This window comes from Monodon monoceros, unplaced genomic scaffold (assembly GCF_005190385.1).
Source record: "Monodon monoceros isolate NGI ecotype Baffin Bay Population unplaced genomic scaffold, NGI_Narwhal_1 Super_Scaffold_13, whole genome shotgun sequence".
Taxonomy (NCBI): domain Eukaryota; kingdom Metazoa; phylum Chordata; class Mammalia; order Artiodactyla; family Monodontidae; genus Monodon; species Monodon monoceros.
The window spans coordinates 71,094,460-71,231,582 of record NW_021703769.1 but is presented as its reverse complement, the minus strand read 5'-3'; the positions used below and the strand labels follow the sequence as shown (position 1 = coordinate 71,231,582).

Below are 137,123 nucleotides of genomic sequence, written 5' to 3'. Positions count from 1 at the left end.
TGAACCCAGTCCAATATCTTTCCCACTAGAGCTACCTCACCTAGGTGACTCCTGGCCAAGCCTGTCAAAGTGTACCTTTGACATCTATTAGTCAGAAAACACAAGCTCTACCATAGTACCAAAGGGCACACGTGTAAGAGGGCTGAGAAAAGAATTAAAGAAGTTTCACTCACGGATTAGGACACTTCCAGTCCCCTGCTCGCTGCTGTCCTCCACCGCCACCGCCACCGCTGGGGAATCCTCCTCGGCCACCGCCACCACTGCCACCACCTCCATAGCCTCCACGGCCCATGGGTCCTAGTGTAGACACAAGAATAGGTCTGCTCCGCTTCCAAGTTTGGTTAACCTAACCTTCTCTCCCATGCAAACCCTTACCATCCTCCCTCCCTTCTCTCCCCATCACCTCTTACGCCAGCAGAAGTAGCTCCTCACCTCCTCGCCCTCGGCCTCCACGACCATTGCCACCACCCCGATTGAAGTCTGCTCGCCGAGTAGCAAATGAGACCTTGATAGGATTCCCAGAGAATTCTTTACCTAAAGAAATAAAGGAGGTATAAAGAGACTTTTTATTAAGACCTGTGGGTCCAAAAACACACTTGGTACAATCAAGAGAAGACTCTGCCTTCTTGTAAATGTTTACAATCTCATGAAACCTAAGAAAAAATAAGACCATGCCCAAATAGGAGTGTTGGAAGACTCACAGAAATCCTCAAAACACAGGCCATTTCCCAAAGCTAGTTACCCTGTCCCCCACCCCTGCCAGCCTCCGCATACATACCATCAAACCAGTCAATAGCTGCTTTAGCAGAAGGTGGGTCATCAAATGACACTGTTGCCTCTCCCTTCAGTTTGCCTGTTTCCCTGTCTGTGTACAGATTAATCATGGGCTGTCCTGTTTTCTTATTTGTCTGAAAAAATCAACGTGAGGTAACATCAGTCTTAAAGAAGACAGCACTATCACCACCATACCTTTGTATTTCACGTAACTTGAATTAAAGCCGTCAACTATAACTGTTTCTCACTTCAATATTAAAAGATGAAAGTAAAGATTATAGACTACAAACTCAAAAGTTTTAGACACTCCCTTTTTTACCAATTGTGCCTCCTTTGTGTTAAAATGTGATTCCCTTTAAAAAATGGCAAAGGCTAATGTTCTTTCTTCAACAAATTAAGCAGGCAACCATTAAGACTTTTTTTTTTCACTAAGGTGTGAAATCCAAAAGCCTGCAGCACTGATAGAAAGCACCCACTCTGCTCCACAAGTACCTTAATGATACCAATCTGCTTGAAGTAATCGGCTACAGACTCAATTGTAACATTCTCGCCCAGGCCTTGCACGAAGATGGTGTTGTTGTCTGAATTATCCTGTTCTGCTTGTCAAACGCAGAAAGAAACATGAATTTGAAGAGAGGAAACAAGCAAAGGTAAAACAAGTCAGTGACTCTTAATAACCTAACTTTAATACTTGCTATTTCGCTTTCAAAGAAGAAAAATTCTAAAGCAAGCAATATACTTTGGTTTAGGTCGGACAAAAGAAATCCCCATCCCTTCTATTTTATTATCTGAGTACCAATATGCCAGCCACTTCACAAATTTAAATTTAGTTTTACAACTACCCTTTGAAACATGTTGATGCTCACTAAGAAACCAGGGCTCAGGAGTTAACTGCCCAACCACAGAGTAAGTACACCAGCTGTTTGTCAACGTTAAGACCCCCAAGTTAAGAAACCTATTTTACACTAAAATCCAGTATATAAACATAATTAAAACAAAAAATACACTAAGTGCTTCCCTTTCTGTGTCCTTTTCGTTCAATAATTTGGTTACGATCCCCATTTTTAAAAGCCACTGCTTACTGAACCAGCAGTTCAGGATTATGGTCCACACACAGATGCATCAGCATCTCCTGAAACTTGTTAGCAATGCAAATTCTCGGGCTCCTCCCAGACCTCCTAAATTACTGGGAGAGGAAATCACCACATCAGGTATTTCTGATACATGGCTCATTTATAAATCACTGTTAAGTATAGCTACACCTAAACTCCCTTCCCTACATTTTCCTTCTTCTCTACCCCTGTTCTTCACATCCCTTTAAGTTTCAAAGAACATCCAGGAAAAGTCCTGATACCACTTGAGCCATTCCTTCATGCCACCTCTGGACTTACCAGAGTCATGACGTGATCCTTGGTCCCGAGGGCCTTAAGTGACATGAAAAAAAAACAAAAAACAAAAAAACAAGGAAAGAGGAGCCGTTAGTCAACAGGCTGAGAAAGACAAGGAGAAAAATTCACACCAAATCCAAACTTTTGCAAAATATCAGGTAAGTGCTCACAGCCTCACTCCAAACCCTGTCCTGGGTTGCCTGCCCAGAGAAAAATCCTAGGCAGGTCTGGGGAAGACAGAGGCCCCTTTTCTTAAGATCTGTATGTAACCTGAGTCCCCACAGGGACAACGCCACATTTCAGAAAATGCTGCCTCCCTCAGCTCAGGCTGGGAAATGTCCTCAGCACAGACTGGGAGGGCCAGGAGGGAGACCCCTTGAAGTTAACCAACTCATAGCTTGGCCCTGTTCTCTCACCCCAGAGAGAAATGGGCTCACCACCAGCAATGTGATATGCATCCATACAGTTTCTCCAAACTTTAACACCAAAGACACTTATCCCTTGTAGAACAATTTTTAATTTCATCTTTAGAAACCATTCTTAAAACCATGTTTGTTTTCCCCAAAACCACATGAAAATAAAAATCATACATAACAGCTATTGTATTTTTTAAGCATGTCCCAGGGAACACACCAGAAATCTTATTTCCATAATGCAGCCTCTATTTTTTTTCCAGAGACCATCTTTGACCAAAGTTTATCTGAATTCATCATAAATAAATATTGTACCCACACTCAATGACACCTAAATCATGAACCCAAGCCTTTGGCTTTAAATGTTGAGACAAATCAAGAAACCTTTTGTTAGTTAACCAAACCAGAAAAGTTCCAGCTTACTGGGAGACTTCTCAAATTTGCCATTTTTCCATGAATTCAGTTTTGTGCTGTTTAAGACCTGGTTATTTCCCATGAGCCACACACACTCCCAACCTTTCTTGGAAGTAGTCCACACCTTCCTTCCCAGAGCTAGTTTCTATTTGCCCATCTGAATTGAGTTTAAATGCGTGTATATAGAATCGCATTGACACCATTCAGTATTTAATATATAAATATATACCAACTTCACCATCCTCAGGGCAGGGCAAAAGTTCACATCCCTCGTCCAGAATTAAAACATTTGGAGATTGTTATATACACACACACACACACACACACACACACACACACACACACACTAACCTCGGACACACTGATCAAAAGGATCCTAAAGCCAAGTCGGCCCCACGTGTTCCAGCACACTCTCCAGCTTCTCATTACGGTGCTCACTAAGTGCCGGGTGTGGCAACACTCCTGTCAGAGGCCTACTTAAACACCTCTTATTTAACCTGGGTCAAACCCAATTGGTACCAGATGCCTGCTGAGTCTTACCCCTGCCTGCCTCCAGGTTAGCACACATCTGGCAGCAGGTGGCATTCTACCCCACCCCTTTCTGGAGGTGGTTCTGGACACTCCAAAACCTTTGACACTTAAAACACGCTAAGACATCTGCAAATGAACAATCAGACAAAGCATTGCTGGGAGTTGGGAATTTTGGAAACTCTGTTCACTTACCACCAAATTTATTGAAGCCACCACGGTCACTTCCGCTGGAGAAGACAAGTTAGAAGAAAGGACATGAAGCTTCCAACGGCTACAAAAGGGCGGTTTTTGATTTTGTTCAACATTCCCCAAACATGGGTAGGTGTTTTGGGAAAATGATAATACAAATGGCTACTAAAATACATTCCCCTTCCTGACCACCCCTTGTCTGACCTTTGAGCATGTCACACACACGTGTGCAATTTCTCAGACACAATTTTTAAGGATTTTGCTTTAAAAGGTTATATATCTATTTCCTCTGGAAAAAAAAAAGACCCATTTTCCTTGGTCGTTCTTCCGACGTAGCAGATGTTTTTTCCTCTTGTCGCGAGTGGATGACAACCCAGTAGTTGGTTTAAAAACCCTACCCCCGATTTACCCAGAAGACATTTCACACCAGGCTGGGGTAGCCCTGAACACATTTTTGTGGTTTTTTGCTTTGAAAGCAGCAAGCAGACCCAACCCTGTTCCATAAAAAGTCAAAACCAAAGGCAATTTCCCCTTAAAGCGAGACAAACTTAGCTAAGCCCTACCCTAACTACTGAGCTGTTTTTGATCTCTCCCCACCCCCGGGGTCACCCCTTCTAACACTGTGAGAAGAGCGGAGTATTTTGCAATGTCACCTTTCATACCTGTGGCACATAAAATGCAGAGCAAGTTAACAGTCACATTAACAGTTGTTTTTCTTTTTAAAGTTTTGCATTAAACACACGCACACAACAGAGTTTTCCTTATTTTGTACGGTTTTTGAGATTGCCCCCACCCACCTCTGAATACTTACCATACACAAACTCTTTAAAAAACCTACTTTTTCCCAAAAAGGAGTAACACACTGACATTCCTCCCCTCTCAAGGGAGACAGAGTAGGGTCCTTCAAATCATATTTACCAACAGATTTGACAAGTGCTTTAACATTAAATCTAAGGTTTTACTTCAACTTCAGCAGGAAGGGGAGGAAAGAAGGTCCAGTTGGACAAGTAACCAGAGGAAGGGGGACAGTGGAGCAAATAGGTGGGATACCACTGCCAAGCGTACTGTATTTTGTCCAAAAGGTCTGCACACTTCAGATAGCCCCATGAACCAAGTCACACACAAAATCATTACTGTCAGTCAAATGAGTGCTCGTGGATTCAAATGACTACAGAATACAGAAAGAGAGAGTAGCCAATTCCTGGAAGCTCAAGTCAGGTTAACCATTTACAACTTCCTCAGAGGACACATGGGAATACAAGTAACAAGTAACAAGTTTCCCTATTACCAGGAGTGGGATCATCGGTTTCCCTTGCAGAGAAAGAAGCCTTTACTTCCATTTTTCTTGCCTAGGATATCAATGACTCCAATCCATATACACCCATGTTTCTTTTTCTTCAGAAATAAAAATGTCAGTACTCAAATCTCTATACAGAGGTGTGGGTAGAAGTTCAGGTTCCCAAGTTCTCACAAAAATAAAATGGGGATGTATGAAGAAGAAACAGTCAATGCTCCTAAATCAAAGCCCCCACAAATCCCTAGAATAAGACTAACCATGCACTAAGGGACTAGGCTTCAAGGGAGATTCATGCAACCCTCCACACTGCTCACTGATGTTACTCCCTGGCTCACAAGACACCTACCCCATGCCGCCTCTGCCTCCACGGCCGCCTCCACGACCTCTGGGTTCATAGCCACCACTGCTGCGGCTGTAACCACCGCCACCGCCCCGGCCACGGCCCCCACGGTCCTGCTGGCCTCCCCCGTAGCCGCCGCCACCACTCTGGTCCTGATTGCCATAACCGCCGCCGCCACTACTACTCATGGAGGACTGATCTTGGCCATAGTTACCTGTCAGGAAAGAAAGGATGCCTTTAAGAAACACAAAACAGACTGTGAGGTGGCACAAAGCAGTTCAACTACACCAGGTGATAAATGACAAAAAAAATTAAAATGAAGCTAGGAAACAAAAGCGCAACATTTTTAAGAACCTTTTAGGGAACGGGTCGAGCGGGATACAATTCCTTACAAAAAGCAGGTATGAGACAAAGCTGAAGACATCTCACCTCCACCACCCCCTCCACCTCCACTGCTGCTGTTGTACTGGTTCTGCTGCCCATAGCCCTGAGGGGGATTATAGCTTTGCTGCTGTCCATAGCTTTGCTGCTGTCCACCATAGCCAGACTGCTGGCCATAGCCCCCACTCTGGGGCTGCCCATAGCCGCTGCTCTGAGAACTGCTACCGTAACTAGGGAAAAGGAAAAAACAGAATCATAATGCCAGCATGTCCAAAACCTTCTTTCACTTTCAGTACACCCCATTCTCTGTACCCAACAGAGGCCACCCCCGTTAGTCCTCATGCTCACTCATGCACCCCTAATCTTTCAGTCCTCTCCCCTCTCCCCACAACTCCTTACCTTCCCGAGGCGCTGCTAGGAGCTGGCTGCTGGCCATAGCCAGGGTATGAGGACTGCTGCCCGTAAGACGACTGAGAACTTTGGCTACTGCCATAGCCACCAGTTGAGCCATATCCCTGGGGAGTTGACTGTGTGCCATAGCCTGCTAGAAGAAAAAGAAAAAGGAAGTCACAAAAACTATGATGAAAGAGAAAAGGCAAGGAATGGGTTGAAGAAAACATTATATACCACCTAATGCTACCCATACTTGAAAAGTCAGCCTCTTAGAAGATGCTTGGAAATCCTGCAACTCACAGTCAGAGATTACCCTTCTCTTTTACCTTAAAGCTTAATATTCCAAATTCTACCAACTTCAGAGATCCAGTCTCATCCCACCCACACCAAAGCCAGCCTCCAGGACCACCACTAATCACAGCCCAAGAGATCCCTATTAATTAACAGCATTTCAACCTGCCCATAACGTGTGCAGTACAAATAAGACAACCCCATATTATTTACACTTCAGGACCTCAGGGCAAATTCCACCTCCTGGTGTATCATGTGATATACAGCAGTCGGACTTCAAACATCTTCAAGGAAGCCATTTTCTCCCTTTAAGTATCTAAAAGTTTTCTCCCTTTAGGCAATACTCCCACACACACACCCCGCCCTCCCATTTCACTTTCACTCTTAGGGGAAATGGGGAAAAGTGCAACATAAATAGAAAAGTAAATAGTCAAAGAAAATAATAGGAAACAATTACAAACCAATTATGTATTTTTGTTTGAAAGGACTCAAACGCTGAAGTGCTTTAAGGGTCATAGACTGGTTAAAGCAAACATTTCAGCACTGCTTAGGTTTGAAAAAAGCAACATTCAGAAACAGCAGGAAGAGGTGGGGTGACCCACTAAAAGAGACTCACTGTTCTGGGCCTGTCCGTAAGAACTACCATAGCTGCTCTGGCCATAGCCTGAAGTGTCCGCTGACTGGCCGTAGCCACTGTAGCTCTGCTGTCCATAGGGCTGACTGCTCTGCTGGGAATAGCCCTGCCCAGGCTGGGTTGGGTAGGCCCCATAACTGGAGAAAAAGACAAACCGTGCTCTCAGACAAAAACACCTTAGCCACCCTTGCCCTTTACAAACTCTGGAAGCCCAGAAATGACACTCACCTTTGGGTTGCTTGTTGAGTATAGTCTGAAAAACAAAAACACAATTATATTACCTTCAACCATCCCTAAGAGTAGACTAGAGTGAAAAGTCTTAACTCAAGCTAGCTTTGGGGACCCCAGAGAGGAAAGTCAACGAGGCATAAATTCCCACATGAAACCCTAGTTGAGAGGAGCAATCTGGCAGACCGTAGTCAAGTTTTCTTACAATAAAGAAAAGTAAAGAAACAACGAATTTCTACAGAGACCAAGAAGCCTTAAGTACTGGAAAAAGCAAGAGCCTTGGTGAACAGCTCCAATTTTCTGCAACTTCAATCGATGTCAGAAACTGCACAAATTTACACATATTTCCTTCTCACACCCGCTCGAAGACAAAAATATCACCGAAAATCAAGCTAAAGTCACACAGCTGCTTCAGCAGAACAGGTTTTAATTCAAGCCAGAGGCAGAATTGTTCGGAACGTAGCCTCCACTTTCTCAATCCGAAAAACCAGAAAGTCTCCAAAGAGGCCGCTCTTCACCCTTTGCCCAATCTTGGAGACTGGAAACGGAAGCTTTTAATGCAAAGCTAGCTAACCAAGAGAAGAGCGCTCTTTGATCCCAAACAACAGAGATCACCATCAAAGAGCGGTCGCCTCGGGAGGCAAGTCGACTGGTACTCTAGTCCCCAGCCCTGTGGCTCCCCACGAGTGCGTTTTCTTATCTCCTCCTTGCCTGCCTCGGGACTGTGGGCGGACTCGGCGAACCGAAGAAAGAGAAAGCGCTTTTAAAACGCCACATGTTAGACGCACTGGCCAGATCCACTCGTCTCGCCGGTACAGGAAACGAGGCGCTTCCTCCCGCAGAAAAGAGCAAAAGGACCGGGAGAAGGTGTAGCCTCGGGCGGCCGTTCCTTTCAGTAACCACCTCCGAGAGAGGAAATTTAGGCGGGAAAAGCCTCGGGCCGGGTCCCCAAGTCCGTTGGACCACCCCCAGCCGTTAAGCTGGCCCAAGCCTCCGCCCCCGCCCGCGTGGCAAGCGAGGCGGGAACGAGGCGGTCCCGCCCCTTCCCGAGGGACCCCGGGGGCAAGGCCCAAACCGGACGCGCGCCGCGGAGCCTCCAGCGAAGGGTCTCGCGACAAAAAGCAGGGCCGACACGAGGCGGGAGGGGGGATTCGCGCCGCCAGAAAGGGGGGAGGGGCCAGCAGAGCGCGTGCGCGCTCCGAATGCCCGGATGCAGCACTGCGACAAAGCGGGCCCGAGCGCGAGGCTCGGAATGAGAAGGAGAAAAGGCTACAGGGACCGGGCATTTCCATCCATGCCTCACGTTTCCAATCACCAAGAAGTGTCCCTCGCAACCCTCACCTCAAGGAAAGGGGCTGCGAAGGGAAGACCTCCCGCCCCGCGCCAGGCGCCAGAGGAGCGAAACAAGATGGCGACATCGGCCTCCCCCTTCCACCCCTCTCCGCTGCTTCCCGCCAGTGCTGCGAGAAGACCCTACACGCGATCGTCGCCCAGGTCCCACCGAAAAACAAAAGCCCGACTGGAAGGTAACAAGGCCCGGGGCCGGCGCGCCACCGCCGCCTCGCGCCCTTACATACCGTTTGAGGCCATGTCCGCGCACGCGCGCACAGGCCGACAATCAGCAAGATTCCAACACCACAGCACCGACGCCTCGAGGACTGAGCAGCCCCGCCTCCTGGGTCGAGGTTTATGTACGCCTCCCCGCCTACGCATGCCGGGGGAACGCACCAACTGCGTAAAGGAAAGGGGGAATCGTGGCCGACTCCTGCAACTCTTCAGGGAGTATAGAGGACCCTAGCAGGCAGAAAGGAAGCGTATTAACTAAGAACCTTGCAAATAATACATATAATCCTCTGTTTTTCTGACAAAGAAGTTATATTTGCTTTTCAGGACTAAGCCCACGTTTCACCCTTACCCCTATGATGGCATAATGGTACAGCCCGATTACCCTCTGGGGGCGGGGCGAGGGGCCCAGGGCGGTTGCGGGCGGAACTGTAGTCAAAGCCGGGAGCCGAGGGGCGGGAACCGAAATTCCTCAGGCTGGCCCCTTTCACTGGGCCTCACTTTCGCTCAGGATGGAGAGCTCCTGCGCTCCATTCCCCTTATACTGCATCAAATGCATCCTCCCTCCGGCGCCAGCCTCCCTCTCCGGCTCTAGTGTTTCTCCACCGACAACACACACCGACCCTCTCCCTGCGTCTAGGTATTCACTCATCGTCTTTCAGGCTTGCGTCTGCTGAAGTCCTTATCAGGGTTTGTAGATTGTGACGCTTGCCATGAAAGAAAGCATGGAGTTTATCCCGGAACCTTGGGTCACAGTCTGGTCAAGCACTGATCGCCCACCCACACCCTCACGGCTTGGCCCGCGAGTAGCTTGGCTTGACTAGCTCTTGGACTGGAAAGCCCAAACCCTCCGGATCTCAAAGAGCACTGAGATTAGATCAGGGATTTCCCAGCCTTTTTACTGATAAAGGGCTACTCTTTATTCTCCTGAAACCCTACCGAGGAACCAATGTGGAGATCCAATAATAACTGATATTTGTATAGAGCTGAAGTGATTTCAAAATGCACAATTAATTGCTTTCCCATTACAGTCTTATGAAGAAGGTAAAGCTATCTCCATTTTACAGGTAAGAAAAATGAGACTCAGGCTGAGTGCAATCCATGATTATAGAACAGCTAAGGGTCAGGGGTCCTGATTTGAATCCAGGTCTGTGTGGCTGCAAAACACTCCTTATGTTGGTTATGCGAACACTTTGAAGTGTTCTGAAGCCTTTTCACTCCCTATAAGAGCAAGAACAAAAAGTGAAATTCAAATTAACTTGCAGCTTGCACTCTAATCAGCCTTGCCTAGAGAAGGAAATTTGAAAGTATTGAATAAAACAAGACAAAGGAGGTTATTCCTGGTACATGAGCCATGCGGATTTTCCTTCCCAGCTTACCTGTGATGTGGGTTCCAGAACTTCCTTTGTAGGTTAGACACGTTTTCCTAGAGAAATAATTGTGGACTATGCCCACAAACTTCTACTGAATTCCTGACTTAGGCCCTAATGGCCCTTGAACACCCTGTCACCCACCCCACCCCCACTGGGAGGGCACTGTGACACTTGAGTGAGGGCAAACAGAGGGAAGTCCGTCACTCATTCATTCATTGATTCTACAAATATTTATTAAGTACCTACAGTGTTCCAGGGACTGTCCAGGGTACTGAGGATGCATTAGTGTACAAAATAGATAAAGCAATTTAATAACAAATCTAACATATATAATAATAATATTTATATATAACATATTTATAATAACATAACACTTTGATAAGGCTTACTAAGTTTCAGGCAGTGTTCTGAGTGCTGTAAGTATAGCTTGTTTAATCTTATTCTTCACAATAAAATGTTGACATGAGAATTACATTTTACAGATGAACAAAAGGGCATGGAAAGATAAAAAGCTGTGCCCAGGGCTACACAGAAAGTGGCAAAGCCAGGTGCCCAACCCAGGCAGCCTGGCTCAGAGTTAACCCCCGTGCTTCAGCAAACGTCGCTTGAGCACTGCATAATATGTACCAAGCCTGGGGCAGACCTAGAGAGAAGAGGATAAAAAAATCCAGTCCCTGAGCCACAAGACCTTATAGCCAGTGGGCAAGATGTGGGTGAGACCCACAAACCCCACAAACCCCAAAGTGTATTTGAATCAAATGTGGTAAGTGCTGTAACATGGAATCAAGGACTGTGGAAACTCTTCTGGGAGAGCAAGTCATCCATCAGGTAGACAACCACAGAAGAGGAAAAAGAGGTGGTGACGTTGAAGCCAGGCCTTACAGGATAAGTAGGAGTTCACCAAGCAGCAGAGGATATGGTGTAACAGGCAGATGGTATGGCAAAGTCAAAGGCGTGGGTGGGGAAGGGCACTCATGCAGCAGCGTGGCAGGGAGTAATAGGCTCAGACTGTGACTTGTGAAAGGCTACCTCAAGTGACTGTTTCTCCAGGCTTATCTCTCTCAGTGAACCTCTCCTGACTCACGAAACACGGGGGCCTCTCACTCCTTAAAAGTCTCCTTACTTGGCATCCCTGCTCCGGGCCCTCCCCCCTTTCCCACTGTCCATTTAGCTCCTTCCCTGCATTCTCCTCCTCTGCTCGCCCTGCAGATAGCAGTGCTCTCCAGAGTTCTGTCTTCAGCCTCCTTTGCTTCTTCCTCGAGACTCAAAAGCCCCAACTGCAGCCTGGTGTGAAACGCAGCCCACAGACAGGTTGTCTGTAGCCTACATGTTGGTTTTAATTTTTTTAACCATTTGCCAACACTAAAAATAGAGAAAAATCCAAACTTCTGGCTTTTCTTGAAAACTGGAGGCTCTGGCCATCCAAGGCCCACTTTCCCACAGGGCAAGGGTCAGCTGGGACAAGAAGCTGCTGGGGCATGTGCTTGCAACTGACCAGAGTCTCCATTACTTCCTAGTATTCCTGACATGGAAGCCAGAGTCAATCGCCATTTACATCAGGTGTTTAACGTAGCTGTTCTTAGAGTGGAATTAAAAGCAAGGGAAAATATTTCTTCCCTTCAAACGTAAGAAACCAAAGCACGTCCTGGTTTTCAGGCCTCTACCTGGCCCTTGGAGGCAGTTGAGTTTGTGATTAGTTCCAGATGAGAGGTTCTTAACCTCTTTTTGTGCCAGAGTCTAGTGAATTCTGTGGATCCCTTCTTAGAATATTTTTAAATGCATAAAACAAACATTGTAAGAATACAAAGGAAACCAATTAAATGAAAATAGAGTTATCAAAATATTTCTTAAAAACATCTTCATGATCAAATATACAGACCTGATAGCATAATATCTGAATTTTGAAGTAGAACAGAATGTAAAAAATGTTTTAAGATACCTGCAACAGCTGCAGTGTGATATGAAAATTTCTGAGATTTCTGTTGGTGTCAAAGACCCAGACACTGCTGTGGTTTGTTGCCTATAGATAGCCGATTGAGAAAAATGCTAAGTGTCAATTGGAGGTTAGTAAAAATTTAAATGTACTCTTTTCTGTCCAAATCTGTGACCCCCCTGATGCTATTCTCAGACCCCTAGCAAAGACTCCAAGTTAAAAATTGGCTCTGGAGAATCTCATCCACATCATGCCTTCAGCTCCCCGATGTGTAGGTCCAGCCATGATGCTCCTGAGTTCCACACCTGTCTCTTGATCATCTCCAGCCCAATTTTGTCCAGCAGATGCATCACGCAGGATTGGAGGCAGCAGTCATTTGTGGTACATTCAGCTGTTCTGGCCAGCATAGCAGCCCAAGCCTTTGGTCCTTCAGGGGTAGCTCTTGTGCAGGTTATAACATCCTTAGTATCACTAATGTCAATGGCATGAGGCAACAGCACTGGAATTTCCACTAGAAATTTTCTGTGGTGGTGTTGGACCCTCAGCCTGGTATCTATTACTGGCTGGGAAGCATCCAAACTTGACTCTTAACCTTCTCAAAAACTTAGTCACCACTTTATAATCCCTTTCTGCTTAAACTAAAATAGATTATACCATCTGCAACTGAGAACTCCAATTTATACCATTGTCAATGCAGCACTGTCTATATATCAAAATATTAGAAACCACCTAAGTGCCTATCAATAGGGGATCTGGTTAACTGAGTTATTATACAGCAAAATTTCTCGGTCTCGGCACTATTGACATTTTAGGCCAGGTAATTCTTTGCTGTGGGGGACTGTTCTGTGTATTATAGGATATTTAGCAGCATTCCTGGCCTCTACCCATATTGGATGTTTGTAACCACCCCCAGTTGTAATAACCAAAGTTGTCTCCTGGCTGGAGGGGGAGGGGGTACAGAGTCACCCAAGATTGAGAACCACTGTGATACGGCTATACCATGAGATTAAGAAAATTAGATAGATCTAAGTGTACAGACACCATGAGATTTTTTTTTAATAAGGTGGATCTAAATGCACAGATATAAAGACTATCTAATCTCTATTATTAATGGGAGGAAAGAGCAAGGTACTGGACAATATGTGTGTAATATGCTATTATTTAGGTTTTAAAGTGAGGGGGGAGAGTTACTTTATATATATATATATATATATATATATATATATGTTTGTTTATGCATACAATATCTCTAGAAGAAGAAAAAAACTAGTAACAGTGGTTATTTCTGGGGAAGGAGTCTGAGAAACTTGGGATTGAGTGTATGAAGGAAACTCACTTTTCCCTGTATCCTCCTTTATATTTGAATTTTTTACCATGAATGTATATTGACCAAAAAGAAATTGACTCTTACAGAGTGCCATAGCAGTAAGTGGTAAGAGGATGTTGTAGGGTGGGACCAAAGAAGCTTGATTAGTTTTGCAGTGAGCAGTGGAATGGATCAGCCTTCCCTATAATAGATGTGATGACTTTGCAGCTGGGAGTCTACAAGACAAACAAGGCATCTGTCAGCCCAAGAATGGCGTGAACTGAGGAAGGAGGAGGAGCCAGCTTGACCGAGGGCCTGTCCTCCAGACACTGTGGCTGGGTCCCTGCCTACAGGCCTCATGGGGAAGAGCAGGCAACATCCCTCTTCTCAGGAACTTTGACAGGGATGGAGTGGGGCTTTGGGCCAGACCTGGGCACTTGGCCTGCAGTGTGTCTTTGTGTGACTTGGGAAGGCATCCCTTCCTCCAGGCCAATACGGCCCAAGCAGGGCCCAAGGCTTAGCGAATAGAGCAGGAGCTGAATTTCACTCAGCCCCAATTTGCCTCTTGGAGACGAGTTTTCTGCGGGACAAAACCCATAGCAACCTAAGCAGAGGCCCTGAGGTGTAAGACAACTCTGCTACTTCCTATAAGTCAAAATAAGAATAAAAGAAAGCGACCTTGTAGGTCTAAGGTGAATATCAAACGATATTTCCATCTGCAAATCACCTGTAACTGGGCCTGGAACATAACTGCATGAATAAATGTCCTTTTCTCTCTCACCCGTCCTTCAAGATGCACAGCTTCAAGTAAGAAATAATTGCTTTATTATTTCCTTGGGCAGCGCCCAGGACAGGAAGTGCCGCTGGCTGTGGGGGCTGGTAGTTAACTCAGTTTCTGTGTCTTTGTGGGAAGTTGTCATGATAAACAGAACTGGGAAAGTAAATACTGGGCAGCTCACTGGGCTGTGCTAAGAGAAAACCTGCTTGGACCGGCTAAAAAAGGACCACACAGCTCACTGGGTCTGAGCAAAATGGCAGAAAGCCTCCTGGGAAGCAGAGCCAGGAGACAGAAAGGACACAGGGCGAGGAATTTGGTGTTTATGGTGACACCAAAGGGCACAACTGTCCTGTCAAAATGGCACATCCATTTCCAAATGGGTTAGAGGTCCCAGGGGAACAAACTGGCCAGCCCCAAATACTGGTACCCGGTTCATGAAAATGAAACATGAAAGGCTCTGGTGGCATTTCCGCATCATTGCCTGTCAGTGAGGGTCTCTCGCTCTACAGACAAAGGAAAAAGGAGGAGGGCTGAGAAAAGGTAGCAATACAGGGGCTTCCTGAGAAATAAGCAAAAAATCTGAAAAAACTTTATGCTTGAGTTGTTTATGCAAAGACCTGAACATTCCAAATATATTTTGTTCAAATTCATTTGCATATTTCGACAGGAAGATACAAGTAAAAGTTCTCCTTGCTTTCTTTGTGGGGCGCCTAAAATGAAAACTACACATATAAAAAATTGTTTCTAATGAATGTCCAAAGGAACTATCTAGAGCCTTAAGATCCACTTACGTAGTTTTAATTTTTCTAGGCCACATTTTAAGAAGTACAGCGAATCAGTGAGATATTTTACACTATTATTTTTTCAAGCTATGTCTTCAGATCTAGTGGGTCAACAAGATGAGCCTAGCCAAACTGCAATGAATTCTGTTTTCAACCAAAACAGGTTTTGACGGCTTTTTTTCTTTTTAAGAATTTTGCCCTAAGGCTCCTGCCTCTTAGCTGATTAGAAACCAGAGAACTTAGCAGCTCCTCTTTTTTTTTTTTTTTTTTTCTGGCTGCGTTGGGTCTTCGTTGCTGCACGCAGGCTTTCTGTAGTTGCGGCGAGCAGGGGCTACTCTTCTTTGTGGTGCACGGGCTTCTCATTGTGGTGGCTTCTCTTGTTGCGGAGCACGGGCTCTAGGCGTGCAGGCTTCAGTAGTTGTGGTGCGTGGGCTCAGTAGTTGTGGCACACGGGCTTAGTTGCTCTGCAGCATGTGAGATCTTTCCAGACCAGGGCTCAAGTCCGTGTCACCTGCGTTGGCAGACGGATTCTTAACCACTGCACCACCAGGGAAGTCCCGCAACTCCTTTCTTTAGTGAAAGCTTCATATGAAACAACTTAGGAAAGTGTTGCTTAAAAAAAAAAAAAAAGTGTGAAAAATATGGCATAGTAAAACTGAGAGATTTGCTTCTCATTTCAGGGGTTTTCTTTTTTTATTTATTTATTATTTTAATTTATTTATTTTTGACTGTGTTGGGTCTTCGTTGCTGTGCGTGGGTTTTCTCTAGTTGTGTTGAGTGGGGGCTACTCTTTGTTGCGGTGCGCGGGCTTCTAAATGTGGTGGCTTCTCTTGTCGCGGAGCCCGGGCTCTAGGCACACGGGCTTCAGTAGTTGCAGCACGCAGGCTCAGTAGTTGTGGCTCGCAGGCTCTAGAGCACAGGCTCAGTCTTTGTGGTGCACGGGCTTAGTTGCTCCACGGCATGTGGGATCTTCCCAGACCAGGGCTCGAACCCATGTCCCCTGCATTGGCAGGCGGATTCTTAACCACTGCACCAGAAGGGAAGTCCTCAGGGGTTTTTTTACCTGATGGTTCTTACTGAAATAAGAAGACATTATGGGTAAATTTGGCTTTAGTAATTTTTAGGTGGAGATGTATTTCTTCTCTGCAGTAGACGAAACACATCGTTCCGTCATCCAGAAACCTAACCACCATTGAGTGTAAAATTGGAGATACAGGCATAGTTTATTATTGCCCACAGGGAAAAATAATGTAGCTGTGCTCAACGTAATTGTTATCTGCTACTTTTTCTATGACAACAGGAAAAACCCTCTGAACCAGTACCAAAATTGTGTGGAAATTTGCTGATAATCATATCAAAATGTATCTAATTATAGTGGAGTTATGAGGTGGTAATTCACCAGGGCTTGTCTATTTCAGAACTTCCTTTTACTGCTGCAAGACAGCAAGTAGTATTTGCAATGATGGTTCAAATAAACTCTCTGGGTGAGAGTTTTCCTGTGTCATCTTGAATTCATTTCTAGAACTCTTATTCAGCAGTGTTATCTAAAGAACGTAATAAGCATTTGAATATACTCAAGTACCACAGAGTAATTGGAATTTATCAGGAAAACCTCAGGATGATCTAGGATACCCTTGTTCCAGCTTTAGCCTAAGTTTTTAATTACAGTTGTCCCTTGAACAACACAGGTTTGAACTGCAGGTGCACTTACAAGCAGTTTTTTGTTTTTGTCTTTTTTCCAATAAATACATACTGTAGTTCTACACGATCTGCGGTTGGTTGAATCGTCAGGCTTTGGAACCATGGATATGGAGAGACCTTGTATACAGAGGAACCACGTGTACAGAGAGCCGACCATAAATTACAAGTGGAAGGTCAGCGCCCCTAACCCTGCCGTGATGTTCAAGGGTCAACTGGATTACAAAAAGCAAATAGTTGTGCAGGACCTACTTTAACTAGTAGTTCTCAATAATTCAGACTTCTACTTTAGCCTCTAAAATTTCTAAGGAATAGACCTTTAATTTTTAATCTCTGTTCCCTGGAAACGCTATATCTTTCAAAAAGAGGCCGGAGGGGAACCTCCCTGGCGGTCCAGTGGTTAAGACTTCTTGCTTCCACTGCAGGGGGCGTGGGTTTGATCCCTGGTTGGGGAACTAAGATCCCGCAAGCCATGCTGTGTGGCCAAAAAGAAAAAAAAAGCCAGTGTGCAAATGAGCACAGACCTAAAGATAAAACATGTTCTGGGCTTCCCTGGTGGCGCAGTGGTTGAGAGTCCGCCTGCCGATGCAGGGGACACGGGTTCATGCCCCGGTCCGGGAGGATCCCACATGCCGCGGAGCAGCTGGGCCCGTGAGCCATGGCCGCTGAGCCTGCGCGTCCGGAGCCTGTGCTCCGCAATGGGAGAGGCCACAACAGTGAGAGGCCCGCGTACCGCAAAAAAAAAAAAAAAAAAAAACATGTTCTGAAACATGTTCTGATGTTGAAAAGTGTGGGAAAACTGGAGAATCATTACATAGAAATGGTAAAATAAAACACAATGAGGGGGCTTCCCTGGTGGCACAGTGGTTAAGAATCCGCCTGCCGATGCAGGAGACACGGGTTCGAGCCCTGTTCCAGGAAGATCCCACATGCCGCGGAACAACTAAGCCTGTGCGCCACAACTACTGAGCCTGCGCTCTGGAGACTTTCAGCCACAGCTACTGAAGCCCACGCACCTGGAGCCCCTGCTCCACACACCACAATGAAGAGTAGCCCCCTCTCACCACAACTAGAGAAAGCCCGCGCGCAGCAATGAAGACCCAACACAGCCAATAATTAATTAATTAATTAAAAAAAATTTTTTAAATACCCACAATGAGGGACTTCCCTCGTGATTCAGTGGTTAAGAATCCGGCAACTAAGACCCCCCTTGCCATGGGACAACTAAACCCGAGTGCCACAACTAGAGAGAAGCCAGCAATGAAGACCCAGTGCAGCCAAAAAAAACCCAAAAAACAAACAAACAAAAAATGATGTAAGTATCCCCCAGCAACACAGGGAAAGAAATGACAAGGAACTTCCTGTAACAGGAGAGCCTGTGATTTTATAAATGGGATAATATAAAAATAGATTCCAACAGCAGGAACTCCAGTTGGCATGCTGAGGGACCTTATGGCCGTAAGTGTCTGATGAGCTGGCTAGGAGCACCGTTGGAACCTGCATAAGGAGCCGAAAGGGAACAGCAGAGCAGAACCAGCACACTGCTTTAACAGCCTGCTGGCCATCTCTGAAAATTATATCAGTACTCTTGAAGATAGATGGGCAAGGATACATCCCTATGAATGAAAGCTAAAGCTCTGCATAGCACTATCATTTAAATGTATACTTTGTGTAATAATACATGTCATAAAACAAATATTTGGGGGAAATGTGTATAGGTATGAAAACAAAGAAAGGGAGAAGAAAGGAACCCCCAAAAGCTTTTCTTTATGTAGGTTATATCTATCTATATTTACTATACTGAAAATTAAAACTGATAAATTTTTAAAACACAAGAACACATTTCGTTAGCCATCGGAGTGATAACATCATCACATGTTACGTAGTCTCTGGAAAACTCCAGAGTGAAAAAGCAAATAACATTTTAGTATTATCATGAAAATAGTTTTGATCTTGCAGACCCTCCGAAAGGGTTTGGGAGCCCACAGAGGTCCCCAGACCTCACTTTGAGAACTGCTGTGCTAAATTATCATGCTGTGGTAATAACCCCAGTATCTCAGGAGCTTAACGCACATAGGTTTATGTCTTGCTTCATGTCCACTGAGGGCTGACTGAGGGCTCTGCTCTACATCATTCTCATTCTGGGGCCAGGCTGAAACATTGCTCATTACTGGGGCAAGGGGAAAAAGCCAGTGCTAGAAGGTCCCAGCACTAAAATTCTGGCCTGGTAGTTGCACATGTGTTGGAGGAGGTCATGGAGAGGAAATGACCACCAGCTGACGTCAGAAAGCTGGACCCAGTCTTTTGGAGGCTCCTCACCCACACCCACCCCCGTCCTTGGAATGTACTCTCTGCCCATTGTTCCCACAGTGGGAGCTATTACAAGGAGGTAGCCTTGAGAGAGTATGGTATTGCTGAGACCATCTGGACAGTATATATGACTAAACCCAGTTAAGGCCTCTATATAAACTTGTAAGATACTGGCTGGCAGGTGTGGAGATCTACTCATCTGTGGCTGCCTAAGACAAGCCTCATATGTAAGTTCCCTTGCTTATTACACCTGCCATCTACCAATCTGGAGTCTGGAGTGGTCTGCTTCTTTCTTTGACCTCTCTTTGCCCTTTGTTTATGGGGCCAGTTGGTGAACCAACACCATGGCATTTCCACTCAGAGCTTATTGGCCAGAACTAGTCACATGACCCTAGGGGGGCAGGAAGTACAATCCTGCCATGGGAAGATGATCCTTTCTCCTTGAAGAGATTTTTCTTTTTCTTTCTTTTTTTTTTTTTTGGCCACACAGCAGGGCATGCAGGATCTTAGTTCCCTGATCAGAGATCAAACCCATGCCCCCTACAGTGGAAGCACAGAGTCTTAACCACTGGGGCCTCCAGGGAAGTCCCTGGAACTTTTCTTTTAAATAGTGGAAGAAAGTCTTTTACAGAAGCTCCAGCAGAGTTTCCCTGGGTCAGAACTGAACCAATCACTGGTGAAGAGGAGCAGTGTTGCCCCCAAGTGGCTGACACCCATCCTCATGCACCCGCTGGGCAGGAGGTAGGGGTCCTACATCCGTGGACATATTGCTGCCCACCCAATGGCTGAACAAAATTGGGATCCAGGTAGCAAGAAAGAAGGAGAGGAATGGCTGTGACAGTCTTCCCCTCTCATTTTTGTTTTGGTCTGCTCTCCCACTAGCATCACGAATAGTGTATTGAGACAGGCAGGAAATATACTTAGGGTGTATCTCTTAAAAAGGAAGATTTCCATCTACAGTAACACTTGCCTAAGAGAATATTGTATTTCATCTCAACCAGCTGAAACTAATAAACAGGTGTGGCTTCAGACTGACCTTGTATGCCAGACCCTCTGATTGGACCTAACTGAAGACTCTTTCCCTACCAATGAGCAATGGGACTTGTTTTAACCAATTGGGTCTGGTGCCCTCTGTAGAAAACTATGACAAATACCAATCCGTTGGAGAGCAGGGCCAGTCAGGGTCACCAACAGACCACCATCCCTACTAACACCCTGATGGGCCCAGCTTGAATCAATTCTCCTAGACTAAGAACTGGTCAGGGAGGTGAGGTTGTGTCTTTCAAAATGGCTGATAGGATGAGATTGAAAAAAGCAGTCAGGAACCTGTGTCCGCAGGCATTGTGGGCCATACTGAGGAGTCTGGTTTTATTATAAGAGACTTGAGTAGCCACGGAAGACTTTTAAGCAGGGGAAAACATTTTTTTAATTTGAGTTAATATCAGCTAAGGCCCCACTCCTGTGGATCAGGGGAGCAGATAGGAGGAAGTGCTACTGGAAGCTGAACAAACAATATAGAACAGCAGGTATACAACAGGATTTTCTGCAGTGATGGAAATGTTCTGTATCTGTCCTGTCCAGTGTGGCAGACGCTAACCCCATGTGGCTATGGAGGCTTTGAAATGTGGTTAGTGCAACTAAAGAACTGAATTTTAAATTCTATTTAATTTTAATGCATTTTAATATTAATAGCCACATGTAGTTAATGACCTTTGTATATCTTTCCTTCTGTTCAAAAGTTCACTTTATGCCACTCACTTTTACGAAAGACCTACATCAGTACCTGTCTTTGCTAACTGAAAGATATACAAAGAGGGTTTCTGCTTTTACAAAAAAGAAGTGAAAATAGTGTTCAGTGTTTGCTGTGAGCAAGCTATGTCCACCCCAAGTAGCGAGAGTGGCACCGCCAAGCTCCTTCCTTGGGAACTACACTCAACATTTCAACATCAAGCTCCCTTAGCTTTGAACTACGTCTGGGAGCATCTGTGCTTTCTCTGGATTTATTTTGTGCAACCGTTAGCAAGATGTATTCTGAAGTAATTGCTTCTTTGCTTTACGCCATTTTGGCTTACGAAAAGTTTCATAAGAATGCTCTGCTTTCAGAGAGCAGGGTGTTGACCTAAAACAAATAGACTGCCAGATATTTCTCCAGCAAAGATGAATTTATTCAGGATCAGTAGAGAATTGTAATTCAGAGTCTGCAACCATGGCAAGCCACATGCAAGTCCCCACATAGCAAAAGAAGGAGAACTCTTTTATAGAGGGGAAAAAGAAGGTGGGAAGGCTATAATAAACAAAGAGTATATGGCTTTTCATTGGCTGAGTCCTTGCCAGGAAAGAAGAGGAATTTTCTTCTTCCTGTTAGACTCTACTATGGTCCCAGGGTATGGTGCTTCCCCTCTGGTCTTCCAACTCTATTTAATTGAGGCTTCTCTTTATTAAGTTTTTTTTTTTACAGATCCTCCTTTTGATCCAGTTGTTTCTCTGAATGCATCGCTGATCAAGAGTCAGGTTTTCTAGTTTCAGCAGCTTTTTGTCCCACAACACCAGGAAGGACCTTTCCTGGTTATAGTGTCTCTTTTCAGAGGGAATATACACAGATTGGAAATCTGTTGAGGTCACATCTGGGTAACAAGGAGGGAAAGGAGGGAGAACTCTCAGGCACTTTCAATCTCAAGTCCATCTGTCGTCAAGATCATAGATATTGGAGATCATCTGAAACATTATGTCGTCGTCAACAGTTTGGTGACAAACATACAACAGGCCTGGTCTGGATATCTTGGGAAAGCTGTCTTATCAGATGTTGTCTCTTTCAGTTCTAGGAACTCTTTACTTTCAGGGCACCAGAAAATGTGCAGGTCCAGTCAGGGTTCAGTGCTTCCTTTAGGTGTGTCACATGAATCCAAGGGTCTATGCCTTGGAGTTTGACAACCCAAGGGCTGGTTAGCAGAACCTGATAGGGGCCTCTCCAGTGAGGTTGAAGAGAGTTCTTCTGAAGGTGTCTTTTCCAAAAGACTAAATCTCCAGGTTGCAAGATGTCATGTTTAAGGTCTTCATCTCCCAAGGGCACACTGTGAAAAGATTGCTCTACCAAAGCATGATTATTATTATTTCTTTAAATGCTTTTCTCTTTTTTTTTTTCTTTCTCTTTCTTTCTTTCTTTTTTGGCTGCATTGGGTCTTCGTTGCTGCATGGGCTTTCTCTAGTTGCTGAGAGCAAGGGCTACTCTTCGTTATGGTGCGCGGGCTCCTCATTGTGGTGTCTTCTCTTGTTGTGGAGCACGGGCTCTAGGCGCGCGGGCTTCAGTGGTTATGGCACTCGGGTTCAGTAGTTGTGACTCACGGGCTCTAGAGCACAGACTCAGCAGTTGTGGCACACGGGCTTAGTTGCTCCGCAGCATGTGGGATCTTCCTGGACCAAGGCTCGAACCTGTGTCCCCTGCATTGGCAGGCAGATTCTTAACCAGTGTGCCACCAGGGAAGTCCAGAATGACTATTTTTAATACAAGCAATTATGCCTTTGAAATATTGGAGTATCTCTGCTTTTATCAGTTGTGGGTCAAAAGAATCAAGAGACAAGTGCATTGGATGACCTGTTACTATCTCAAAGGATAAGTTTCATGGGTTCCAAAAATGGGTGGATCTGAGATTTAGAAAGACCAACAGCAGTGCTTTATGACCAAGGTATTTGGAGGGTCTCTATAAACTTTGCCAATTGAGTCTTAATAATGCCATTAATGTGTTCAAGTAAACAAGAGTATCGAGGGAATTCCCTGTCAGTCAGTCCAGTGGTTAGGACTCCATGCTTTCACTGCCAAAGGCCACCCGTGGGTTCAATCCCTGGTCGAGGGTGGCATGTACAGTGAAAGTTTTGTAAAACGGGCCAAACAGCACAGACTTGTTGAAGTATGTGGCAAGTAAAATGGGTTCCTTTATCACTATGAAACACAAAAGGAGTTCCCCAAGTAGGGGTAGTTTTTTCTAAAAGGATTTTAGCCACAGAAGAGGCAGTAACCTATCAACAAGGGAAGGCTTTAGTCCAGTGTGAAAACATGTAGACCATAACTAAAACATTTATACCCATAAGATGGAGGAAGTTGTATGAAATCCATTTACCAGATTTCAAATGGTCCATTAGGTAGTTTAAAATGTCCAGGAGCAGTACGAACAGGCTTCCCTGGGTTATACTTCAGACAAGTGGGACAAGTGAGGTAGGCACTTTTTGTGGTGTTGTTCATGTTTCCTCACCAATATTGATTCATGAATGCTATTATTTTATTAGTGGATCAATGGTTTAATGCATGTACAGTGGTGAAAAGTGGGAATTTTAGAGTCTCCAGTAGGACTGGGTTGTTATTTGACCCAAATCGGAGCCTTCTCTTTTTATCAAACCAAGAGTTGTTGAATTTCCAAACTTGCTTTTCCTTTTCTGAGGCCAATTGTTGGGGTTCTCTAGCCAGTTTTTCTAAGTTATCCTTTGGGGGAAATATTCCTTTGGACCATGACAGAGGTTTGGCTGCTCTTGGTCCCATTAAGGACAGCATTCTTGCGGAAATATCAGCAAAGAGATTTTCCTTAGCTTCTAAAGAGTCATGTTTAGAATGCCCCAGAACCTTAATAATAGTTAAAGTGGCAGGTAAAAGTATTGCATCCACCAATTCCTGAATATAAGGGCCATTTTTAATTTTATTTCCACTGGAAGTGAGGGGAAGCCATGTTGCTTCCACAACATTCCAAAATCATGAACTACTCCCAAAGCATATCTACTATCAATATAAATACTGGCAATTGGGGGGAATTCCTTGGCGGTCCAGTGGTTAGGACTCTGCGCTTCCACCACAGGGGGCACGGGTTCCATCCCTGGTCAGGGAACTAAGATCCCACATGCCACACAGCACAGCCAATAAATAAATTAATTAAATAAAAATAAATAAATAAACATTGGCAATTTTGTCCTTGGCCAACAAACAAGAACGATATAATTCAGCCTGTTGGGTTGAGGTAGCCGTCGGTAAAGATGCTGCCTCAAGACAACATCAAAAGGAGTAGCACAGCATACCAAGCATGATATTAGCCATTGTTACCTTTTAAATAAGAAACATCATTCAACCATGAGAAGTCAGCGTTATCCAAAGGAATTTCCTGCAGACCATCACAGGGAGTCAGGAGGTGGTCCATCGGTGTTAAGCAGTCATGAGGAATTTCATCAGTGACAGAGTGGAGAAGAGTAGCAGGGTTAAAATCATTACAACAAAAAAGGGTTATGTGAGGAGCAGTTAACACAAGGACTTCATAGGAGGTGAGGTGGCTGACTGAGAACTACTGAGTGTGGTGAAAATTCAGGAAAACGTCTACTGCATGAGGTACAAAAATGGATAAAGGGGATCTCACAAGGATTTTCTCAGTGGTCATAACCAAAAGGGCAGTGGCTATAATGGCTCTAAGGTAAGGGACCTATCCATGTGCCACTGGGTCCAGTTACTGGCTATAACACCCTATGGATCGATGGAGGTCCTTGTATTTTCGGGTGAGTAGCCCAAGTGCTCTCTTTTCCCTTCCTTTTCATATACGAAAAGGAAAAGGTGAATCTGAGCATTGGGATTCCCAAGGTCAGGTATGTTCATCAAACTCTCCTTTTAAGGCCTTGAAGTCTATGTTGTCTGGCTCAAAATTGGGTCAGGGTTTTTATTGTTGACTAAAACATACAGAGATTTGGCCATAAGAGAAAAATTTGGAATCCAGTTTCAGCAATTACCAACTAGCCCAAGAAAACCTCCCAGTTAACTCTTAGTTTTGGGTTTGGGGAAACTTAGGACACAATGAGTCCTATCTGGATCCAAGTGTAGCCTTTGTTCTCTTATCAAATGCGCTAATATTGAACCTGGGTTTGGGCAAACCATAATTTTTCTTTGGTGAATTTATGTCCCTTTAAGGCTAAAAGCTTTAGCGAGTGGAAGTTGTCTTCCTGTGAGGAGGCTTGAAAAGAAGAGCAAAGAAGCAAATCATCCACATATTACAACAAAATAAAACCTCTAGGGAACTTTATATCATATAGATCAGCCTTTAGGATTTGCAAGAAGTAGGGACTCTCAGTAAAACCTTGAAGCCTTACTGTCCAGGTGAGTTGTTTTTCTTCCCTAGTGAAGGCTAAAAGGTATTGGCTAGCTTCATCAACTGGAATACTAAAGAATGCCTACATTTCTTTACTGTAAATCAATTACAGTAAAGAATTAGCTTCCCAGGAATGGGTGTTAGTCACATATGAGGGTTAGGAATGACAGGATGTCCAGGGATGTTTATTGTCAATGTTGTTTATTGGAGGTCCTGGACCAACCTCCACCCTTGGCCCTCAGGTTTTCTCACTGGTAAAACTGGGAGTGTTACAGGGGCTAATACAAGGGATAATGAGGTCTTGAACCTTGTAATCTTCTGTTATAGAATTTATGCCTTGAAGGGCTTCTTGACTTACAGGGTATTGATTAATTCTGAGAAGAGGTTTTGAGGAATCTATTAGAATTTTTTAAATTTATTTTATTATTATTTATTTTTGGCTATGTTGGATCTTCGTTGGTGCTCGCAGGCTTTCTCTAGTTTCGGTGAGCAGGGGCTACTCTTCGTTGTGGTGAGCGGGCTTCTCATTGCGGTGTCTTCTCTTGTTGTGGAGCACAGGTTCTAGGCGTGCGGGCTTCAGTGGTTATGGCACTTGGGCTCAGTAGTTGTGGTGCATGGGCTTAGTTGCTCCGCGGCATGTGGGATCTTCCCAGACCAGGGCTCAAACCCGTGTCCCCTGCATTAGCAGGCGGATTCTTAACCACTGCGCCACCAGGGAAGCCCTCTATTTGAATTTTGATGGGAGGTGTGCTTTGACTTTTGCCAGCATCATTTGGAGATTTTTTCCCATAAGAAAGGTGGTAGCTGATTCAATAGGGACAAATGATTAGTGTTTCCAGAATCAGCTCTAGTACTGTCAGAGATGGAAGGCATAAAGAATGTCAAAGGGTCATTTGGTTCACCTGGTTGGTTACTTTGATTGAAATTATTTCCTCCTTTTGAGAGAAAGAAATTCTTGAATGATGCTTCTCTAAGAAGTCTCAGCCTAATAAATGGGTAACAGCAGAGGAACTAAGTATAAAAGGGTGTGTATCTCTCAAAGGGCCTAAACAAAATAAATAGATTCAGAGACAGAAACGCCCCTCTTTTTTTTTTTTTTAGCTGTGTGACATGTGGGATCTTAGTTCCCCTACCAGGGATTGAACCTACACCCCTGCAGTGGAAGCATGGAGTCTTAATCACTGGACCACCAGGGAAGTCCCTGAGGCAGGAACCTCTTGAGGTTCATTAGAGGTCCTCACTATTTGAACTGTGTTAGCACTCTGAGGCAGGGGCTGTTTTATAATTGTGGGGTCAAGAGTAGCTCTGGTGTCAGCTAGGACTGGAAGAAATTCATCCCTAATCTGGAGAAATGTTTCTCCAAACTGATTAAAAGGGAAGTTTGGGAAAAGCCCCTGTAGATCCTTGGAGCCTCATCATTTTGAGAATTAAGAGGACGTTGGAAAGGCTGCTTAAAAGGCTGAAGACATCTAAAGCACTTAAATTTGTAACAATCTTTTTTTCCAATGTCCTGTCTCTTTGCAATAATAGCAAAAACTAGGAGGGTTTGGGCTTCATTTAGGAGATTTCATTTGCTGGAGTTGAAAATTAAGAATTTTGGCGGTCTTCCTTAAATCTGAAGTGGACGTAGTTTCCCATTCCATTCTGGTCCTTTTAACTAAAAGGGAAAGTTCCCAGCTCAGCTCATTAACAAATATAGAGCTAAAATCTACCTGGGTGGAATCAACATCTTAAGGAAGGGCCATCTTTTTTTCAAATAATTTGAAACCCATTGAAGTAGCCATGAACAGGTTCATCAGATTTTTGTGTGCAAGGTTGAATTTTATTCCAATCAACAGACTTTCAAATTTCCCTGTTGAGTCACCTAGCGACTGTATGAGCCTGATCATACAATAAATTAGCAGGCTGGTCTCCCAGTTGTAATTCTAGAGATCTGTCAGGATTTTTCTAATTATTTTCAATTTTCATCCAATGCTGGGCCTGGCCTTCACTGACAGGTATAGAAAATGGCTGATAAAGGGAATCTCCTGGCTGTCCAATTGTTAGGACTCAGCACTTTCACTGCCAGGGCCCAGGTTCGACCCCTGGTTGGGGAACTAAGATCCCACAAGCTGTGTGGCACAGCCAAAAAAAAAAAAATGCTATAAGTCAGAGAAAGCAGGTTAATAAATCTGAGTGACTTTGTTAAATTTCTCAGCAAATCTGTGAGAAACTTCAGTTACTTTGGGAAAATCTTTGACTATGGCTTGCAGTTCAGCTTTAGTCCAGAGAGTATAAGTTATTAAAGGTTTAGCCTCTGGATCCTCAGAAGGCTTAACTTTAAAGGGACAGATTCTGACAAGTTCAGAGGAAAAGGGAGCAAGGAGATTTTCATAGAAAAGAAGTTCAGAAGAAAAGGGAGCAAGGAGATTTTCATAGAAAAGGAGAGAATAGGTACTGGGGAACTGAGGGTATAGAGGAGGCCTAGGTGGTGTAGGAGGGAAAGAGGAAGATGGCCCCATAGACAGAGACAAGATGACACCAGAGGTGGTGCCTGAGACAAAGAAGCCAAGGAAGAAGAGCCTGAGGCTTCCGGAAACATGTTTTCTTTCTTTAATCATTTGTTGGCCTCAGTTAACCTTAAAATCTTATTTTGCAGAGAAGCAATTTAGACTCCAGATAATGTTGGGAAGCCTCAAAAGGTCAATCAAAGTAAGCATTCCAGGGCTTCCCTGGTGGCGCAGTGGTTGAGAGTCCGCCTGCCGATGCAGGGGACACGGGTTCGTGCCCCGGTCCGGGAAGATCCCACATGCCACGGAGCGGCTGGGCCCGTGTGCCATGGCCACTGAGCCTGCGCGTCCAGAGCCTGTGATCCGCAACGGGAGAGGCCACAACAGTGAGAGGCCCACGTACCGTAAAAAAAAAAAAAAAAAAGCATTCCACTCAGTTCTGAAAACGTTTGAGCTATTGTAGTCCAATTTGGCTTTAAGGAAATTAAGTTTGGGGATTTCCAAAGTTCCCCATCATGGCCATTGATATTCTAAATTGCCTTTCTTCAAGTTGGTCAGTTTAGTTAGAAATGATTATGAGGAAGAACTGCAGTTTTGAAACATAAAATCGGCTAGAGTCCCTAGATGTGGGGCACTCTCAAAATATTTAGATAACCTGGATCCCATTTCTCAGAAGTTTTTCTCTAGAGTAAAAGAAAAATTTTCAAACAGCTTCAACAGCTTCCAGCTTCAAACAGTTCAATTCAGACAGCTTGCAAGCTAATATCAGCTAATTCTAAGGAAACAGCTTGGACCCAGAGGAGCCAGGCCAAAGACTTTTTCAGCCAGTTTCCAGAGAATAGCTTATTCCAAAGGAATAGACCAAAGGTGGCAAAACTGGCACAGTTTAAGTGAAGCAGCCCCTCTTCCCAAAGGAATGGGCCAAAGGCATTTTCAGCCAGCTTTGGTTGAAACAGTCTGATCTCAAAATCAGACTGAAGTATCAAATGAGTACTCACATACAGAGCAAGGCCTTAACTCAAAAGACAAAACCTAAAAATAAACCCTAAATAAATCCTGGAAAGCTTCAAATGCAAAGAGGGTGTGAGCTCCAATCCAGGAGAAAGATGCACCTTCAAACTCCAGGGTTGGTAAGAAAGCACTGAGTGAAAATGGGCTCAATTGTGAGTACCACACCTGTCTGCTCACCAGCCCCAGAGCCTTCAGGGATCTTCTCTGGTCTCTGTATGGGCCACCAAAATGTTGACCTAAAATAAAAAGACTTCCAGTTATTTTTCCAGCAAAGATGGGTTTATTCGGAATCAGCAGGGAATTCAAGCCACATGCAAGTCCCTGTACAGCAGGGGAAGCAGAATTCTTTTATAGAGGGGAAAAGGAAGTTGGGAGGGCTGTAGTAAACAGAGTCCATGGTTTTTCATTAGCTAAGTCTTTGCCAGAAAAGGAGTCTTTTTTCTTGCTGTTGGGCTCTGTTTCCTGTTGTAGACCCTTCTGGTCTCCCAACTCTATTTAATTGAGTTTTCTGTTTATTAATTTTTTATAAGGGGAAACCTGAAATAATGTGCCTGTTTTTTTTTTTTGTTTGTTTGTTTGTTTGTTTTTAGTGGTACGCGGGCCTCTCACTGCTATGGCCTCTCCCGTTGCGGAGCACAGGCTCCAGATGCGCAGGCTCAGCGGCCATTGCTCACAGGCCCAGCCGCTCCGTGGCATGTGGGATCTTCCTGGACTGGGGCACGAACCCGTGTCCCCTGCATCGGCAGGCGGACTCTCAACCACTGCGCCACCAGGGAAGCCCCTGTTTTTTATTAATATAATCTGAGTGGGTTTCTGTAATCTACAGCTTCCCTCCTCATGCACGCTCTCATTTTAGATGCTTAGAATTCAGAAAACCCAAACAGCCTACAGGAGAAATATCTGCTATGGTATGAGTACCCAAGGCCCACCATGCTTCATCCCCCATCTTTACAGAGGGGTCTAGAAGGCTTCCTGAGCTCAGGCCTCCAAGTCAGGGCCTTGTTGCCACAGTTGCTTCTCAAAAATCTTGCCCTCACCCCAACCCCAATCATCTCCTGGCTCCCTCTCTTACCCCCAGGGGTTAAACCAGGCTCAGCCACACCTGTCCACAGCTGCTCTCCTTCTGAGAGCAGATGGTCTCTCTCCCAGACCCCAACACAGATCATTTCCTCTTTCTCTCAAGAACCACCGTCCACATGGCATAGACTGCACCTCACTAAAATGAGTCCTCTTGAAGTAGGGCTGCTCATTTGAGACCAAAGTGCTGAGTCCTGGGGCGATTTCTGTCTCCAGTATGCCTCAGCTGCTTGGGGGATGTATTGGAGGAAAGGAAGGGAGGCCCAGGTGGTGACCTTGTGCTAGCACGGTCCCTGGAGACCAGGTGATAGAGGCAGGGGATGGGAGTGTCTGGTGGAGCGATATGGAAAGAGGAGCAGTTACTCTTTCCTGCCACAAGTGGGAGCTTCAGACGACATCTTGACCGTACCAGTCAACTTGACTTCTGGTACAGAGTGGAGTCAAATATGTCAAATTTTATCAATGGTCTCTCAAACATCCCCACTCAGAGGGACACTGCACCGAGTTACATGGCGTGCGCATTTTAGACCCCACCTCAAGTTATTTTGGAGCACACTCCAGAAAGTCTTCTTCCAAGCGAGAGACAACAACACAGTAACTTAGCAAGGCAATGTTATAGCCAAGGGAATAGGGTTGCCAAGTTTAGCAAATAAAAATGCAGGATGCCAAATTAACTCTGAATTTCAGATAAACACGAATAATTATTTCCCAAATGTTGCGTGGGACATAGTTATACAAAAAACTTGTTCATTGATTATCTGAAATTCAGATTTAACTGAACATCGTCTATTTTACCTGACAACCTTACCAGGGGTTACATCCAATTTTAACAGTTTTCCAGACTAAAATGTTTGCATCCTTGCTCTGTGATGACACCCTTCTGGTGTGCGTTAGAGCAGACACCCCAGATCCTTTTCCAATTTCTTCACATCTTTTCACAAGAAGATGCAGCACTGTCCAGCTTAGTCACAAGGAGTATATGTGGCCCTGACCTTAACCTGTGGAAACAATCTCCTGCCCCCTCTGCTCAGCACCTTTCAAAAGCTTGGCTGGGAGAAACAATATTTTTTAACGATTATCTCAAGAATGTCTTTTTTTCTAGGTCAGTGATAATCAACCTTTTTAGTGAGAAGCCCAATTCAGGAAAAAAAGTAACTTGTTACCAATTTTTTTTAAAAGAAATTATCTTTTTTATCAGGAATGTAGTATCAACAACTTTGCTTAAGTGTGCTTTTATTGTTTCTCCAATCACTAAAGGGCTTCATTCTTTTGGCTGAACTTTCAGAAACTACATAACATGCCTGGTCTGGTGTATCTGATGGAATGCTCCACCTTTTACCAAAGCTTGTGGTCTAGGAAAGAATTTTTGGAGCTGGCTCAGTTGTTTTTCCTTAATTGACCCTGGAGTCCACTTAATTGCAAAATGTGCTTTGTCTCTTTTTATTCAGGCGTAACGACCACACAGTAAAAGTTCACAAAGTGTGCTAATCTTAAATCTCAATGAAGTTCTGAATTTGTATACACCTGAGTAGCCACCACCTAGATCAAGATATAGAACTTTCCTGCACTCCAACAAGTATTTTTGTGCTGTTCCCAGTCACTGCTTCCACCAGAGGTCACCACTATTCTGACTTCTATATTCGTTGATTCGTTTTGTTCTTGAATTGTATATAATTGGAATCATACATTTATGATACTTATATTTGTTGAACAATTTCTGTGAGATCCATCCGTGTGGGTGTACATGTCAGTAATTCATCCTTTTTTATTGCTGCATAGTATTCCATTGTATGAATATATTACAATTGATTTATCAATTTTCCTGTTACTAGGCATTAATGTTGTTTCTGGGTTTTGGCTCTTATGAATAAAGCTTCAACAGACACTTTGTTATGCTCATGTCTTTTGGTGCACTCATTTCTCTTGTGTCTAGTCATAGGAGTATTGTTATTGGGTCATGGTATAGGTGTATGTTCAGCTTTAGTGAATACTACCAAACAATCTTCTACCCACCCTCCCCACCCCTCAGCAGTGTATGAGAATTTCACTCACTCTACCTCTTCACCAATATTTGACGTCGACAGCTTTTAAAATTTTAGCCATTCTGGTGGATGTTTGGTGGAATCTCTTGATGGTTTACATTTTCATTTCTCTCAAGTCATCTTGCACAGCTTTTCATATGCATATTGGCTGTTGGGTAGCCTCTTTTTTTGAAGTACCTGAGAGTCTGTGGTAGGTCAGCTCCAAAGATGACCCCCTCAAGGAAGCATGCCTTCTAGTATTCATACCCTTTGTAATCCCCTCCTCACTGAAATCTGCACTAGGTTGTGACTCTTTTTAACCAATAGAATGCTGCAGCAGTGGGGCTGTGCCAGTCCAGGCCTAAGCCCCAGGAAGGCATGGCAGCGTCTGCTCTAGAGTTCTTGGGAACTTCTGCTCCACCAGTAAGAAGTCCAGCTGCCTTGCTGGAGAGACCATGTAGAGTGACTACATGGAGAGGAGAGACCTTGACATTACGGGGAGAAGGAGAGAGGCCCAGCCATCCCAGGTGAACATCCAGAAATTTCCAGCCCCAGCTGCATCCGACTGCAACCCCATGACAGACCCCAAGCTGGATCAGCAGCAGAACAACCCAGTGGAGCCCAGACACCCCACACAACAAAGACAGATAATAAAAGGGGTTCTGTTTTATTTATTTATTTATTCGAAGTTCATTTATTTATTTATTATTTATTTATTGAAGTATAGTTAATTTACAATGTTGTGTTAGTTTCAGGTGTATGACAAAGTGATTCCGTTTTGCGGTACGTGGGCCTCTCACTGTTGTGGCCTCTCCTGCTGCGGAGCACAGGCTCCCGACGCGCAGGCCCAGCGGCCATGGCTCACGGGCCCAGCCACTCCGCGGCATGTGGGATCCTCCCGGACCGGGGCACGAACCCGTGTCCCCTGCATCGGCAGGCAGACTCCCAACCACTGCGCCAGTGATTCCGTTTTTCAAATTCTTTTCCCTTATAGGTTACTACACAATATTGAGTATAGTTTCCTGTGCTACACAGTGGGCCCTTGCTGTTTATCTATTTTATATATAGTAGTGTGTATATGTTAATCCCAAACTGCTAATTTATCCCGCCCGCCCGCCGCCGCCCTTTCCCCTTTGGTAACCATAAGTTTGTTATCTGTGTCTGTGAGTCTGCTTCTGTTTTGTATACAAGTTCATTCATATCATTGTTTTTATAAATGTATTTATTTTATTTTTGGCTACGTTGGGTCTTCGTTGCTGCGCACGGGCTTTCTCTGGTTGCGGTGAGCAGGGGCTACTCTTCGTTGTGGTGCGCGGGCTTCTCATTGTGGTGGCTTCTCTTGTTGCAGAGCACGGGCTCTAGGCGCACAGGCTTCAGTAGTTGTGGCTTGTGGGTTCTAGAGTGCAGGCTCAGTAGTTGTGGCACACGGGCTTAGTTGCTCCACAGCATGTGGGATCTTCCCGGACCAGGGCTCGAACCCATGTCTCCTGCATTGGCAGGCGGATTCTTAACCACTGTGCCATGAGGGAAGTCCCTGTTGGTTTCTTTTTGAAGTATAATTGACCTACAACACTATGTTAGTTCCTGGTACACAACATAGTGATTTGGTATTTCTGTACATTTCAAAATGATCACCACTATAAGTCTAGTTCCAATATGTCACCATACAAAGATATTACATAGTTATTAACTATATTCCCCACACCACACATTTCATCCCTGTGACTCATTTATTTTTCAGCTGGAAGTTTGTACCTCTAATCTCCCTCACCTATTTCTTTCCTCCTCCCACCTCTCTTCCCTCTGGCAATCACTTGTTTGTTCTCTGTCTCTATGACTCTTTCTGTTTAGTTATGTTTGCTCATTTATTTTGTTTTTTAGAGTCCATATGTAAGTGAAGTCATATGGTATTTGTCTTTCTCTGTCTGACTTATTTCACTAAGAGTAATGTCCTCTTAGGTCCATCCTAAGACGTTGTCGCAAATGGCAAGATTTCATTCTCTTTTATAGCTGAATAATATTCCATTGTATATATGCACATCTTCTTTATCCATTCATCTATTGATGGGCACTTGTGTTGCTTGCATATCTTGGCTATTGTAAATAATGCTGCAACGAGCATAAGGTGTATATATCTTCTCTAATTAGATAAATACCCAGGAGTAGAATTGCTGGATCATATGGTAGCTTTATTTTTAATTTTTTGAGGAACCTCCATACTGTTCTCCATAGCAGCTGCACCAATTTACATTCCCACCAACAGTCCTCAAGGTGTCCCTTTTCTCCACATCCTCACAAATCACATGAATCCTTAAACTCAGAGAACTTTTTCTGGTTTTGGCCAAAGAGGAAGATGTGAAGACAGAAAAAGGTCAGAGAGATGCAACATTGCTGGTGCTGAAGATGGAGGAAAGGAGCCATGAGCCATGAGAGCAGCCTCCGAAAGCTGGAAAAGACAAGCAAATGGATTCTCCCTTAGAGCCTCGAGGAAGGAACTCAGCCCTGCTGACACCGTGATTTTAGCCCAGGGAGACCCATGTCAGAATTCTAACCCTCAAAATTGTAAGGTAATAAGTGTGTTGTTTTAAGTGACTAAATGTATGGTATTTTGCTATGTCGGTGATAGAAAACTAATACACTAGTTGATCTATAATTTCCCCTTCCACCAAACAGATCAACAGTGAACTGTGTGTCCATGCACTGCCTCTCTTACACAAAGGCATCCCCATATAATTATTTTATTGACGATGTTTGATTATGGTGTTATGGACTGACATTCAGCAGCTCTATAAAAGTCAACCTTATGGGGCTTCCCTGGTGGCGCAGTGGTTGAGAGTCCGCCTGCCGATCCAGGGGACGCAGGTTCGTGCCCCGGTCCACGAAGATCCCACGTGCCACGGAGCGGCTGGGCCTGTGAGCCATGGCCACTGAGCCTGTGCGTCCGGAGCCTGTGCTCCCCAACGGGAGAGGCCACAACAGTGAGAGGCCCGCGTATCACAAAAAAAAAAAAAAAAAAAAAAAGTCAACCTTATGAAACTCCTAGCTGTTTTGTTTTTTGTTTTGTTTGTTTGTTTTGCTGCCCCACGGCATGTGGGATCTTAGTTCCCCAGCCAGGGAACGAACCCACGCTCCCTGCATTGGAAGCGTGGAGTCTTAACCACTGGACCACCAGGGGAGTCCCTCTTTGCTGTTTTTGCCACAATGATACTGTTGAGGAAGATTTCATTACACCGAAGTGTCCTCTCCATGAGTACCTTCAGGAGAAATTTATTTTCTGTCCTAGTACCTGGAACAGAGACTCCTGCTTGGGTTTCCCTCTGTGTTGGCTATTAGAAAACTTAGAGCAGTGATTCTTAAGCAAGAGCATATCGGGGTGGAGCAACTATCAGAATCACCAGGGCAGCTTTTGAAAACTGCACTTGCACTCCCTCAGAAATTCCAATCTGTCTCCCTAGAAGAAAGTGTTCCCTCTTGCTCCCACAAGATGCATTGCTTTGGGGAGCCCCTGTCCTATTTAGAAAGGTCTTTTGGGTTGGGGAAAGGGTAAGAATTATTGTCTTGAGCAGCAGTTCTCAAATATGGTCTGGGAACCCCTGGAGGAGCCCCAAGACCCTTTCAAGAGGTGCTCAAGGGCAAAACTATTTTCATGACGTCAAGTGTACAATGTAGGTTTCCAAAGGATTCTTTTTTAATGGCGGTTCTTTTTTTTTCTTTTTCTTTTTTTAAATTTATTTTTGGCTGCGTTGGGTCTTCGTTGCTGCACACGGGCTTTCTTTAGTTGCAGCGAGCGGGGGCTACTCTTCATTGTGGTGTGTGGGCTTATTGCGGTGGCTTCTCTTGTTGCAGAGCACGGGCTCTAGGCACGTGGGCTCAGTAGTTGTGGCTCACGGGCTCTAGAGCACAGGCTCAGTAGTTGTGGCACACGGGCTTAGTTGCTCCGCGGCATGTGGAATCTTCCCGGACCAGGGCTCGAACTCGTGTCCTCTGCCTCGGCAGGTGGATTCTTAACCACTGCGCTACCAGGGAAGCCCTCCAAAGGATTCTTGACACATGATGTCCCAATAGACTGGATGCAAAAGCAGATATGAGAATCCAGCTGTATTCTATTAATCGAGACACTAAAAAAGGTTTGCAAAAGTGTAAAACAATGCCACTCTTCTCACCTTTTCTTTGGTTTTGGAAATGTAGCTATTTTTCATAAAAATATGTTATTTACATTAACATAATGAATTTCTTTTTAATGAATTAATATGTATTTCAAGTATTTTTCAGTTTTAATTTCAAATGCAGTAAATATTGATAGATATAAGGCACATAAGCGAAACCTCTTCAGATTCCTCAATAATTTTTAAGATTTCTAAGGAGGTCCTGAGACCAAAACACTTAACTGCTGAATTGGAGGAAGCAGTTTGTAGGTGAGGGTCTTCGTGGCGTGCGTGCTTTGCATTAGCCACTCTCCACACCCTCTTCTTCCTACCTTCTTTTTGCCCATACCTCATTCTTCTGAGTGTTTGTTGAATAAATGACTGGTTCTTTATCTTTGGAGGGACAAATGCCTACAAATAAGTGCCGGGGGGAGACTTAGAAACCCAAGGATTGTGTTAACAAGTCTGAAGTTGTTATCCTAAAACAATACAACAACCAGTTATTTTACCAGGAAAATGGGTTTATTCGGGAGCAACAAAGATTTGCCATTCGGGACATGCAACTATGGCAAACCACATGCAAGCCAGGTAACGCAAAGGAGAGTTAACTCTTATAGAGGAGAGGGGGAAGTTGAGAGGGGCTATTATAAACAAAAAGTCCTTTCGAAGAAACTGGGAGTTCAAAGTATAGTGGCTTTTCACTGTCTGAGACAGTCTCTCATTGGCTGAGCTGCTGCCAGGCAGGGAGAAAATCTTTCTTCCTCCCGCTGGGGGTAGAAAAGTAGTGTCACTTCCTGCTGGAGATGCAAAGCTATGTCTCTTCCAGTTGGGAACTCGATTGACATCAAGTAGTATGTGCATGAGAGCTCCCCCTTTTGGCCGCCCAACTCCATTTCAGTGAGGTTTCCCTTTAGTAATATTCACACCACCACGTTGACCTTCATTTCCTGCCACGGACTAGCTAAAGTTAACAAGATTATCAATCAATAGTTGGGTCTCTGTATTTGCATTTCCTCTCTCCCTGATCACTTCTCATTTTCCTTTACTCTTGCTGCCCTGGGATTGTACTTCCCAAAAAGGAAACAGCATGTAGGTTTTGCCTAGGCCTCTGTTTTCTAGGGAAACTGGACTAATAGAGTATTGTTATTATTAGCTTATGTTATTGATAAGAAAATAGATATATTTGTGTGGATACTTTTTGTTTGACCCTCCATTTCCATTTCCCACACTTCTCCATCCTGATCTGTTCCCCCAGAGGGTGACCTTTATGGACCACATCATGGGCTCCCTTGCACTCTGACTTCTGGTAGGTTTCAGATGATGGGAGGAGCTGGCAGGTGATCAGAGAGTAGAAGAGTGAGATAGGGACTTTTCTTTCCCAGCTCCCTCCCTGCTGAGCCACAGGTTGATAAAGGTTGCCTTCCTCCATTGAAGGCACTCCTGTTGGCTGGCCCTCTCCTACAGCCCAGCTCTCTCTTTCCCGTTCCAGTATCTGCTCCCTCTCTTTGTCTCTTCAGGCAGGGCTCTCTGTTACTGCTAGCCCCCGGGTGCTTCACCATCCCTGTCGGTTTCCCTGTTCCCTGCCTACACCTCTGTCAATAGTTCCTTCATTAAACTCTCCTCAATTCCTCTTCGAGGCACCATATTTCTTAAGTAGAGTCCTACTGAATATACTGATGGGTTGAGTGACTTTCCTAACGTCACGCAGAGTAAGTGGCAAAACACCTGAGAGTACTTATGCTAACACAAAGAAGGGTGGAGTCTTTCTCGGCCTTACCAACCTGCCCAGCCCCCTCCCAGAATCCTATGTCCTGCCCAACCTGCCGGAATCTGTGATCCTTTTGTTGGGATGGGATCGAATTCCCTAGGGCTCCCATCCCAGACCTGGCCAGCGACTCCAGTAACCAGAGCTGTGTGAGAAGAAAAGGCCAAGCCATTGGGGTAGCCACACCCCAAAGAGAGATGAAGTCTCAGGTGAGTCACGCCACTGAGGGGCCACTTTCTCTGTCCCAAGGGCCACTGCTGACCTGCAGCCCTGCCTCACCAAGGACCCAGAACTTTGGCCTCCCAGCCCCTGGCTGTCCTCTCCTTCCGCCTTTGCGGGCTCTCCCACCCAGTAAGTGTCCTGGAGCGAGGACACCTGCCCCCAACACCCACACCGGGCCTCTAGAGACCTGAGACGCGCACAGGGCTCTGGGTGGGGACTTCAGGCTCCCTACTTCCTCCTTCTAGCCCCAGATCCACTCAGATTCCCAGAGATGGGCTCCAGCCAGGGAGGGTGGGGCTGTCCCTGGGACCATCAGGAGTCACGGGCTGCCTAGGCAGACAGAGCTGTGGCAGGGAGCAGATCTTCACCCATCTCTGTGCCTCCAGCTGACTCAAATGTACCATGTCCCAGCACCTGCTTCTCCCACTTGCCATCCTTGGTAACCTCAGGGGACAGGGCATGGTTGTAAGGGGCCTGGCTTCTAACATCTGGGGAGCTGGAAAGCAGGACTCCAGGGGTCTGCCTCGGGAGTGGGGTGTCAGAGGAGGCAGGGGAGGAGGACATCAGCGAAGGTGGGAGTGAGGTGTCGGGAGGGGAAGGAATAGCATATGAGAGGAGGAGGAAAGGAGGCCTGGGTGCCATGGGGGGATGGAGTACCTGTAAAGTTTGCGGGGAGGGGGTCAGGGAGGGCGTGTTGTGAGAATAGGTCTCCAGCCTCTTCCTGCCTCCATCTTTCCAGCCATAAGCCCCATCCCAGGAGCCTTCCAGGACTCAGGTAAGGCAGCTGGACTAGGTGAATATCACCCACAGAGGCAGAAAAGATGGGAGAGGTAGCATGGGTGCTGGCAGGGCGGCTGAGAGGGCAGGGAATTGGGGAAGAGGAAAGTAGGAAGATGGCAGCTGGCCGCTGTCAAGGGCTGGATGTCACCAATATCTTCCTCTTTTTACCCTGTGACTCCCAGCTCTCAGTCCTACCCAAGAAGAACCTGAAGATCTGGGTAAGGAAGGGTGGGGGGCTGGTCCTCAGATCTTAAAGGAGGTTAAAGCAGGCTAAGCGATGAGGGAGGTGGAAATGATCAGAAACTTAGAAGTGCCCAGGTTCTCTTTGTTCCCTGTTCGGGGGCAAAGTGAAGTGGATTGTGGGGTGGGGCTTTGCCCTGAGTTACCTGGGCCTCTGGCTTGGGGGACAGGGGCAGGTGATGACATCCACGGTATCCCATTGCAGACTGCGGTCGCCCTGAGCCCTCTGCCCGAATCATGGGGGGCTCAGACTCGCAGCCGGGCACCTGGCCGTGGCAGGTGAGCCTGCATCAGGGCGGGGGCCACATCTGCGGGGGCTCCCTCATCGCCCCCTCCTGGGTCCTCTCGGCCGCTCACTGTTTCGTGACGTGAGTATTCGCCCACGTCCAGCCCCTTTCTTTCAAAAGCCAAGCCCGCCCCGCAGCTGGGTCCCGCGGACTCAAGGCTAAATTGAAGCCCGGCTACCCCCGCCTCCCCGCCCTCCTGAAGCTAAGTGCTCTGCGGGGTATCCAGGTTCGGAGTGTGGTGAGGCCGCCAGCAGACTCCGCCCACCACTCCACCAAATATCCGGGTCTGAATTCCACCTTTCCAAAGCCCCCCATCAAGCACCTCCAAATCGCAACCGCTCCTCACCCTTTCAGGAGTCTGTCTCAACCTCGATCGCCCCAGCCCCGAATCTGGATCGGATTCCGCCCCTCCTGGCTTACCGCTGACCGCCCCCTTCTCCCTGGTTCCAAGCCCCCAGCCCCACGAGGCCTGCCCCCTCCATGCGGTCCACCTAACCCCACCCCGGCCTTGGCCTTGGCGCAGGAATGGGACCTTGGAGCCCGCGGCCGAGTGGTCTGTAGTGCTGGGCGTGCACTCCCAGGACGGACCCCTGGACGGCGCGCACGTCCGCGCGGTGGCCGCCATCCTGGTGCCGGACAACTACAGCGGCGTGGAAAGTGGTGCCGACGTGGCCCTGCTGCGCCTGGCCTCTCCCGCCAGGCTGGGCCCCACCGTGCGGCCCGTCTGTCTGCCCCGCGCCTCGCACCGCTTCGCTCACGGCACCGCCTGCTGGGCCACGGGCTGGGGGGACGTCCAGGAGGCCGGTGAGTGGGGGCGGGGGCGGGGGGGGGCGTCTCAGGAGGTGGGTTATTGGCGAGGTGGAGGCTACCAGGTGGGGCCCCAGGGCAGCCCGCACTGGACGCTTGATGGGGCCGTTCCTGAGATGAGGCTGTAGGAAGAAGAACGGAGAGGAGTGGGAGGGGACATTGGTTTGGGATGTGGTGGGCGCAGAGACAAAGATGTCCAGGAGGCAGCTGGAGGGGACCGAGCTGAGGCCTGGGGAACAGGGGACTGCATTCCTGACTCACAGCATTTCTTCTCTGGTTCTGCCCACAGACCCCCTGCCTCTCCCCTGGGTGCTACAAGAAGTGGAGCTAAGGGTGCTGGGAGAAGCTGCCTGTCAGTGTCTCTACAGCCGGCCTGGTCCCTTCAATCTCACTTTCCAGCTATTGCCAGGGATGCTGTGTGCTGGCTACCCAGAGGGCCGCAGGGACACCTGCCAGGTGAGGGGAGGCCCCTGCACCTGCCTGAAGGGCCAGGCAGAGCCCTCACCAGTAGGAAGCAGTATGATTAATAGACAAATCCCATCTCGCTCATATTTCTGAACCTCATCTGCAAAAAGAGGGCAAGATTGCCAGTGGATGGGATTGATGTGAAGATTACAAATGGACAGAACTTGGGGCTCAACAAATGGGCACTGTTATCGATGGCAGTGTAGCGCAGTGGTCACATGCCAGACTCTGGAGTGTTATCCTGGTTAGAAGCTCAGTGCCACCACTTATTAGCTGTATAGCCTTGGCCAAGTTATTTGAGCTCTCTCTGTGCAGATTTTCTCATCTGGAAGACGGGGATGGTAGTGTTACTTGTCTGGAGGTTATGATGATTAAATAAATCATCGTATGGTTTATTAATCATTATGATAACTAAATATATTTGTACATGTAAAAAGCATTTAGAACAGTGCCTGGTCCTTAGTAAGAGCTAAATAAGTATTAGCTATTATTATTACTATTATTATTATCATTATATTATTATCCCATATCCTAGCCTATAGCACAGCACCTATCACTTAGTAGATACTCAACAAATAGTTATTTTTTAAAATGAATTAATCCTTCACAGAAGGGAATTTTCCAGATAACCTGCTGAAGGCCAAAACATGATATATTTTAACCATTTTCCCCAGAAATGTTCCTCCAATGGCACAGAGCTTTGAGGGCACTCAAGCATGCATGGTGGTGATGGGGATTCAGACTAGATGGTTTTCAGGGTCCTTCCCAGTTATGAAGTTCCAGGACCTAGGGACATAATCCCTGCCTTCTTGAACAGGACTGCCAACAATTCAACTTCCTCTAGACCAGTGCTGTCGAATAAAACTTCCTATGATGATGGAAATCTTTTCTATCTGCACTGTCTGATATGATAGTCACTAGCCACACTGGCTATCGCACATTTGAAAGGTGGCTAGTGCGATCAAGGGATTGAATTTTAATTTCATTTAATTTTAATTAATTCAAATAGCCACATGGGGCTAGTGTCTACCATATTGGACAGCACAATTCTAGATGATTCTGCACCTTCTTTGTAACCCTCCTGGGGTCACAGAGGTGCCTAACCTGGAATATAGTGATATCTTAGGGACAATGCCCCAGCATTAAATGGCCCCAGAACCCTTGTTTTAGTGTCTGTTCCTTGTAGTTCTTCCTCCTTACTTGCCTTCAAACTGTCCCTTCTTGCTGCTTTTCTAATAGCCTATTTCCAACAGCCTTTTCCTCCTGAATGCTGGCATCTCTGATTTACTTTAACAATTTAACAAGGAATTCTAACAACTTAGAAATCAAAGACAGGGTTTGTTTGAACTATTTATTGAACAAGAGTCACTGGCTCTGAGTGAGACCTGCAGGCCTCTCTGGCATGGCCTTTAATGCGTTAGCTTGGTGCTCCTGGCTTCGACTGCTCATCAGCCTTTCTACTTTACAAGGCTTTCCTCTGTTTAGAGTTGTAGGGATTACAGAGGACAAGGCACAGCCAACAAATGTTTCTAGGAGAAGGTGGCTGTATGTAGGGCCAACCAGAAGAGGTGTAGAACCTTTGCGAGGTGGTCCGGTATAAGCTGGTGGGTCTCTGGGCTGATCCTGTGACACTAAGTCATCTATCATCAGGGAGACTCTGGGGGGCCCCTGGTCTGCAAGGAAGGTGGCCGATGGTTCCAGGCGGGAATCACCAGCTTTGGCTTTGGCTGTGGACGGAGGAACCGCCCCGGAGTCTTCACTGCTGTGGCTCCCTATGAGGCATGGATAAGGGAACAGGTGTTGGGCTCAGAGCCTGGCCCTGCCTTTCCCACCCAGTCCCCGGAGCTCCAGTCAGGTCTCCCCGAGCCCACGGATGAGAACTGTACCATCGCCCTGCCAGGTGAGGGGGGTCAGGACACCTGGATGTCAGCTGGATCTGGGAGATTTGAGTTCAGGTGGAAATTGCCTGGGGTTCAGGAAGCCCCCTCACTCAGGCCTCTCACCCCTCAGAGTGCGGGAAGGCCCCGAGGCCAGGGGCCTGGCCCTGGGAAGCCCAGGTGATGGTCCCAGGATCCAGACCCTGCTATGGGGCACTGGTGTCTGAAAGCTGGGTCTTGGCACCTGCCAGCTGCTTTCCAGGGTGAGTGAAAGCCCAGTCTCAGGCAGATTCTTGCCCCTTCCCCCATCAGTCTGAGACACTATCTAACTGGCCCAGCCCTTCCCCTGGGTAGGATGGGGGTAGGGGTGTGGGGTGCCATTGGGAGATGTATGATCCAGCTCAAAAATCCGGGTCCTAGTCTCTCTGGGGCGAATAGAGGGGTAATACGAATTCGACCCAGGATTGGGGTGGGGGGGTGTCTGAGTGCACAGGTCTCAGGTCCGGGATGCAGAATCCTGCCTGGAGATCCAGAGTCTAAGCCACGGGTGGAGGTTTAGACGTGAGCATGCGGGATCCAGCCCACGTCCCCAGTCTCCCCATCCCGCAGCCGCATCAGCTCAGACCTCCCACCCCGCGACCTGGACAACTGGCGCGTGATGCTGCCCTCGCGCCCGCGCGCGGAGCGGGTGGCACGCCTTGTGCCGCACGAGAACGCCTCGTGGGACGACGCCTCGAACCTGGCGCTGCTGCAGCTGCGCGCGCCCGTGAACCTGAGCGTGGCCCCGCGGCCAGTGTGCCTACCCCACCCAGAACACTATTTCCTGCCCGGGAGCCGCTGCCGCCTGGCTCGCTGGGGCCACACGGGTGAGCAGGGACCCGGCTCGGGCCGGGCGGGGCGGAGCCGGGGCCGGACACCACCGCAGCGCAGGCCTCCTCCCTTTCTCTTCCAGAACCAGTGCCCGGAGCTGGTTCGCTGCTTGAGGCGGAGCTGTTGGGCGTCTGGTGGTGTCATTGCCTGTACGGCCGCCAGGGGGAGTCAGTGCCGCCGCCGGGAGAGCCGCCTCTAGCTCTCTGCCCCGCCTACCAGGAGGAGGAGGTGGCAGGCCGCTGCTGGGTGAGCGGCGGGGGGGAGGGGCCCATGGGTCTAAGTAGGAGGGAGGGGCAGACTGGGGACGGAGGCGGGGTTAAGGCGGGGCCCAACGCGCTGGGGGCGAAGCTTGGCCCAGAAAGACTTTGGGGAGGGGCCCCGAGACCCGCCGGGCCTTTTCGCTACCTCTAGGTTTAAAGAGAAACCTAAAGTGAGGGCCGACTTACTACACAGATTTGTGTTGGAGCCTGGCTTGGAGGAGGTGGGATTTGTTATGTCCGAGTACGCGAGAGTGTGGAGTCTAGGAAAGGCCCAGGACTTTGGCATCCCCTCATCAACTGGCACACACCTAGAGGCTGGTAACACACACACTCTCGCTGCAGAACTACTCTCATTGGAGCCTTCTATGCCGGGAAGAGGGGACCTGGTTCCTGGCTGGAATCAGAGACTTACCCAGTGACTGCCTGCGTCCCAGAGCCTTCTATCCGCTGCAGACCCACGGCCCATGGATCAGCCATGTGACTCGGGGAGCCTACCTGGAGGACCAGTTGGCCTGGGACTGGGGCCCTGAGGGGGAGGAGACTGAGACACAAACTTGTCCCCCTCACACAGAGCATGGCGGTGAGGAGGTGCCTTTGGGGCTTAGGGGCTCCTGGGAGTGCTTGGATCCATGGTAGGGGCTTTGGGGGTCAGCTGTTGGGCCCCCACTGAGGGAGTCGCCTCCTCTCCCTAGCCTGTGGACTGCGGCCAGAGCCGGCTCTGACGGGGGGCCTGTGGCCCTGGCTGGCAGAGGTGCATGTAGCTGGAGAGCGAGTCTGCACTGGGATCCTCGTGGCCCCAGGCTGGGTCCTGGCAGCCACTCACTGTATCCTCAGGTGGGTCTCACCCATCTCCCTGGCAAGAGGGAAAAATTGGAAGATGGGCCAAAGGACTCTTTCAATAGAGGTTTGTTCTCCCTTTAGGGCTTTTATAGCACAGGGTAATTGCTGCGACGTGTTTTGAGACAAAGAGAGATTTGGAAGGAGGAATAATGAATGAAGGAGTTAGTGGAATGACCCTGGAGATTCATTCCACCCTTTCCCCTGGACTGGGAAGGACTTTATCAGCAATGAGGGGAACAGGAAATGACACTGGACCTTGTTCCAACAGGCTGGGCTCTACAACAGTGCCTTATATTGAAGTGTACCTGGGCCGGGCTGGGGCCAGCCCCCTCCCACAGAGTCACCAGGTATCCCGACTGGTCATCAGCATCCGCCTGCCCCGGCACCTGGGACTTCGGCCCCCTCTGGCCCTCCTGGAGCTGAGCTCCCGGGTGGAGCCCTCCCCATCAGCCTTGCCCATCTGCCTTCACCCAGGGGGTACTCCCCTGGGGGCCAGCTGCTGGGTGCTGGGCTGGAAGGACCCCCAGGACCGAGGTGAGAGCCCTGGGTCCTGGGGGTGAGAAGTGGCTGGACACCAGAATCCCTGGGACAAACTTCCTTCCTCTCTCTAGTCCCTGTGGCTGCTGCTGTCTCCATCTTGACACCACGACTCTGTCACTGCCTCTATCAGGGCATTCTGCCCCCTGGAACTCTCTGTGTCCTGTATGCAGAGGGGCAGGAGGACAGGTGTGAGGTACGGAGCCTGGGTATCCTGGTCCAGCAGGGGAGAGGCAGTGCTGGGCAGCTGGACACCAGGGAGAGGGCAGGGTTAATTCTTGGGTGCTGGGTCTCAGATAGGAAGAAGCAGTGCTTCCTGGCTGAACCTTGAGAGAGACCAGGGGCCAAGATGCCTGAGGATGGAGGCAAGCTGTGCTTTGTGGCTGGGCCCTAGAAGGTGCAGGGGACCAGGAGGAAAGGGTAAGAGACCCTTTTGGTCTTGGCTCTGATGCTGCAGGTGACCTCAGCACCTCCGCTCCTGTGCCAGACTGAGGAAGGCTCTTGGGTCCTCGTGGGCATGGCTGTTCGAGGCAGCAGGGACCTATTTGCCGCCATCGGACCCGAAGAGACCTGGATCTCCCAGACAGTGGGGGAGGCGCATTTCCTGCACCCCAGTGGCTTCCCCCACTGGCTCCCAGAAGGCGGCGACCTCTGTCCCCCTGACATGGCCAGGGCCTCAGGTTCCCCTCGAGCTGCTCTCTTCCTGCTGCTACTGACCCTCCTGATCCAGGGCTGAGGGGGCCTGGGTCCCTGGGCCACCTCCCCCACCCCCTCCAGCCCTTTACTTCCTACCTGGTGGGGCTGGAATGTGGCCCAACCGGCTCTGTTCCCTTACCCAGAACCTCCTGAGCGCCCCACCCACCTAGACTGCAGCGGCTTCAGACAATTGGGCCTCAGTGCCCAGCTATTTTGGGCCCTGGCATGCTTGAGGGCAGGGGGAGCCAGTGGACCACAAAGGTGTAAACAGAGACATGCGTGGCTTTGTGGCATTGCTGGGGGCAGGCTGAGGGACGGGGGAAGCCCCAGGGAGCGGGCCTCTCCCTCCTGGGTCTCTGTGAGTCAGGCCTTGGGCTCCCAGAAAATGTATCCCTGATAATGTGGCATCTGTCCCTCATTCCTGGCCCAGGGCGGGGGAGGTTGAGTGGCCAGCTGGGTGTGTGTTACCTCCCCAGTGGAATCAGCATCCCCAGCACACACCTGCCGGACACCTCAGCCCTAGCTCTCCTGGACCCTGCTGCCCCTCCCCCCAGAGCAAGAAGGACTGAGGGTGAGGGTCAGAGGAAGGGTCCAGGAGTCCGGGAATCCAGGGTCTGTCTGCCATATCCTGTACCTGCACGGAGCCTCCCCCGTACACATTCCCTGATGAATGGTGCCCCAGAGTGTTCACCTCCAGTGTCCCCAGTACACACACATGACACTTGCACGGTTCAAGGGTCCACCACATCCTGCCTAGTGCCCCCAGGGTTTGGGCCCCATCAAGAGTCCCCTGTATGTACATCTCACTACCTCCGCCCACCCCTACTTACCAGTGCACCTCCCTGCATTCATTCAACCACGTTCCCTGCTAATAGCTAAGTCCCGGCACAGCTCGGGCCTTGACAAGCCCATGAAGTGCTCCCAACGTGGTGGGGAACACATGGACTGGGGATCAGGAACAAGTCATAGAGGAGGTTCTAGCAAAGAATAAGGGCAAAGGGAGACCCATCCGGGGCAGGAGGGGTGCTTGGGGTGGAAACCAGCCGCTGAGGGTGGCAGAGGAGTCACCTCTGGGGCTGGGGTCACCATCTCTGAGTTGAGTAGGCAGAAGGTTGGGGAGGGGAGACCTTACAGGGAAGCTGGAAGTTCTTGGGAGATTGAGAAGATGGGCAGAGGTTCTTAAAGGCCCTGGCTAATCGTTTTGGTTTTTTTTTTCTTTGGCCGCACTGCATGGCATGCAGGATCTTAGTTCCCTGACCAGGGATCGAACCCCTGCCCCCTGCAGTGGAACACACAGTCCTAGCCACTGGACAGCCAGGGAGAGAATATTCTGCATCTATATCTCCGCAGGGACATACACCCCTACCTGCTCTCCATGAGGCAGGAGATAGACGGGCCCCAGGCTGAGTAGCTGGAGTTTGTCCCCTCTGGGCAGATACTCCAAGATGAAGAGGAGGAGGAGCTAAGCCCCACCCAGATAAGAGACCATGTATTTCTCATTCTCGAGGTCAAGGAGACCTTCCCGACTCTACATGCGCAGAAAGGCTCCTCAGAGGTCAAAAAGGAGGGGGTGCTACCCCACAGTAAGTGATGCCAACCTATCCATAGATCTCTTTGCTAGAATCCATCTTGGCTAAGAGTTGCTCACGCACACGTGGGAGGACCCTGAGGTAAACCAAGTACGGACTCAGAGGCAGAGAAAGCAAGATGGTTGGCCAAAGGAAACCTGGAAGAAATGCCCCATATAAGTGATTCAAACTACCCACGAGCGCGCGACTCTCTCTCTGAGTCCACCTGTGTGTCTATCCACGCGTACCCTTTTTCCTCCTAATAAACATTTTACTTGTTTCACTACTTTCCATCTCTTTGTGGAAATTCATTTCTACACAGCTGACGGGACAGGGCCTTGTCACTGGCCACTGGTACTCTGGTGGTCTAGTGGCTAGGATTCAGCGCTCTCACTGCCACGGCCTGACTTCCGTCTCTGGCCAGAGAACGGAAATCTTGCTTCAAGTCGCTGCAGGCCGAAGCCACCCAAGATCACCCATACCCAGTCAGTCACTCGTATGTCATCCCCCACAAACATTTAATATACCCTGTCCTCTACCCAAACCCACCCACAGTGTCCAGGGTCTTCCCCCTCCACCCCAGCTTAGACCCCTTCCCGAGTCAGTCTTTTTTTTTTTAAATAAATTTATTTACTTACTTACTTTATTTATGGCTGCGTTGGGTCTTCGTTGCTGCGCGCGGGTTTTCTCTAATTGCATTGAGCGGGGACTACTCTTCGTTGCGGTGCGCGGGTTACTCATTGCGGTGCTTCTCTTCTTGTAGAGCACGGGCTCTAGGCGCGGGCTTCAGTAGTTGTGGTTTGCGGACTCTAGAGCGCAGGCTCAGTAGTTGTGGCTCATGGGCTGTAGAGTGCGGGCACAGCAGTTGTGGCGCACGGGCTTAGTTGCTCTGCGGCACATGGGATCTTCCCGGACCAGGGCTCGAGCCCGTGTCTCCTGCATTGGCAGGTGGATTCTTAACCACTGCACCACCAGGGAAGTCCCCCGAGTCGGTTTTGTCCCCTTTCCCATTACAGGAGTTCCCTCTCCTCCAGCCTAGGCCCTGAAGTCCTGGCTCAGAGGTCCAGACACCTAGTCTTATGGAAGGTAGGTGGACAAGTGGGGCTCTGTATTTCTAAAGCTTGAAGCCAACACACTTTCCCAGTTGCCCAGATTCATACACTCACAGAGGAGGCTCCTGACCCCCAACCCGGGCACATGGGCCTCCTTTCCCTGAACCTAGGTCACCTGCGCCCTCCTTCTGAGGACGATTCACCTGGACCACCCTTCCCCATCTTTGCCTTGTTAACAGCTTTTCATAATCCCTTTAGGTCTCAGTTCTAAAGGCACCTCCTTGAGGAGCCCTTCTTGATTCCAGCCTAGGTCAGGCTCCTGTAAGTGGCTCCCAGAGCCCGCATTCTTCTTTCTCCATCACAGTTCGTAGCTTGAAATTATTCCGTAATTGTTTGTGTCATTGTATAATTCAAGTCTGTCACCCCAAGTTCACCATGAGCTCAGGGAAGGCAGGGACAGTGTCCACTTTGTCTCCTGTGCCTGGAACATATTAGGCGCTCAGTAAGTATTTGTGGAATGATTAGCACCACCAGACACGCTCACCACACCTCACCACGAAGATGAGGCTGCAGGCTCCACAGAAGGACCTGAAGAGGCCCCAGCCTGGGGGCAGACCTGGCTGTCCCGGGCTCAGATGCCAGGCCTCAGGCGGAACGGAGGGAGAAGCAGCTATGGCCCCCACAGTAACAGAGGCCGGGCCGGGCCCTGGGGGCATAACTGGTCATGGAGACCTGAAAGACCTGGGACCGAGAGCCGCTGGAATCCAGCCATCCGGGTTTCCAGCCCTGCCTGGGGCTGCTCAGCCCAAACCCCCCACCCCCCTCGCGACACACACACACACACACACACACACACACACACACACACACACACACACACACACACACACAAGGGGTCTGAGAGGACTCAGGACTTTGGCAACAAGAGAGGCTGGCTGAGCTGATCAGGGAGGGCGGGACCAGGGGAGGGGCCGGCAGGTAGGTGCCCTTTCCCAGGAGCTGCCACTTCGGAAGGAAGATCTACTGTGTACCCAGGCCGGGCTGGAGACTCGTCCTCACTGCCGGCTGCGGAGACCCTGGCGTTTACTCTGTGCCCGCTGCCTGCCTTCGAAGCCGCCTTGGACACCTGCTCCCGCTTCCCTCTGGTTCTGACACCTGGATCTTGCCTTTGAACCCCAGCCTGAGGTCCCTTCCTTTGGGTGCCTGGTGTCTTCCCAGGGCCCCTGGTCCTGGGTCATGGCCCAGAGGGCAGGCCTGGGGCCTAGGTGGCTGGAGGCTCTGGCCACTCTGCTTTTGCTTGGATTATTCCGGAATGAGATGGGTGAGCGTGTGGGGGTGGGGAGTGTGGAGCACGGGGGGGAGGGGGGGAGGGGGCGGCCGGCAGTGCACCGGGGCCGAGGGTATAACCCTTTTCTGGGGCACATCCCTTATTCTGGGCTCAAGAACCCCCAGCTTCAGCCTCCCTGGCTCTTGGCCTCTCCCCTCAGCTTTGGCTTCCTGTGGGGGGGGCAGCCCTCTGGAGAAGCAGGAGGTAAGGGGGCGTCTGGGCACTTGAGACTTCCCCGCTTACCCCTCCCTCTTTCTCTTTCCCTCCAGGAGCTGTTGGGGCTGAAGGTGAGGCTCGCCGGGGAAGTGGGGGGAGGGGAAGGGGAGGGGGAGGGGCCACGGGTTCAGATTTCCCTGGGGCGTTTGAGTGCCTGACCCTCTCTGCAAGGCCGTCTCTTTCACTCCTGTTGTCTTATTTAGGTCCCCCAATAGCTCTGGGAGGCGAGGATTACAGCCCTCGTTCTTTGGATTAAGAAATTGAGGGGCAGAGAAGTAACTTGCCCAACGGCACACAGCCAGTAAGTGGCAGAGCTGGGATTTAAACCCAGGTCTGACTCCAAACGTGGGTTGTTTTGAGGGAACAAACCAAGGATCCGTCTCCTTGGCAATCCCGGCTTCACCATGTACTGGCTGTGTCTCGAATGCCAGTTCCCTCACCTCTGAAATGAAGTTGAGGGAGTTCCCTTGGGGTCCACTGGTTGGGACTCCGCACTTTCACTGCCGAGGGCCCCCGGGTTGGGGAACTAGGATCCCACAGGCCGTGCGGTGCGGCAAAAATAAAATAAAATGAAGTTGATTCTGGGAATTCCTGGTGGTCCAGTGGTTCAGACTCTGTGCTTCCAATGCAGGGAGCACGGGTTCGATCCCTGGTCACGGAACTAAGGTCCCGCATGCCATACAGTGCGGCCAAAAACAAAAGATTTTTTTAAAAAATGAAGTTGATTCTGTCTGTCTCCTGGGGCTGCAATGAAGAGTCTGGAAGATTAAGGAAGTGAAAGCCCCTTTGGGGCCTGGCATTGCTTGAACTGCTGGTCTCTATTGTCCTTTTTACAAGGAGAGGGGGAGGAGCCTCACTGGGTGGTTTTCCCTGCTTCTGAGCAGGTGACTTTGTGAAGGGCACTTGGGTCCTGCTCCAAACAGCGGCCTCTGCGGGGGTGGGGCTGTCCTGGAAACTAGACATTCACACCCTGGGAGCCCGGCTGTTCCGTTCGTTTGTTCAACACACATCCACGACTCCATCCGTGTGCCCAGCCCTGTGCTGGGTGCTGGGGACATAGGGATCTGCCCTCGTCCCTGCCCCTAGGGAACGCCCAGGTTGGCTGGTTGAAGCAGACACCGTCATAATGCGGAACAGCCACGTCTGGGAAGCACGGACCTCGGGAACTCCGAAGCGTCGCCTCACTCAGCCAGCAGGGTCAGGGCAGGCTACAGAGGGACCGAGAATTTGAACCATCTCCATAGGCAAATAGCAGTTTGCTGAGCGAAGTAGGGATGAGGAAAGGTATTCTAGGCAGAGGGACCTGAATAAGCCAAGGTCTGGAGGTGAACAAGTGTGTGGCCCGCTGTGACAGGGTGTCCAGAGGGACGGCTGGGCCATGGAAGGTCTGGAGTCTCTCGTAAAGGCAGTGCGGGCCAGGGAAGGATTTAAGCGGGGGTATGACCTGGCCAGATTTGTAAGGAGTGGAGCAGATGGAAGGCAGGAAGGCCGGTGAAGACAGAAGCTGGATGAGACCTTAATTAGGCACTGGGTCGAGGGTAGCGGGGGCGGGCAGAACTGACCGTGACTGGTGAGCCATGGGATGGGGACACAGGGTGGCTGGTTTCTGTGAACTCACTCCCGAAGCTCCAAACCACACCTCCTGGGCTATGTCGGGAGTGGCAGGGTCGAGGATGTGGTTTGGGGGACCCTGAGGACCTGACCCCCTCCCTTCCTTTCCTCCCTGGGCAGCCTCCTGCGGCGTGGTCCCCCAAGCACGTATCACAGGTGGTAGCGATTCAGCCCACGGCCAGTGGCCCTGGCAGGTCAGCATCAGCTACAAGGGCGCCCACGCGTGCGGCGGCTCTCTCCTGTCTGAGCAGTGGGTGCTGTCGGCTGCTCACTGCTTCCCAAGGTACCAGCTGGGTAGGGGGCAGGGCGGGGAAGTCAAAAGTGGGCTGGAGGTCAAAGTTCAAGGATCAGTGTGGGTCAGAGGTTGGAGGTTCTTGGGTTGTATCTAGGGATATCAATAAAGTCTGTACGGATCCGTCAGGAGTGAAGGCCAGAGGTCACAGGTCACAGGATAAAACTAGGATGCAGAGTGGACTCTGAAAGGTCAGGAACTGAGGTTGGATGCCACAAGGCAACAGGGATCCCGGTCTCTCGGGTCCCAGCCTTCGCCCCTCTGCCTGCAGGGAGCACCGCACAGAGGACTACGAGGTAAAGCTGGGGGCCCACAAGCTGAACTACTACAGCTCTGACACCGAGGTCCGCACGGTGGCGCAGGTCATTTCCCACCCCAGCTACCTCCAGGAGGGCTCCATGGGTGACATCGCGCTCCTCCAGCTCAACCGCTGTGTCACCTTCTCTCGCTACATCCGGCCCATCTGCCTCCCCGCAGCCAACGCCTCCTTCCCCAATGGTCTCCAGTGCACTGTCACGGGATGGGGCCACGTGGCCCCCTCAGGTGAGGGTGAGGTGGGCGCTGATGTCTAGGGGCACGGAGGGAGCCGACGCAGGGTAGGAGGCCCTGGGTAAGCATCTTTTGCCCCCACAGTGAGCCTCCAGGCCCCCAAGACGCTGCAGCAACTTGAGGTGCCACTGATCAGTCGCGAGACCTGTAACTGCCTGTACAATATCAACGCCAAGCCCGAGGAGCCCCACTTTATCCAGCAGGACATGGTGTGTGCTGGCTATGTGAAAGGGGGCAAGGACGCCTGCCAGGTACACGCGGGGGGTCCAGGGAAAAGATGAGACAGGCGTGTCTTGGGAGATGAGGGCTCAATGGGGCTGGCACAGATGGTTGGAGGCCTGGGGGCTGGTCCTGACAGCTGCTGTGTGGATTTTCTCCTCAGGGTGACTCTGGGGGCCCACTCTCCTGCCCAGTGGGGGGCCGCTGGTACCTGGCAGGCATCGTAAGCTGGGGTGATGCCTGTGGGGCCCCCAACAGGCCCGGTGTGTATACTCTGACCTCCAGCTATGCCTCCTGGATTCACCACAAAGTGGCAGAGCTCCAGCCTCAGGTGGTGCCCCAGATCCAGGAGTCCCAGCCTGATGGCAACCTCTGCAGCAACTACGGGGCCTTCAACCCTGCCCCAGCCCCAGGCTTGGTGGGACCCCTCCTTCTGCTGCCACTAGGCCTGACCCTGGGCCTCCTCCGCCCACAGCACGACCACTGAGCTACTCACCCTGGGAGCTGACTTGCTTCCGGGACCTCCACATCACACCCAAGGGCACACGCCTGCTCCCAGGATGCCTGACTTTGAGCCACTCCTTCCTCCCAGGACCCTGTGGGAGTTCAAAGCACCATCCTGACCTTTGAGCCCACTCTTCTGGGTTGCTCTTTGGGACTGTAACCTCCACCACAGGAGTTTACTGCCTAGGAGTCTACTGGCTAGAAACTCTGGTCACCTCCATCTGCTGTCCACAAGCCTATCGGTTGGGCTCCTATGGAGCCCCCAAGGACCCTCAGCTATGAAAGTGGGCCCCGGTTCCCCACCTATTTCTAGAAGACGCCCAGATGCCTGCTGCTGAAAGGCTGGCTGTAGCACCTCACCTGCTCTGCCTGATGAGCCCCATCATTTCACCCTCTCACTGTTTTCTGGGCTGGGGCTGCCTCTGGGCAGCATGCTTTCAAGGACAGAAAAGGCCCCACTCTTGCCTCACTGGCTGCCACGCCCCCCTGAGCCCCGACTCCTGGACTCCGGAGGACTGAGCCCCCACCGGAACTGGGCCCCGACTTGCACCTGGTGTGTGGGGTTAGACGGAGCGAGACGGAGTAAAATGTTCTGAGCACAACTGGCCGTGTGCGTGTGACGTGAAATGACGCCCATCCGCTCTGGGCCTCTCCCTCCCACCTCCAAAGTCCAGAGCCACTGGCAGAACTTACTTTATTAAAAAAATGACGAAACAGGTCTGTACATATTTACAGGCTGGGGTGCAAGGAGGCACGGGTCCAGCAGCAGGGGCACGGGTCCAGCAGCAGGGGCACAGGCACAGGACACTCACTTCTTGGAGAGTTTGACTTGCTTGTGCTTGGGGGGTGCCCACTTGAGGCAGACAGAGTCCACTGTGGGGAGAAGAGGCATGAGAGGCAAGACTGGGCCTCTGGGCCCGGCCGCTCGCAGTGGCTGCTCTGCCCTGGGCCCAGACCAGGTTTCACCTCGAGGTGAGAACAGGGGCAGACTGGGTCCTGGGGAGGGGGCTGCCCCAGGCTTCGGTCCTGGGAGCTGGTCAGACTGGTTGGGGATCCGATGACAGCAAAACAGAGGCCTTGGCTCACAGCAGTCCTTACATCTACCCTCCGCCCACACACACACACACACACACGCACGCACGCACGCCCTGGGCAGGCTCCACCCACCTGTTATGGGTGGTTTCTTATACTGGGCACTTTTGAGGTGTTCTTCCACCAGCTTGGGCGTGACGCAGATCACATGCTGGCCCTTCCAGTACTTGACCATGTTGAGGGACTGGAGGGTGCTGATGATGTCATTCTGGGTGATGCTCGTCATCTGGCTGCAGAAAGGGATTAGAGCAGATGCTGGGGAGAGCGCCCTTGTGGGATTTGGCTGGGACAGCAAAACGGGACAAGGAGACAGTTTGACAGCATCACGGCCAATCTTAGGAGAGTCCTTCCCTCTTGAGGGTTCCAGGTGCCTCCCTTACCTAAGGTCCTTGATGGACAGTGTGCCCCGGAAGTCTCGCAGGATCTCCAGAAGGACCCAGGACCAGTAGCTGCGGTAGCTGAGCTTGCCCAGGTCAGACAGTGGCTTCTCAGGGGAGCCTACTGTGCTCTCCAGCTTGGACAGCTCATAACCTGGCAACAGTGGAAATGAGGAAACTGAGGACCCACCCTGCTCTGGCACCCCTCACCACAGCTGCCTTTCCTGGACAGGCCGGGAACCACTCACTGAAAGCAATGAGGAACTTTCCATAGCCACGGCGCTGGTAGGGGGGCAGGGTCAGGATGCAGGCCACGTTGTTCCCATCCGGTGACTCCTTTTCCTGTAGGGGTGGGTGGTCAGGACCTTTGCGGAGGCTCAGCCCCTGCTTCAGGTTCATTCTCCCCCTCTCCCTCAACCCGGGCTTCCCAACCCAGCACCTTCGAGAAATAGCCGACGATGTGGGCTCCCTGCCTGTCCACCTCGGTCAAAATGTAAAAGACGAATGGCTCCACGTCGAAGTACAATGTCTTGTGGTCCAGGAAAAGCTTGGCCAGCAGACACAGGTTCTGACAGTAAATCTGAGGGGTCGCGAGGTGGAAGCAGGCTCAGGGAGCAGGCGTAACTCCTCCGCCTCGCCCCATGGAGGCCTGGGCAGGAGCTGCCACCCTGCCCTGCAAGTGCCAGGCTCCAGACAGCAGCCAGTGCCAGCACGGTGAGAAGTGGGATCCTCACCAGAACAGTCATGTTTAAGAATTGGAAGGAGTCTTAGAGTCACGTTCTGATGGATGGGGAAACTGAAAATCAGAGAGCTATGAGCACTCAAGGAGGTAACGGCAGAGCTGGACCCATCACGGCTACCGCTTCTGAGCGCTGAAGAGGAGCTCAATCTTCACAGACACGAACTCTTCTGTTTCAGGTCAGGAAACAAGCTCAGAGGAGACAGTGGCTCGCTCAAGGTCCCATGGCTGGTGAGCACTAGGGCAGGATTCAACCTGCTATATGAGTTCTGACTGTTCACAGCTGTGTCCTCAGCACCTAGCTCAAGGCTAAGCGTGAAGCTGGGAGCTTGGTAAATGTCTGCTGAATGGACGACCCTCGAGCCTGACTGCAGCCTGAGCTGTCTGCCCATTCAGCCACACCGGAACAGAGACCAATGCCAGGAGGGCCAGTGGGACCTGGAGGTTGGCTTCATGGCAGAGATCAAGGACACCTTTTACACCCACCCTCGCTGGATTCAACAATTGTGTGAACCCAGCGCTGCTAGACCCATTTTGCTTAGGAGGCAACGGAGGCTCTGGGGGGTGGCAGAGGGGGGTGCTTGCCTGAGGACCCAAAGCTGGAGAAGGCAGAACTGGGAAGAACACCCAGGTCTCCTGCTGGGGCCCCTCCTGCCGCCCTCAGCCCCATTCATGCTCAGGAGGGCAGAGCAGGGGGCTCTGGTGGGGCTAAGATTTCACAAGCTACTTATCATAAGGCTGACAGAGGCCCATGGTTACTAAACCCTGTTCGATGCCAGGGACTGTGCTAAGTACTTGACTTCGCTGTCTCATTTACTCCACTAACAAGCCTGTTAGTTAACTATTAGCATGACTCCTGTCTTAAAGATGAGGAAACAGGAACAAAGGACCTTAAGTAACTTGTCCAAGGTCAGCTAGGAAGTGACGGGGCGATTTGAAGCCAGGAGCCACTCAGAAGCCAGGCCTCTGCGTCTTACACTCCACTGGACTTCCCCAGGAGACCTTCCCAGACTGACCAGGCAAGGGTCAAGTTCTCAACACAGCAAAGCAGGCCCCAAAGGCCCCACCCTGCCGCAATGCCGCAATGAAGTCCTTCAGGAACAAGGAACTTAGCGGTCTGGGCCACAGAGCTCTCCCAGCAGGAAACCTCACACACAGCAGTTCACACCCAGGAAAAACAAACACCTTTTCTTCAGGCAGAAAGAGAAAGCAGTTTTTAAGAACAGCCTGAGGCAAGACAGTCTCCACTCTGGGTTCCAAAATCGCCTGAACCTAAGCCACCCCAAGCTACCCCATCAGAAGGCAAGTCCTCAGGGAGAGAAGGGAAACCCAGAACTCGAGGCTGGCACCACAGGGCCACGAGTTGACTATGCACCAACCACAGGCCGAGTGCCAGGCTGAGCACCAGCCCGCAGTCCTCTTCGCACACTGAGGCCGGCCTCTACCCTTTGGCGCCGGTGAGATCGTGAGATCGTCGGGAGGTGCCCAGCGTGTCCCCCCACCTGTCACAGCGCCTCCCCCCGGGGCTCACCTTGTGGTCTTTGCCGTCCACCTCGTACACAGAGATGTTGCTCTTGCGGTAGATCTCCTTCCCCGGGGGCTGCCGCCACTGGCACTGGCCCTGGGGGTGGGGACGGGCAGGGGGAGGCACAGGCATGAGGCCCCAAGGCTCCCCGCTAGGTGCCCCATCCCGCCCTGTATGGCCTGCAGCAGGCCTCTGCTTCTCTCCACCTGGAGACCCCGGGCCCCACCCTTTACCTACATCGAGTAATACTCCCAACCATCTGAGGAGACGGGTGCTATTCTACCGATGGAGAAACCGAGGCACAGTAACCGGCTCAAACATCACACAGCGAGACGGTTTTAAGTCCAGCTCAGCCTGGCTCTGGAGGACTCTGGAGGGCCGGCACCCATGACAAGGGCATTTCCCAAACCACATACATTTGCCTCAGTGTCTCTACCCTGTGGGAAACATGCCACTGCCCTGCCCCAGCAGGTCCTGCATGTGGATTAAAGCTTCCTGTCTGTCCGCACCTCATGGTCCCACAGCTCGGAGCTGTGCTTACTTCCTCTTTTCCACAGGGGAACCTGGCTCTGGACTGGCCTTGATAAACATGTGCTGAGGGCAAGGGACCCCAGAAGGTCCCCATTCCACAGAAGAGGAAACTGGGGTCTGGGGAGGGTCAGCAAGTTGGCCAGGGTCACTCCAGCAAAGGCAGAGTCAGGCCTGGAATCCAGGTCTCTCCAGCCGGGGCAGCTTTTCCTTGGACTCAACTGCTCTGGACCTTGCCTAGTGCCGCTGCCTCAGCTGGCCCTCAGCCTCTATGCCCACCACCACACTCACCAGGCCCGGCCCGGCCCAGCCTCACCAAGTGGAAGCGGTAGCTCTTTTCGTATTTCATGTACTTGAGGCAGTACTCGCAGAGCCAGAGCTTGGGCTGTTTCCCATAGTCTTCAGGGAACGGGGAGAAGTACCAGGCGTCGATTTCGTAGTTCCCGATGTGGATCTTGTCCACGTACTTCACCTTGGTGATCTGTGGGCGAGGTGGGAGTGAAGGGCAGGGGGTGGCTCGGTCGGGGCAAGGGATGCTGTAGGGAAGGGGTGCCCCCAGTTAGGACCCACTCCCCTACTTACCGCCTCATGTTCCTTCTCCAAGGCTGCTGTTGTGGGGTCCATCTCTGCATAGGTCTGAGTGAGAAAGAGCAGTGGACACAGGTGAACAGAAGTGGAGGTCACGCCACGCCTCCCATCCCAGAACCCAGCACTTCCCGCCTGTCTAGCAAACCTGTTTCACCTGGTTTCGGAGCTGACTGGTCCAAGTTCCTCTCCCATCTGCCCACCCACCCATACATCCCAGACACTCCTGATGCCCAAGTTTGGACCTTTTGCCTGATGAACAGGGCTAGGATCAGGAGGCCTGGTTCCAGTTCTTAGGCTGGTAAGAGCTTCAGCTGTACAACGCGGTCAATCCAGCTCTGCCACAGTTGTTGTGAGACAGATGACATAATGGGCCTGGTCTTCCGCTTCCACAGCAGGAACTGGTGCGGACACTCCGGTGTGCCTGGACCTCTTTCCTGCCCATGGGACTGCTCCCGGAGGCCCCTCCCACAGGCACATCAGGCTCTAGGTGTCCAGAAAGGAACCTTTCCTCCCTGCAAACCTGGTCATCCTCCTGGGTTCCCCATCTCACTAGGAGCATCACCTTCAGTCCAACTACCCCAGACCAATAAGAGGCCAGCTCTCAAGACTCCTCCTCCTCTCTCAGCCTGGCATCCGAATAATGGCCACGTCCTGTTAGCGCTACCTCCTCATCATCTCTGGAACCGGTTCCTCTGTCCCACACCAAATAGCCACTGCCACCGTCCCAGGTCTGGATAGTTGACGAGGCCTCTGTAAATTCCCAGCCCCCAGTCTCAGCCCCCTCAGATCTGCTCTGCTATCAACACTCCTGTTGCTGGCCTCCATGCTTTTGCACATGCAGTTCCTTCCACCCTGAATGTCCTTCCCTCTCCTACAGCTGCCAGAAAATGCTTACTCAGCCTGGCACCGAGCACGAGCCAGGCAAGTGCATGATGAGGCAGAGCTTGGCGAGTGATCACGTGTAATTGTTTTTGCTGTGCTCTCCCTGTCCTTCAAGGCCCAGCACCCTGGGAAGGTGTGGCTAACAATCCTCCAGGAGGCCTGACTGCATTCTTCCGATGCAGAATACATCCGTTCCCAAGTCAGGAATTCAGTGGTCAACAACAGTACCCTCCGACTCCCCCTTCTTGGTTTCCCCCATTTTCCAAGTCTTTGGAAGGCAGGGACTACAAGTCAGGTGGCACTCACAGCCCATCTTGTTCCTAGGCCAGATGCTGAAGGAGGAACCAAGTCCAGCCTGACAGTGGACGCAGTTAGGCCTATGACCTACACCAGAGTAGATGGTAGCCTTGCCCTGTAGTTCAGAAGGGGGAGCCAGTCTTTTACCCAGAACCCCTTCCACAAAGCACTTTGCCTGGATGGCCTCATTTAACCCTTTTGGCAACGCTGAGATACAATGTTCTTACTTCTGCTTTACAGAGAAGTAAACAGGCAGGGAGAGGCGAGGTCACTGGCCCTTGGGGACTAGCCAGCTGCCATTTATTCCAAGTACTAAGCACTTACGTCGTAGGCATTACTCAGAACAAGCCTGAGATGGGAATCCTCACTCTCTCCACTGCACGGAAGAGGAAACTGAGGCACAGAGAGGTAAGCTCACAGAACTGGCACCCAGGACAGCTGGGCATGGGCCCCTCGCCTGTCCAACTCCACACCTAACCCCTGCAAAGATGAGGGAAGGATGATTTTCCTCCTCACGTGCCTCTTTAAAACACATTTCCCAACTCATACAACACAATCCTCTGTAAATGCATTAAAGAATTACAAAAACACTACTTTCCGTAAATGCTGCAGTTTATTTAGAATTAAACATTAATTAGGCTCTGGAGAACCTTGCTGATCGTTAACTCGCTGTTGCTCGTTCTTTGATTTTAGCCCCACTGGCCCACTGTCAACCACCCCGCTGCCTGCCAGCTTACAGGTGCATCTTTGCGACTTAATGCGCCAGTGCAACCCGGCTGGGGAGCTGAGAAAACCTGAGATCTGAGCTGTCCGGTAAAGTAGTCACTAGCCACAAGTGGCCACCTAAATTTAAGTTCATTACATTCAGATAAAATCTAACTCTTGGGACTTCCCTGGTGGTCCAGTGGTAAAGAATCCGCCTTTCAATGCAGGGGACATGGGTTCGATCCCTGGTCAGGGAACTAAGATCCCACATGCCGTGCAGCACGGCCAAAAAAAAAAAATCTTTTAATAAAATTAAAAAATTTAGTTCCTACTCACACGAAACCCATTTCAAGTGCTCAAGAGCCACACGTGGGTAGTGGCTACTGTTTCGGACAGCACAGAGGCAGAACATTTCCATTTATCACAGGACGTTCATTTGGACCGTGCTGCCTTAGATGGTGAGAGATCTTTTTTTTTGGCCACGCCACATGGCTTGCAGGATCTTACTTCCTGACCAGGGATTGAACCCGGGTGATGACAGTGAAAGTGCCGAGTCCTAACCATTGGACCGCCAGGGAATTCCCAGTGAGAGATCTTTCTAATTCAGGTATTTCAAATTTTTTTTATCACAGCACTGTAAACCAACTGGCAAGTTTGTGTATATACATATATATATTTGTATGTGAGACAGAAGCTTCTTAAAACAATACTTACCTTTAATAAAGTGCAATGCACTATGGTACTTTCTACCTTGTCCTAGTTCTTCCATTTTTTTTTTTTGAAATTTACATGGTCACAACCCACTGAACTAATTTGGCAATCTACTAACAGCCCCACAGTTTGCAAACCATTGCTGCTAAGCCCAGGACGAGCACTCAGAAGGATGGACTGGCACTGGTTGAAAATAATGAACATCTGGGCGTCTTGAGAGCTCCATAAATCCTCCTCTTGTGTGCACAGCCCATCTCACAAATCCAGAAACTAAGATTCAGAGTGGGAGGATAGAAACCCCCCAGGGCAGGCTAGCTTCGTGAAAAGAACCCAAGTTTTGGAATAAAGTGGCAGGAATTTCTGGCATGTTTCAAAGAGCTTGTGCCCCAAAGTAGGACAATCTAGTTGGCCAATCTAATTCCTAACTGGATTCCTAAAACTACCTGTACCTCCCTTGTAAACTGGGGATATAATGCTTACCTCACAGAGTTGCTGTGAAACTTCAGTGAGATCATATACCGAAATACTTAGCCTAATACTGTGGTTCACAAGCCTATAAATGTTTGCCATTATAACTCTAATCTCAACCCACCCTTTTATTAGCTGTGTGATCTTGGGCATGTTACTTAACCTCTCTCAGCCTGCTTCCTGTTTTCCTCAGTAAAAACTAATTATCCCCGTGGTGTTGAGTTGTTTAGGGAGGATCTGATGAGCCTATACAGGCACAACACTCAGCACAATGCTTGGTAATAGCAAGTGCCCCATATCACTCATTCTCTTCCTCCCCTTTGGACTTCAGGTCCATCTGTCAATGTGGCACAGCCAAGAGCAGGCACGAAAGGTGCAAGAGGCCTGAGTTCCAGTCCCAGCTGTGTCATTTCCTTGCCACGAGACTGTAGCCAAGCTCTCACCCTCTCTGAGCCTCAGTTTTCTCATCTGTGAAGAATACCTGGGAAGAAATAGATAGAGTCCCCTACACACTGTAGGAGCTTAAGAAATGGGAGCTGCTGTGGTTTTGGCACCGGGACCCAAGGGAGTCAGCAGAGGCAGCTGAGCCTCCTGCGGCCCCGGGGAAGGGGAGGGGCCCGGACCTTCTGCACGTGGTTGATCTCGTCATGCTTGCGCTTTTGGTTGCGAGTGATCTTTCGCTCAGGCTGCTCGGCCAGCTCGCTGAGGTACTTCTCTGAGTTCTTCTGCACGGCATCCTTCACTGTCTTGGTCAACGCCAGCCGGTTCTTGTCAACCCATTCGTCCAGTCGCCGGTTAACTGTGAGGATGGGCCATGAGGGTGCTGCCCTTCCGCCCCCGCCCCCCCCCAGACCTGGATACCCCAAGTCACTCACAGCCCACATAGTGTACATAGAATTCCTCTCGGCCCTCCTGATCGTTCACTCGAGACTGGATCACTTCAGCAGAATCTGTGAAGGGAAAAGGCTAGGATCACCAGGAAAGAAAACAGGGCTGGAACAACAGTGATCCTTCACACTGAGGAGCAGTTTCCCAGATCCTGTGGCCAATTGTACGCTAACCTCACCTGTTCACCTCTGCCACTCCCTTCAATCACTGTCTGAGGTGGGCCAGATTGAGCTGTTATTCTTATTTTAGAGACGAGGAAACTGAGGCTTACCCAGGGTCACCTATTTGAAAAGTAATAAGAGCAAATACTTAACTGCATTTAAGTCTGGCTCCGAATTCAATGTTTCTTTTACTATACTCAGTCGTTCATTTGTTCAGGGGTCATGAGGGCTAGCTGTGGAATCAGACGGCCCCACTTCCTAGCTATATTTAACTGAACAAGTTATTTTGGCTTTCTGAGCCTCAGCACCTTCATCTGTAAAATAAGGATAACCGCGCCCACCTCAAACGGTGAATTAATGGCTCTAAAACTTTCAATGACAAACAGCCGACCATTCGATAGATGAGGAAGGCAACCACGCACGTCTGGCCCTGTGCTGGGCTGCTGCTGAATACAGTAATGGGTCACGAGCAGGCCTGCCCTCCGGAAGCTCCCACTTTGATAGAAGACAGACAGACAGTCAATGACAACATAATGCTACATATACTATAACTCAGGTATGAAGAAAATGTTGCATTTCTTCATACAGAAAGGGAACATACAGAAGGGAACGACTCAATCTGCCTGAAGGGAGTCAAGAATGGCATCACAAGGGATATGATGCTAAAAGGATGACTGGAGCTAGCCAGCTAAACAAGGAGAAAGGGAAAAAAGGGCATTCCAAGCAGAGGGCACAGGCAGTAAAAGGCATATGGCCTTCAGAGCACACAGTGTGGTCGGGTCTGGCAATGGCCTTTACTAAGGGTGCTGGAAAACAAAGAGGTTACAAAAATGAATGCCATTCTAAGGAACTCGGGGTTTATTTTGGAAATGAGGCAAAGCAATAGAAGGGAGGGGAAGCTCGCTTTTGTGTTCTGGTAGGTCCTCTCCGCTGGCGGCTGCAGGGGATGGATGGAAGGGGGGAGTCACAGAGACAAGGGAGACCATTGAGGAAGGAGGTTAACAAGAAAAGGGAATGAAGCCTAAGACTAGGCAAGGAAGTGGACTGGGAGCTCTACACACATTAGGAAGAACTTGGCGAACGCCCAACTCGCAGGGGGTTGTAGGCGTTCGGGCAAGTCCGAAAGTCCGCGTTCTCCTCCCTCAGGCCCCGCCCCCGCCCTTAAACCCCGCCCCCTGGCCCTGGGTCCCGCCCTCACGCCAGGTGCTATCCGGCCGCCGGCACAGGTACGTTTCTCCGATCTCCACGGTGACTTCTGGCTCGCCACGCGCCGGGGTCGGCGGAGAGACGCGGCCCGGGGACGGGGAGGTCCCCTCGACCGCCACATTCTCGCCGGGCCCGGGCTCGCCCTCCCCCGCGACCCCTGAAGTCGCTGCCGCAATCGCCGCAGCTCCTCCCTGCGCCGCCATCGCTGTAGTGGAAGTGACGCCAGAATACAGCGCCGCGCAGGGCCTTTAGCTCCGGGTCAGCGACTCGTGGCGGAGGCCGCGGCCGGCTGGAGGGGGGAGGGGGTCTGTGACGTGGCAGGAGCTCATTGGCTCGTGCGACGGTCTCCGCGGCGCTGGGCCAGATTGACGTGGACTGTGCCGGTTGCCCTGGAGTTGTTTTTCGTTTGGAACTATGGCTGCACCCTAGAGTTGAAGAGAGGAAAAAGGCTTTCCTGATGTGATGCCTCAGCTCGATCTTTTTAAAGGTCCGGGTGCCTGATCAGGGGGCGCTGCCCCCACTTGACCGGGGCAGAGCCAAAGCAGCCTCCCTGAATGCCTGGCTTTGGGGCGATGAACTTGGGATTAGCACCCATCCCCGTGCCGCCCACTTCCGCCTGCCAAATACGGGTCTCCCGTCTGTGAAGACTGAAGAAACTGCCTTCCTTGTTGAGAGTGGGAAAAGGACAGTTAGGGTGGGGGAAGCAGGACGGATGTGTGTCCTAGGACAGCCAATAAATCACTCTCACAGAATCAAGCCTTTGTAAAGAAAGGACCAGGTCCCCTAAACAGAAACTAGCCAAAGGCAGTGGACATAATGGAGAGCATCTGGGGCTTATTGAGTGAGGAATCCTGGGTTCTGCCCCTTCACTGGGGAAGTTGTACAAGTATGTCCATTCCCAGAGTGTCGTTAAAGGTTAAACTGTACAAGCCATATAACTATAAAAAGGTTGAACCATATACTTATCTCTTATGTATATAAAACAAGTGTATTGCACAATACCAGACAGGGTAGGTGCTCAAACATTCCCTTTGGCCTCTTTCTTAATCATCTTTGATTTATAATTTGGTTATTGGGCTTAGAAACAATTCTAAGAGGGATGTAATGCTCAAGCCCTAAGGATGAGGTTATAGATCAGGAAATGTCTAAGTATTTGTGAGGGATGGCAGTGGGAAGTGCTGGTAACTTGGCTTTTGGGGAATAAAGGAGTTTGGGGGGAGCAGTAAATGCCAGTTGTCTGGCAGCATATGAAACAAAAAAAATAAAAATCAGGCAAGAAAAAAAAAAACTGTAGTACCTTTTCCCACTCTCCACCCACCCCTAGAACTATGTAGATGATTCACCCAGATCCCCTAGAATCTTTCTGTTGCTTCTTTGTGCTCATATTTCCTTTGATGGGCTTTCAAAAGCCAGCACCAGAGGCTTGTTTGGCAAACTGCCCCTCAGGCTAATAGAGCTATTTTGCCTCAGAAGAGATGAAAACAGAAGTTCTTAGCCAGCGAGTTTTAAGTACCTCCCCAACCCCATTCAAATAGGGACATTAAACAAATGATTGTCCAGTGGAGGAGTCCATCAATGACTGTGGAGCTTAGCTCTCTTGCCTGGCCTCCTGCCCTTCCCTTTCCCACTTCCCCTACTCCCTTCTGGGAGCACTTTCTCAACAAATCACTCGGACACAAATCCTCCTTTTAAGATGTGCTTCTAGGGAACCCAACCTGAAACATCCCTTCCTAGCTTAAAACCCTTCCATGGGTCCCTGCTGCCTCCAGGATAAAACCCATGCTTCTTCACTGTAAATTCAAGGTCTTTCACCCTGACTGCCACCTACCTCTCCAGTCTCACCCCCTCTGCCCTGCAGCCAGCAGGATTTTCAGCCTGGCAAGTCACTATGGTTTCCCACCACCAGAAACAATTCCTGTCTCCCCTCAGTGCCCCACCTCCATCACCAGTTCCACCAAGCAGGCCTTCAGGCCTTCTCCTTCCCTGGCAAGATAGGCAGGCGGTCACCTCACCACCTGCTCCCTGGAGTCCTTTCCTTTTGCCCTCCCTACCAGGACCCTACTGTCCTCTGGGGCCTGTCAGAGCACAATCTGGTGTGTTCCTTTCCTTGGCAACAGCAAGCACAGCTGGCAGACAGTATTTTTAACCTTACTCAGGTTCAGGAATCAGGTGGCTTGGAAAGTTGCCTAGTCTGGTGACCTACACCTCCGCAACCTGTGACTGCTGGGAAGGGAAGAGTCAGAACTGAGGCCTAAAGCTGGGCCAACCCGGGCCTTCAATATTGTCTGGGAGCCAGAAACATTTGGTAAATGAAATAAATGAAAGGTCTTTGCACAAACTGCCCAAGTCATCCCCACTCCCGCCAAATGTAACATGCAAGCGACTCGGGGCCAATTCCATTCCTGGTCTGCCAGGCTGTGAGGACAGAGACTGGAACATGAACTAGTTAAACCCGAGGGCCCAGGGGACCTGAATGGGGGCAGAAACAAAGGCTCACCTGCCCTGCCCACACATGGGGCCCAAGAGGGCATTCAAAATGTGAACTTTAATAACAAACAGCAGGTCAGAGTGGGGGTTCCCCAGGAACAAGAATGACGGAGCTGGTGCTGGAGACCCCAAGGGTCCCCACTTCATCCCCTCTAAGGCCTGGAGGCAGGGAAGCAGTGGACCCCATCGAGGAGGAGGGGAGGTGCCTGGCTCCACGTAAGTCCATCTGCTTGGGGCCCTAAGACTCGAGATGCAGCAGTGTGTAGAGCAGGGTGGCACCCTGCTGGGCCCGGAAGGTCCTGCCAGGGTGTGTGGCCTAGCCTGGGCAGGCAAGCAGGCCAAGGGCTGCAGGGTCAGATGCGGAAGCTTTCCTCCCGGCCGTCGATGTGACGGAGCCGCAGGTAGACGTCCGTGCCAATGCCCTGTAGGGACTGCAGCCGAAGGGAACCACCGAGGTACTCCGCGTAGGCCCGCGATGTGGGCAGCCCGAAGCCAAAGCTGGGGGTGGGCAAGGGGACAGAACACGGGCTTCAGAGGCTTGAGTCTCCTGCCCCGCCCCCCCGCCCCTCCATTCTGGCCAGGTGGGGCCTCACCCGTGCATGGGTCCCGACTGGCCGCCACTGTGCAGGTCCAGGTGGCCGAAGAGGGGGCTGATCCGGGGGTCCTGGGTGCTGGCCTCAGCTGTAGTGAAGTGGTAGTCCATAACCCGATCCAGGTCTTTGTGAGCGATTCCCCCGCCCCGGTCTGAAATCCTGGCAGGATGACGACGACAGGGGTTTGGCTCAGCTTTGGTGGGGCTCACTACCTCCCCAAGTAGACAGTGCTAAGTCGGGCTTCCTGTCGCTTCCATGCAGACATGGAATGTGGTCACCTAGACTCTTGGGCCTTGTTTTTTTAAGCTATGTTTCTCCACCCTTACCTCTGCCACTAACTGCTTATACTTCCTCATAGGACTTGACGTTTATTCTCAGCCCAGCACCGCAGACTGTTTATTTCTGACTCTTTTCCCACTCTGGGCCCCTCAGCTGCTGACAAGGACAGGGCCCTGGGGCCCACAGCTGGCCCCAGATCCACTCATGTCCAGCTCATGGCAATCTCAGGACTGGAGAATATCCTGTCCAACCAGAAACTGAATCTCAGACTGGGGCAGGTACTGGCTTGAGAGCATCCAGCAAATCAGAAACAGTGCCCGGAACCCCCATGCATCCCACCCCAACTCCCACCCAGGGCAAACCTGATGACGAGATCGATATCATTGTTGGCGATGGTGATGACCACATCTGGGACATTGTAGGGAGTGTCTAGGTGACTCTCCATTGTGGCTCTGTGCAGGGGGCAAAGATCAGTAGGTGGTGGTGCCCCAGCCTCACCCCAGTTCCTGTCTGCCCCCTTCCAATATATCCAGCAGCCCACCTCATGGCATTCTTGAGCAGCTCGGGCAGGATGTAGTCCAGCGGCATCGGGATGAAGGGAAAACGGGCAGCCACATGTCCATTGATGCGGACTCGGGGGGCATTGCCATACTTGTGTTCACACAGGCGTCTGCGGAAAGGAGCAAGGGTACAGACCTCCAGTGGTTATCAACTGGAGGTGATTCTGTCCCCACCCTCCCAGGGAAATTTCACAATCTCAATCTCTAGCGACATTTCTGGCTGTCACAGCTGGAGAGTATTACTGGCATCAAGTGAGTAGAAGCCGGGGACTCTTCTGAACATCCTAATAAGCACAGGCCAGCCCCTCACAGAAAAGAATGATCTGGCCCAAAACGTTAACAGTGTCACAGTTGAAAAACCCTGCCCTGGACCATGCCCTGGGCAACGGATCAGACCCAAACCTTCCCTGCCCGAAGCGTCACCCCCTTAGCCGTTCTAGCCTCACCTGGCAAAGTCCACCCACTTTTCGATCATCTTCTTCGGCGAGAGGCGAGTGCAGATGATGCCAACAAAGTCGGGCTGGCAGGAGAGAGAAGGTCAGGGCCAGGGATCACCTGCACCCACACCGTGGCCACCAAAAGCTTGACATTCCCAGGTAGGTCTCAGGTCCCCGTGCCCCACCTTGTCCTCATGTAGCGCCAGATGATGTGTAGCCAACATGCGGATCCCAAGCCTTGAAGTCAACGTCTTGTCTAAGAAGTAGCGGACGATCTTCTCATCCTGTAAAGAGTAGGGGCTCAGAAACCCTGTGCCTGGGACTTCCCTGGTGGCGCAGTGGTTAAGAATCTTTCTGCTAACGCAGGGGACATGGGTTCGATCCCTGGTCTGGGAAGATCCCACATGCCGTGGAGCAACAAAGCCTGTGCGCCACAGCTACCGAACCTGCACTCTAGAGCCCGCGAGCCACGACTACTGAGCCCATGCACCACAACTACTGAGCCTGCGCACCACAACTACTGAAGCCCGCTCACCTAGAGCCCGTGCTCTGCAACAAGAGAAGCCACCGCAATGAGAAGCCCGTGCACCACAACAAAGAGTAGCCCCAGCTCGCCGCAACTAAAGAAAGCCCGCGTGCAGCAACAAAGACCCAACGCAGCCAAAAATAAATAAACAAAAAATAAAAACAAAAACTGTTAAAAAAAAAAAAAAGACCCTGTGCCCTTCCCAGGCCCTCCCAACAGGCCTGAGCCCCCATTGCGCTGCCCCTGACCTCTATGTGCTTCCGGCTCTCACGCAGGCCCTCAGCTAAGAGGGTCACCACATCCTTGTGGTCGTCCAACAGCTGTCGCACCAGCTGGCAGTATTGGGCATCATCCGTCTGGTCCTTGATCTGCAGGCCACAGAGTCATGAGCTTGGATGGTCCAGCCCTGACTTCTCAGCCCCTCACCCTGCCCTGGCCCAGCCCTCACCGGAGGGAAGTCTGTCAGCTTCTGGAAGGCACGGATGTACAACTCGTGCTGCAAGGAAGAGGTGTGGGAATTCACAGGGATGCTGTGGGCACCAGGTAGAGAATAGCCACCCGTGCCCACCTATGGGAATCGCCATCCACCCCAATTCATTTGGTTCAAACCCCATCATGGCCTTTCAAGCCTCCATGAAGGCTTGGGTCCTAGTCCTCTGTGGCCCTGAAACCTTTTGGCAGGTAAGCCTCTACCACTCTGATTCCGTCTCTCCATTTCCCCCATGGGCGGTGGGCACACTGATCTAAGGTCCTCTCTACTAGGGAAACCGACGCCGCCTTGAGGCCACCTTACCACGTGCAGTATGGTGGGGTTGCAGCCAATGATGAAAGGAAGGCTGCGGAAGCCCTTGATACGATGAGCGATCCTCACTGGCAACTCCTGCTGCAAGTACCGGGCACTTTTCTAGAAGAAAAAGAGGAAGGAAGTTAAGGCCAGGGCCTGAGTGGCTGGGTCAGAGCTCCAGGGACCAAGAGAAAAACAGGGGCAGGAATCTTACCAGAAGGTGACTGCCATCCTGAGAGCGGCCTGAATAGAGCATCATGGTCGGAGTGAGACGGACTGAGGGCTGGAGGGGCAGAGGGCCCTTGAGCACTGAATCTCTGACACCCTGCCCCCATCATATTAGCTCCACCCCTTCCCTGGACACCCACTCCAGCTCTGGACCCAGGCCTCACCGCCCTAGCTGCACACCTTCTCCGCTGCCACATCGATGGCCGACTGGTTGTAAAAGGAGGTGACTGTCTTGGAGCGCTCCCGTGCCATCTCCACGTGGTGGGTATCGGTGGCTGATGTGGAGCGGGCCCGGAGAGACAGTGAGGGCCCCAAGAGAGGCCAGAGTGCTGGCCCGCCCCGGGGTCCGCTCCCCAGCACGGAAGCCAGTATCATCGTTTTGCTCTTTTGTCGAACTGGGCGGCCACTAGGGCTGAGGACCGGATAGATGGAGGCGACCCCAAAATGGGGCAAGAAGGGTGTGGGTGGGCAGGGGCACTTCTCTGACTTCAGGGGCGAGAGCCGGTCGAGGATGCTGACAAGCTCAGCCTCCAGGAGCAGCTCCCATCTATAAAGGCGGAAGAAGGGGGAGTTGTAAGGCTCTGAATCCAGGCGCACTATCTTTCCAGGTGAGCACTGGTTAGTCAGATTTGGACAATCTCTGCCCACCCCTTCAACCACTTCCTCAAGCACACACAGGCCGACCCTGGATAACCTTGCTTTCCGGGGCTACTATTCTTCAATCTGATGTTCTATCTGGTAGTCTGGAGGGAAGAGGATCCTTAGACCCATCCAGCCCGAAAACCTCAACCCCCTCTCCCTCTGATCCCGGGCACCCTCGTTCAGGGGGCGGGGCTGACCCCTAATCCGGCGCCTTCGGACCCCGGCCGGTGTCTGGCCTGCGTACCTGCGGCACACAGTGTTGTGCACCCCAGGGTCGGCTGCGTTGAAGTAGCGGCTCGGGAGTCCCTGTCTGGTTCCCTCCCTCCGCAGGGTCACTTGGTTCGGCCCGGATCTTCCCCATATGGTAGATGCCAGTCCCCCAGCCCCCCAACCCCAGTCCACGCGCGCTCCAGCAATCCAGAGCAAGGGCGGAGGCGGCGGGCGCGCGCTACGAAGCCTTCGCGGCACGGTCTGAGCGGGTAGCTCCACTTACCTCGGGGCCAGAGCCAGGGCCGGGGTCCGAGAGGAACGGCCCAATAGTCCACCGGCCGGGCTGGCCGAGCCGCTCGCGCCCTCTGCCGCCGTGACGTCACGTGGGCTATGGGCGCCCGGTGCCTCCTGGGAGTTGTAGTTTGGAGCGGAGGACTCGCAACTCGCGCCAGCCCATCGTGGCTGTGTCTCTGCTCCCAGGTCCCCAAATAAATAGCACAGCTCTCTCCACAGGGCTCCCGGAGTTATCTGGTCTCTCTGGGCCTCTGTCTTCTGCTCTATAAAATAGGATCTCTGGGAAAGAAATGCGAGAGGGCGAGAAGACCCTTAGATGCAAAGTGCACAGACCAAACCCTACCTGGATTCCTCCCCTGAGGTCCCGTCCTTCTCCCTTCTAGCTCTTGACTCATTTGTGGGAAACCAGACTGCCTGGTTCAACCCCCAGCTCAGCCACTTACCATCTGGGGCAAGTTACTTAAACTACTCAATACTTCAATTCCCGTATTGGTAAAATGAGGTTGTACCAACTTTGGGGTTGTATGGTCACATGAATTTATATATGTAAAGTGCCCAGTGTAGTGCCAGGCGTGGAATTAACACTCTACTAGGTATTATTACTATTAATATTATTGCTGCACGACAGGCCATAGGAGACGAGGTGTTGGGCAAGCAATTCAGCAGACCGAGAATATGGCAGACTAAAGTCTCAAAATAACCAACTTATTGGGGTTTGGATGCCAGTTTCTTTTATAGCACAGAGAGGGGGAGGAGATGAGGAAGTAAAGTAAAAAGGCCATAAGTTTTGCAAATATCACCTGGAATGGCCAGCCTCGGGGAGGGGATGTGTTAATTTCTTCTTTCTTATAGCCACCCAAAGGCAGACAGGGTCCAGATGTTTCCCTGAACAAAGGCACTTTGGTTTAACATTCAGGCAGAAGGGCAGGGTTCCCCGAGGCAGGCCATTGTGTGTAGACAGTATCCTTTTAGTGAACAAAAGCAGCAGAAAGCAAAGGTTAAAGTAAAAGAAACAGATGGAACATGTAGTCAGATATGGCTCTTCCCTGTTACATTATCATTACTACTAATTAATGCCAGCAACAAACAGTTTAGGTGACTTTTCTGTGCAAGGAGAGGAGATTGGTGTTGAATTAAATAAATAGACCCTTCCCTGCCCTGAAGAGGAAGGCAGACAATTTCCGTGTCATCAGTTGTGCTAAGAGCCACACAGGAAGGTCTGGGAAATTGGTATAGGTGCAGTGTGAGTAGGACTGGGCAGGCCTAGGAGCTGGAGTGGGAAGGACATGTCAGGACAGGGAAGAGCCTGGAGCATGTGGAGTCTGGGAGGAGAGGAGCTGAATGAGGTGACCAGAGCCAGATTTTGAAGGATGAGTGTGCATGTGTCCTGAAGTAGTAAGAAGCCACTGAAGAGGGCTTCCCTGGTGGCGCGCTGGTTGAGAATCCACCTGCCAATGCAGGGGACACAGGTTCCAGCCCTGGTCCGGGAAGATCCCTCGTGCCGTGGAGCAACTAAGCCCGTGTGCCACAACTACTGAGCCTGAGCTCTAGAGCCTGCGAGCCACAACTACTGAGCCCGAGTGCCACAACTACTGAAGCCCGCGATCTATAGCCTGTGCTCCGCAACAAGAGAAGCCACCACAATGAGAAGCCCGCGCACCACAACGAAGAGTAACCCCCGCTCGCCGCAACTAGAGAAAGCCCGGCACAGCAACGAAGACTCAACACAGCCAAAAATAAAATCAATTAATTAATTAATTAAAAAAAAAAGAAGCCACTGAAGGGTTTTAACTAGATAGATCTGCTCCTTGGACAGAATGCTCTGGCGGTAGTGATTGGGACCAGTGAGACCAAACGAAGAGAGACCAGTGAAAAGACAGTTTTTCCAAGCAGGCGATGATGGGAGAGAGACTTTTCAGTGTGTGTTTGTGTGTACTTATACTGACAAGATTTTTCTTCACCATGGTCATGTATTTTCTAAATAGTTTAAATTTTTAAAGCAAAGGGGTAAGTGAAGCAGGCGATATTTTGGAGTTTTTTTTGGGGGGGCTGTTTTGTTTTGTTTTTGAAAATTTTTTTTCTTTTTTGGCTGAGCCATGCGGCTTGAGGGATCTTAGTTCCCAGACCAGGGACTGAACCCCGGCCCTCGGCAGTGAAAGCATGGAGTCCTAACCACTGGACCACCAAGGAATTCCCTGGAGCTGTCTTTAAACTTCAGCAGAGGTGGGCCCTTCACCACCGGCTGGCCTGCCTGAGGGACTGGGGGAAAGTCTGCACAGATCATGAGGAAGGGGCTCCCTGAGTCTCTGGATTTTCTCTTCGCCCCTCATCCCCACACCATTCCCACCCTTTCTTTTCCCGCATCCCGGCAATACCCTGGAGTGAAGCTGGGAGGACGCTCAGCTCTGGAGGCGGCTGGAGGCAGGCAGGGCTTGAGCCAGCGTTAAAAGGGAGAGGGGAGGGTGCTCCCGCTGGGAAGGCCGAAGTGCGCAGAGAAGCAAAAGATGGCTTGAAGCGTGCCGGATCCCGGCGCTCACGTGGCCGTGGCGTGGCCGGCAGTGCATTTGACCCTGCGCGCTGGACCAGCCCGGCCGGGACTCGCTGCTACCTCCCGGCGGTGGAGGTTGGACTTGCGCCCCAAGAGTCCACCTTCCCGTTGGTCAGGCGCTCTTCTAAGAGATGCACATGTGTTCGTTTCATCTTCGTAACGAACCTCTGAGGTAATGTGATTATCCTCATTTTACAGATGGGGCAACAGAGACCCAGAAAGATTGAACGACTCCTCCGTCCCCTCTTTCCGTTCCGTCCTCACCCCCCATACTCATGGCAACAGCCACACTGGCCCACCTGTTTTTCCCTCAACATACCAGGCACGTTCCACCTCTCACTAGCTGTGCCCTCTGCCTGGAACACCCTTTCCCTAGATTTCCACATAGCTTAATCCCTCACCTCCTGTAAGCTTTTGCCCAAATGTCAGCTGAATGAAGCCCAACCTGATCACCCTATTTAAAATTTCAACCACCCCCATTCCCCTCACACTGCTTTACTCTTATTTGTTTGTTTATTTGGCCACGCTGTGTGGCTTTTGGCCTCTTAGTTCCCTGGGATTGAACCCTGGGCCCAGGCGGTGAAAGCACCAAGTCCTAACCACTGGACAGCCAGGGAATTCCTTCTGCTTTACTCTTTATTTTATCCGTAGCATGTATCACTGACAGCATACTATATACTTATGTATTTATCATAGTAATTGCTCAGTTTTTTTCCTAAAATGTAAGCCCACAGTATGAATATTTGTCTGCTATACTGATTTATCCTGTGCCCCTAACACAGTCCCTGGCACATAACAGGTGATCAATAAACATTTATTAAATAAATGGAAGAAATATTGGGCTTTCTTCTTGAGCTATTGAAAGGCAGAGTGACAAAACTACATCTTTTAATTTTTGATAAAGAGGTACTTTGCTGTATGGAGAATGTATCTTAGGGTAAGAGACAAATATATCTGAGAGACCAAAGATGAGGCTACTGCATTTATCTAGGTGGGAGGTGATGATGGTTTGGGTCAAGGTAGTGGTCTGCATAGATTATAGGGAATGAGAGAGTGGTCCACGAGGAGGGGCTTGGGTGGACGGGGGGGGGGGCATGGTTAAAATGGGAACCCCAGAGAAGGGCCAGGTTTGGGGAAGGTAAGAAGCTCAGTCTGGGGTGCATTGCATTGCATCTGATTGGCCTGTGAGACATACATATGGTGATGTCCAAGAAGTGTTTCTGCTCTGGGGTGTGGAGCCCAGGAAAGAGATCTGGGCTCAGGTCAGCTTTCAGAAGCTGTGACCTGTAAGGAGTAAGGGAAGACATCGGTGGAAACAATGTTGCCTCATGTGGCAGTCTGTGTTTCCCAAAGATGCCCCACCCCACATGCCCACATGAATTTCTTAGAATATGACTTTGACACTTCTCATATCAAGAGGTGAAGTTCTGTGTTCCTTCCCATTAGAGCTAAGCAAATTTGTGATTACAGTGGAAGGGATACTATATGATGACTTATGAAGCCAGATCATAAAAGATGATGCAGCTTCCACTTGGCTCCCTGGAGAACTTTTACTGGAGTCCTGAGTTACCACGTAAGCAGTCTGATTGCCCTGTATTAATTGTCCATTGTTGTGTGACAAATTACCCTCAAAATATAGCAGCTCAAAACAATAAACGTTTATTATCTCACACAGTTTATTTGGGTCAGGAATTTGGGAGCAGCTGAGCTGGTGGTTCTGGTTCAGGGTTGCTTATGAGGTTGCAGTCAAGATGTTGCCCGATGGTCCAGTGGTTCGGACTCTTCGCTTTCACTGCAAGGGCCTGGGTTCGATCCCTAGTCAAGGAACTAAAATCCCATAAGCTGCACGGTGCCGCCAAAAACAAACAAACAAACAAAAACATGTTGCCTAAAACTACAGTCACATGAAGTCTTGACTGATGCTAGAGAATCCACTTCCAGGGTGGCTCTCTCACATGCCTAGCAAGTTAGTGCTGGTTGTTGACAGGAAGCCTCAGTTTCTCACTAAGTGGACCTCTCCTTAGGGCTGCTTGAGTGTCCTCATAACATGGCAACTGGCTTCACCCAGAGTTAGTGATCTAAGAGAGAGCAAAATGGAAGCCACAATATCCTAATGACTTAGCTGCCAAAGTCACAAACCATCATTTCTGTATTATCCTACTGGGTCAGATCAGCCCTATTTCGTGTGGGAAGAAACTACACAATGTTATGAATCCCAGGAGGTGGAAATCATTGAAGACAACTTTGGAAACTGGCTATTGTAGCCTGGAGTCTGCCATGCTGTGAGGAAGCCCAAACTAGTGCCTACGGAGAGGCTACAGGGATTCACGAGTAGCCCCTGAGATGCAAGAAGAGAGAGAGAGGCCAGGTTATCAGCCTCCCATCGTTCCAGCGTTAGCCAGCATCTGACCACAGTTATGTGAGCCAGAACTACCCAGCCAAAATTCTCGTACTGAATGCCTAACCCCTAAAAACTGAGAGAAAATAAAATGATTGTTTTTCTCTTAAGTCATTATTTTTGTGGTGATTTGTGTGAATCCTCGATGATTCCCACCTCCCGGTATTTATATCCCTCTGTAGTCTCTTCCCACATTGAACAGGGCTGACCTGACAGAATAGGATAAATGACAATATGAGACTTTCAAGGCTAAGTCATAAAGATACTGTGGTTTCCACCTTGCTCCCTCTTAGATGACTCATTCAGGGGGAAGTCAGTCATGGATATAGGAACACTCCAGAAAACTGTGGAAAGAAGTGAGAAACTGGTCTAAGTCTTAGTCCTCTGTATTAGTTTCCTATTGTTCCTATAACAAACTACCACGAACTTAGTGACTCAGAACAACAGGAATTTTGACTTCCCTGGTGGTTCAGTGGTTAAGACTCCACCCTTCAAATGCAGGGGTCGCAGGTTCGATCCCTAGTCAGGGAACTAAGATCCTGCAAGCCACATGGCTGGAACAAAACAAAACAAAAAAATTCCTCTCTGGAGGCTCTAGGGGAGAATCCATTTCTTCAACTTTTCTTGCTACTACAGGCCACCCACATTCCCTAGCTCATGACACCCTTTCTCCATCTTCAAAGCCAGCAACACTGCATCTCTTTGTGATTTTCTTCTATAGCCACACCTTCCTCTGAATCTCTTCTTCTGCTGCCCTTTTTCACTTTTAAGGACCCTGGTGATTACATTGGATCCATAGGATGATCTGTTTCAAAATCAGCAGATGAGTAGCCTTAATTCCATCTGCAACCTTTAATTCCCATTTGCTACGTAAACTAACATGTTCACAGGTCCCAGGAATTAGGACACCGACATCTTTAGGAGCCATTATTCCACTGGCCACATTGTCTGGAAGAAAAGGAAGGGGCCTGAGAAGGAGCAGCCAGAGAAGGAAGGGGGCCATCAGGAGAGTGAAATACCACAGAAGCCAGAGGAAGACAAGAGTTCCCAGGAAGGAGTGCCCAACAGTGATTAATACTGTTGGGAGGCCAAGCATGATAAGAACTGAAAAATATGCATTGAATTTAGCATCCTGGTGACACTAGCCGTAAGTTGTCAGGGGAGTATTGGGGGCAGGAGCTAGTTTATGGTGTGCTGGGCAGCAAGGAAGAGGTGAGGAAGTAAAGACTGCGAGTGTAAAACCTTCCAAAAAACTTGATTGTAAAGGGATATTTGTTGCAACTTCTAAAATGGGGAAAAGTTTCAATGCAAATGGGAAGGAAGGGGAAGTATAGGTGAGAGGGGTCATCAATAGATGCTATGTCTGTGAAGTGGAGAGCTCAGCTAGCCCACCAAAGGCTTGGGAAGGAGGGACTGTCGGGTTGATCTGGGCTCAGGTTTCGCCAGGTGGCGCCACAATAGAACAAAGGTTAGGGTACTGTCAAGGGTATGGCGGAGGTGATGGAGCTGGGCGTGTGGGGGAGAGACGGAGAGAGTGAGATCGGCCAGCAGGAGGCGCTGGTGCAGCAGGAGGGAATGGCTGGGCAAACTAGGCGGATTGGAGGTTATAGTCCTAATAATGTCTGAGATAGTAATTTCAGGGAAAACGCGTGATTCTTGATCGGATCGCAGTATTCGCTGGATTCCCCGATTCGCTGGTCTCTAGTTCATGGATGCTGCAAAGTTAGAGCAGGGCTTGGGCTAGAGTAAACTCTATATACTGTTAGCCCGATTAATAAAATTTTTAAAACTCCGGAGACTCCATTACCCTTGAGGCATTGCGGCCACCCCGACTACAATTCCCATCATGCCTGGCAGGCCGTCAAATCAGTAAGTACCCACGTCCCTTAATCCGGTTTTCCAGTCCCAGCATTCCTCAGCAGTTTTCGTACCCAGGCAGCACTCCTGCCAAATCCTAGGAACAGCCAATTGGATCAGGGAGTGTGAGACCAACAGACCAGTCACCCAGCCAGACGGGCGGGAGAGAGCGTGGCCAAATCCGGCCCTGCCCCTGCTCCGTGGCTGGCTCCCTTCCGGCTGGCGCCTCCGGCGATACCAGAAGACATGGGCAATACCTGGCGGAGTCCTGGGTGGGTGCGGCTCGCGCTCTGCCTCGCGGGCTTAGTACTCTCTCTCTACGCGCTGCACGTGAAGGCGGCGCGCGCCCGGGACCGGGATTACCGCGCGCTCTGCGACGTGGGCACCGCCATCAGCTGTTCGCGCGTCTTCTCCTCCAGGTGCGTGCGCGAGTGAAGCCTTGGGGGACCCGCTGCTCGTAGGAGCGGTGCATGGGGACCAGGTGTGCATGGCGACCAGGTTGCCAGATGAATCTGGGATTGGGGTGCCCGGGGAGCGGACGCACGAAGCCGGACTGCTCAAGGGGACGTTGCCTGGCGAGACGGGTGTGTCCGAGACAGGAGTGTGGAGTAGAGGGGTCAGATAGTGCTGGGGACTGGGGTTATTCGAGGGAGAGTGCACGTGAATCCTGATGACAAGGAATAAGTGACCGGGCAGGACAGGGAGGTGGGGTCGAGTGTAGGGACTGATTATGGTCTTAAGGATGGCTTTGCCTGGGGACAAGGTGGCCAGATCTGGCTATGCTTGAGGGTCTAGGTTAGTGGGATGACCTAAAACAGAATAGGGGAGAGGGTGGCCAGGGCGCTGGAGATTTAGGGATCCAGGGCAGAAAGATTCTGCCCTGGTTTCCCAGTCTCTGGTAACTCTGTAAAGCAAGGTGAAGGGTTATACTCACCTTGCCATGTTAAGACTTATTGAAGGTCTAGGATGAAAAGGGGAGCCTATGGGGGAGCCATGGCCTGGTGTGACCTGGGGATGGGGGAGGATAGGGGCAGTGACATGGAATCCTGTCCTGGCCAAAGAAAGGCTGTTCCTGGAGGCCATTGACCCTTGGACTCATGTGGGGGTTGGGGGAAGGGCTAGAAGGGGAAGGACAGCCCAGATGGCTTCTTGGAAATAACCCTCCCAGGATAAGGCCCATGGCACTCAGTTAACACTCCTAACCTGGGCCCTCCCCTCCACCAGGTGGGGCCGGGGCTTCGGACTGGTGGAACACGTGCTGGGCAAGGACAGCGTCCTCAATCAATCCAACAGCATATTCGGTTGCATCTTCTACACACTACAGTTGTTGTTAGGTGAGCGGCCCTACGCTCTCATGATAGGCCCCTTCCTGTCTTGGCCACCCCAGCCCCATCCCTTGCAATCTTGGTGACCCAGACATCTGATGGCCAACTGCTCATCACTGAGCACCTGGGAGGTGGGAACCTAAAGGAGTCTTTACTGTCAGAGCCAGAAGGGCCCTTAGAGACTTCATAGGAGCCCAGTTTTCTGGAAAAGACTCAGAAGTTCCTTTCTGGGGGAAAACCAAGGGTTGCTTATTTTTCATCTCATGTAGCGCTCAGCAGGAAAATTCACTACTTGGGTGCCAGGGATCATTGAACAGATAGGAGAACCAAGGCCTTGGCGGAGCCTGTCAGAGCCTCTCATTTTAGAGACTCTTCCCCAGTAGCCCCTGCCATCTGGGTGGCACCATGGAGTCATGGCGTGTTCTAGCGGTAGCTAGTCCTGAAGCCCATGCCTGACCCTTTTCTGCCTTGCAGGTTGCCTACAGGGCCGCTGGGCATCTGTCCTGCTGGTGTTGAGTTCCCTGGTGTCTCTAGCTGGTTCTGTCTACCTGGCCTGGATCCTGTTCTTCGTGCTCTATGATTTCTGCATTGTTTGCATCACCACCTATGCCATCAACGTGGGCCTGATGGTGCTGAGCTTCCGGGAGGTCCAGGAACCCCAGGGCAAGGTCAAGGGGCACTGAGCCCTCACCCCAAGCCAGGCTGACCTCATCTGCTCTGCTTTGGCTTGTGATCTTTGCCCAAGGAGGCTACGTCTGGATCCTTAGAAGAGTCTGCAACCTGCCCCTGCCATACTCCCACACAGGACAATGGACCAAACATGCCACACTGTTTCCTTCACCTTAGTGCCTCTGCCTCTGTCCCCAAAGACTGGTTTCCAAAGTTCCTGCTATTGCCCAAGGAGGGATGGTTCAGAGCAATAAAATTCCTTAAATAAATTAGCCAAATCTGAGCCATCTGTCTGCCAGGGACCTTAGTGTTGGGGCTTTCCCAGTCTTTCCTCCTCTGGGACAGGAAGATATGAGTCAGAACGAGAGTGGAGGGCCTGCTGGGAAGGGTAGTTAGTCTCTTCTCCAGTATGTGGAGTCAGCAAGACCTGGGGTGCCATCAGCCCCCACTCCCAGGAAATGGGCTGGCAGCTTGTCCCTCCTACCCACAGAAGCCAGGCCTTGTCTTCTGGGACAGCCAAGCATGTGAGATCTGCCTTTCTGGTTCTATGCAGGCTTGCTGGGAAGTTCTTCCTGTAGTCTAACCTAACCCCTCCACCTGCCTTATCTACCACCCCAAGCCAGTCTTGGCATCCCTGGAGGGCCAGGTACAGGTTGTGTTTTTGTTTTGTTTTTCCCAGTATGTACTAAGCACTTATCCACATGTGACTCACTGTTTAAGACCCTGACATGTCAACTCTTTTAATCCTTATATCAATTGTATGAGGTAGGTATTATTCTTACAGTCATCCCTTGGTATCCACAGGAGATTGGTTCCGAGACTCACCTACCCACCCCCAAAACAAAATCCGAGGATGCTCAAATCCCTTATATAAAAGGGCATAGGGAATTCCCTGGCCGTTCAGTAGTTAGGACTTGGAACTTTCACTGCCGTGGGCCCGGGCTCAATTCTTGGTAGGGGAACTAAGATCCCACTGCAAGCTGCGCAGTGCAGCCAAAAAAAATGAATTAATTAATTAATTAAAATGGCGTAGTATTTGCGTATAACCTACACACACCCTCCCATATACTTTAAGATATACTTTTAAGTCATCTCTAGATTATTTATAATATTTAATACAATGTAAATAGTTGTAAATACAATGTGAATGCTAGGTAGCTAGTTGTTGGTAAGCAGTAAACTCAAGTTTTGTTTTTTGGAACTTTCTGGATTTTTTTTCTTTTTTTTTTTGGATCTGCAGTTGGTTGAATCTGCAGATGTGGAACCTGTGGATACAGAGGGCTGACTGTATATCTTTTTTTTTTTTTTTTTTTTAAATGAATTTATTTATTTATTTTTGGCTGCATTGGGTCTTCGTTGTTGCATGTGGGCTTCTCATTGTGGTGGCCTCTCTTGTTGCAGAGCACAGGCTCTAGGCACGCGGGCTTCAGTAGCTGTGGCACACGGGCTCAGTAGTTGCGGTGCACGGGCTTAGTTGCTCTGCGGCATGTGGGATCCTCCCGGACCAGGGCTCGAACCCATGTCCCCTGCATTGGCAGGCAGATTCTTAACCACTGCGCCACCAGGGAAGCCCTGACTGTATATCTTGATGAGGAGATTGAGGTTCAGAGAGGCTAAGTAATTTGCCCAAGATCACACAGCTAGTTTGGGGGAGGGGGTTAGGGAGCCCTCAGGACTTGAATTCACCAGGGCCATATGGCTCTGGTGTCTATGTTCTTAACCGGAGCCACAGCTGCCTCTGGGTTGGGGTCAGGGTCCCTGAACAGTCTGGTCTGTTCTGAGTTAGAAGTCAGGAAGAGGAAAAGGATGCATCCTGAGTGTTCCTCCCTCCTAATTGAGTCTTCCAACACCTGTTAGGAAGGTGGGCACCATGTAACCCTGTTTCCCGGGAAGGTAGCAGAGAGGCATTGAGATTTGCTAGTCTCGTAGCCAGCAAGAAGCAGACAGCCTGGCCCCTTGACACCTAGCCCTGTACACCCTGCCTCTGAATCAAAATAGGAGAAGATAAATGAAACCCATTTGGACCCAGGCTTGGGAGGGAAGTTGAAATGAAGAGTGAGAACTGGGGAAGGCCTGCCCACCATGCCCTTCACCTGTTCCAGTAGGACAGCTCCCACGCTTGGGAGCAAGTTTACTCTGCTAGGCTTCGGTCTAAGCACTTTTACACTCAACAGTTTGGAGTTTTTCAGTCAAGACACAAATGGGCTAACTGTCCAAGGTCACTCAAGTGTTAGGGGGAACTGGGATTTGAACCCAGGCAGTGTGGCCAAGGCTGAGGCCCAGGGAGAGGCGGTGAACAGCCCAGGGTCACACAGCCACAGCCCCAGAGCTGGAAACTGCTGGCTCCCTTCCAGCCCAGGAAAAGCAATGACTCCTGACTCCTGACTCCTAGCAAGTTGGGGGTGGAGCTAGGGAGACCCAGGTGGCTTCTAGGAGAACCAGAGCACAGGCGGCAGAGTGGCTTGGAGCAGCATGAAGGGGAGCTGGGGACTGAGGCTGCTCATCCTGGGAGCTGCGGTCCTCATAGAGGGTGAGTCACCCGTGTTTGGGGGGGAGGCAGTATGGTGGGGTTCGGGGGCTGTCCTCTACCCTAGTAGCCCCCTGCAGCTTGGTGTGTGAGAGAGTGCCTGCCCGGGAGGCCACAGTCAGCCTGTGGCAACGTAACCGTGTCTGGCTGTGTGTGTTGGGGAGGGGTATGTGGCCACCTGTGTCCAAATGGGTATGATTTCTTTGGGCTGGATTATAGTCTGTGTCTGCAGGAACTGTCATTATGCCTGTGTGTGCGCTCTGTGGCCCCGTCTGCCTCTCTACTTCCAGAATGACCTTAGGCAAGTTCTGGGGTTCTGTGGCCTCAGTCTCCCCGCCTTTACATACGTCCCGTCTCTCCTGGAGCAGATGTTCAATGGGTGTGTTTGTGTGTGCCTGTGATGGGGAAGAGGCAGGGCAGGGGACCCTTTGGTAGAGTCTCTGGTGGTTTCCAGAAAGATGGCGGAGCCCGAGTTGTCAGAACAGGGGCGGGGTGAGTCTCAATCTCTTGATGCCCTCCCCAACTTGGACATGACGCAGGCCTGTAATTATTCCTCTTAGGCCTCTGCAGCGCAGGGCACAATTAAGCTAATGCTCTCCACATGCACAGGCCGCCTCTCTGACTCAGCGGTGGGGTCAGGAGTTGGGGGTTCTGCGGCCTGGAGGAGGCTTGGCCTGGTCCCAAGCTGAACCCCAGGCCCTGCCACTCAGGCCCAGGAGTGCTGAGCACGGCTGAGGCAGAAGAATTAATGACTGAGTGTACACTCTGTATAGCTTCCAATACAAGCTGTTTCTTGACCTCATATAAATATTTTAATTCTGGGAGGGGCCGGTGAGGTAGCCACAGAGTCATAGCAGCAACCCACACCAATCCCCCCAAACCTGTCCCCTCCACCAAGGCTGGGCCGGGCAGGTAAGGCTCCCTGCCCCAAGGCTCACCTGTGTCTCTCTCTTCCCAGGTCTTCAAGCAGCTCAGCGTGGTAAGCTCTGGGGCCATGGGGCCTGGGCCTTACTTGGGTCTGGGTCGGGCCGGGGGTGAGGGCAGGACAGGGGCCTGCTGTCACCCTGACCCCCGCCTCTCCACAGCATGCGGGCAGCGTGGCCCTGGCCCCTCCACACCTCAGGAGGGCAACACGGTGCCTGGCGAGTGGCCGTGGCAGGCCAGTGTGAGGAGGCAGGGGGCCCACATCTGCAGCGGGTCCCTGGTGGCGGACAGCTGGGTCCTCACTGCGGCCCACTGCTTAGAAAAGTGAGTCACGGCTGTGGTCAAACAGGGTTTCTGGCTTTGGGGGTGAATGATTTGTCCCCAAGCCCCTCAAGACTGAGCCCTGCCCCTAGAGTAACAAAGTACCATTTATTAAAAATATGCCATGTGCCGGGTACATACTATCAAGTTAATCTTCACAGCCCTTCATGGTAGAAGCCTTACAAATGAGACGACTGAGTTGGGAGAAGGATGGACCTTGCTTAAAGCCACAGGTTTTCTGTCCATCTTTCACCCACTTTGTGCTGTCTCCCATGGTGTCACCGTCCCCCGTTGCACTCAATGCCTGGGTCTTGTCCCCCCCACTTCCAGGGCGACAGTCATGGAACTGCACTCCTGGTCAGTTGTCCTGGGTTCTCTGAAGCATGAGGGGCTGAGCCCAGGGGCTGAGGAGGTGGGGGTGACAGCTCTGCTGCTGCCCAGGGACTATAAGCACTACAGCCAGGGCTCGGACCTGGCCCTGCTACGGCTCGCCCACCCCGTGGCCCACACACCCCTCTGCTTGCCTCAACCTGCCCATCGCTTCCCCTTTGGGACCTACTGCTGGGCCACTGGCTGGGATCAGGACAATGACGGTAAGTGCTGACCCAGGCTGGAGCCCAGAGGGGCACTCTGCTTGCCCAAGGTCACACAGCCTCAGCTGCCAACTGTCCACGTTCCCGGTCTCCCTTGCTCCTCCGAGCCCAGACTCCAGCCCCAACCCCCTCTCTTTCACCAGTTCCCAGGGCCCTACGGAATATACACCTGCGTCTGATCAGCCGCCCCACGTGTAACTGTCTCTACAACCGCTTGCACCAGCGGCTGCTGGCCAGCCCGGCCCGGCCTGAGATGCTGTGTGGAGGTCCCCAGCCCGGGGTGCAGGGGCCCTGTCAGGTCTGAGGGGGAGGACAAGGGAAGGGAACAGGAGGGGGCTGGGCACTCAATCCACAGGGACTGGTGGGAAGGAACACACGTAGAGGGTGTCCGCCCAGGGCTGGGGCTCAGGTGTCTGTCCTTGACAACACTGCTCGGCTCCAGGGAGATTCCGGGGGCCCCGTGCTGTGCCGCGAACCTGACGGACACTGGGTTCAAGCTGGGATCATCAGTTTTGCAACAGACTGTGCCCAGGAAGACACTCCGGTGCTGCTGACCGACGTGACTGCTCACAGCTCCTGGCTCCAGGCTCAAGCTCAGGGGGCAGCCTTCGTAGCCCAGGACGCTGAGACCCCAGAGATCAGTGATGAGGACAGCTGTGTAGGTATGAGCAGCAAGTGTCAGGAGCGGGACGTGGGGGGACCTCCCCTCAGGGCTGCATGACTTCTGGGCAGCAGGTGGAAGCCACAGTGGAACAAATTTCAGCTCAGAATAGAAAACTGATACAGGGTATCCACACGCTGCCAGGGGCTAATGAGGGGGCTTATAAGGCCCCTTTCAGCCCCCAGGATGGGAACAGCTCCATTTACGGCTAAGAGGCATAGATGCTTTGGAACTTTATGAATTTGGGGTTTAGGTAAGATGAGGAATTTCTGGGATCTGGCTGAAGGTTTTGGGGTAGGCTGCAAGTTTCCGAGCAGGAACTCCATTAGATTGGAGAGGGCAGGGCTCCCGCTCAGTGGGGCATTAATTCTGGCAGTAAGTGACTAACATGCAAACTGCATGCAAAATAATTCCTGAGGCGGAAGCTCTATCTTGATGTTAAGAGAAGCACCGGTGAGCCAGGAGTTCTGGGGCCACTCCAAGCCCAGAAGGGTGCAGACAGGCGGGGTAGGGAATGATGAGCAGGCCACTCCCATGATCCTGGACCATCAGAGTTAAAAGCTTAGGCCCTGGATTTTGAATCTCAGGTTGGCTATTTGCCTGTGGTTACTGAGCTAGAAAGTCACTTAACCCCTCTGGAACTTTGGTTACCTTCGGTAATTAGGGTAAGCGAGATTCAACTTAAAAGGATATTGTGAAGATGGCTGATAGCACATGGGAAGTGGTTAGCACGGGGCCTGGCATGCGGTGAGCACTCAGCAGGAAGACAGATGATGTAATCCGTCTGTTTCAGCCTGTGGATCCTTGAGGAGAGAAGGGCCCCAGGCGGAAGCTCCCTCCCCACGGCCCTGGGACGCCAGGCTGAAGCACCAAGGGAAGCTGGCCTGTGGCGGAGCCCTGGTGTCCGAGGAGGTGGTGCTGACTGCTGCCCACTGCTTCACTGGGTGAGTCCCGTCTCCCTTGCCTTTGTGCCCCCACCCTTGCTGGCAGCCGTGCCACCCAGTGCTGTCAATGCTGTCCCTGCACAGGCGCCAGACCCCAGAGGAATGGACTGTAGGCCTGGGGGCCGGACCAGAGGAGCGGGGCCTGAAGAAAGTCATCCTGCATGGGATGTATAGCCACCCAGAGGGGGGCTATGACGTGGCCCTCCTGCTGCTGGCCCAGCCCGTAACACTGGGCTCCAGCCTGCGGCCCCTCTGCCTGCCCTACGCGGACCACCACCTGCCTGATGGGGAACACGGCTGGGTCCTGGGGCTAGCCCGCCAAGGAGCAGGTATGTAGGTATAGGACAGGGCCACCAGCAGCTGTGCATCTAGCCTAGAGGCCGAGGCAGCAGCTGGGTCTTCTCTGTCACCCTGCAGGCACCAGCTCCCCTCAGACAGTGCCTGTGACCCTCCTGGGGTTCAGGGCCTGTAGCCGCCTGCACACAGCCCTTGGAAGTGACAGAACCCCCATTCTGCCACGGACGATGTGCACCAGTGCTGTGGGTGAGCCGCCCAGCTGTGAGGTGAGCCCCACTCCCCCTGTCCTCACCCCACGGACTCCTCGCACCCCTCGCACTGCCACTCATGAACAGACCTTCTGCCAGGCTTGGCCTCAGACCTCTCACCGAAACTCAGCCTTTCTGCCAACTGGCTCCCAAACAGCCAGGCCCCCAGCCCCGGCCTCAGCCCCTTCTGCCCCGTGAAGCTGCCTAGGGAGAGGAGGAAGTCACCAGTGTCCCCTGACCCCTGACAGGGCCTGTCGGGGGCACCGCTGGTGCAGGAAGTGAGGGGCACATGGTTCCTGGCTGGGCTGCACAGCTTCGGAGATGCCTGCGAAGGCCCGGCAAGGCCTGCCATCTTTACAATGCTCCCCACCTATGAGAACTGGGTCAGCAGTTTGGAATGGCGGGTCTACTTCGCTGAGGAGCCAGGGCCTGAGGCCGAGCCTGAAAGCTGTCCGGCTAACAAAGAGTACGTGGCCCTGGGCCCTTGTGCCAACACTGCCTCCGCAGACACCTTGTCTCTCGACCTGGGGCAGGGCAGGGCAGGGTCTGGCCTGACCCACCTCTAGCTGCCCTGGGTGGAGTGGAGCAGTGGACGGACCCATCTGGATTCAAATTCTGGCTCTTGTCATTGTTTGACTGGGAGAGCACGCCTCTCAGCCTCTTCGGACCTCACTTTTCTCATCTGTCATGGGGGCTGAAGAGCGCCTCCTTCCTCTTCCTCTAAGGGAGGAAGGGAGGGAAGCTGTGAGGACGAGGCCAGCCCCATCCTCCTTCCTCTCCCTGACAGGCAGGCCAGCCAGCCAGCTGTTGACAGGTGGCTCTGGGATGCTGCAGTCACAGTGAGGCAATTCCTGCGTCACTGCCCCTGCCCCTCTGCCATCCCCCCCGACCCTGTCCCCCACTGGGGCAGGCCCGACAGCGCAATGGGCTCTGGGAAGGAGCCTGCCCCAACCGACAGCTGCCCCCGCTCCCCTCTGCAGCACAGGGAGACCTCCCCTGTGGATGCCCCCTCCACGTCCAGCTCTGTGGTCCAACGCAGGCGTCCCCAGCTTTCCCTATTCATCATCCCCTCAGATACAACCACACCAGCCATGTACTTTGAAAATTTCTTTTTTTGGGGGGAGCAATTTTCCTGTTTTTTTAAACTTAAATAAATTGTTACAAAATAGACTTTAGAAAATAAATTACAAATTGTAGTAAAGGGCTCCCCCCTTCCACAGGCAACATTCTCACCCATGGCTCTCTCTCTGAATCTGCCTCTCCCGAGTGTTGGAATCTGGCTGGTGAGGGTGGCCTGGCTGCAGAGCCTGGCACTGGGTTTCTTGCAGGGCTGGTCACAGGGAAGAGCATGGTGACAAAGGCAGGGGAAAGGAGGTCCTTGAAGGACAGGATGGGAGGAACATCTCACCCCCTCCGTGGGAAAGAAGCCAGATCTGGGTCCTCTTTGCAGGAGGAGAGGAGAAGAGAGCTGGGGATGCCCAAACTACTCCTGAGCAAAACAAGGAGATCAAGCCTTTCCCTACAACCTGCCCTCCCCCTACCCCGTATTCTGATCTTTGGAAACTTGAATTTCAGAGGGAGAAGCTGAGGTCTGCAGGCCACTGGGGTGAAGGGTCCAGGAGTGGGGTCGTGGGGGTGGGTGGAGGGGGCAATGACAAGTCCCCTCTGCCCGCCGCTGGTGCCTTTGGGGTTCCTGGGGAGAGAAAGACGAGGCGACTGAGGGCACAAACCCCACACAGCTCGTACCCCTCCCTCTCCCTAGCCCTGCAGGCCATTCCCCACAGCCCCTGCCCCCAAGGCCTGTGTGAGAACTCCCAATTATTTCCCCAGACCTGGTTAACTAACTCCTCACTCATTCCCTTGGGGACACGAGAACGCTTTTATCCTGAAAGCCATCTTATCAGCACTCTCAGGGGAATCTCACCACCCACCCCTCCTGCCCTGACAATCTCTGGTCAAGGGGCCCACCATCTCAGGGACACCCACTTTGGGGGCCACTAAATGGAAGTGGCCCTGGGAGAAGGGCTACAGATCCCTAGGGGAGGTGGAGAGCAAGCCCGGGACTTGCTGAGGGAACAGGCTCTCCCATTCCTCTGCAGCCTCGTCCTCCAGCAAGGCTGGGCGGAGGTGTCTTTCCCTGGAGATTCCCCTTGACGGAAGGGAAATAGGGGCTGATAACTGTTGTTGCTATAGCTGGGCCTGGTTTCAAAGAATCAATTATCTGTGACTCAGCCCTCCAGTTAAAGGTGTGCCGGCGGGGAGGCAGGTGTGCAGGTGGAAAGGGTGGTTTGGTTGGATCCCAAAAAGGAAATGCACAGCAGAGAGAGAAGAAGGTTGAATAAAGGGAAGGAGAAGAAACGTGGGCCAATAGAGGTGGGAAAGGGCCAAGGGTCTAGTTTCCAAGAAAAGAGGAGGGGGAGCAGAGACAAGATTCGGGGAAACAGGGACAGGGAGCTGGGTGCCAACTAATGACCCTGTTCCCTGACCAGGTCAGCATGGAAGCCACAGTCTGGGGGCGCCTCCCATGCCCCCTTCCTTTTTCCCTGGCTCCTTGCCTACTCTAGGGAAGAGCAGAACCTAGACCATCTTGTTCTCTGGAAATCATTACTTAATTGGCTGGATCAGAGGAGTGTCCGGATGCAGCAGCCAGGTGGTACACAGCTACCTCCTCTCCCAAAACAAAAAGACCGTTCCTCTCTAGCTCCAGCACAGCAGAGGAGCCCCGGCAGCTGCCTCTGCCCCTGACCACTCCCTACCACCCCTGACTACCCCAACCCACCAGGCTACCTATTCACCTTGGGGTAAGGTAGCCCCCAGGGGTTCAGATCTCAGCCACTCAAAAGGCAGCATGCGCAAACTAGCTTTCTCTACATCCCAGCCCTGGCCGCCTCCTGAAATCCACGTGATCCTCTCACTCCTTGCTCCCCTTGGGGCCAGTTTTTACCCTCTACTGTGTGCCCGCCTCCTCTGGGACCCTCCAATCCTCTGCCCAAGCCCATTCATGTCCCCGTACCAGAGCTGGCCACTGTCCACTCCTCCTGGTGCTGCTGCTGGTGCTGCAGGAAGCTGATGCGGCGGCGGAAGTGGCGGGGACAGTGGGGGCAGGTGAAGGGCCCCTCCCGGGGTGCGTGGACCCGCCCGTGGCCCTCCAGCCGGGCAGCTGTCCGGAAGGCCTTGCCACAGACGCTGCAGCGGTGGCGCTTGGGGTCCGTGTGGGTCCTGCCGTGGTTCTTAAGGGACAGCAGGTTGGGTAGAAGTTTGGGGCAGAGGGAGCAGGGATACAGTCCAGTGGTGTGGGCCTTCTGGTGGTTCAGCAGGCTACCGGCATGGCGGTAGGAACGCCCACACTGGGCACAGCGGAAGGGCCGCTCCTCGTCCACAGCCGCTGCGGACCTGACGCCTTGGCCTCCATTAGCTCTCCCGGCATTCTCTCCTGGGGCCCTGGGGGGTTCTGATGGGGCCTTCCGGACTTGACCAGGGAGATCCACCTCATCCTCCACAGCCCCAGCTTTGGGACCTCTGGCCTCCATCAGGGGCGACACCTGACTGAGGCCCCTGGCATGAGTCAGCAGGTGGCTGGCGAGTTCCTGGTGGGACCGAAAGGCCTTGCCACAGTCAGGGCAGGCAAAGGTCTGGGCAGCTACGTGGTTGTGGCTCTGGCTCTTGGTGGCCACAGGATTCAAGAACTCCTTGGAGCAGAGCAGGCAATAGTGACGGTCTGTCTTGTGGGTGTTGTGGTGTTTCCAGGGCCCTTCCGACTGGCAGGAGGTCTTGCCACAAGGGCTGCAGGAAAAAGAGTGGCTCTCCGGCTGAGGCTGAGGGCTGCTGTCTCCATTGTCCCAGCTATCCATGGGAATCAGACTAGGTCCATTGGGCTGGCTATTGCCAAGGCGGCAAGGACTCCTGGGGACACTGTCCCCTGACTCGTCTTCCGGCTTGGTCGGTACGTGACCCCCAGGAACCCAATCTCCATCATGATTCACCAGTCCTCTGTCTCCTCGCCACCCATCTGCTTTCCCCGTGCCCCAGGACATTGGCTCCGTGCCTTCTAAACCTGCTGCCTTGAGGGGGCTCTGACTCTGCTCCGCTGGCCTCATGACTCCAGCCTCCAGCAGGGGTACCGACTCGGTACCGCACCACCGGTCCTCTAGTCCCTGGTCATCGACCAGGTTCCCCTCACTGCCCTCGGTGCCGTTTGGGCCTCCCTGACCCCCTCTGGTCTCCTCATGCTCTCGCAGGTGCCGCTCCAGAGATCCCCGGCCAGGGAAGCCCCGGCCGCAGAGGGCGCAGCGCACAGCTGCCCGCCGGGACCGCCCAGCTCGGCGCCGCCGGCTCTCCGAGTGCAGCCTCTGGTGGTCCTTCAGGGCCATGCGGTTGGAGTAGGTCTTGGGGCAGGCGGGACAGCTATACTGGCCCGTCTCGTGGCTACGCCTGTGGTTCAGGAGGCTGCCGGCATGGCGGTAGGTCCGCCCACACTGCCCACAGCGGAAGGGCCGATCTTCCCGGGGCAGCTTACGGGAGCCCCCAGCCCCGCCACGCTCCATGTGGACCCGCTGGTGGCTGGCCAGCTGCTTGCGCAGGCGGAAGGCCTTCCCACATTCCGCACAGCGGAAACGTCGGGGATCCGCGTGGATGCGCCGGTGGTTCTTGAGGGACATGAGGTTTGAGAAGCCTTTGGAGCAGGCCTGGCAGCCAAAGTGGCCGGTCTGGTGGCTCTGCCGGTGATTGATGAGGCTGCCAGCGTGCTTGTAGGACCGGCCGCACACCTCGCAGCTGAAGGGCCGCTCAGAGCTGGCTTCAGTCTGGCAGCCCTTCTCCGCGGTCTCCAACCTCGGCTCCATTTCTTCCCCCTTCACAGTGGTCTCCTCCCAGGCCTCTTCCTTCACCCTCGCCACCACCTCCAGGGGCTCCACTTTAAGTTCCTTCTGGAACTTCTCCACCTCTGCCTGCCCGAGGCCCTCCTCTGCCATGTCTTGGGGCTCACCGCTGCCTCCTGCCTCTGGAACGGGCCCCAGCTGGGGCTCAGAGCCTTTGCAGCGCGGGTGGTTTCTCAGATGGTTGCGATAGGCAGCCAGGTTGGGGTAGCAGCGCGAGCAGACAGGGCAGATGAAGTCTCCGGTCTGGTGGATCTTGCGGTGGTTCACCAGGCTGCCCCCATGGCGATAGGTCTTGCCGCACTGGTTGCAGCGGAAGGGGCGGGGCTGGGTCTCCAGAGAACTTTCCCCACCCGGCATACAAAGGCTGTCTGCAAGCGTGGCACCTACTCCCTCTCCAGACTTTGTGTCTCCACCCTCCCCAGAAAAAGAGGTCACCGTGCCCTCCAAGGTGCCATCTGCAGCCATCCCCGTGGCATCACCTGACTCTCCCGGGTGATGAATGAGGCTGGGAACCTCGCCATTGGTGTTCCCAGAACTCTGGCTTTGGTGGTGACGCTCCAGGCTGCCCAGGTCATCGTAGGTTTGACCGCAGCAGCCACAGATGTGCCCATACCCGGCGCCATCCAGCGCCTCGACCTCCCGCTGCAGCTGATTCAGCAGTTCTGCTTCCGAGAGCTGTAGTGGGGGGCTGTGGGCGGAGGCTGCCCCTGCTGCTCCTTCCTCTTCCCCCTCCTCCTCTGAGCCCTCAGTCGTACCATAGGAGTCATGAGCCTGGCGCCGGTGACGCCTGTAGCCAGCCCGTCCAGGGAAGATCATGCCGCAGAGGCAGCAGAGGAAGGGCTGTGCGGAGGCTGCCTCCCCGGGCCCATGGCTCTGGAAGTGGCTACGCAAGGCAGGCAGGGACTCAAACTCCTTCGGGCAGAGGGAGCACTGATAGATGCCCGGTGGGTGGCAGGGCCTGTGGCTCAGCAGGCCAGCAGCATGGGGGAAAGAATGCCCACAGTCAGGACACGTGTGGGAGACCTCAGCCTGCCAGCCAGCAGCGACTCTGGCAGAGTGGGAAGGGGAGCTGGGCTGGCCAGGGGCTGGTTTCTGGTCTTCCTCCACCCCAGGGGGGCCACCACAGAAGCGAGTCCCATTGCTCTCCTCATCGCCTGGGATGTCCAAGTTGTCAAGGAAACAGGCCTCCTTCCTTTCCAGTCCTTCCTCAGTGCCGCTGCTCTCTTTATCACCCTGGAAACAGGCCTCATCCCTCTCAAGCCCACATTTGTCCCTTTCAGCTGCAGCCTGCAAACAGCTCCCATCACTTTCCACGTTGCCTTCGGCTCCACTCAGACTTTGCCTTGAAGGGTCTTGGGGACGGCTCAGGCCCTCACCGTTTTCCACCAGCTCTGGGGCCCAGCTCCCGCCTGACGGGAGTTCAGCTTCTCCCCCACCGCCAGCACTGCCAGCCCGCCTCCGGTGCCGCCTGCTCCGCCGCCGACTGTGGCGGCGCATGTGGTTCTTCATGGCGGCCACGGTGTGGAAGTGCTTGGCACAGGCCCCGCAACTGAAGTCTCCCGTCTGGTGGGTCTGCCGGTGGTTGATGAGGCTGCCTGAGTGGCGATAGCTCTTTCCACAGTCTCGGCAGGCAAACGCCCGAGGAGGTGACACCCTGGACTCGGTCCTGCCGTTCTCCCCTTCCCCATGGCTCCAGCCATGACGTTCAAGACTCTCAGGGTCTTCAAAGAGCGTGCCACCCAGGCTACATATCTGTGGCGCGGTCCTATCTGTTGCTGGCGGGACATCGGTGGCCCCCTCTTCACGTCTGCACCCAGGTCCCTGATCTGAACAGGGGGCTGCCTCTGCTCCCACTGGGTCAGCTGGGAGCTCCACCTTGCGGCGGCCGAGGGGACCCTTGGCCCCTGGGCCTGTGCTGCGGCGAGCAGCCTTGCAGTGTACCCGCACGTGGTTGCGCAGGGCCATGAGGTTGGGGTACTTGCGGGGACAGAGTGAGCACTGGTACTCTCCTGTCCGATGGCTATGGCGGTGGTTCACCAGGCTCCCCCGGTGCCGGTAAGCCCGACCACACTCATTGCACTTATAGGGGCGGTGGTCCAGGGTGGCGATGGGGACCTCCTTCTCTTTGTGGGTGGTCTCAGCCAGCGGCAGGGGAGCTGGCAGTACTGATGGCTGCCCATCCTCTCCGGCTCCTTGCCGGGGTCTGTGGTGAGCCCGCACGTGGTTTTTGAGGGCAGCTGCGTTGAACAGCTGCTTGGAACAGATGGAGCAGGGGTAGACACCTGTCTGGTGGCTCTTGCGATGGTTGATGAGGCTCCCAGCATGGCGGTAGGTACGGCCACAGTCCTCACAGTGGAATGGCCGATACTCCTCCATGCTGCTATCTTCCAGCTCCCCAGAGGTGCTCAGCTCCCCAGAGCCATTTAGCATCTGTGTACCAGGGAGCTGGTCCCGGCTGCTCTCGTCTGTGTGCCCATTGGTGGTGGGCATCCCTTTCTCTTCCCACAGCCGCTCCTGACTTTCACCCTCATGGGATTGCTGGTGTTCCAGCAGCTCTCGGGGGAGCCGGAAGGCGCGGGGGCAGTGGGGACACTGGTAAGGCCGATACTGGGCATGGAGTCGGGAGTGATTCTTCAGAGCCATGAGGTTAGAGAACTCCTTGAAGCAGATGGCACAAGGGTAGACGCCCAGGGTGTGGCTCTGGCGGTGGTTGGTGAGGCTCCCGGCATGCTTGTAGGTCTTGCCACACTGACTGCACTTGTACCGCCGCTCCTCCTCAGGAGGAGGGGACTGGGTGGGCTCCTGGCTTGCTGTGAAATTCACTACTGATTCAGCCAAATACTGTTCCAAATTGCTAAGGAGACTGCTGGCCGGGGTGGGGAGCGGTGGGTCTCTGGCAGAGTTGGTGGTGGGCCCCCAGCCCTCTGTGCCCTCCTCAGGATCTGGCTGGCTTTCCCAGCCTTCTCTTTGTCTGGTGGGTGGATCTTCCCAAGTGTCCAGAGCTGCCCTAGGGTCTGGCCCAGATTCACAGCCAGATGTCTCTTCAGTATGTTTCTTCTGGTTTTCCCAGCCTTCCCCAGGGCCAAGCCTCTGGCCCCAGGAGTCAGTGGACACTGTCTCCCCCTGGAGGCATGGAGTGGCTTCCTTGGGGCGCGGAGGCCTGCGCCGCCGGCGGCCTTCAGGAGCATGAGTCCTCATGTGGCTCTTGAGGGCCATGGGATTGGTGAAGTCCTTGCCACAGGTGGTACAGGGGAAAAGGCCAGTCTCGTGGGTCCGGCGGTGGTTGACCAGGCTCCCTGGGTGACGATAGCCCCGCCCACACTGCTGACAGCGGTAGGGCCGAGGGATGCCGTCAGCCTCCTCAGTGTCCTGGTTGGAAGATGGATGGAGCAGTTCTCGGTGCCGTGACAGTTCTGGGAGGCTAGGAAAGTGGCGCTGACAGTCAGAGCAGCTGAGTGAGGTGGGCGTGTCCTCCATGGGGCAGTGTGGCAGAAACCTGAAGGTTCAGGAAGAGCAGGCAGGTGGCAGCAGCATCTTCCTCTGGTGGAGGGTCCAAGGCCTAGGAACAGGGGGCAGTGGTCAGAAGGAGAGCCTGAATTAACTTTGCCTCTTAGTTCTATGAGCAACAAGTTCACCAGAGGGCACAGATGGGTTCCCCAAGCAGCAATGCCCAGAGACCTGCTCTCTACTGAATCTATTCTGGAAGCAACATCATTTAATACTTCCCTGCATACAAGCTCCCCAGACATGGCAGCTCCTCTAGGCCTGACTCATCTCTGGAGGTATAGATAAGGAAACTGACGTCTAAAGGAATGCAACCTACCTCTGATCACAAATCTACTATTCTGTCTTCAGACCAAATCCCAAAAGCTTTACTGTCCCTAACCCTCTGCTCTCTATAAATCTGAAACAACCTATCTTCTGCGACATCTTAAAAGGATACCTGTACCTCTCCTAGGACCTTCTATAAGGTAACTCCAATCCTCCCTCCTTCACCCCTCAGCTAAACAGAGTAGCCTAGAGGCATGGAAAAAGCAGCTTCTTTCTTCAGTTGACAGCCTCGGACCTGAGAGGTGAGGTTAGAGGCCCCCTTCAGAGAAAGGGCTGGCTTGCTCCCCCACCTGCCCTATTCCTTTCAGGGTCACAAAGTCACGTTTCTGAAAGACTCTCTTGGGTTCCCTGGATTCCAAACGATCTTCCATCTTGGAAATTTCATCTCCTTTCTGGCTCTTCACCCCCAACCTTTATCTTTCCTACGCCTCTCCATCCCTTCTCATTTTTTCTTCTACCTTCTCTCATAATACTAATGACAACAGCAACACGTGCTACCTAAGCATTACCATGTGTCAGGCACTGTGCTAAGTAAAGAATATTCGTTATGTCACTTAGTCCTCACAACACACTGCAGTGCCTCTGTTATCCCAGTTTACACACGAGCCAGCCCGTTTGACTCAATCTTCTTTCCAAAGCCCTTGCTCTCTCCATGGCAGGCCCCCATGCCTCCTACATCACCTTGGCCTTCTCTGACTCTGACTGTTCACTCCCTTGGGACCCCAATACAACTCCTATCTCCGACTCTAAACCCCCTTACTGAACCTGCTCCCAGAATTCTCACTTCACAAAGCCCCTTCGCTCAAGAGTCGCCTCTCCTAATCAACCACCAATAAGGTCCTCTTGCCTCACTCATCTCCTCGACCAGTTTTCTCTTAGGACCCCTACCTCACACCGGTGGCCCCTTCTCGTTCCCGCCGCGGGTGCGTCCGTTGGGGACCGCGAACGGGAATGCGCCTGCGCACTGGGACCCTCACCCTAACTGCAGCCGCGCACCCCAAGGGGTGGTTGTGGAGGGGCTCTCGAGCTCCCACACACGCACACTCTGCCAGGGCTCCTGGGCGGTGGGAGGGGAAGGAAAGAGGGAAAGGAGAGGGGGAGAAGGAAGGACGCAGAGGAAAGAGGGCGCAGCTGGCACAAGCCAGCACTCTACCCCCAGCTCCGCGGACACTTCCTATTGTTACTAGGAAACAGGAAGTGTCCTAGCCGCAAAAGCTTCCCCGTGAAACTTCCGCCTTAAAAATGCTTCTGTCCCGCCTCCAAGCAGCGGTTCTACACAGACACATTTCCGGTGCTAGATGAGAAGCGGCTAACGCGCGACTCTGACCCCGCCCACGTAGGTCAAAGAGCTGTGTCGTTCTGGACTAACCTTAGCCACACTTCCGGGAAGAGCCGCTAAAATCGTTACGGTGCATATTGGGTGAGCGCAGAAGAGGATAAAAAGGGTTCTGCAGCCCTGGCCTCAGTATTTTGGCGACACTTTTCCTGGGGCTTCTTGTAAAACTTCTAAAGACAGATGAAGGGAGCGTCATTTACTCCTTGCTATTAAGGGAAATGTTGTGGAATATAAGCGGATTTAGGTACTACAAATCTTGGGCATGGCCTTTCTCTCCTCCCACCTTCTAGTTCACGGTGATCTATCCCCAGGCTAGCAATAGCCGGTGCATCCCGTAAACCTATTCCGGTGTCCTCTGTCATTAGCACCCACAGAGACCCCCTGCAAGGTGTTTCTCCGCCACCTTCGGCTGGGGGGTGCTCGGATAAACTTTGCCTTCCTCCCTAGCGGGAAAAGCTCCCTTCCACTTCCGCTCGCCGGCCCCGCCTTCCGTCCCTCCCCCTCCACCCCCCCAAGCTGGGTCCTAGCGCCTGCCGCTCCCTGGCTGTGTCCCGGGCTCCGTCGGTGAGAGGAGCTGCCGTTGACGCCACAGAGCCAGCCCCAGTCTGTTCAGGTAGGAAATGCCGGCAGGAAGCCGCAGGGACCCCCGGGCAGTCCCACTGCGGACGCAATCCGAGCGGGCCTCAGTTTCCCTGTGGGTGCAGAGGGCAGATGGGGTTGGCCTGGAGCGAGCGGCGCGGGCGGGGCGGGAGGAGTGCGGCCCCGGGAGGGCGCGGGCGGGCGGGCTCTGGGCCCAGCGGGTCCTAGAACCCGCCGGCTGTCCCGGCGGACCGGCTGCAGCAGACGCCTGGGCTAGGGCGGCATGGCTGCCCGCCTTGCGCCGTGCGCACACGAGGGTCCTAGAGCCCGCCATGTTGCGGGCTTTTGTCCCAGGCGTGCGGCCCGTCAAGCACGGTCCCCGGCGCCGGCGGCCCCCCTCCCCGGTCGAGGTCCTGGCCGCCCCTCCCGCGGTCCTAGAGAACGCCATCTTGCCGGCCTTTGTCCAAAGTATGGCCTTCGGTCCATTCATTTGTTCATTCTGTCATCCTTCGTTCACTCCTTCTTGCCGCGTTCTCCGATTCCTCGTTTTCCCAGGGCTTTTCCTGAGAAGAGGCAGCCCAGGGCCCTGCCCTGCGGGGCTGTATGTCTGCCGGGGGCCCGACACGTAGACAGTTGCAGGGAGCGAGAACGCGCAAGGTTTCCGCAGCTCTCGGCTCTAAAGACCTTAAAACTCCCACATGCCTCAGAAACCTCATTTTACTGATGAGAAAACTGAGGCCCAGAGAGCCATGGCGCTCTTACCTCTATAGTGTTATTAAGTATTCCTGAGGGCACTGGGGAAGCAGGTATTTGAAAGATGCAAAAGAGTTTTCCCACGGGAGAAGGCAGAGGGAACTGCATATGGAGATGTATTTAGGTGGTGAAGTTTGAGAATTGTGGCTGGAGCTAAGGTCGCTGTCGGGAGGGGCACACTGCCCCTGGAGGTGAGGCTGGAAAAGTGGGTTGGGATTAGGTTGTGGACTGACCAGATTGGATGCCTAGGAGATGATTAGTTCTTATCTCTGCATGGTTCACAGTTCCCCATCTGCCGTCTCACCGGATCTCTCATGGCCTGTGAGGCCTATTGGTAACTACTTGTTTAGAGGTGGGGAGACTGAGGTGCAGAGAGGATGAAAAGTGGCTTTTCACCTCATCACTGCCCGCAGGGTTCTAAACTCTGGGAATTAAATCTCTGCATCCCTGGCATTTAGAGCCTGTTCATGCAGCAGGACGTGTCCCGCCCCGTAAATTCAGTAGTAAACAAAGACAAAGACAAGCCTCCCTCACCAGAGCAATGAATCCACTGTGGGGTACTGGGGGCGATATTTGGGCCCTGTGAACTTGGAAAAGCAGAGAAATTCAGTTACTAAATAGTTGTTGACCGACATTCTTACAAACTCCTACTATGGAGGAGGCAGAGGCTGTAGACCTGGGTTCAAATACCGCCTCGGAGGTTGATTTGTTCAGTTTGTTTTGGGCACCAAGCATGGTTCTATGTGTAGAGGATACAGAATAATAAAGGTTCCTGGCTCTTTGCCAGCCTAGACTCTCAAGCTGGAGACAGAGAATTAACTGAACCATACAATGTATAAGTGCTAGCAAAGCAATAAGCAGGGGACAGAGGGCAGAAGTTTGGGAGGCAGAGACCCCCTGGCTTTGAGTATTGGCTGTGACTATGACTAGTTTCTTCACTTCTGTGTGCCTCAGTCTCCTTGTCTGAAAAATGGGGGGAAAATAATACTATTTAACTTAGTCTGTTTGGGCTACCCTAACAACAACAACATAAATAACAGACTGGGGGGCACAACAGAAATTTATTTCTCACCGTTCTGGAGGTTGAGGTGTCTAAGATCAAGGTGCTGGCCAATTCAGTTCCTGGTGAAGGCTCCTTTCTTGGATCGTATGTGGCCACCTTCTGTCTTAAGTTCTCACATGGCCTTGCTTCCATGCGTGCGCACATTCATCCATAACAAACTCCTAGGCCATCGTGAGGCTTAGCTTGAGTAGCACACATAAAATGCTTAGAATGATACCTGGTCCATGGTAAATTTGCAAGGCATGTCATCCAGATGAGCAACATGAAGGAAATTAAACAGGAGGGGGATAGAGAGTGATTAGCAGGGGTGCAGATAGCATTAAGAAAGGTGGTCAGGAAAGCCCTCTTTAAGGAGGTGACAGGGAGCTGAGACCCAAGTGGAATCAAAGAGATAGCTACACAAAGACCCTTGGAAATAATGTTTCTAGCAGAGGAAACTACTAGTGTAGAGTCCCTGAGATGGGAAGGAATTTAAGTCTTTGAGGGGAAAAAGGGGGAGCCTGTGTGGGTAGAGCCTAGTGAGCCAAGGGGAGAGGAGTGGGAGATGGGATAGGGAGGAGTTAGATAGTTCAGGGCCTTGCTTGCCATGGAAAAGATATTGGTCTTTGTCCTGGGAGCAGTGGAAAGTCTCATGATTTGGCTAATAAACCTTAAGTAAATGAAGACTGGTAGAGAAAGAGCCCAGCCCAGGGACCTGAAGACTCGTGTTTGAGTCTGGGCTCCTTGACTAGCTGTGTGTCCTTATGTAAGTTTTTCCCCTTACGGGGGCCTTAATCTCCACATCTGAAAAAGAGGTGTATTAAAAATGCCTCTCTCCTAGAAGCTTCTGAAAACCTAAGGTTCTTAAATGAGTGTTAGTTGGAATGACCCAGAAAGCATGTTTAGAATAGATTTCTGAGTCCTACCCCATGCTCCCTGCATGATTATTTTCATGCAGGGAGTTCACAGAATCACTCTAGGGAGTGGTGGGTGGAAGAGTCCTCCGTGAACAGGGAAGTGAAGAGCTGATGATGGTTTTTTTTTGTGTGTGTGGTACGCGGGCCTCTCACTGTTGTGGCCTCTCCCGTTGCGGAGCACAGGCTCCGGACGCGACGCGCAGGCTCAGCGGCCATGGCTCACGGGCCCAGCTGCTCCGGGGCATGTGGGATCTTCCCGGACGGGGGCACGAACCCGCATCCCCTGCATCGGCAGGCGGACTCTCAACCACTGCGCCACCAGGGAAGACCCTGATGATGGGTTTTTGTTTTTTTTAATATTTACTTTTTTGGTTGCACTGGGTCTTTGTTGCGGCGTGCAGGCTTCTCTAGTTGTGATACGCGGGCTTAGTTGCCCCGTGGCATGTGGGATCTTACTTCCCCGACTAGGAGTTAAACCCACGTCCCCTGCTTTGGAAGGCAGATTCTTAACCACTGGACCACCAGGGAATTCCCAATGGTGGGGTTTTAGACAGGGGCCTAGCGTACCTGACACTTCGTTCTTTATGGAGCTTGTGCCTGGCATGCCCCTACTATTTCCCCTGGGAAGTGCCTTAGGAGGAGGGGTTTACCCCTCCAGCTACCTGGTTTCTGGCTCACAGATGGGCCCAGAGCTTGGAGCCCACGGTTCCAGCCCTCTGAGAGGGAAACAGAAACATAAAGGGTGCTGGCTCTGGTCTCCAGGGACTTCTACAGGAATGAGAGGAGACCAAGGTGTAACCTGAGCTCAGGGTTCTGGTCATCGTGGGGCTGGCCCAGGTAGCAGATAAGCCTGGGAGGGCCCAACTACTCAAGGCGAATTAAACACCTGGATTCAAGTCTCAGCTGCATGAGTTACTAGGTATGTGACCATGGGTTAATCACTAACCTTCTCAGAACCTCAGTTTATTAGTCTGTAAAATGAGGACAATAATCCCTATCTCAGGAAGCTATGAGAGAATTAAATAAGGTTGCACACTCAGCAAGGTGTCTGGCTCTGAGAAGATTCAGTAATTGAGGGCAGTAATTATTCTTATCTCATTCAGCCCTCGCCCAACCCTGTGAGGTAAGTAGTGTTATTACCTCCCTTTTTTCAGATGAGAAAGCTGAGGTCCTACAGCATGAAGTAAATTGCACAAGGTCACAGCTAGGAAGTGAGGAAGGTAAGATTCGAAGCCATGCAGTTTGGCTTCGGAGACTGCACTTAATGACAATGCTAAATTGTTTCTCTGGGCCTCAGTTCCCTTATCTGTGAAAGGGGGTAATAACAGAACGTTTTTCATGGTGCTGACATGAAGTGCAAGTAAGTTAACACATTTAAAAAGGTTAGGATGTCGTCTGCTGTTTAGCAAGTGCCCGGTAAATGTGAGCTATCATTTTCTTTTTTTTTTTTAATATTTATTTATTTGGTTGCACCAGGTCTTAGTTGTGGCAGGCAGGCTCCTTAGTTATAGCTCCCGGGGTCCTTAGTTGTGGCATGCGAACTCTAAATTGTGGCATGCATGTGGGATCTAGTTCCCTGACCAGGGATGGAACCCGGGCCCCCTCCATTGGGAGCACGGAGTCTTATCCACTGAGCCACCAGGGAAGTCCCAGGCTATCATTTTTATTAAGGAGAAACTTTATCAGACTGTCCAGAGATGATCTAGAAAGGAGGTAGTGAGGGCCTCATCCAAGGATAGGCAGATTCCCTAGAAACTAGGCGGAATTCAAGCCCTGGGGAAGGCTGGGCCTCAAGCCCTTTAACTCACCTTCCAGCCCTAGGATTTAGTGGGAAAAGTGAAAAACCAAGCTGAGGGTGGAACAGAGCTGTGTGGGATGTAGGGCAGAAACCAAAGGGGAGATGCAGGAAGACCTTCCTTTGGGAAGTAAGGCTCTTTTTTTTTTTTTTTTTTTTTTTTCTGTACGCGGGCCTCTCACTGTTGTGGCCTCTCCTGTTGCGGAGCACAGGCTCCGGACGCACAGGCTCAGCAGCCATGGCTTATGGGCCTAGCCGCTCCACAGCATGTGGGATCTTCCCGGACCGGGGCACGAACCCGTGTCCCTTGCATCGGCAGGCGGACTCTCAACCACTGCACCACCAGGGAAGCCCGGGAAGTAAGGCTCAAAGGAAGGATTGGTAGGATTCATAACAGCCAGGAAGGACCTGGGAACTTGCGTGGTGTGATGGAAGCCATGAAAAATTCTTGAGCAGGGGACAGAGCATCACATGGTACCTTAGGGAGAAGACTCTGGCTGCCTGTGCACACTAGATTGTGTGTGTAGGGGTGGGAGACTGAGGCAGGGCCACCAGGCAGAAGGGTGCTGATTCTAAAGATGCAGCCCTTGCCAATCACCCGGGGACTCCTGCGTCCTCCCTGGGTCATAACTTAGAAGACACCAACCCCTGAGGTATACAGATGAGGAAACAGGCCTAGAAAGGAGTGCTAGAGTCCAAACCTCCCACCTCCCAGCCCATCTTTTGGACACGCCTGGCTGCCCTCCCCTCTCTATAACATTGTCCTCCCCCCGCCCTGGGTGCCCCAGCAGCTGCTGCACCTTAGGTGGGTCTGCTGTAATCCTCTTCCCTTCCTCCCCCGGGGAGGATGAGCTGGTGTTAAGACTAATGCAGCTGTTAATCCTATTTCCTCCCAGCCGTGATCTGCGGGAGCAGCTGGGTGGAGGCTGTCTGGGCTCTGAGCAGAGAAAGAAGGGGCCGTAGCTAGAGTGGGTGTTCCAGGAGGCCAGGCCAGAGCAGATACATTGAGTATGAGACAGAGACTTCTAACTTCTGCTAGCAATGGCTCAAGCTGCTTTGAGAGTAATTGAACTTCCCATTACCAGAGTTATGGGAGCAAGAACCAAAGACCCATTCCAGAGCAGAGGGTGGACCAGGATTCCTATCTGGGGTGGAGTACCTTACAGCTGTGCAAGGCCAGAATTCTGTGTGAACAGTTGCTGCCTCTGAAAGCTAACCAACCAGAGGGGAAAGACAAAATACATACGCTGGGGACCTGTCCCTTCCAGACAGATGGTGCCAATCACCACATTTAGCCCACTGGCTCTGCCTTCTTCTGGACCTACCTCTGTCTTTCCTGAGCACTTGGAGACCTTCAGGCCAGACCCACATCTAGGTAGCCTCCGTGTCTGCAGCCTTGCACAAGGCTTGGATTCTGAGCTGTAGAAGGAAGATGGTGAGATGGACAGAGCCTGGGCCTTCTGGGAATGCCACAAGGTTTGGAGAAGCCCAGAGGCTGGGGAGGGAAGTGCAGGTGGGCATTTCGATGATCCCGGCCTCTCTTAGTTCCTCTGAGGTCACCTGGTCCAGCTCCTTTCATCAGTGAACAGACCAGAGAGGAAACTTGAGCGCAGAGAGACAGGAATGTTTGCGAGGAAGGATGTGCATCCCAGGTGGGAAATGCAGATAAGATAGAGTTCCTTCTGAGGCCTCAGAGGGCTTTGGTGAGGAGACAGGCCTTGGAGAATTGGAAAGGGGTGTGGCTTCTAACTTTGCCTCTCTTGCAGAGAAGCCCCGCCCATCCAGGCCATGGAGGTAGAGTCTTCGGAGGAGAGGTCCCCAGCCCCTGGCTACAAGCGCTCTGGCCGTCGCTATAAGTGCCTGTCCTGTACCAAGACGTTTCCAAATGCACCCCGGGCAGCACGCCATGCTGCCACACATGGGCCTGCAGACTGCACAGAGGAGGTGGCCGAGGCAAAGCTGAAGCCAGAGCCAGACCCCAAAGCAGAGGATGCCAGCGGGGACAAGGTGTCAGGTGCAGCGGCGAAGCCTCGGCCGTATGCGTGCCCGCTGTGCCCCAAGGCCTACAAAACGGCACCAGAGCTGCGCAGTCACGGGCGCAGCCACACGGGCGAGAAGCCCTTCCCTTGCCCCGAGTGCGGTCGCCGCTTCATGCAGCCCGTGTGCCTGCGCGTGCACCTGGCCTCGCACGCCGGCGAGTTGCCCTTCCGCTGCGCGCACTGCCCCAAGGCCTATGGCGCGCTCTCCAAGCTCAAGATCCACCAGCGCGGTCACACCGGCGAGAGGCCCTACGCCTGCGCCGACTGTGGCAAGAGCTTTGCTGACCCCTCGGTGTTCCGCAAGCACCGGCGCACGCATGCAGGCCTGCGGCCCTACAGCTGCGAGCGCTGCGGCAAGGCCTACGCGGAACTCAAGGACCTCCGTAACCACGAGCGGTGAGGGCGCTGGGCTGGGTGGGGGGCAGCCGAAGGGGTTGGGAAGAGCGCACCAATAGCGTGAAGGCGTTGAGTCCCAAAGATCGGAAGGAACCAATGGGAAAGTGAGTGAGGCAGAGCTATGGGGGCAGAGGATGAAACTGGGGTCTGATTGGCCTGGGTTCCTGGACTAGGAAGGGGGTGGGGCTTGAAGTTGGGCTGCTGCCCAGGAGGTACGAGTGGGGGCCGGGTCTGCTGAGTGCAGAGATGGATCTAGAACACCTAGACACCCAGCCTGAAAGTTTCTTACTCTGAGGTACAGACCTGTGGCCCTTAGGGGATTGGGCCAAGGCCCCAGCGATGTTAGGGGGCCCTAACGTACAGTACAGACAGGCGGCGGGGGTCGGGCGTTGGGCTGCCACCTTCACTCCGGGCCTCTCCACTCCCACAGGTCCCACACTGGCGAGCGCCCCTTCCTCTGCTCAGAGTGCGGGAAGAGCTTCTCCCGCTCGTCCTCGCTCACGTGCCACCAGCGCATCCATGCGGCGCAAAAGCCCTACCGCTGCCCGGCCTGTGGCAAGGGCTTCACGCAGCTCAGCTCCTACCAGAGCCACGAGCGCACGCACTCTGGCGAGAAGCCCTTCCTCTGCCCCCGCTGCGGCCGCATGTTCTCCGACCCCTCGAGCTTCCGGCGCCACCAGCGGGCGCACGAGGGTGTGAAGCCCTACCGCTGCGAGAAGTGTGGCAAGGACTTCCGGCAGCCGGCCGACCTGGCCATGCATCGGCGGGTGCACACAGGCGACCGGCCGTTCAAGTGCCTGCAGTGTGACAAGACCTTCGTCGCGTCCTGGGACCTCAAGCGGCACGCGCTGGTGCACTCCGGCCAGCGACCCTTCCGCTGCGAGGAGTGCGGCCGAGCCTTCGCCGAGCGGGCCAGCCTCACTAAGCACAGCCGGGTGCACTCGGGTGAGCGCCCCTTCCACTGCAACGCGTGCGGAAAGTCCTTCGTGGTCTCATCAAGCCTGAGGAAGCACGAGCGGACCCATCGCAGTAGCGAGGCCGCAGGGCCTCCCCCGCAGCAGGAGCTGGTGGTGGGGCTGGCGCTGCCGGTCAGCGTGGCAGGCGAGGGCTCAGCAGCCCCGGCAGCAGGGGCTGGGCTCGGGGACCCTGCAGCAGGGCTGCTGGGGCTGCCTCCGGAATCGGGTGGTGTGATGGCCACCCAGTGGCAAGTGGTGGGCATGACGGTGGAGCACGTGGAGTGCCAAGATGCTGGGGTTGGGGAGGCTCCTGGTCCCTTGGGGGGGGGCAGGCGAAGTGGGGGGTGAGGAGGTGGACGAGAAACCACCACAGTTTGTATGCCGGGAGTGCAAGGAGACGTTCTCCACGCTGACGTTGCTGCGACGGCACGAGCGCTCGCACCCAGAGCTCCGGCCCTTCCCCTGCACCCAGTGTGGCAAGAGCTTCTCAGACCGGGCTGGGCTGCGCAAGCACAGCCGCACCCACAGCTCTGTGCGCCCCTACACCTGCCCCCACTGCCCCAAGGCCTTCTTGAGTGCCAGCGACCTGCGCAAGCACGAACGTACCCACCCTGTGCCCATCGGGACCCCCACGCCCCTCGAGCCCCTCGTGGCTTTGCTAGGAATGCCTGAAGAGGGGCCAGCCTGAGTCCCAGGCCCCCTCTGCCACACTCCTGGGAGCTCCGCCCCTACAGGGTGCTTCCTGAACCTCCCTTTGCCTCAGCTCACTCTTAGACTCCAGATCCATCCCTTCACCCCAGGCAGCTAGCTCACCTTCCTGACAAAGAGCTGGGGACAGTGGAGGCTGGCAGCAGCCTCTGAGAGACATGGCTCCCTCTGAGCACCACTCATTAAAGCATTCGCTTTGACACTGGGTTGCCTTCTGTGTTCTGGTCGGGGGTAAGTAATGGGAATTTGGGCATCAGATAAGGTTCAGTGGAGATCCCTGGATTGACAAATTAGAAACTAGAAGGGTTTTTGGGTGCACTGTTTTCTCTACGTTTCAGAATGTCTTGTGACAAAGGGTTCCACGGTCAAGTAAGTACAGGAAATTCCTGTACCCTTATTGGGGATTCTTGGTGATCAAAGTATATTAAAGTCATCGATAAGTCCTGCAATGAACAAATCTATTTCACTTTGTTTAGCCCACACTTACTTGACCTGTTACTGAGTAGCTCTACTTCTGTCTTTTTGCAGATAATAAACTGAGGCCCAAAGTTAGTATATTTCCCACAAATTGCAATAACAAATTAGAAAATACACTTGGGGTCCCATTCACAATAACAACAAAACCCATAAACTACAAAGGAGTAAATCTCACAAAAAACATGCAAACCCTGTATGAAGAAAATAGTATCTTTGTCCTGAAGGATATAAGACCTAATTAAATGGAGATATACCATGTACCCGAGTGGAAAGTTATTATTAAAAGATGTTGATTCTCCAGTTTAATCCTTAAGTTCATTGCCATCCAAAAGAATTTTTTAACAAAACTTGAAAATCCTAAATTCCTGTGCAATATATATATTTAAAAACAGTGGAGGGGACTTCCCTGGTGGTCCAATGGTTAAGACTCCGTGCTCTCAATGCAGGGGGCCCGGGTTTGATCCCGGTCAGGGAACTAGATCCCATATGCCGCAGCTAAGAGCCTGCATGCCACAACAAGGAGCCCGCATGCTGCAGCTAAGACCCAGCACAGCCAAATACATAAATAAATATTTTTAAAAAACCAACAACAGTGAAGCTATCAGGACTTCCCTGGCGGTCCAGTGGTTAAAACTCCGTGCTTCCACTGCAGGGGGCAAGGGTTCGATCCTTGGTCAGGGAACTAAGATCCTGCATGCTGTGTTGCCCAAAACAAAAACAAAAAACCAGTGGAAATGATGTATTTGACACGCTAGATAATCAAACACCAAAGCACTGGAATAAAAACAGGAGATTACTGACACAAGAATAAATTAATAGAGTGGGGGAGAGGGTTCAAAAGCAGCCCTATTTCTGGGAATGTAGTTTATGATAAGTATGATTATTCAAATCGGGAAAAATGTAGGCTGTTAAATAATTTGATAGTTATAGCCATACTCTGGAAGGCTACATAACTTTTAAAGTAATTTTGCAAAGACCAAAAATGGAAAAACAAAAACGAGGCGCCACATTTAGTGTAAACTGGGAAGATGATTTGATGTTTATCAAAAGTTAAATACTTCATGATGTATGTAATCATTATGCTGTACGCCTTAAACATACAGTACTGTATGTCACGTCTCAAAACTGGAAGAGGGGGGAAAAAAGCAAACAAACACATTTTTTTAAAAAAGGTTAAATGCATATACTCTCAGCAAGTACACCTCAAAGAATTTACATCACAGATTTCCTTTTCCAGTTCTGTGGCAAAACTGAAGATGAAAGATTCTTCGGTGCAGCAAAATTTGTGATAACTGGGAACACCCTATATGTCCATTAGCAAAGGACTAACTATATAAGGCCTCTGTAAGATATATTATGCAACAGTTTTTTTTTAAAATGAGGCTTATCAGTAGTGGGAAGCAGCCGCACAGCACAGGGAGATCAGCTCGGTGCTTTGTGACCAAATAGAGGGGTGGGATAGGGAGGGTGGGAGGGAGACACAAGAGGGAGGACATATGGGAATATATGTATATGTATAGCTGATTCACTTTTTTATAAGGCAGAAACAAACACACCACTGTAAACCAATAAAGATGTTAAAAAAAAAAAAAGCCAAGAGAAAGAAAAACACAAAACTCAAAAAAAAAAAAAAAATGAGGCTTATCAGGACTTCCCTGGCGGCGCAGTGGTTAAGAATCCACCTGCCAATGCAGGGGACACGGGTTTGAGCCCTGGTCCGGGAAGATACCACATGCGACAGAGCAACTAAGCCTATGCGCCACAACTACTGAGCCCATGTGCCACAACTACTGAAGCCTGCGTGCCTAGAGCCAGTGCTCCGCAACAAGAGAAGCCACCGCAATGAGAAGCTCACGCACCGCAGCAAAGAGTAGCCCCTGCTCGCCGCAACTAAAGAAAGCCCGCAGGCAGCAATGAAGACCCAACACACACAAAAATAAGTAAATAAAAATTTTTTAAATGTTTAAAAAAATGAGGCTTATTAATCTATGTTGTTGAGCAATATTCAAAAAATATGTCAAGTGTAAAATAGTGAAGTACAAAGCAGTGTGGTTAGTATGCTCCCATTTGTGCCAAATTACACATAAGTGCTCAAATTCCTATAGAATATTTCTAGAAAGATAATCAAGAGCTGATTCTGGACTATAAATTCCAACCACCAGGGCCTTCTGCATTTATAAGCCAAAACAAAGCCAAAGGTCAGAGTGAACCAGATCCTTCTTTCTATGCTGTTATCTGTAGACTTGGGGGCCACCAAGTTGGCAGCCTTAGGAAGTGCCTGGTGTGCCACTGCCAGTCATGGGGACTAGGCAGCAGCTGGCTGTAGCCCAGGACTGGTACACCAGGTAGCACCTGGAGCAGAAGTACTAGGTATCCCCTTGGTGTCAGGGGCCTCACTCAGTGTTGTCATGCCCAGGCCCTCATTCCTGTTCTCCACAGCAGAACAAGGGGGCCACATGGCAACAGCAGGGATCAGTGTCATGGCTGCAGAAAGAGGGCACCAGTTTGACCAAGGACACTCACTGCCCATAACCATATCCAGAGCAGGAAAGAAACAGACACCGGACTGAGGGATTGAAAGCAGGGGAACTTTTGTTTACTACTGACTTGAGTTTTGGCCTTGAGCAAGATGATTTATCTTGGGGTTTGGGGAGGCACCTTTTAAAAATAGGTGTAAAGATACCATATACACTAATCAACAGATATCCCTGGGTATCTATCTACAGTGAAGGATGAAGTGGGTTCCCTGGATGTTCAGAACAGATCCACAACTCCTGCTCCCTTTCTGGGCCCAGACAACACACCCATCCCTTGGTCCCTCTTCTCTGACACCCCCAGTATCCCATACCCTAGTTCCTGCTCCCTGAGGACTCAGTCTGACTTTCAAAAAATTAATAGCATTATTAAAATATAATTCATATACCATACAATTAACCTGTCTGAAGTGTACAATTCAGTGTTTTTTTGGTATATTCACAGGGTTATGCAACCATCACAGTCTAATTTTAGAATATTTTCATACCCTCAAAAGAAACTCCATACCCATTAGCTGTCACTTCCTATTGATCCAAGCCCCTCCCCCCACCAACCCTTTTCCCTCAGCCCTCGTCAATGGCTAATCTACTTTCAGTCTCTATAGGTTTGCTTATTGTGGACATTTCATGTAAATGGAGTCATACAATATATGGTCTTTTGTGACGGATTTTTTACTTGGCATAATGTTCTCAAGGCTCATCCATGTTGTAGTTTGATCAATTCTTCATTCTTTTTTATTGTCAAATAATATTCCATTGTATGGATATGCTACCTTTATTTATCCTTTCATCAGCTGATGGGAATTTGGGTCTCCATTTTTTGTCTATTGTGAGTAATGCTGCTGTGAACATTCATGTACAAGTTGTTTTTTTTTAAATGAACTAAGTGAGCCTGTCTTTTTTTAAAATACATTTACTTATTTTATTTATTATTTTTGGCTGCACTGGGTCTTCATTGCTGCGCACAGGCTCTCTCTAGTTGTGGTGAGCGGGGACTACTCTTCGTTGCAGTGCACGGGCTTCTCATTGCAGTGGCTTCTCTTTGTTGCAGAGCACAGGCTCTAGGTGCGCAGACTTCAGTAGTTGTGGAATGAGGGCTCAGTAGTTGTGGCTTGCGGGCTCGGTAGTTGTGGCTCGCGGGCTGTAGAGCACAGGCTCAGTAGTTGTGGCACACGGGCTTAGTTGCTCCGTGGCATGTGGGATCTTCCCAGACCAGGGATCAAACCCATGTCCCCTGCATTGGCAGGCGGATTCTTAACCACTACGCCACCAGGGAAGTACCTGTACTTTTGGGTGGACAAATCCTAGTAGGTGTAAATTTGTTGTTTTGATTTACATTTCCCTGGCGGCAAATGATGTTGAGGATCTTTTCATGGGCTTATTGGCCATTTGTATATCGTCTTTGGATCAATATCTATTCCAAGTCCTTTGCCCACTATTATTATTATTTTTTAATTTGGCTGTGCTGGGTCTTAGTTGCGGCACGCAGGATCTTTTAGTTGCAGCATGCAAACTCTTAGCTGTGGCATGTGGGATCTAGTTCCCCGACCAGGGATCAAACCCGGGCCCCCTGCATTGGGAGCACCAAGTCTTAGCCACTGGACCACCAGGGAAGTCCCCCTTTGCCCATTTTTTAAATTGGATTGATTCTGTTGAGTGGTAAGACTTATGTAATCTAGATACAAGTTCCTTATGATTTGCAAAAATTCCCTCCCGTTGTGTGGGTTGTATTTTTACTTTCTTGATGGTGCCCTTTAAAGCACAAACATTTTTAATTTTGATGATGTCCAATTTGTCTATTTTTGTCTATTTTTGCTTGTGCTTTGAGAGCCATATCTAATAACCCATTTCCTAATACAAGGTCGTGAAAATTTATGCCTATATTTTCATACAAGGGTTTTATAAACATTTACAAAGTTTATAATTTAGTTATAAATGTAAAAGTTTAAAATGCATAAAAGTTTTTTTCAAATAAACTATGTTTTTATAGCTAAAAGCTCTTACATTTAGATTTTTGATCCATTTTGAGTTAATTTTTGTATATGGTTTGAGGTAAGGGTCCAACTTCATTCTTCTGCATGTGGATATCCAATTGTCCCATCTCCATTTATTGAAAAGACTTATTTTTTCTCCACTGAATTGTCTTGACTTCATTGTTGAAAATAAACTAACTGTAAATATAAGGGTTTATTTCCAGACTCTCAATTTTATTCCCTGGGTATATATCTTTCTTTATGCCAGTATCACATTGTTTTGCTTACTGTAGCTTGGTAGTAAAATTTTAAATCAGGACCTGTGAGTCTTCCAACTTGTTCTTCTATTTCAAGATTAGTTTTGTTTTTCTAGATCCCTTGCATTTCCATATGAATTTTAGGATCAGCTTGTCAACTTTTGCAAAAAAGAGAAAGAAAAGCAAGCTGTCTGGGATTCTGATAGGGATTGCATTGGCTCCGTAGATCAATTTGAGGAGTACTGTCATCTTGACAATATTAAATCTTCTGACCCATGAACATGGGGTGTTTTTAAATTTATTTAGATTTTAATTTCTTTCAACAGTGTTTTATAGTGTTCAGTGTATAAATCTTACATTTCTTTTGTTAAATTTATATAGAAGTATTTTATTCCTTTTGTTCCTATTGTAAATGGAATTGTTTTCTTTCTTTTTTGGATTGTTCATTGCTAGTGATGAGAAATACAATAGATTTTTGTACATTGTTCTTGTTTTCTGAAACCTTGCTGAACCAGTTTACTAGCTCTAATATTTGTGTGTGTGTGTATTCCTAAGGATTTTCTATATACAAGATCATGTCATCTGTAAAATGAGATTGTTTACTTCTTCTTTTCCAGTCTGGATGCCATTTGTTTCTTTTTATTGCCTACAGGGTTAAATAGAAGTGATGGGAGAAGACATCCTGATCTGAGGGGGAAAACATCCAGTCTTTCATCATTTAAGTATGATGTTAGCTGTGACTTTTTCACAGATGTCCTTTGATAATTAGCAAGTTAAGGAAGTTTCCTCTTATTCCTAGTTTCTTAAGCTTTTTTAAAACATCAAAGTTGTTGGGCTTCCCTGGTGGCACAGTGGTTAAGAATCCACCTGCCAACGCAGGGTACACAGGTTCGAGCTCTGGTCCGGGAAGATACCACATGCCGCAGAGCAACTAAGCCCATGTGCCACAACTACTGAGCCTGCGTGCCACAACTACTGAAGCCTGAACGCCTAGAGCCCATGCTCCTCAACAAGGGAAGCCACCGCAATAAGAAGCCTGTGCACCACAACGAAGAGTAGCCCCGGCTCACCGCAACCAGAGAAAAGCGTTCACACAGCAATGAAGACCCAATGCAGCCAAAAATAAAATAAATTAATTTTTAAAAAAAAGAAAATCGAAGTTGTTGGATTTTGTCAAATGTATTTTCTGTGTCTATTGAGATGATCAGAGGGTTTTTGTTCTTTATTCTACTAATATTCTTTATTACATTAATTGATTTTCAGATGTTAAACCAACCTTGCATTCTTGAGATAAATCCCACTTATAGAATCATTTTTATATATTGCTGAATTTTGTTTGCTAGTATTTTGTTGAGGATTTTTACATCTATATTCATAAGAAATAGTGATCTGAAGTTTTCTTTTCTTGTGATGTCTTTGTCCCATTTTGTTATCTGGATAATTCCCAGACAGTCTGACTTTTGGCCCTCAGTTTTCTTCTGCCCCAACCTCCTTTAATTCCCTGACTCTCTGCCAGGACTGTCCCAGGTAGTGAAAGCATCTTGGGAATGCAAAATCATAGGCCCCGCTGCTGGGGCAATAGCTGGCATCACTCCTTAGTCTGTACTTTGGACTTCAGTCATGATCCCCTCCCCAGCTGAATGTCTGCATAAACTGGGACTCCTTGCAGGAGAAAACTCCAGAACCAGGGCTGAGGCAGAGGTAAGGGAAGGCAGCAGGCTTTGTAGATGGGGCGGTCATTCTAGATTCAACCAAGGAGATTTGGAGACTTGTTCTCAATTACTTATGCACAGCCCATTCTCAACTAAAAGCCCTCTCCCTGGAGCCTGCTTTCCATTCAAGTCCTATCCCAGCTCTGACCTCATCTCTTACCTACTTTTTACACTCAGCAGGCTCCAGCCATGCTGGCCTTCTGTTTATTTTCTTCCCAGTCTTGGGACCTTTGTACTTGCTGCTTCCTGGGGATGGAACCCACAATCCTAGATTTGCCCATGATGCTCTTTCTGTTCAAGTCTCAGCTCAAATCTTACTGCTTCTACTGCTGCATAATGACCACAAACTTAACATCTTAAAAACAACGTCCATTTCTTATCTTATGGTTCTATAGATCAGAAGTCCAGGCTGACTCAGCTGGGTCCTCTACTTAGTGTCTCATGAGGATGAAGTCAAGGTCTTGGCCAGTGTGAGCTTTTATCTGGAGGCCCTGGCATAGAATCCACTGCCAGACTCACCTGGGTTATTAACAGAATTCAGTTCCATTTGGCTGTAGGAATGAGGTCCCTGTTTCTTTGTTGGCTGTCAGCCAGTGGTTGTTCTCAGTTTCTAGAGGCCATCTACATTCCCTGGCTAGGAGCCCCTCCCTCTTCAAGATCAGCAATGGCACATTGACTCCTCCTGCTTCAAATTTCTCTGACTTTTGTCTTCCTCTTCTGTAGCTAGCTGGAGAAGCTTTTCAGCTTTTAAGAGCTCATATGATTACATTTGGTCCACATGAATAATTCAGGACAATCTCCCTATCTTAAGGTCAACTGATCAGTAAACTTAATTACATCTGCAAAGCCCTTTTTCTCATGTTAGGTAACATATTCATAGAGATTAGGGCATGGAATCTTTGGGGGCCATTATTCTCCTTACCACAGTTCACCTTCTAGCCCTCAAAGATTCATGTCTGTCCCACACACAAAATACACTCACTTCCTCTGAGGTCCCTAAAAGTCTCATCCCATTACAGCATCAAGTCAGAGTTAAAAAAAAAAAAAAAAAAAAGTCTCATATAAATCTCATCAAACCAAAAGTCTCAAGTCTCATTATCTAAATTATATGCAGACCCATCTGCATATAATCCATCCTGGAGCACAATTCCTCCCATCTGTGGACCTATGAAACTAAAGAAACAAGTCATGTACTCCAACATGCAATGCTGAGACATGCATAGGGTAATAGTTATAGACATTCTGGTTCAAAAAGGGAAGAAATGGAAGGTAAAAAGGAGTCACTGATCCAAAGCAATTTCAAAAGCCGGCCGGGCAAATTTCTTTAGGTGTCCAGGCCTACAAGTAACCCTCCACGGCTCTGCTCTGCCTTCTGAGCTCTCAGTTCTGCCCTTTGGATTAATCACCTCCCCTAAGAAACCATTCCTGACTATCTTTTAGAACAGCCGTCTCCAACCCCTTGTAATTTTTTGTCACAACACACTGCTTAATTTTTTAATAATACATATCCTGGTTTTGGGATGTCTTAGCTATTTCTTTACTTGTCATCTCCACTAAAATATAAACTCCATGAAAGCAGAGACCTTGTCTGAATTTTCACCTCTATTTCTCCAGCACCCGCCATAATGCCTGGTGTGTAAGTCTTGCTCAATAAGTATTTTGGGAATAAATGAAAGAATCAGTTAAATGTGGATTGGGGTGGTGTGGTATGCTGAACAATGGTGCCCCAAATATGTCCACATCCTAATCCCTGGAACCTGAGAATGTTACTTGACATGGTAAAAGGGATTTTGCCAATGTGATTAAGTTAAGGATGGTGAAATGGTAGATTATACTGGAGTATCTGGATAGGCCTAAGGTAATCACAAGGGTCCTTATAAGAGGGAGACAGGAAGGTCAGAGTGGGAGGAGAAGGTGATATGATAGAAGCCAAGGTTGGAATGATGTGCTTTGCAATGGAGGATAGGGCCACTAGCTAAGGAATGCAGGCATCAGTTAGAAACTGAAAAAGGTAAGCAAATGGTTCCTCCAGAAGGAGCCAGCCCAGCCAACTCCTTGACTTTAGCCCAGTGAAACTAATTTTGGATTTCTGACCTCCAGAGCTATAAAAGAATACATGTATGCTGTTTTAAGCCACTAAATTTATGGTAATTTGTGCCAGGAGTAATAAGAAACTCAAGTTACATTGCCTAAAGCAAACCATAGCTGATGTCAGTGGAGTGGGGATATATAATCTTTTCGTATGGAGGGGCCCCACAGGGAAGGCCAATGAGTTTTTGAACAATTGTAAAATCTTCCCCCGTCTGCCCTCTTTGTCACAAATACTGTCTTTTGTGTTTCCTCCACATGCAAAATAAATGCATCCCTGTCTCGAGGCAGACCACCCAAATGACCTATCTAATCATGGCATCAGGCTCAAATCCAGGACCTCTGATAGTCTCTATATCAGGTCCAGATGTGGCATCTCTTGATCCAGAGACCTATGACCCAAAGTAAATAAACAGATAAACAGATAACTAGATAGATAAATAACTAGATAAACAGATCAATCAATCAATCACAAGTTATCTCTGTCCCCTCCACCACATCCAACATATGAAGTGGAACAGGGACAGGATAATAGCAGTAAACACCCTCATTCAGAAGGAAAAATGGGAGACAGAAGTTACTGGTCTATGATAATTCTAAAAATCCCGCTGGGCAGATGTTGAAAAGGACCCCCTCCTTCCCCTGGGAGTGGGACTGCTTCCTGGGACTAGTTCCCTAGTTCATTCTTCTCCATGTCCTTAGCTCTGCCTTTGTTTGTTTATTTGGCTGTCTTAGTTGGGTCTTAGTTGCCCCGTGCGGGATCTCCAGTTGTGGCATGCGGGATCTTTAGTTGCAGCATGTGGGATCTAGTTCCCTGACCAGGGATCGAACCCAGGCCCCTGCATTGGGAGTGCAGAGTCTTAACCGCTGGACCACCAGGAATGTCCTGGCTCTGCGCTTACAATGGCCCATCCTTTTCCATTTATTCTCCTTGGCCACATTTGAGAACACTTGGAGGTTATGCCTTTCTTTAATAAGGCAGCTTTCTTTCTTTCTTTTTTTTTTTTGCGGTACGCGGGCCTCTCACTCTTGTGGCCTCTCCCGTTGCGGAGCACAGGCTCCAGACGCGCAGGCTCAGTGGCCATGGCTCACCGGCCTAGCCGCTGTGTGGCATGTGGGATCTTCCCGGACTGGGGCACGACCCCATGTCCCCTGCATTGGCAGGCGGACTCTCAACCACTGCACCACCAGGGAAGCCCCAGACATGCCTCTTTTTCGACTTAGTTGTAGGCAAATGGAGAGTTACACTCTTAATCTCTTTTCCCTGAATCACCTTGTATAACTGAAAGGATTTACTGGAAACCACTTCGACCAAGTCAGAGGTTTTTACATAAGGCATGAGAGCCATACACTTGATATGGCCCTTGCCACAAAGATGAGTTTGTTTTTTTACAATAAATTTATTTATTTATTTTATTTTTGGCTGCACTGGGTCTTCATTACTGCGCGTGGGCTTTCTCCAGTTGAGGCGAGCGGGGGCTACTCTTCCTTGCAGTGTGCGGGCTTCTCATTGCAGTGGCTTCTCTTGTTGTGGAGCACAAGCTCTAGGCACGCAGGCTTCGGTAGTTGTGGCTCATGGGCTCTAGAGTGCAGACTCAGTAGTTGTGGCGCACAGGCTTAGTTGCTCCACGGCATGTGGGATCTGCCCCAATCAGGGCTCAAACCTGTATCCCCTGCATTGGCAGGTGGATTCATAACCACTGCGCCACCAGTGAAGTCCCACAAAGATGAATTTTAATAAAACTTTGTGCCTTAACGGCCTTGTCAAGTTGTATCTTTCACTGGTTAAAAATCTGGATCACTTGCCTGGAGTTTCTATATTCTCTTCCATTTCTGCTTAAAAACTGGCCAATTATATTCTGAGTCATCTCTTTCTTACAGTAACTTGTCAAATGCACGCAATAGCAACCAAGGCATGCTACCAATATTCTCTTTCCCCAATTTTTTGCCTAAAGCTCTAAACTCAGTTGGACATTATTTATACTCTTAGTTCTATTCCCAGCTTACAGTTTAAAAAAGTGCTTCACCACTGCATAACACACATCACCATCTTTCCAGCTTCCAATGGTAGTTTCCTCACCAGCCACTGTCCAGCTCCAAAGCCAATGACACACAATTCAGGTTTATTTTTTATTGTAGCAACACCCCACTGCTGGGTAATAATTCTGTAACAGTTGAAAGGACTGTTGATGTGGTAACAACCAACCTCAAAATATCAGTGGCTAACAGCAAGAGAAGTTTCTCATTTACATTACACATCATTTTACAGGTGGGCTACAGCTCAGCTTCATGTCCTGTTAATTCTGGGTTCCAGGCTGAAGAAGTCTTGATCTGGCAACTGACAGTTTCATGGCCAAGGAAAAAGAGAAGGGAAGCTCTCAGAATACTCATTGGTGCTTAAAGCTTCTATTTGGAAGTGGTACTTTGCATTTCTACTCATATTCCACTGGCCATAGCCAAGCCCACTGTAAGTGGGGCATGAATGTATAATCCTCCTAAAGAGAGGGGCCCAGTAGGAAGGACAGCATATATTTGGAACAATAATCTACCACAGGGCTGTACCAGAAACTGACATCAATCACTGAACTCGTCCATTCTTGCTTCATATGCACGCTGCTGCAGCGTTTTGTACCACGTAACACCTCTCATACATCTTGATCAAGGGTAAAATCTTGACTCAAGGTAGACAATGCATAGGTAGGTCAATGTAGCCTGACCTAGACCAGTCAGGTTCCTTTTCTTAAGAATCTGAAGCATGAAATATTCAGCGGGTGAGGGAGTAAGTGGAGAGGGCTTGCAGGTGAAAGGTGATACAACATGATTTGGAAAAGCCACAACTAACACAGGCCATGTTCCCTGAAAGCTGGGCTGACAGCAGCCAAGCCAGGATTTCAGTGCAAAACCTGCCCTTAGCCCCTCACTCAGGTCGGTTTCCCACAGGGAAGGGGTATATGCAGGGAAGCCTGTGAAACCTCCGGTGCACTTGTCTTCTAAGTCTGCTCCAAACTTGCCACTCACCTGTTCAAAAATCTTCTATAGGTCCCCACAGCCCACAGAAAAAGTTCAAATTGTTGAGCCCGGCATGTGAGCCCTCGCTTGGCCGTCTAGCCACCTCTTCCAGGAGGTTCTGGATGGTGTCCTGGGTGAGACGGTTAAGCAGCCTTTCAGGGTGGCGCTGTCCAGCACGGCCAAGCGGAAGACACACGCTGCACGTGGACACCCAGCTGCGTAGATGTGGCAGTCTCCGCGTCGGCTTGACAATCTCTATCAGATTCCAGTAGGTACCATGGGTCGTGCAGTTTGATTCTGAAGGCAGAAAAATGGGGGACTGGACAAAGGCGACCAAAAGAACAGGATTCTGCTGAAGAAGCAGGCCGCAAGGGGAAGAGATGGAGAATGGAGAATCAGGGAAGCGCAGAGACCCCGCGTCCAAATCAGTCTTCCCCTGGGGCAGGATCCATCCGGTTCCGCAGTTTCCCCATTGGGTGGGCATCCATAGTGTTCGAACGCTTCTGAAAATGAGGGGTTCCTTCCTGTAGGCGTCTAGAGTTTCTTCTGTACACAGGACACAGGATCTCAGACAGGACGAAGGCGTGGGTAACCTCCCAGACTCGACCAGCCGCAAGTCCCAGCAGCTAGGGAGAGCAACCCGGCCACGCCTTCTCGCGTGAGGTTCTGACTCCCGGCGCACGCCTGCCAGTCTCTCACTGGCCAGCCGCCTTCCGTCTCCTTTGGCGTTTTGATCATGCCCCTTGAGCTCTGTGATCCAATCGCTTTTGGGTGCGACTGAGGACTCGCTCTGAGGCCCCGCCCACATCAGCGTCCTCTAATTGCTGTTTAATACCCGGTGCTCACTCCTTCAGGACGCCCTACGGACCAATCCTGATGCTCTTCAGGAACAACATTTAGGTCCGCTAGTCAGTCGTTTTCCAAGTGGCGACCGGGCTACCCTTCAGCCACACCCCGTACACTCGGGGCCAAGTGTACCCTCGGATCTGGCGCAGGCACCGAGCAACCGCCATTCTAGGGCCACAGGGAGGCGCTGCAGGCGGGCGCCCAGCCACGGATGGAGGCTGAGCGGTCCTGTCCCACGTCACTGGGGCCCAATCCCGCCCTCTGACCCCTCCCCCATCCCGGGTCCAGGGGCGGGTCCGAGTCTGCACCAACGACCACACAGCTAGCCCTTCATCGCTCGCATCGCCCCGGCACCCGCGTGTGCACCCCATACTTGGTGGCCGAAGCGAGCGGTACTGCAACCAGACGGGCTGGGCTACAGGAGCAGCAGCGGTGACCTGTGGGATCGAAAGTGCGATGGGACAGGGCGGCTGGAACCCGGCTCCCAGACCTTGGTCAGGATCAGGCACCTCCCTCTTTTTACCAGGCTTCGGAGCCAGGAGCCCTGAAACTAGGTGTCTGGGGACAGGCGCCACACCCAGCTGCAGAAACTAGGCATGGGACTTGGAACTCTTAGACATTTAGAGTGGAAGCCTGGAGCTCAGGTGAGTCATGGAAACCCTGGGGTCAGGCTCCTCTGCCTCCTCTACCCGCTTCAGCCACAAGACCCCTGAGAAACAAGATGAGCTGATACAGTGCCTGGCTCCATAACCTGAACTCATATAAGAGGCAATGCCTTTTTCTGGGCACAGGGCCTGGCCTGTTGAACCCTTTGCCTGGCAACCTCTTCACTGATTCTTCCCATAACTGGCCCCTCCTCACTTGCCACGCCACTCAAACTTCGCCCCCTCTGAGACAGGCCCTTCTGAGTCCACTATATCCAAAGTAACAGGCTCAATTACTTTTTCATAGTGCCTCTTCTTCTTGGCCTCAGGAATGCCCATAGATCACACACACACACACACACACACACACACACACACACACACACACCACCTGTGTCCCAGCCTGGCCTGGCTCAGCTTCACTCCTTTGGGGTTAGGTAGTCACAGCCAGATGTGGGTGTTACACCCTCCCGGCCCCACTCATTCTCATGGGAGAGTAGAAGGGCACTGCCAGCCTGGTGTGCTCACAGCACCTACGACAGTCTGATCTGAGCCTGCCTGGGCTGGGCCTGTCCCCAAGGGTGGCCAGGAGGTGGGAGGCTGGTTACCTGGAGGCCCTGGACCAGCCTTTTCAGGAACACACATGCACAGGGGAATCTCCAAGCTTTTTTTTTTTTTTTTTTTTTAATTTCTTACAAAACCACATGTCCCAGCCAGACAGGACAGTGCAGGCCCGCCCCCAGGCACTGTGGCTGGAGGAGGGAGGCCCCCATGGATGAGGGGCTGCCGACCCCAGAAGGACCGTCTGCCCCTCTGCACAAGGCCAGTGTGAGGAAGGGGTCTGGCTGGAGGCTCTGTCCTGCCCACCCCCAGCTGCTGGGAGAGAAGGTAGAGCCAGGGTCCCTGGCGCTCTTAGTGCCTGCAAGGGAAGGAGTGCAGAAGAGGGTCTGAGGGGAGGAGGAAAGGCTGGGGTCAGGGATGGGGCAGGCCAGGGGGCAGGCCCACAGTATCTCACCGAGAATATGCAGCGCTATCAAACCAACGTGGAGACGCTAATGATGACCACCAGGATGAGGACAGTGACGGACAAACAGATGGCAATAAAGACTTTCTTCTGTGGGAGAGGAGTGGGGTCAGGGAAACTCAGGAGGGGAGGGAGGGCCACCCGGGGGGTGAGGTGGGGGGAGGCTGACCTTCCGCGCCTTCTTCTGGCTCTCCAGGGCCATCTTGACATGTTCCTGCCCACGTTCCACATAGTCTGCTGAGCTCAGAATGTTCTTCTCAATTCTGTTGATCGTCTCCCCCTGTTCGGAAGAGGGGGCGGTTCAGGCAGGTAGGAATGACTGGGGGTGGAGGGCCCAGCAGCTCCTCAGTCTGCCCAGCCCAACCACAAATGACTGAAGGACATTCCTGGCAGAGAACACTGCACTAACAAAGATGTGGAGGCAGGCCCACATCTGACCAAAGACCGCTCTCCTGCAGGTGGCTTCGAGGCCCCCTTCCACCATGTGATCCCTTCTGTCCTGCTCCCTCTCCCCATACAACCTCTACTCGCAGTGCTGGCTGGGAGCTGAGTGCCTTACATGGCTCCTATCTTTTCACACAGGGTGAACTTTTGTCCCCTCACAAGTCTGTCTGAAGTCGTGTTCTTTAGGCCTGTCTCCCTGCTGCTGTGAAGCTCTCCCTATCCTGGTACTCCTACCGAGTGAAAGCTCTTCCCCATGACTCCCAGCTGCGAAAGAGCATTGGGTCAGCTCCTCCAGGACAGGGCTGGAAGCCCCCTTTATCCTGAGATAAGGGCCGGGGGAAGAATACCACCTCCCACTCCATCCTTGTACAGATTTTAGGAGGCAGGCCCTCTAGGGGGCAGCTGTGGAGCTCTCAGAAGTATGAGGGTAGATTCTGTTGGTGGAGGAGAAGCCAGGGTTGGGGCCATACCTGGGGTGGGCTCAAGTTTGAGGGATGGGGTACAATGTATAGAGGAGTGGCCATCCAAGTAGCTGTTCAGGAGGACGCAATTTGGGGGCACAGCTAAGGACGGAAATAAAGGCCAGCCTGGGGGCTTGGCCCAGTCTGGAGGGGAACAAAAGCCCCGGGGAGAGAGGCTAAGGGTGGAGGTGGGCTGACAGGCACAACACAGTCTCACGTCTGGGGGCTGAATCAAGCCTGGCCAGCTGTCTGGGGTGCCCACCTGCATCTCCACTTCAGTAGCCAGAAAAGTGAAAATCTCATGAAGTTCACGGATACTGCGCTCAAGCTGCTGGATCTCACTGTGCCGGGCCGAGATCTCATTTAGGGCCTGTCGAGTCACCTGTGTGTCCTTCAGTATCTGGAGAGTGGACAGGAGTGAAGGGACAAGTCACAGGGAAACCAGCAGCAGGTTCAGAATTTCCTGTTCGGCTTTGGAGCGGCCCTCACGCCTAGAACTGGGGCCAGGCCCCTGATGAGTGGTTCCAGGCAGGCTAATTCGTGCCCTTCCGGGCCTCAGGATTCCCTCCATGAAAAAGGGCCAGGACTCAGAGAGGACGGGGGGCCCGGCAGAGGGAGGCTGGCTGCGGCCACTCACATTGGACACAAACACCTCGCTCTGCCCGCTGTCCAGCATCTGCTCCAGCTCCTCGTCAGACACCATTCCAGCATTTGCTGTGAAGGAAAAGGCCAGGCTCAGAGCTGGTCAGGTCACCTGACCCTGTGGGCCGGACGCCGCAACTCACTGATCTTCAGCTGCCTCCGAATCCGCTCCACGTTCTTCTCCCGGTATTCGGACTGCATTGAGTTGCACTTGTTGATGAGCTCCACAAATTGTTGGGACAGGACCCCGTGCTAAGGATGGAGAATAGAAGCTGGGTACTCCTGGGAGGATCCCTGCCCGGTCTGGGCTTCAGCATCCCCGTGGGTACAGTGAGCAAAGAGCATGAGCTCATAGGTGCCTGCTGCCTTGACCACCTTGAAAGGCTCCCCCAGTCTCTCAAAGTAAAAGCCGAAGCCCTTACCAGGACCTGCAAGGCCCTATATGACCCGCCCCTTCCCCCGTTGCCCCTCTGACCTTACCTCCCAACACTGTTCCCTCACCCCTTCCCTCCAACCACAATGGGCTCTTTACTCCTCCCTGAGCAGAGCAGTCCCACCTCAGGCCTTTACACTTGCATGCCTTCGGCCTGGAATGCTCAGGCCCCACAAAGGCCTTTAGTCTTTGTTACAATGTCACCTTCTAAGTGAAGTTTTCTCCACCTTATTGCAACCTGCTTTCTCCCGATGTTCTCATTCCCTCTCCTCCTGCTCTCTTCCCTTAATACTTCCTATGTTCTAAAATAATTTACTGATTTATTATGGTGATTGTCTCTCCGCACTGGAATGTAAGCTCTGTGAGGATAGGGATCTTTGGTTCACGGCTGTATCCCAAACAGCTGAAAAAGGGTCTGGCACACAGTAGACCCTCAACAAATATTTGTGGAATGCTTGTTGAACACCAGCCTCACTGCTTAGACTAGAGGTGTGCTGGGATGCCCGGGGGTCATAGCGATTGCCCAGATTTTTACAGGCCCACCTGGGCCATCAGCCTCTCACACCAGTGACTACCACAAGCCCCCCCTCTCCCCCGAAACGCTCTCTCTCCTTGTTCGTTTTGCTGATGTCTAAAATCTGTTTATTCCTTGGAGTTCCTTCCTCAAAGACACATCTGCTCTCTTGGCTTCAGCTGTACCCTTTCAAGATGCCCAAACTGTTCCATCTTCAATCTGGGGTCTTTGCTGAGCTCTGGGCCCACCTACTTCAACTCTGATCTCCAAGAACTCCAAACCATGCCTCACTGCGCATCCAGAGGAGGCTGCTCAGACCACCTCAAATCTCCTTACAAAGCTGGTGCTTCAGTGACCTTCCACCCCAGGGAAGTTCCTCTTCCTGACTTCTTGAATTCTGTCCCTGGGGCAGAGGATGTCCCTGTCACATAGGCAGGGAACCTCCCAGCCATTTGACTGCACCCTCTTCTTCCCTGGGCAGAGCCATTAGCTACCAAGTCCTACCTGAGTAATGTCTTTGTCATCTATTCAAGCTTAACCCCCCATCTTGGCTTCTAGAAAGTATCTCCTACAGCCGAGCCCAGATCATGTCTAGGGACTCAGCAACTTCTCACAGAATGGAGGAGAAGAGGGCAGTGATATAATGGACTGGAAGTCATGAGACCTGGGTTCTTGACCTTGGGTGAATCCTATTCCTCTCTGAGCCTCAGTTTCCCCATTTGGAAAATCATCTGGTTGGACTTGATGATCTCTAAGGGCCCTTCCTTCTCACATCTGCCATCTAATGATCTATAAAACACTAGCTGAAATTTCCTAGTTCTGGGAATAATGAACACACCTGGGTTTTTCTCATTCTTGTGTTGACCGAGTTATAGTTCTCATCAGCTTCCTCCTTCTGGGGCTCTATGGCTGTGGAAAGACACAAGAGTATTGGTAGAGCAGGGGAGTTTGACCTGTGGCTTCTGAAATTCGGTTTGGGGACTAGGACCCCAGCCACCCAGCCATACAATAGAGAGGTGCTTATGACCATAGGATGTTTTTTTGGAAATAAAATTTATCATAAAATGACTAATTCTGAGTCTCTGACAGGCAAAAGTATATTTTTCTTTGCAATAAATACATCGGAGAATTCCCACAGGCATGCAGAGGCCTCCTAACAAAACCCCCATCTGCCTGCCCAAAGAATGCACACTGGTCAGCAAGAATTGTAGAAGTACAGCTGATCCTTGCACAACTGCATGGGTCCACTTATACTTGGATATTTAGAAAACAAATGCATGCTACAGAACTACATGATCCACGGTTAGTTGAATCCACCCATGCAGGACCTGGGATATGGAGGGTGGACCATACAGTTATATGCATATTATGACTTGGGGGGTGGGGTGGCAACGCTAACCTCTGCCTCGGTCAAGGGTCAAATGTAAATGGTTTCATTATAAATAAGGGAACCTAAGAGGCAGGCATATGCTGTGGAAAGAACTTTGGACTGGAAGCCAGGAGACGGAGATTCTAGACCTAGGCCTGCTGTGTGACCTGGATATATGTCACTGGCCTCTCTGGGCCACACACTCCCCAGATATACCAGGAGCTGGGCAGGATCAGAGGAAAGTATCTGTCTGAGGTCCTAGAAGCTCACCCTTCAGCTGCGCGCGGATGTCCCTCCCCAGCTGTTTGATCTCGTCGCGCAGGTTCTGCAGGTCCTGCTTCATGCCTAAACAAGAGAAAGCCATGATGCCCAAACAGCAGCCCCTACCTCAACAAATCTCCCTGCCCACCACCTGCGTGGAACTACAATCCCCACAATCCCTCGGGCTGAGCATGCGTTCTACACTCAGGATTTGACTCACTCTCCTCGGGAAGGGGCGTGGCCAGAATGGTGACCTGCTGCTTCTCCAACTCTCGGACTTTATTCTCCAGCTTGACAATAGTTTGCCGAATTGTCCGAACCTGGGGAGGATGACCGAGAGGGCTATAGGAGATATGGGGGTACTCCTGGCCGCTATGCTCCTCGGGTCCTCCAGCCCCCTCGTGAATCCAGGCCGAGACCCCAGCCTCTTACCTTCTGGAAGAATTCATCGTCCGGGCTCCCCAGCCGTGCAGTGCCCGGGTGTACCACCAGCGCGACTCTCTCCTTGTCTTCATCGTCCGAGCTGTCATCCCCCTGCCAGGGCCGGGGTCACTGGCATCACTTCCTTAATATTGCTCTCGCCCAGCAGGACTCACAGACTTCCGGGTCTTTCCTTCCTAGCCCACAGCCACCCCTCCCTGCCCCGAAGACCAGGAGTCCTGCATTCCAGCCAGACACCACCCCGTCCGCCTGTCCCCAACCCTGCTGCGCCGACTTCTCACCTGCCTCAGCTCGTGGGTCCTGTCCCGCATGGCGGCCCGAGCTCCCTCTCCCCGGCGCCGGAGCCCGGCGGGCCTCAAGATTCTAAGTTTGGAACTCCCGTATCCCACTCACACTCTGACACTCCCCTCCGCCCTCACCCTGCGGACCCCAAAACTGCCCCCTCCACGAGCCGCCAGAGGCTCTTTCCCTGGCACCATCCACAGTCAAGGGGAAGGAGCCGACCTCGGGGACCCCCAAGTTTCCACAGGTTGGAATTCCCTTTTCTTCCCCCCCTCCCGCTCCAGTAGCCTCGGCCCCGCCCCCTCTGGGATGACTGGAGCATGCGCACGGGAGCTCGTCCCTTCCCCACCCGAGGGAAAGGCGGAGGTCGGAAGCAGCAGGTCTCCGAACGGAAGCAAAATTGCCAGGACGTGAGAACCCGCCCACTTCGCCGGAACTATTGCATCTTCAAACGGAAATCTACTTGCCAAAAGGGGTGAGAATGCGTCATTGGTATGTAATCTGAGAGGCCCCTCATCTCACATCACCCCACGGTGCACCCCTCCTCGCGTCACGTGACCGGCCCGGTCCCAGCCTCTCGGACCACAGAACGTGACGCTTGGACTGTCACATGTCTCGGCTCTGTCAACTCCGTCTCTGGAACACCTATCTCCCCACGACGTCCTCGGCACCCCGGTGCCGGAGTTACCTCCCTTCAGCCCCCACGCGGCGGGGAGGGGGCGCTGACTATCCCAAGAGGCCGTGGGTGGTAGGACCCTGGCTGAATTCGGCTTTATTTCTTTTGGGTCCGGGCGTGTTGGGCAGACGACTTAGAATTTGGAGCTGTCAACATGATGAGACCTTGAAATTCAGAAAAGAAAAAGATCCAGCGTCAGAGAGTTGCAGGGTTTTGTAGGCAGAGCATCTGGGGGTGGGAAGTGACCTCACCCGAGGCAGAAATCTCTTCTTCCGCATACTCCTGGCACAGCTTCTGACAGGTGGGCGGCTGGCGCCCGGCTTGAACGCTGCAGTCCCGCTGCACTCACCACCTTCTGAGCAGCGACACCATTTCAGGGCAGCTCAGGCTGAGAAAAGAGTCTATTATATTGAGCAGCATATCACTTAGACCGCCCCACCCCAGACCCCCACCTTGCATCGGAGTCTACCCTCTGGAGCCCACAAAAAAATTCCACATTATAGTGGCCTGTGAGCTCTTGAGGTGAGGGCATGACTGTAGGGTTCTCACCAGAATTCCAGCACCTAGTTCAATACCCAGCACATAGTGGACCCTCAGTAGATATTTGTGTTTTGGGGGGTTTTGTGTTTTTTTTTTTGCGGTACACGGGCCTCTCACTTTTGTGGCCTCTCCCGTTGCGGAGCACAGGCTCCAGACGCGCAGGCCCAGTGGCCATGGCGCATGGGCCAAGCCTCTCCGCGGCATGTGGGATATTCCCGGACCGGGGCACGAACCGGTGTCCCCTGCATCGGCAGGCGGACTCTCAACCACTGCGCCACCAGGGAAGCCCAGTAGATATTTGTGGACAGAATCTTAGCCTTTCATATAACTGAAGATGAAGCTTATGGTTCCCTAGTCTTCTCTTTTAGGCTTCAGGCTGTCACAGTGACACTTCCCTAACCCTAGCCCTGTAGACATTCATTCATTCAGTGGATAGTTATTGGGAATTTACTATGGGCCAGACACTGTTCTGGGGCTGGAGATACATGAGGGCGTAACAGACAAGAATGCCTTGCACTTTTGGAACCTACATTCTATAGGAGGAGGCCCCAAGGCCACTGAGTGAGTCTCAGCATAGCCAGGATGAATATTAGTTCTCCTGGATCCCAGGGTTCTTCCCAGGGAGCTTATATGAAGGTCAAGCAAGAGGAGGAAGGGCCCCTCTCTATTATGCCCTACTAAGGAAATCTAGAATTTTTTTTTTTTTTTTGGCCATGCCGTGCAGCATGCAGGATCTTAGTTCCCAGGGATCGAACCCATGCCCTCTGCAATGGAAGCCAGGGAAGTCCCAAGGAAACCTAGATTTCTGTGACTGAGTTGCTGTGGACTTCTGGAAAGTCACTTCTTATCTCAGGGCCTTGATCTCCCATCTCTACAATAGGTGGCAATAGGGGGATGGGGAGATAGTCTTTATGGGTATTCCCTGCTCTAAAGCTCAATGATAGTGAAACTGTCAAGTGCTGTATCACTCTATGTGAGGGGCTTTGATCCTTCTCCTCTTCCCTTTAGAATTCGGCTCGTCTGGGTTTGGGAATGAAGGAGTGAAGATGGTGCTGCTCTGATCAAGCCACAGGGGGAATGAAGGGTTAGAGGCTTAAATGAAGGGTTCAGGAGGCCAAGCCCTGCCCACGGAGTTCCCTGGAAATCAGGAGGAAGAATTGCTCTGCTCTTGGGTCTTTCCTATTGGCCTCTGCCCCCTGCCCCCCTCCTTTCTTTCCCTCTGTCTCTGTCCCTAGTCTCTCTCTGTCTCTCTGAGTGGTACGGTGGAAGGGCTTTTGGACATCTGACCTTTAGTCCTGTCTTAAATAATTCATTGCTCCTCCGTGGGCCCTAATTTCTCCATTTGACAACTTGGTCTGGTCATTTCTGTTTTGCCTAAGGTAAGAATTGAGCAATATCAGGTGAGGTAAGGAAGGATATGAAAGGGTCTTGCAAAAGCCCCCCTCTGTGGGCTTTTACTACTGTGGATTCCAGGTCTCTCTGGGCCCACCAATCCCACCTGTCTCTCTCTGTTTCGCAGCCTTTTGATGACTTGCCTTCTTGGTTCCAGCTATGATCTGGGTTTGTTGGTGCCTTTGTTAAATTTCCCAGGGTTATGATAGTCATCATTTTATTTGTGGTCTCTGGATGGGATCACAGGGCTATGGGATGGTGACTTAAGGGCATACATAGGAGGCTGGGCTCAAAGCCCCATGGAGTAGTGTGTGGAGGAGCTGGGGAGCAGAGGCCATCTAGAGGGAATAGCTCTGGGGATGGAGCTTTCCAGAGCTGAGCCCATATCTCTGTTTCATGGTCCTTTTTGACTCCTCTCAGGCCCTCTGAGCAGCCTTGAAGGGTGCATTAACTATATTGGGCCTCGAATGTGTGGGTGTTGGGGGGCATTTTCCTTTCAGTCTGTGGGAAGGTCAAACCCTACTTGATTTTTTTAAAATTTTATTTTGGCTGTGCGGGCTCTTCGTTGTGGTGCACAGGCTTCTTTAGTTGTGGCGCTTGGGCTCTAGAGCGCATGGGGTCAGTAGTTGCAGCGTGCAGGCTTCTCTCTACTTGCAGCACACAGGCTCAGTTGCCCCGCAGCATGTGGGATCTTAGTTCCCCCACAGCATGTGGGATCTTAGTTCCCCCACCAGGGATTGAACCTGCGTCCCCCGCATCGGAAGGCGGATCCTTAACTGCTGGACCACCAGGGAAGTCCCAAACCCTACTTGATCTTGATGCTTGGCAGCTTGTCCTGTCCCCTCCTTCTGCGGGTCCATCTACCAACAGTGGAACCAGATGACCTGGGTTTGAATCCCAGCTCATTCACTTGCTGTATAACTCTGTAAGGCAAGTTACTTAACCTCTCTATGTTAACTCAGTTTCCTCATTTGAAAAATGGGAACCATAACAGTACCAATCTCATAGGGTTGCCGTAAGGATTCAATGAAATGATATATGTGTAAAGAGAAAGAACAGTATCTGGTATTAGGTGCTAGCTAAGTGTTTGCTGCTATTATATGAGGGTGATGATCACGATTGTCACTCTGATGATGTCAGCAGCCCCAGTGTCTCTGCCAGGGTTTCCACGCTGCTGCTCGTCTTCTTTCCCCTATCCATCTCCTGAGCCCCACTGTGCGCCAGATCATAGGCTAGCTATCTTGCCAACTCCTGCCCATCTCGCCTGTCTCCACTTGGATCTGACACACCATATATTTTGCTAATTTATTTTATATATTGTCTGCCTCCACCCCTCCTCTCCACTACTAAAATGTAAGCTCCATGAGGACAGGGATTTTCACCTGCATTGTTCACTGCCGTGTCCCCAGTGCCTACAACAGTGCCTGGCACATAGTAGCTAGTCAATAAGTATTCACGAAGGAATGAAATTATTTCTTTTTAATTTAATAGTTACCTAGCATTCACTATGTGCCAGGTACCAGTACTAGTACTTTATAAATATTTGCTCATTTCATTCTCATATCAATTCTATGAGAAAGTACTATTATTGTCCTCATTTTACAGAGGAGGAAACTGAGGCACAGGGATGTTAAGTAATTTGGCCAAAGTTACACACTAGTAAATGCAAGGGCCAGGATTTGGAACCAGAAAGGAAGCTCCAGACTCTATGCTCTTTTTTTTTAAATTATTTTATTACTTTATTTATTTATTTTTGGCTGCTTTGGGTCTTCATTGCTGCGTGGTCTTCTCAGTGCAGTGGCTTCTCTTGTTGCGGAGCATGGGCTCTAGGCATGCGGGCTTCAGTAGTTGCGACACATAGGTTCAGTAGTTGTGGTGCATGGGCTTAGTTGCTCCGCGGCCTGTGGGATCTTCCCAGACCAGGGCTCAAACCCGTGTCCCCTGCATTGGCAGGCAGATTCTTAACCACTGCGCCACCAGGGAAGCCCCAGACTCTATGCTCTTAGCCAGTTCACTAGGATCCAAGGAAAATGCCAGCCGGGGATGGCTCCCTGGGTTCCACCCACCTTTGGGGAGTTGTTGCTACCTATTGATGCTCTGCTTTGGATCATCTGTGGGGGGAGGAGGGGGCCGACTGCAAGACGGAGCCTTTTTCCTTCCCCCATCACAGGGTCTCTCTTCCACACCTGTTGGGTTGGGGCGGACTGCCGGGGAGGTTGTTGGTCCTCCTCCCATTCCCTGTTTGCCGTCTCCCCAGGAACTAAAGATGTCCACGCGTGTATTACATAAAGGGCTTCTCTTCACCCTACAGATGTCTCTGAGGCTGGTTTTGTGCCCAAGCCCCAGGGGCTACAGAGATGAAGCCCACACAGCTCTCTCCTCATGATATGTCTTGAGCCTGACCTTGGTCACTCCCTAGAGCGCCATCTGAGAACCTCCCTTCTTTAAACTCTACACACATTCTCGTGGCTTTAACTGACATCGTAGGCTCCCAAGCCCACGTCTTCAGCCCCCAATTTTCTCATAAGCTCTAGACCCCTGAATCCACTTGCCTCCTGGACATCCCCTCCTCCCCTCTTGGAGGTCCCATGAATGTCTTAAACTCACCATGTCCCAAACACCATGCATCATCTCCCCCTGAGAATGTCCTAAACCAGCTTCTGTTCCTCCTGTTTCCTCTCCATGTGGATGACACGGGGTCACCCATGCCATAACCTTGGCCTTGAACTTCATTCTAAAGGTGATGCTTCACACAACTTGTCAGGATAACCTCCATAAAAATACTAGAAGAGGGCTTCTCTGGTGGTGCAGTGGTTAAAGAATCCGCCTGCCAATGCAGGGGACACAGGTTCGAGCCCTGGTCCGGGAAGATCCCACATGCTGCGGAGCAACTAAGCCCGTGCGCCACAGCTACTGAGCCTGCACTCTAGAGCCCGCGAGCGGCAACTACTGAGCCCACGTGCCACAACTACTGAAGCCCGTGCTCCACAGCAAGAGAAGCCACCACAATGAGAAGCCTGCGCACCGCAGTGAAGAGTATCCCCCGCTCGCCGCAACTAGAGAAAACCCGCACACAGCAACAAAGACCCAACACAGCCAAAATTTTAAAAATTAAAAAAATAAAATACTAGAAGAAAATATGGGCAAAATTCTTTATAATTCTTAGAGTGAGGAAGGCCTTTCCAACTACAACTCAAAATTCAGAAACTAAATATTTTGTAATAACCTATAAGGGAAAAAAATCTGAAAAAAAAAGATATATATATATGTATAACTGAATCGCTTTGCTGTTCATCTGAAACTAACACAACTTTGTAAATCAACCAAACTTCAGTAAAAAAAATAAAAACACATTACCAATGGATATGAAAAATTCAGAAACTATAAAATAAAAGATTAATATATTGTCTACGTGAAAAAATTCTGCATGGCAAAAAAAGTCAAAGCAAAATCAAAGGACAATAAACTGGGAAAAAATATTTGCAATCCTTATATACAAAGGGCTAATCGCCCTACTATTTAAAGAGCTCCCATATATCGATAAGAAAGAACAACAGTTCAATAAAAAAAATGGGCAAAGAACATGACAGATCACAAAAAGACAATAAAGACAAACAAATATGCAGATGTTCATCTTTGTGAATAATAAAAGGTGAAAATTAAGATAATACTAGATATTATTTTTTAATTCATTGCACTAGCAAAATTCATATGTTTTTTTTCTTCTTTTTTTTTTTTTGGCCACACTGCGCAGCTTGTGGGATCCCAGTTCCCCGACCAGTGATAGAACCCGTGCCCCCTGCAATGGAAGTGCGGAGTCTTAACCACTGGACCGCCAGGGAAGTCCAGCAAAATCCATATGTTTGACAACATAGTCTTTTGGCAAAACTGGGGGGAAACAGGGACTTTCACTCATTGGTGGGGCTGCAAAATGATACAACCCAGACCATAGTTATCAAGATTCTGAATGTATATATTGTTTCTGAATTCTGAATGCATATATTGTGTCTCCAGAGTCTAAGAATGGCTGGGTGGTTTTTCTGCCCATCTTACCTTAGATTACTCAGCAGCGGTCAGCTTGCCCCTTGGCTGGAGTTGGATGGCCCACGATGACCTCTCGCACACTTACAGGTCTGGGAGCTAAGCTCTGATGGTCCAGTTGACCAGGATGGCTGAGCCACTCTCTCTCTATGGTATTTCATCCTGGGTTTCTTCATAGCATAGTGGCCTCAGAGTTCCGAGAGGGTGAGAGTAGAAGCTGCAAGGTCTCTTGAGGCCCTCCGGCACAACCTTACTTGCACCATATTCTATTAGTTAGAGCAAGTCACAAGTCCATGCGGGCTGCAAAGGGTGAAGAAATGGAATTTTAATTCACCAGATCTGCACACGTGTGAAATGACACATACATCAATGTTATTCATTGGATATTGTTTGCAGTACATCCGAAACTTGTCCATTAGCGGGTATGCAGCCATCAAAAAGAATGAAGATATTCATTATTTATAAATATGAAAACATTTCAAAATATATTGTTAGTTAAATGTTAGAATGAGTGTATCATGCTACCGTTGTATAAGAAAGAAAGTGTGCATGTGAGTGTGTGTGTGTGCGCAGGCATATGTACGTGTTTTTCCTGGAACCTCATAAAGAAATCCTGGAAAGTTGTGCATAAACAAATAGAAGTGGTTCCTGTGGGTGGTTTGTGAGACTAAGGTAGTGAGTACAATTGTTAGAGTAAGAATTTTCACTGGAAGCCTTTTGTATAATTTAGATTTTTGGACCATGTGAAAGTGTTATTTTTTATTTTATTTTTTTTGCGGTACGCGGGCCTCTCACCGCTGTGGCCTCTCCCGTTGCGGAGCACAGGCTCTGGACGCGCAGGCTCAGCGGCCATGGCTCACGGGCCCAGCCGCTCCGCGGCATGTGGGAACTTCCCGGACTGGAGCACGAACCCGTGTCCCCTGCATCGGCAGGCAGACTCTCAACCACTGCGCCACGAGGGAAGCCCTTATTTATTTTTATTTATTTGTTTTATTTATTTATTTTTGGCTGCGTTGGGTCTTTGTTGCTGCACGCGGGCTTTCTCTAGTTGCGGTGAGTGGGGGCTACTCTTCGTTGCAGTGCTTCTCACTGCAGTGGCTTCTCTTGTTGCAGAGCACGTGCTCTTGGCGCACGGGCTTCAGTAGTTGTGGCACACGGGCTCAGTAGTTGTGGCTTGTGGGCTCTAGAGCGCAGGCTCAGTAGTTGTGGCGCATGGGGTTAGTTGCTCCGCGGAATGTGGAATCTTCCCAGACCAGGGCTCGAACCTGTGTCCCCTGCATTGGCAGGCGGATTCTTAACCACTGAGACACCAGGGAAGCCCAGTATTATTTGTTTTAAATAATTATATCAAAGAAAGAATGGTAAAGGCATACCTTTGAATAATTTTAAGCAAAGGAATATGTCTTAGCTTGGGCTGCTCTAGCAAAAAGCCATATACTTGGTGGCTTAAACAACAGACATTTATTTCTCACAGTTCTGGAGGCTGGAAAGTCCAAGGTCAAGGTGCCAACAGAGGGAGTTCCCTGGCGGTCCAGTGGTTAGGACTCTGTGCTCTCACTGCCCAGGGCCAGGGTTCGATCCCTGGTTGGGGAACTGAGATCCCACAAGCAGCGTGGTGCGGCCAAAAAAAAAAGGTGCCAACAGATTTAGTTCTTGGTAAGGGCTCTCTTCCTAGCTTGTACTCACTGTGTCTTCACATGGCAGAAAGAGAAAGTTCTGCTGTCTCTTCCTTTTCTTATAAAGGCACTAATCCCACCAGGGGCTCCACCCTCATGACCTGATCTAAACCTGATTACCTCCCAAAGGCCTCATCTTCTGCTACCATTACATTGGGAATTAGGGCTTCAAAATATGAATTTTGGGGGGACACAGCCAGCCAGCCCCTGATAGAACACCATGATCAAACTTTCATTTTACAGAGATACCCTCTGGTGGCCACATGCAAGGCCACCACAGATGACTGTGCCAGTGTGCACTACACAAGGCACCACACAAAAGGGCCACCAAGTACATGTAGACACCATGTATTTGAACATTTATTACAACAGTTATCTGACAGATGGAGGTAGAGTGTCCTGGGAAAGGACACCTTTCTCTATTTGCACAAGGGTGCAGTAAGTATTGACTATAGTGAAGGTTGATTGGGAGATCAGTTAGGAATCAGGCCAAAAATAATGAGGCCTGAAGTTAGGGATGCAACGTTCACTAAAGAGACAGATCTATCAGACACAGTTGCAGATTGGAAGGGATGGTGAGGGAGGAGGAGGGTCTTAGAGCACTCCTCAGTCTCTGGCCCTTGCTGTATGTGGAGGCAAGTTTGCGGGAATAAGAGAAATACCTTAAAATAAATTGCCATTATAAATCATAGCAACAAACTATTAGGAAATGTAAAAACACCATTTACAGAAATATATGATGCCTGGGACTTCCGTGGTGGTCCAGTGGCTAAGACTCCATGCTCCCAATGTAGGGAACCCAGGTTCAATCCCTGGTCAGGGAACTAGATCCTGCGCACCACAACTAAAAAGATCCCACATGCCACGAAGAAAATCCTGCATGCGGCAATGAAAATCCCACATGCCACAATGAAGACCCAGCACAGCCAAATAAATAAATATTAAAAAAAAAGAAATATATGGTGCCTAAATAAATCTTTTAAGAATATGTCAATGGCCTTTATGAGAGAACATTTTTAAATTTTATTGAAAGACTTTAAAGAAGTCCTAAACTAATGGCTAGATATACCATGTACATGGATAGGAAGACTCAATATTATAACGCCATCGGTTCTCCCAAAACACATCTACGAAGTCAGTGCCATGATCTAGTCTCTGCTGCATGATGTTGACTCTGGTTTTGATGGAGAGAAGGGCTAGAATGAGCCCACTGGGAGGCAGATACCAGTCGATCAGGAGAATGTTTCAGTAGTCCAGGATTTCTGCCTGGTTTGAATCCTAGCTCCTGTCTCGAGTAAGTTACTTAAACTCTTTTACTTCAGTTTCCTTATCTGTAAATGGAGATAATAATAACAGTAATCCCAGATGGTTTTTGTGAAGATTAAATGAATTAACACTTAAACAGGGACTTAGAAGTTAGGTAAGTGGCTCCATGGGGACAGGTTGATGTTTGTTTTGCCCTCTTCTGTGTCTGTAGCCACAGAGCATAGTCCTGGCACAAAGAGCAGGGCCTCAGTAAATACTGGTTAATGGATAAATAGGTCAAATGGGTATTCCTTCTTTTGTTCCTGAGCAAGCAGGTGTGATAGGTCCTGTGCCAGGTACCATGGGGAGGCAGAGATTAATCAGATGGGGTCCTTGAATATGAGGCACTTGGAGTCCAATGGGTTGTTAAGCTGCATTTAAATTTTGCCACCTGAAGCACTGAGTCTTCCTTGAAGGATAGATGCTCTGGGAAGTAGCCCAAGCCCACCACAAAAATGAACCTTTGTTGTGTTAAATCACTGAGATTTGGGAGGTATTTGTTATGTAGCATAACCTAGCCTTAGCCTTGCCTATCTGATATACTGTGGTTCCCAAACTTGACTGAAAATAAGAATTGCTAAAAACCCAGATCTACTGACTCAGAATTTCCAAGGAAGAGACCTGGTCATCTGTATATGTAACAGGCTTGCCCTCCAGCTTCGGGAGGGTCAAGAAAGACTCCTGCAGCTCACCTTGAAAGGAAGAGTAGGAGTTGGACTTGGAGATGGAAGAGGGAAAGGTATTCCAAGGGTCAGGAACAACATGAAGAAAGGCATGGAGGTGGGGAGACGCAGGAACTACCTTGGGACCAGAATCAGGTACATGGGGAATGGTGGTACGTGCTAAAGTGGGAAGTCAGGTGAGAAAGTCTGAGCTTTATCTCATCAGCAACGGGAAACTGGAGAGGTTTTCTGAGCAGGGGCTGGCCTGGTGATATTGATGCTCTAGAAAGGCCACTCAGTCAGGGAGACTGCATAGGAGGCTGGTGTGTGGTCCAGGCAACCCACCTCACATTGTTATTGAGTGGACTTTAAGTGAGCATGGATGTATTGAGCTCAAAATCACTGACCCGTGAGACGGATTACCATTGTCATCACATCGTGTGTGCTTATATGTGTCCTTAGAGCCGCAGCCAGATTTGAATTGTGCATCTTTCACACATTCACTCATTTAATGAATATTTACTTTTTTCTGTTTTTTTTATTTAACTAATATTTATTGAGCACCTACTATGTGCCAGGTGCCATAGTGCCACTGGAGAACCAGCAATGGACAAAACAAGCAAAAACCCCTGCCTTGAAGACCTGAATAAACACTTCTCCAAACAGGATATACAGATTGCCAACAGGCACATAAAAAAGATGTTCAACATCACTATCATCAGGGAAACGCAAATCAAAACCATCATGAGGTATCACCTCACACCTGTCAAAATGGCTATCATCAAAAAGAACACCGATAGCAAATATTGGCGAGGATGTGGAGAAAAGGGAACCCTTGTACACTGTTGGTGAGAATGTAAATTGCTGCAGCCACTACAGAAAACGGTATGGAGGTTTCTCAAAAAACTAAAAATAGAACTACCATATGACCCATCAATTCCACTCCTTGGTATATTTCCAAACAACAACAATTAAAAAAACTAATTCAAAAAGATAATTGCACCCCAATGTTCACAGCAGCATTGTTTACAATTACCAAGATATGGAAGCAACCTAAGTGTCCATCAACAAATGAGTGGATAAAGAATATGTGGTACACACACACACACACACACACACACACACACACACACACACACACACCGGAATACTACTCAGCCATAAAAAATAACGAAATTTTGTCATTTGCAACAATATGGATGGACTTGGAGGGTATTATGCTAAGTGAAATAAGTCGGGCAGAGGAAGACAAATACTGTATATATCACTTATATGTAGAATCTGGAAAATACAACAAACTAGTGAATATAACAAAAAAGAAGCAGACTCACAGTTATAGAGAACAAACTAGTGGTTACCAGTGGGGAGAGGGAGGGGGAGGGACAATATAGGGGTAGGGGATTAAGAGGTACAAACTATTATGTATAAAATGACTAAGCTATGAGGATATATTGTACAACATAGGGAATATGGCCAATATTATATAATGACTACAAATGGAGTATAATCTTTAAAAATTGTGAATCTCTATAGTGTACACCCGTAACTTATACTGTACATCAATTATATTTCAATTTTTAGAAAATCCCTGCTTTCATGGAACTTATTTTCTTTGTCTTTTTCTTTTTTTTGTGGTACGCGGGCCTCTCACTGTTGTGGCCTCTTCCGTTGTGGAGGGAGGCCTCTCCCAGGCTCTGGATGCACAGGCTCAGCGGCCATGGATCACGGGCCCAGCCACTCCGCGGCATGTAGGATCTTCCCGGACCGGGGCACGAACTCGTGTCCCTTGCATCGGCAGGCGGACTCTCAACCACTGCGCCACCAGGGAAGCCCCCTTCTTTGTCTTTATGCTGGGATAAAGGTGTGAGGGAATATGCCATTCAGTCATTCATCTCTTCATTCAGGTTTTTAGTGAATGTCTACTTTGTGCCTCACCTCATGTTAGCTGCTGGGAAGAAGCAGAAATGAGTCAGCCCCATGGGACTCCCATGGGAGTCCAGTGGTTAGGACTCCGTGCCTCCACTGCAGAGGGCACGGGTTCCATCCCTGGTGGGGGAAGTAAGATCCTACAAGTTGTGGGGTGACCAAAAAAAAAAAAGAAATGAGTCTAGTGTGGAAGCAGACACAGCCCATGGCTCATGAGGCTGTCAGCCTGGACTGCCGGGAGAGGCTTGAACTGGGTCTTGAAGGATGAGAAGGCTGGCTATCAATGAAGGGACGAAACAGCGTACTGGGTGGAGGAAAAGACACAGCAAAAGACTCCAAGGTGTTTGGGGTCCATGATTCCTTGGTGTCGTTAAGGCCTGGGGTCCATGGAACAGGGAGGGAAGTGGTAGGAGAGATGAGGTGATGGGGACCAAATGCCAGAGCAGCGATTGAGTGTAATCCGGGAAGTTGTGGGGCATTGACTTTGTTGAGGTAGGGGACTGATTTTATCTCATTTCTTTGGGGGGTAATCACACTAGCACCTGGGTAGAAAACTGGATGTGAAGGAAAAGGGCTGCAGGTGGGAAGACCAGAAAGGAGGCTGTTCTTTCTTTCTCTCTCTCTCTCCTTCCTTCCTTCCTTCCTTCCTTTCTTTCTTTTCTTTCTTTCCTTTCCTTTCCTTTCCTTTCTTTCTTTGCCATGCCGCACGGCTTGCAGAATCTTAGTTCCCCAGTCAGGGATTGAACCCCGGGCCATGGCAGTGAAAGTGCCAAGTCCTAGCCAACCACTGGATGGCTAGGGAATTCCCCAAAAGGAGGCTGCTCTGATGGCCCAGGTCAGTCACCCCTAGACTGACCAGGGGTGGTGGGGATGGAGGGGACCCAGGAGACAGG

General features: G+C 50.8%; 9 protein-coding genes across 16 annotated transcripts in view; 4 read left to right on the top strand and 5 right to left on the bottom strand.

The window, feature by feature from the left end:
- FUS (FUS RNA binding protein) overlaps positions 1-8,939 on the bottom strand; it is a 10,199-nt gene extending 1,260 nt beyond the window's left edge. Inside the window, exons 1-12 of one of the 2 annotated variants that reach the window (XM_029220507.1) lie at positions 8,851-8,939; positions 7,274-7,298; positions 7,028-7,182; positions 6,127-6,271; positions 5,776-5,957; positions 5,353-5,560; positions 3,713-3,747; positions 2,166-2,198; positions 1,267-1,370; positions 779-908; positions 433-534; positions 174-297 (exon numbers count right to left, since the gene is read on the bottom strand). In XM_029220507.1, the coding sequence (XP_029076340.1) occupies positions 174-297; positions 433-534; positions 779-908; positions 1,267-1,370; positions 2,166-2,198; positions 3,713-3,747; positions 5,353-5,560; positions 5,776-5,957; positions 6,127-6,271; positions 7,028-7,182; positions 7,274-7,298; positions 8,851-8,863 (1,256 nt within the window). In that variant the 5' untranslated portion in view covers positions 8,864-8,939. The remainder of the gene's footprint in view (positions 1-173; positions 298-432; positions 535-778; positions 909-1,266; positions 1,371-2,165; positions 2,199-3,712; positions 3,748-5,352; positions 5,561-5,775; positions 5,958-6,126; positions 6,272-7,027; positions 7,183-7,273; positions 7,299-8,850) is intronic. The other variant, XM_029220508.1, reaches the window with a different exon arrangement.
- A 29,319-nt stretch (positions 8,940-38,258) lies between these two features.
- Positions 38,259-52,886, top strand: PRSS36 (serine protease 36). Its single transcript, XM_029220859.1, has 21 exons — positions 38,259-38,295; positions 38,596-38,631; positions 38,819-38,854; positions 39,082-39,244; positions 39,687-39,967; positions 40,260-40,426; positions 42,086-42,335; positions 42,446-42,575; positions 42,922-43,178; positions 43,265-43,428; positions 43,785-44,022; positions 44,135-44,276; positions 44,551-44,816; positions 44,894-45,015; positions 45,277-45,550; positions 49,289-49,456; positions 49,732-49,749; positions 51,410-51,572; positions 51,853-52,124; positions 52,215-52,381; positions 52,513-52,886. The coding sequence occupies exons 1-21, from the start codon at positions 38,259-38,261 to the stop codon at positions 52,834-52,836; spliced, it is 3,675 nt and encodes a 1,224-aa protein (XP_029076692.1). The 3' UTR covers positions 52,837-52,886.
- Positions 52,887-53,530: 644 nt separating this feature from the next.
- Positions 53,531-63,385, bottom strand: KAT8 (lysine acetyltransferase 8). Its single transcript, XM_029220316.1, has 11 exons — positions 63,013-63,385; positions 61,641-61,715; positions 61,389-61,564; positions 57,697-57,750; positions 57,431-57,595; positions 56,593-56,682; positions 54,762-54,902; positions 54,571-54,664; positions 54,326-54,476; positions 54,021-54,175; positions 53,531-53,726 (listed from the first exon to the last, which is right to left on the bottom strand). Exons 1-11 carry the CDS (start codon positions 63,221-63,223, stop codon positions 53,662-53,664), a joined length of 1,377 nt encoding a protein of 458 aa, XP_029076149.1. The 5' UTR covers positions 63,224-63,385; the 3' UTR covers positions 53,531-53,661.
- A 2,128-nt stretch (positions 63,386-65,513) lies between these two features.
- On the bottom strand, positions 65,514-72,591 carry BCKDK (branched chain keto acid dehydrogenase kinase). Of its 3 annotated transcripts, XM_029220318.1 has the most exons (13): positions 72,436-72,591; positions 70,050-70,339; positions 69,095-69,461; positions 68,901-68,969; positions 68,696-68,806; positions 68,351-68,398; positions 68,151-68,270; positions 67,562-67,660; positions 67,386-67,459; positions 66,921-67,049; positions 66,742-66,831; positions 66,101-66,259; positions 65,514-66,005 (listed from the first exon to the last, which is right to left on the bottom strand). In XM_029220318.1, the coding sequence occupies exons 3-13, from the start codon at positions 69,287-69,289 to the stop codon at positions 65,861-65,863; spliced, it is 1,239 nt and encodes a 412-aa protein (XP_029076151.1). In that variant the 5' UTR covers positions 69,290-69,461; positions 70,050-70,339; positions 72,436-72,591; the 3' UTR covers positions 65,514-65,860. The 3 variants fall into 3 exon arrangements, with proteins under 3 accessions (XP_029076151.1, XP_029076152.1, XP_029076153.1); XM_029220319.1 differs by lacking the exon at positions 68,901-68,969 and having other exon boundaries at positions 65,528-66,005; XM_029220320.1 differs by lacking the exons at positions 70,050-70,339; positions 72,436-72,591 and having other exon boundaries at positions 65,528-66,005; positions 69,079-69,457.
- A 4,275-nt stretch (positions 72,592-76,866) lies between these two features.
- On the top strand, positions 76,867-80,131 carry VKORC1 (vitamin K epoxide reductase complex subunit 1). 2 transcript variants are annotated; one of them, XM_029221077.1, is made up of 3 exons: positions 76,867-77,282; positions 78,088-78,197; positions 78,663-79,131. In XM_029221077.1, exons 1-3 carry the CDS (start codon positions 77,110-77,112, stop codon positions 78,869-78,871), a joined length of 492 nt encoding a protein of 163 aa, XP_029076910.1. In that variant the 5' UTR covers positions 76,867-77,109; the 3' UTR covers positions 78,872-79,131. The 2 variants fall into 2 exon arrangements, with proteins under 2 accessions (XP_029076910.1, XP_029076911.1); XM_029221078.1 differs by lacking the exon at positions 78,088-78,197 and having other exon boundaries at positions 78,663-80,131.
- A 262-nt stretch (positions 80,132-80,393) lies between these two features.
- PRSS53 (serine protease 53) lies at positions 80,394-85,984 on the top strand. 2 transcript variants are annotated; one of them, XM_029221903.1, is made up of 10 exons: positions 80,394-81,387; positions 82,343-82,363; positions 82,470-82,632; positions 82,960-83,222; positions 83,366-83,520; positions 83,665-83,884; positions 84,677-84,827; positions 84,912-85,156; positions 85,245-85,390; positions 85,621-85,984. In XM_029221903.1, exons 1-10 carry the CDS (start codon positions 81,330-81,332, stop codon positions 85,936-85,938), a joined length of 1,740 nt encoding a protein of 579 aa, XP_029077736.1. In that variant the 5' UTR covers positions 80,394-81,329; the 3' UTR covers positions 85,939-85,984. The 2 variants fall into 2 exon arrangements, with proteins under 2 accessions (XP_029077736.1, XP_029077735.1); XM_029221902.1 differs by having other exon boundaries at positions 80,394-82,632.
- Positions 85,985-86,892: 908 nt separating this feature from the next.
- Positions 86,893-95,510, bottom strand: ZNF646 (zinc finger protein 646). Of its 3 annotated transcripts, none has more exons than XM_029221900.1 (3): positions 95,450-95,510; positions 88,386-93,808; positions 86,893-87,065 (listed from the first exon to the last, which is right to left on the bottom strand). In XM_029221900.1, exons 2-3 carry the CDS (start codon positions 93,724-93,726, stop codon positions 86,944-86,946), a joined length of 5,463 nt encoding a protein of 1,820 aa, XP_029077733.1. In that variant the 5' UTR covers positions 93,727-93,808; positions 95,450-95,510; the 3' UTR covers positions 86,893-86,943. The 3 variants fall into 3 exon arrangements, with proteins under 3 accessions (XP_029077733.1, XP_029077732.1, XP_029077734.1); XM_029221899.1 differs by lacking the exon at positions 95,450-95,510 and adding an exon at positions 94,969-95,219; XM_029221901.1 differs by lacking the exon at positions 95,450-95,510 and adding an exon at positions 95,058-95,219.
- A 6,134-nt stretch (positions 95,511-101,644) lies between these two features.
- On the top strand, positions 101,645-104,799 carry ZNF668 (zinc finger protein 668). The gene is given in 4 exon segments (XM_029219270.1): positions 101,645-102,154; positions 102,269-102,937; positions 103,368-104,214; positions 104,216-104,799. Coding segments are annotated over 4 exon segments (1,911 nt in total). The 5' UTR covers positions 101,645-102,125; the 3' UTR covers positions 104,582-104,799.
- Positions 104,800-118,809: 14,010 nt separating this feature from the next.
- Positions 118,810-124,338, bottom strand: STX4 (syntaxin 4). The gene is made up of 11 exons (XM_029222291.1): positions 124,012-124,338; positions 123,722-123,823; positions 123,510-123,609; positions 123,299-123,373; positions 122,498-122,568; positions 120,856-120,964; positions 120,708-120,784; positions 120,333-120,470; positions 119,335-119,445; positions 119,157-119,255; positions 118,810-119,060 (listed from the first exon to the last, which is right to left on the bottom strand). Exons 1-10 carry the CDS (start codon positions 124,039-124,041, stop codon positions 119,175-119,177), a joined length of 894 nt encoding a protein of 297 aa, XP_029078124.1. The 5' UTR covers positions 124,042-124,338; the 3' UTR covers positions 118,810-119,060; positions 119,157-119,174.
- Positions 124,339-137,123: the final 12,785 nt, after the last annotated feature.

What these genes read in the sequence shown, in the direction of transcription:
- PRSS36 (XM_029220859.1), top strand. Translation starts at nt 38,259, where the DNA reads ATGTCCCAGCACCTGCTTCTCCCACTTGCCATCCTTG. An exon ending in GGGGGACGTCCAGGAGGCCG is followed by an intron (nt 39,968 to 40,259) that starts GTGAGTGGGGGC and finishes TTCTGCCCACAG; the next exon opens with ACCCCCTGCCTCTCCCCTGG. An exon ending in AGGTGGCAGGCCGCTGCTGG is followed by an intron (nt 43,429 to 43,784) that starts GTGAGCGGCGGG and finishes CTCTCGCTGCAG; the next exon opens with AACTACTCTCATTGGAGCCT.
- KAT8 (XM_029220316.1), bottom strand. Translation starts at nt 63,223, where the DNA reads ATGGCGGCGCAGGGAGGAGCTGCGGCGATTGCGGCAGCGACTTCAGGG. An exon ending in GCGGCCGGATAGCACCTGGC is followed by an intron (nt 61,716 to 63,012) that starts GTGAGGGCGGGA and finishes TTCCCTTCACAG; the next exon opens with ATTCTGCTGAAGTGATCCAG. An exon ending in TAAGAAACCACCCATAACAG is followed by an intron (nt 53,727 to 54,020) that starts GTGGGTGGAGCC and finishes TTCTCCCCACAG; the next exon opens with TGGACTCTGTCTGCCTCAAG.
- BCKDK (XM_029220318.1), bottom strand. Translation starts at nt 69,289, where the DNA reads ATGATACTGGCTTCCGTGCTGGGGAGCGGACCCCGGGGCGGGCCAGCA. An exon ending in AGCTGACAGACTTCCCTCCG is followed by an intron (nt 68,271 to 68,350) that starts GTGAGGGCTGGG and finishes TGTGGCCTGCAG; the next exon opens with ATCAAGGACCAGACGGATGA. An exon ending in AAGTGGGTGGACTTTGCCAG is followed by an intron (nt 67,050 to 67,385) that starts GTGAGGCTAGAA and finishes TCCTTTCCGCAG; the next exon opens with ACGCCTGTGTGAACACAAGT.
- VKORC1 (XM_029221077.1), top strand. Translation starts at nt 77,110, where the DNA reads ATGGGCAATACCTGGCGGAGTCCTGGGTGGGTGCGGCTCGCGCTCTGC. An exon ending in TCGCGCGTCTTCTCCTCCAG is followed by an intron (nt 77,283 to 78,087) that starts GTGCGTGCGCGA and finishes CCCCTCCACCAG; the next exon opens with GTGGGGCCGGGGCTTCGGAC. An exon ending in CACACTACAGTTGTTGTTAG is followed by an intron (nt 78,198 to 78,662) that starts GTGAGCGGCCCT and finishes TCTGCCTTGCAG; the next exon opens with GTTGCCTACAGGGCCGCTGG.
- PRSS53 (XM_029221902.1), top strand. Translation starts at nt 82,379, where the DNA reads ATGGGGCCTGGGCCTTACTTGGGTCTGGGTCGGGCCGGGGGTGAGGGC. An exon ending in GCGGCCCACTGCTTAGAAAA is followed by an intron (nt 82,633 to 82,959) that starts GTGAGTCACGGC and finishes CCCCACTTCCAG; the next exon opens with GGCGACAGTCATGGAACTGC. An exon ending in TGATGAGGACAGCTGTGTAG is followed by an intron (nt 83,885 to 84,676) that starts GTATGAGCAGCA and finishes CGTCTGTTTCAG; the next exon opens with CCTGTGGATCCTTGAGGAGA.
- ZNF646 (XM_029221900.1), bottom strand. Translation starts at nt 93,726, where the DNA reads ATGGAGGACACGCCCACCTCACTCAGCTGCTCTGACTGTCAGCGCCAC. An exon ending in GTGGACAGTGGCCAGCTCTG is followed by an intron (nt 87,066 to 88,385) that starts GTACGGGGACAT and finishes TTCTCTCCCCAG; the next exon opens with GAACCCCAAAGGCACCAGCG.
- STX4 (XM_029222291.1), bottom strand. Translation starts at nt 124,041, where the DNA reads ATGCGGGACAGGACCCACGAGCTGAGGCAG. An exon ending in GCGAGGTGTTTGTGTCCAAT is followed by an intron (nt 120,471 to 120,707) that starts GTGAGTGGCCGC and finishes TCCACTCTCCAG; the next exon opens with ATACTGAAGGACACACAGGT. An exon ending in GCCAGAAGAAGGCGCGGAAG is followed by an intron (nt 119,256 to 119,334) that starts GTCAGCCTCCCC and finishes CCTCTCCCACAG; the next exon opens with AAGAAAGTCTTTATTGCCAT.